Source organism: Gossypium hirsutum, chromosome A06 (genome assembly GCF_007990345.1).
Source record: "Gossypium hirsutum isolate 1008001.06 chromosome A06, Gossypium_hirsutum_v2.1, whole genome shotgun sequence".
In the NCBI taxonomy this organism is placed as follows: domain Eukaryota; kingdom Viridiplantae; phylum Streptophyta; class Magnoliopsida; order Malvales; family Malvaceae; genus Gossypium; species Gossypium hirsutum.
The window spans coordinates 107275480-107419658 of record NC_053429.1 but is presented as its reverse complement, the minus strand read 5'-3'; the positions used below and the strand labels follow the sequence as shown (position 1 = coordinate 107419658).

Genomic DNA, 144179 nt, shown 5'->3' with positions numbered 1-144179 from the left:
CTGAGCCGGTTAACTGTAATGAGGAGGCGACGTACGAGCCTTGGATGGTGGTGGAGCGGAGAAATGGGCGGGGGCAGAAAAAAATGCGGAATCAAAGGGAAGGGGTTTCAAACAAAGTAAGTTCAGGATCGAGATTTCTGGCCCTAAATGATTTAGAAAATCTGGAGAAAGATAATGGTGCTGTAAATGAGGCAATGTCGGGTAAATCTGGAGCTAAAATCAGGTGATTTAATAAATCTGTTTCAAAAACCTTGGGGAAAGGAGCCTCTATTTTAAATAATGGAGGTGTTGGGTCTGTGAAAGAGCCAAGAAGTGGGGTGGGTCAGAGCCTGTTAGTAAATGGACCAAGGCTTGGTGGGTCTTGTAGGGAATGAATAACAATGTTGGACCAGCATCAGGTTGGTGGTGGACTTGGCCCATAAAAAACAGTGCAGGTTAATATGGAAAATGGGCTTTTGGCAATGGAGAATATTGAATTTGGGGAAAGTAAGGGGGAGATTAAGACTTGGGCTTGAGGACCGTTGGGAGCACTACTTTAGACATAGCAATTCGGCAGGCTAAGATTGGTTTTTTGTTGATTGTTGGGTAGGGACCAGGTATTGGTGGGATTAGTTCAGTTAAAAAAAATTTCGGGGTGGGTCGTGATTATTTCTGACCCAAAAGAGCGACAAAATGAATCAGGCATGGACGTGGCAAATTTAGACGTTAATGGGCAGCTGGGTAATTTATTAAAGGCCCTCTTTAATTGTTCTAATTTTTCTAATGAATCCCTTAATACCATTACACACTTTAATCCAACCTTTGAAGAATAGGAGGGGAAGATGGTGGTCTTATATAATTCTAAACTTGACCTAGGAAAACACTCATTTGTTGTCTTCAAGGAAAATGCTAATCCAAATAATGGAGAAGCTTTGGGGGATGATATAACAGACGAGAGTGGGAAAAATTTTTCTTTTTTCAAAACTTAAGGTTCAGGTGATAAAGGCGGTTCGAGCCGAAATGGCAAAAAACTCAATCAAACCATCCGTAATCGGGAGGACAAGTTTAAATTGGTTGCTATTGCCCGAGTTCCTTTGACTGAATTTTTAAACTCTATGGTTGAGTTAATTAATGCTCAACTAGACATGGAAATGGACAAAGGGCTAGAGGCTTTCAAAGGAAATCATACATCAGGGTCGGGGAACTCCAAGCAGTAAGGTTGGTATCAATCCTATTTTTATTTTTTATGGATTTGATAGTTTTCTCCTGGAATTGTCAAGGATGTGCTAGTTTGAAATTTTCTCACATTTTCCTTGTGTACAGTAGAAAACATAAGCTTGATATTGTTAACTTATTGAAGACGAAGGTTAATGGCTTTAAAGTAAAAAAGATTATAGCTAGCTTTGGTTTTCATTATTTTCACCGAGTAAAAGCTATCAATTTTTCGAGAGGTATTTGGGTCAAATTGGACTTAATATATGTTAAGATTATCCGTAGTAATCTTCAATTCATTTGCATTCGGGTTCTGAAAGGAAATTCTACCTTGTAACAGCCCAATTTCATTGGTGTCAAAAACAGTGGTTTCGGGACCACAATTCCAACTAATGAGTTTTTTTTAATATTTATTTAATGCCTGTGGGATTATCTTAAGGTCGTATTAAAGTTTCGTTAAGAAATTTTAAAGTTTAAATGGTTAATTATGTAAAAAAGACTAAATCGTAAAGGTTGCAAAAGTTGGTATCTATTAGTTAAATGGGTTAAATGGCTATGGAAAGGTAAATTTGTAATACTCCACACTCATGCCCTATGCCAGGACGGAATACAAGGCATTACTAAACTTAAACACATGCATTCAAACATTTCCGAGTCATCAAGACTTGATCAAATTTAAAACTTTTTCGAACTTTGTTTAAACTCCTTAATATGGGCCTACGAGGTTTCAAACATTCATTAGAAGCCGTTCGCAATCAACTCGGGTCCTTAAACCGACTTAATACAGATGACCCTTGAAACAGGGTACACGCCCGTGTGGAAGGGCAACACGCCCGTGTGGCTATTATGACATGGCCGTGCTAATGGCCCATGTGGTTCACATGGCCTAAGCACAAGGGGACACGCCCGTGCCCTGAGCCCTTGTGAATTAAATTCTAAATTTGAACCTACAGGGTTTTCACACGGCCTGACACACGCCGTGTTTATAGCCCGTGTCCCTCACACGGCCATGACACGCCCATGTCCTAGCTCGTGTCTAAAAACCTTGACATTCTGTTGCAGTCATCAGCATCCAATAAGGGGTACACGGCTAAGGCACACGCCCGTGGCTAGAGGCCGTGTCCTCCACACTACTGAGACACACGGCCGTGTCTCTTCCCATGTGTTTACTACCACGCATACTGACTTGCAAATTTTACGTGCAGGGGACACACAGCCAAGCAACACACCCATAGGGCTGACCGTGTGTCATGCACGGCCTAGGCACACGCCCGTGGCCAGAGGCTGTGTCCTCCACATAGCTAAGACACACGGCCGTGTCTCTGCCCGTGTGTTTACTACCATGCATACTGACCTGCAAGTTTTATGTGCAGGGGACACACGACCAAGCAATACGCCTATGGGGCTGATCGTGTGTTACACACGACCTAGACACAAGCCCGTGTGTCTATCCGTGTGGACAAAATAAGGCTATCTACCAAGCCTTTGCCACCCTGAAACACAATTTAACATCAACCAACATATCAAAGGTTAATTTAATATGATTTCTCGACCAAACAACCATAGTTAAGACCTATATACATTACATATATTCAACCATGCCAACAATTTCACATTTATGAAAGACTAGCTTGCATTCACATAATAATTTTCATTATTAGCCATTTTCCATGGCCTTATACAAAATGAAACAAATATTAGATTAAGCCAATACATTTGGCCAATTAACAATAGCATAAAACTTAAAAGTCAAGGTCCTATACATGTCATAATCAAAATAAAAGATCTAACTATACCAAGTGCTATGGATGATAGTGTGATAGTTGCCTCCGACGTCCGATGATCCTCAAGCTAATTTGGCCACACTATAAGAAAATTGAAAGGAGAGGGAGTAAGCATAAGGCTTAGTAAGTTGCATGCAAATAAATATAACAACAACTTTACCATTGATCATCATGCTCATAAAACAAAAGTAGGCATAATCACAACTTACTCATCACTATCCAATACAATTCAAATAGCATATTTTGAGCTCACATCTCATACATTTCAAATAGATACCTATACCATGCACAACATGGTTATACTTTTCTCGTTTAACTTAAATTGTAACTCTAACCATTGAACAATTTGAAATGCTATCGGATATTTACTAAGTCTCAAACATAGGGTATAATGCCGATGCAATGTCCCAGACATGGTCTTACACTGGCTATCGAAATCGAGGCTGATGCCATGTCCTAGACATGGTCTTACACTAGCTCTCACATATCCGTGCCGATGCTATGTCCCAGACATGGGCTTACACTAACACCTCTATACGTGCCGATACTGGCTATCAAAATCGAGGCTGACGCTATGTCCTAAACATGGTCTTACACTAGCTCTCACATATCCGTGCCGATGCCATGTCCTAGATATGGTCTTACACTGACACCTCTATACGTGACAAAGCCATATCCCAGACATGGTCTTACACTAACACCTCTATACGTGCTGATGCCATATCCCAGACATGGTCTTACACTGACACATCTCGTAACCGATACATGTCCCAGACTTGTCTTAGACTGGCTTACATCTCGAGGCCGATGCATGTCCCAAACATGTCTTACACTAGCTCTTGTCTCAATGCCGATGCCATGTCATAGACATGGTCTTACACTGGCTCTCTTAATGTGGCCGATGCATGTCCCAGACATGTCTTACACTAGCACACAAATAACCCGAATGTCATGGCATAAATATCCGATTTATTTCCTAAGGTTCAAACGGGAGTTCTACTATCTCAATATTCATCATACAGAATCATTTTCATAAATAAGAAATTTATGCTATATCAATTCAAACACATATAATAACAATGTAGTTGTATTATTTACATACAACTTATCTCGGATTACAAAATGTAGACGACTAGTTCGACTTAGTCCACTTGTTTTGCTTTTCCCCGGTCTAGGCCAGAATTTTGTAATTCTTGATTTGCAAGAGATATTATTGGCTGATATTTTGAACTCTCTAAACTCCCTTTTTGATACTGAAAATCGGTGAAGAAGAAGAAATAAAAAGATGAACCTTTTTGTTTTTTTTTAATATTATTACTAGTCAAAATAAGTCACCAAAACCTCACCTAATTTTGACTTTCTTGTCTCATGGCCGGCCAAGCACTATTATAGGGTCTATTTTCCCTTTAAAGACCCCCAATTTATGATGCATGGCAATTTAACACCATTAGCTATTAAATTAAGACTTTTACACTTTATGCGATTTAGTCCTTTTTCGCAATTAGGCTCCCAAACGCTAAAATTTCTTCACCAAATTTTTCATGCACTAATATAAACATGCTATAACTCCAAAATAATAATAAAATACTTTCTTTGACTTCAGATTGGTGGTCTCAAAATCACTGTTCTGACTGGACCCAAAATTAGGCTATTACAATTTCCCCCCTTAGAGATTTTTGTCCCTGAAAATCTTATCGGTGAATAGATTTGGGTATTGGTCTCTCATGGTCCCCTCGGGTTCCCATGTGGCTTCCTCAACTCTATGTCTATGCCACAAAACTTTCACAAGTATTATACTTTTATTCCTCAATTGTTTGACCTTCCGAGCCAAAATCTTAATTGGCTCTTCGCCATAAGTCATGTCTGAGCTAATCTCAACCTCTGTTGGCGCGATCACATGCGAAGGATCCGATCTATATCGACTTAACATGGACACATGAAAACGTCTTGAATCTTTTCCAACTCTGAGGGCAAAGCCAATCGATAGGCAACAAGCCCTACTCTCTCGGTAATCTCATAAGGTCTTATAAAACGAGGACTCAGCTTGCTTTTTCTACCGAATCTGAGGACTTTCCTCTACGGGGATACCTTTAAAAACACTTTATCCCCGACTTGAAACTCGATCTCTTTCCATTTCAAATTCGCGTAGGATTTCTGTCTATTCGAAGCGACCTTCAAACAGTCGTGAATCACCTTAACTTTCTCTTCGGTCTTTTTAACTAAATCAACCCCATGTATCTGTCTATCCAAAATAATCGACAAGGGCACTTCATGAAGTCTCACAATTTCAGAAACATACAAATCGGCCAATTTTTCAAGGGAATAGTTAGTACGCACTGGTATAAAATGTGTCGACTTAGTAAGTCTATCAATAATTATCCAAACTGAATCCTTTTTCCTTGGTGTCAAAGGCAACCCTGACACAAAATCCATAGTTACTTGGTCACACTTCTACTCGGGAACCATCAAGGTTGAAGCAAAACCGAAGGTACTTGGTGTCCGGCTTTCACTTGTTGACAAATTAGACAATTAGAAATGAACTCTAAAATGTCTCTTTTCATCCCCAACCACCAGTACATTTTCTTCAAGTCATTGTACATTTTCACACTACCCGAGTGGATAGACAAACAACCACTATGTGCCTCTTGTAAAATCTTCTGAATGAGCTCATTATCCTTAGGTACACAAATTCTGTCTTGGTACATCATACAACCGTCGGTACCAATACTAAACTTTGATTCATTTCCCGTCTCACACTGAGCCATTTTAGCTCGCAAATCCTTATCGCCTTTTTAAGCCTCACAAATCTCTTGAAGGAACGTAGGTCTAACTCTCATCTTGACTAGAACTGAACCATCATCAATCACGGTCAACTGAGTATTCATAGCCCTCAAGGTGAACAATGATTTCCTACTCAATGCATCGACTACTACATTAGCCTTTCCGGGGTGGTAGTCAATCACCAACTCGTAATCCTTTATCAGCTCTAGCCACTTTTGTTGTCGTAGATTCAACTCTTTCTGAGTCATCAAATACTTGAGGCTTTTGTGGTCAGTGAACACTCGGCATCTCTCGCCATACAAATGGTGTCTCTAAATTTTTAATGCGAACACGATGGCTACTAGCTTCAAATCGTGGGTCAGGTAATTCTTCTCGTGTGGCTTTGTCTCAAGGCATAGCTATTACATTGCCTTCTTGCATAAGCACGCACCCTAATCCATTCAAGAAGGTGTCTCTATACACCACGAATCCTTTGCTTGATTCCGATTACACTAAAACTAGAGCTTCGGTCAACAAAGCCTTTAATTTCTCAAAACTCTATTGGCACTTCTCTGACCATTCAAACTTGACATCCTTTTGTAACACCCTTGTCATTGGAGTGGCTATCATAGAGAATCCATTCACAAATATTCTGTAGTATCCAGCAAAACCCAGAAAGCTTCGAACCTCTGTCACATTCCTTGACAGTTTTCACTCAATGATAGCCGAGATCTTACTCGGGTCAACTCTGATCCCTTCATTCGACACAATATGTCCTAAGAATTCGACCTCTCGTGGCCAAAATTCACTCTTAATGAACTTGACATATAACTACTTATCTCTCAAGGTTTGTAGAACCATTCTCAAATGCTCCGCGTGTTCGCTCTCATCACGTGAGTAAACCAATATGTCGTTGATAAAGACGACTACAAACTTATCTAAGTACAGTCAGAAAATACAGTTTATTAAGTCCATAAAAATCGTTGGGGCATTTGTTAAGCCAAATGGCATGACGAGGAACTCATACTGGTAGTAGCCTGACCTTAAGTCTATCTTAGAAAATACGGTGGCTCCCTTCAACTGATCGAACAAATCATTGATTCTTGGCAAAAGGTACTTGTTCTTCACAGTCACCTTGTTGAGTTGTCTGTAATCTATACATAACCTCATCTATCCATCTTTCTTCTTCACAAAAAGTACCGGAGCACCCTACGGGGAAAAACTCGGTCTCATAAAGCCCTTATCAGTTAACTCTTATAGTTGAACTTTCAACTCCTTCAACTCCGTAGGAACCATCCTATATGGAGTAATCGAGATGGGTACTGTACTGGGGACTAACTCAATTCCAAGCTCAACTTTCCTAACTGGTGGCAATTCGGGTATTTCTTCTAGAAATACGTCCGTAAACTCACACAACACTGGTACCGATTTAATCTTCGACACAGACATTTGAGTATTCAGCACAAAAGCGAGATAAACTTCACACCCTTTTCTCAAATATCTCTCCGCAGTCATAGACGATATCACTACAGGTGAGTCATCTGATTTATCTGGTTCAACCCGAAGAATGTTCCTGTCTTTACTTTTCAACTCAATAGATTTCCTTCCATAGTCCACTACAACACTATGAGAAGTTAACAAACCATTCCAAGAATTACATCGAATTCATCAAACGGCAACAACATGAGGTTAGCCAGAAAACTATGACCCTTAATTGTCAAGGGACAATTTCTACATACTTGGTCAACTAGCACATGCTTGCGTAACAGGTTAGACACTTTTACTACAAATTTTGTAGACTCGATTGGCATATTCATACTAGGTACTAATTTCATGAAAACATAAGAATGGGTAGACCCCGGATCAATTAAAGCAACAACAAAAATATAGTGAAGAGAAAAAGTACCCGTTATCACATCTGGTGAAGATTCCTCTTCGCGAGCGCGAATGACATAAGTTCTTGCAGGCGCTCAGCCCTCGGACCTCACAGCTGAATCTCTAGGAGCACCTTTACTGCTAGCCCCACTACCCGAGTTCTTCTGTGATCTACCCCTCGAAGGAGCACTATTCACCATCATATTTTGTTTTTTCTCTTTTTCATCTAATTCAGGGTAGTTACGAATGAAATGGTCTAGTGATCCACATTTGAAGCAACCCCTCTCGTTCCCTCGACACTCGCCGAAATGACGCCTACCACATTGTGAACACTCTGGCCTATTTGGCCGAGCACTATCAACACTAGCGATAGAAGTGGTTTGAGCTTTAAATGCCATGTGCTGCTTGTTTTTGCTCTTGTTCGAGAACCCCACTGATACGTTTGATCGGGTAGGAAACTCTCTCGATCTCTTAGATGAGGTCTACTGTAATTTCCCCATCTATCTTTTCCTTGAGTTTCAGGGCTCGATGTCAACTTTTCTCTTCTTTTTGGCCAATTCCTCGGCCTTACATGCTCTCTCCACGAGCACCACAAATTTCATCAATTCTAAGATACCAACTAATAGATGGATATCTTCGTTCAGACTATCTTCAAACCTCTTGTGCATGATGACTTCTGTAGATACGTACTCCTGTGCCTATTTGCTGAGTCTCACAAACTCACGCTTGTACTCCGTCACCGTCCTACAGCCTTACTTCAGCTCTAAAATTTCTTTCCTTTTCTGGTCTATAAACTTATGGCTAATGTATTTCTTTCAGAACTTTTCCAGGAAGAATTCCCAAGTTATCCTCTCTCTCGGTGCAACGGACACGAGAGTATTCCACCTTTAGTAGACCGAGTCTCGTAAGAGTGACACTGCTTACTTCACACACTCCTTAGGTGTGCACGATAACCCATCAAATACCCTAATGGTATTTTCCAACAAGAACTCTACTCTTTCTAGGTCATCATCAATATTAGCTCGAAATTTCTCGGCCCCTTACTTTCGTATTTTATCTACTAGGGGTTTCTCCCTCCTAGCCATATCCACTCCTTACGAAGCTACAGGGGCATACCGAGGAATAGGAGGAAGTGGGGAAGGTGGAGTGTTCGGATTTGCACAAACAAACTCCGTGTACCAAACGTCCATCATATGGAGGTAAGCCTCTCTAGCCCCTCCGCCCTGACTCAATGTCACAGGCCCACTATCTACCAGCGCGGTCCCTTTAGTGGTAGCTGATGCATTACTCTCCACATCATCCGCCGTAGCTACGTTAGGATTTATTTACTATATAAATAAAAACACAATTTATCTCGTTAGGAGTCGTCACACTATCAATATAAAGTTATGGCATGTATAGCTAAACTCGTAAACACGCTATATTAGTCCTAGAATCGACTAAGCATGGCTCTGATACCACTAAATGTAACACCCCAATCCGTACTCTACGCCGGGACTGAATACGAGGCGTTACTAAACTTAAATACATACATTCAAACGTTTTCGATTCACCAAGACTTGATCAAATTTAAAATTTTTTCGAACTTTGTTTAAACTCCTTAATATGGGCCTACGAGGCCTCAAACATTCACTGGAAGCTATTCGAAACCAACTCGAGTACTTAAACTAACTTAATATAGATGACCCTTGAAACAGGGTACACGCCCGTGTGGAAGGGTAACACGCCCGTGTGGCTATTATAACATGGCTGTGCTGATGGCCCGTATGGTTCACAAGGCCTAAGCATAAGGGGACACATCCGTGCCCCGAGCCTGTGTAAATTAAATTCTAAATTCAAACCTACAAGGGTTTTCACACGACCTGACACACGCCCGTGTCTATAGCCCATGTCCCTCACACGGCCATGACACGCTCGTGTCCTAACTCATCTCTAAAAACCTTGACATTCTGTTTCTGATGTCAGCATCCAATAAGGAGCACACGGCCAATGTGCATGCCCATGGCTAGAGGCTGTGTCCTCTACACGGCTAAGACACACGGCCGTGTCTCTGCCAGTATGTTTACTACCATGCATACTGACTTGCAAATTTTATGTGCAAAGGACACACAACCAAGCAACATGCCCATGGGGCTGACCGTGTGCCATACACGGCTTAGACACATGCCCATGTGTCTACCCCTGTGGACAAAATAAGGCTATCTACCAAGCCTTTGCCACCCTGAAACACAATCTAACAACAACCAACATATCAAAGGTTAATTTAATATGATTTCTCGACTAAACAACCATAGTTAAGACCTATATACATTACATATATTTAACCATGCCAACAATTTCACATTCATGAAAGACTAGCTTGCATTCACATAATAACTTTCAGTATTAGCCATTTTCCATGGCCTTATACAAAATGAAACAAATATTAGATTAAACCAATACATTTGGCCAATTAACAATGGCACAAAACTCCAAAGTCAAGGTCCTATACATGCCATAATCAAAATAAAAGATCTAACTATATCAAGTGCAATAGATGATAGTGTGATCGATGCCTCCGATGTCTGATGATCCTCGAGCTAATTAGGCGGCACTATAAGAAAATGGAAAGGAGAGAGAGTAAGCATAAAGCTTAGTGAGTTGCATGCAAATAAATATAATAACAACTTTACCATTCATCATCATGCTGATAATACAAAAGTAGGCATAAGCACAACTTACTCATCACTATCCAATACAATTCACATAGCATATTTTGAGCTCACATCTCATACATTTCAAATAGGTACCTATACCACTCACAACATGGTTAAACTTTTCTCGTTTAGCTTAAACTGTAACTCTTACCGTCGAACCATTTGGAATGCTATCGGATATTCACTAAGCCTCAACTATAGGGTATAATACCGATGCCATGTACCAAACATGGTCTTACACTAGCTATCGAAATCGAGGCCGACGCCATGTCCTAGACATGGTCTTACACTAACTCTCATATATCTATGCCGATGCCATGTCCAAGACATGGTCTTACATTGACACCTCTATACGTGCCGATGCCATATCCCAGACATGGTCTTACACTGACACATCTCGTAGCCGATGCATGTCTTAGACACGTCTTACACTGGCTTATAGCTCGAGGCCGATGCATGTCCCAAACATGTCTTACACTAGCTCTCGTCTTAATACTGATGCCATGTCCCAGACATGGTCTTACACTGGCTCTCATAATGTGGCCGATGCATGTCCCAGACATGTCTTAGACTAGCACACAAATAACCCTAATGTTATGGCATGAATATCCGATTTATTTCTTAAAGTTCAAATGGGAGTTCTACTATCTCAATATTCATCATACAGAATTATTTACACAAACAAGCAATTTATGCTATATCAATTCAAACACATATAATAACAATGTAGTTGTATTATTTACATACAACTTACTTCGAATTATAAAATGTAGACGACTAGTTTGGCTTAGTCCACTTGTTTTGCTTTTCCCCGGTCTAGGCCCTGATTTTGTAATTCTTGATTTGCAAGAGATATTGATGGCTGATATTTTGAACTCTCTAAACCCCTTTTTTGATGTTGAAAATTAGTGAAGAAGAAGAAATAAAAAGATGAAGCCTTTTTGTTTTATTTTAATATTATTACTAGTCAAAATAGGTCACCAAAACCTCACCTGATTTTGAATTTCTTGTCTTATGGCCGGCCAAGCACTATTATAGGGTCTATTTTCCTTTAAAGGCCCCCAATTTATGATGCATGACAACTTAACACCCTTAGCTTTCAAATTAAGACTTTTGCACTTTATGCGATTTAGTCCTTTTTTGCAATTAGGCTCCCAAACGCTAAAATTTCTTCACCAAATTTTTCATGCACTAATATAAACATGCTATAACTCCAAAATAATAAAATACTTTCTCTGACTTCGGATTAGTGGTTCCAAAACCACTGTTCTGATTGCGCCCAAAATCGGGTTGTTACAAAATTGAAGGATGTAATTGGTAAATATACCATATTGTATGCTAGTGGATGTGCATGGATAGGTTTTAAAGAAATTTTAACAGTTTTAAAAGGTTAATCTATTAATTTGATAATTATGTTAAAAGATTTAAGTAAAGAAAAGATAAAACAAGCTATCATCTTCTTTTTTTCTCATTTTGGAACTAAAAATTAGCCATTGAGGGGGAGAAAGCTTGGGTTTGAGTTTCTTCTTGCATGCAATGATTTTTATCCGTTTTTAATTATTTTCATGTTTTTGTGATCATATTAGCTTAGTTTAGCTAGCCTGAGGTTAATTTGCAAAACTGTTAAAGAATGAGGGACTTGCCATGGTTGTTTTTGAATAGGTTTTGAAGTTACTTGATAGATTATTATTCTTGGTTGTAAAAGAAACATGTTTTGTGAAGTGATTTTTGGTGAAAATGTATTTAGGAATTTATTTGTAAAAATAGTAAAATTTCATGGTAATATTATGAAATGATGATTTAAGTGGGTTGATATGAGTCCTTAAGAAATTCAACTAGCTTGTATGAAGGATAAAAATAGTTAAATTTCAAATTATGAGCTTAAGGACTAAATTGTGAAAAGTTAAAGTATTAGGGGTAATTTTGTAATTTTACATAAAAATGAGTTATAGATTGAATTGAATACTTGAAATACTTAATTGAATAAAATTATCTTTTTAGATCAAGATAAACAACAACCGGACTTAAAATTGAGGGAAGGCAAAAGCTTTGGATTAGTTTCAAGTTCTACTTCTATGACCATAGTTATCGAGGTAAGTTTGTATGAATTATAACCGTATTTATGTTAGTTAAATTGATTATCTATTATCATGTCTTAGGTATAAATGAATTTGAATACAGATATATCAATGCTATGAATAAATGACAAATAAAAAATCTCATTTGAACCTTAAGAATCCTTAAGATACGAATGACATGTCATTAGGGATTTCATGTTTCGGGTGTTGGTCTTGAATGTTCTACCGATGGCTGAGGTCCTGTATTTGTTATAGATTTTCCACAGCTCGTTTGAGTAGCATCGTGTAATTAACATTCCAACACACAGCTCGTGTGAGTAGACCCATTTCACAGCTCGTGTGAGCACTATTGTAAAGAAAAGGTTACGGTTATATGGAAAGACACACTATGTGTAAGCATTCCTGAGTATCTGATGTAATTCTAAATGGTTCAACGGGTAAGTAAAGAAATGACATGGTAAGTACACAATGGGATATTGAATCATGATTTATGAAAAGGCTAATGCAATAAATGATGTGCATATGAAAATCTACTTATATTGTGGTTGAATTCACATGTATCATGGATCAGCCTACTAACTTGTGAACTTGATGGTGATTGAATAGGATTTTACTTAGCTTATGGTCTCAGTAATGAAATTATGCTTATTTTATAGTTTGTACTAAAGAAATGGTAAGTTATGTTTAAATTTATACGAGCTTATTAAGCACTAGTTGCTTACGTAGCTACTTTTGTTTGTTTTATAGATTATCAGAAGCTCGATCGATTGGAAACTTTTCGAGGATAATCACACTATCCAACAACCATTTCGGTAATTTTTGTGTATTTTGGCCAAGTTTATAAATGGCATGAGTAGGATCTTTTGTAATGGTAGTCTGTGAATGTGTTAATGGTTGTTTTGGTACATATATGCCTATGAAGTTTATGTTTGGTTTGATGGATTTGAAATGCCTTGTTAAGTTAGGTCATTTTGGCCACTTTTAGAAATTTGAAATCCATGGTCTTTGTTGGTGTGTTGGTGATGATATGCAAATGTTTGTATATGATGTTATTTGGTAGTTAAGGAACTAGGTTTTGTATTTGGAATATGACAATATTGTCTTGTTTTGGTTAGTGATGTTTTGGTATAAATGTGGTACCTTTGAATGGCATATTGGTTAGATGAAATAGAATGTTTGAAATGGTACGTTTAAGTGTGTTTGAATGATGTTTAAGTCCCTTGAATGTGTGCACAAATGGAATGGTTGGTTAGGTATGGTTTGGCCTTGAAAATACTTGAATTTAGGGTCAATTTATGGATCATACAGCTGTGTGACATGCATGGCCTGGCTAGATAGCCGTGTCTAATTTGTAAATTCATACTGTTTTAAGTTAGTGAGTTACATGGCCTAGCACACAGCCTGCGACACAGCCATGTGTTGCAAGCCAGAGAGTTACACGGCCGTGTAACTCAACTCAGTAAGTTACACAGGTGAGGACACGGGCTGGGACACGACCGTGTGTCCCTTATTTGATTGTTACACAGCCTGGGCTATGTCATAAGGCTTGGCCACACGGCCGTGTGACCCCTGTTTTCAAATTTTTAAACACTTTCCTAAATTTTCTATTTTTGATTCAAATTAGTCCCAAATTGCTTCTAAACTATTTTTAGGGCCTCGATGGTTCAATTTAGGAAAAAATGCATATGCTTGATTGGTTTTTACTATGGTTAACTTATTTAATGTTATTTTGTTAAATGTTTTTTGATTGTTCGGTAATGCTCCGTAACCCTAATCTAGTGACGAAGACGGGTTAGGGGTGTTACATTACCTGTTCATATTGTTTTTGTCTATGGAAGCCCGAATAGGCAGAAGAGGAGGAAGCTATGAGAAAGCCTTAAGTCTATTGTTCTGAAAATCAGTATTCCTTGGGTAGTTATTGGTGATTTTAATTCAATGCTATCTTCTAATGACAAGAAAGGAAGGCATAAGGTTAGGAAATATTATTCGCTTTTCAATAATTTTAATGAGATGGCTAATTTGTAGGATTTGGGGTTCAAGGGACCGGATTTCATGTGGCATAGAGGGGACCTGTATGAAGGATTGGATAGGGCCATTGGTAATGATACTTGGTTAAGAACTTTTTCGTACAGTTTTGTCACCCACCTATATGAAGGATTGGATAGGGCCATTGGTAATGATACTTGGTTAAGAACTTTTCCATATAGTTTTGTCACCCACATTTTGAGGATCAAGTCAGATCATAGACCGTTGCTTCTCTCTCTGAAGCTAGATGCTAATTTGCCTAAAAGACTTCCTTTCAGATTTCTAGCTGGTTGGGTAGAGCATCCTATTTTTTCAAATTTTGTCAAGGAGATGTGGTGCTTGAAAGGTAACATGGTCGAAGCTCTAAATATATTCACCCGTAATATTAAAGAATAGAATAATTCAGTTTACGACTTTATTGGGATCCATAAAATGAAGCTGATGTAGGAACTATCCGATTTTCAAAGGGCCTTAGAAAGATCTGATTCAAAGTATTTAGGTCTTATGTAATTACAGACTTGTGAGAAATTGGAGTGTGTTTTTCATCACGAAGAATTGCTATGGAAGTAGAAAGTTAGGTGTGATTGGCTCCACTTTGGGGATCAGAACACTAACTTCTTGCACTCTCGTATGATTTAGAGAAGGAAGCACAACAAAATTTTAGCTTTGAAAAATGAAGATGGTGAATGTGTCTTCAAGGATGAGGTTCTACAGTCTGAGGCAATTAAGTTCTTTTAGAAATTGTATGGTGAGATTTCGGATAACTCCTTCCCTAAACTTGATCTTAATGATGTCCTCTTCCTAATCGGAAGAACTTCAGGAAGCAGCTCTTGCTTGCCTAGTCTACACTTCGACAACACAATGTCCTATGATGGCTAAGAATAACTACTTTCGACTTCCTGTCCTTAGTGCAATTGAACCCTTATTCACGCCTAAGGATTGTTCTCACTTTTTCTTTGTCATTTGTAAGGTCCCCTTCATTGGTTTTTATAGATAGATTAGGCTAGGGATGACTAACAGCTCTTGATTATCTTCTTCTCTTTTAGGAGGTTTGTCTAGTACAAGTTTGAATTTGAATTTGAACTGCTACATGAAAAATCCTGACTTGGTCTTCCCGGTACTGCCACGATATCCGTGCTGGCAAACTATCTACACTTTACCCTGACAAAACTTCACTCATTTATTTCCTCGTTCCAAAACCTGTTCTTACCACATCAAAAAAAAAACTCCAGTACAAGTGATTAAAATCACCTAATTCCACCTCTTAGTCTTAAAGCAAAAAAAAAGTACTTAAGTACAAGCAATTAGCTAGGTCTAAAGGTATGAAATATAGCTCTTTTCAAGAGTTATCATTTCCCAACTAAAAGAGTGTAAAACCTGCAAAAGAATAAATAAACAAGAAAATTAAAGCAGCAAGAAGAAGGATTTCAAAGAAATTTCAAAAGATTTCAAAAAGAGGTTGAGAGAAAATAGAGAGAGGGAAAAGTTTTTAAGGATTTAGAATGAAAGATTTGGGGGGAAATGAAAAGCATGGGGGGTTTTGTGGTGTTTAGAAGATTAAAAAGCCTGCAAAACACGTGGATCGCGACACCTGAAACAGGATATCACGTGACTCGACTTGCGTATCGCGATATCTAGGGGTGGGTATCACAATATCCCTTGTTTTTGGACCCCTCTTCTTCGAATTTGTCGGAGGAATTACGATACCAGTGGGTGGGTATCGTGATACCACTGTGTAAAAATAATTTTTTTTTACTTTTGAAATTCCAAGGTTATCGCAATACCAGGCGGCGGATATTGCGATACCTTGAAGATTTTTGGCCCCTCTATGAAACTGTTAGAGGAATCGGGATTCCTCCTTAGATATCGCGATTTCATTGAGCTACCTCCAAAAACTCTACAAAATCATCAATTTTCATCTCAAACCTCAAAAATCAGACCTAGCAAGTCTAAATTAAGAAAATACAAATTAAAATCCTAAGCTAAATGCATAAAAAAATAGAGTCCATGCTCAAAATATCTAATTATTTAAAAAAATTCAATTCCTTTGCCATAGACGGCAAATTAAAAATCTAACTTCGAACTATTAGTCACACCACTAATATGAAATTTTCATGAAGTCCAAGAAACCTTAACCCTTCATTTGTTGATCAGAATGTTAATTAGAGCATTCTTCAACAAATTCAGAAGTTGATTCCACCTAGACTCGGGATGTTTCCCTATATTCCTTTCGAACCATTTTTCATCTGACTCCATTTCACCCATTTGCATTCCTTGAAGGATACTCAATGATGGAATCACAAAGTAAACTTTTGTTGAGTTCTCTTCCTTCCGCTGAACGTCTACTTGTAGAAAATTGTCTTTTATTGGTTCATGATGAGGAACCTTTTCTATGATTTCCCAGAAATGTGACGACTCCTCCATAATTATCTCATCCAGCTTCTAATTTAGGGACTAAATTGCAAGAAATGTAAATTAGATGGAATATGTATCAAATGACTAATTGGGATTGGTTGACTTCGATATGGTTCACCAAATCTCAGACTAGGGACATAAATCACGTAAATTACCAAGTGACTCTATTTTATCTTTCGATATCAAATTTATCGACTTAGACAGGTTAGGTCCGGTTTATCTTCCAATCTCGTCTGTTAATCCGAGACTAACAAACAGGTGAGCAACAAGATTACCTTCTAGTCTCACTTTATCCTAATATTCCTTTAGGGGCGTCACTATCTAAATTCTTAGTTCTATTTAAATTAGCCCAGTTTGTTATGATTTAGTCTTTTTTCCAAAGATTTTAGTTTATCCACATCTCCATCAACCAATCTTCTTAAAGGTTTAGCTACACATGCTAAAAGCCAAGAAAATAAACATAACAAGGGAAAGCAAAGCAAGCTTGAGAAAATTTTGAAAGTTAAGATTTTTATGCAAAAAAACTTAAATAGCACGAAACCAGAAGCATTTAACAAAGAAATCTAAATCAAGAAACATAAAATGAATAAGCTTTAACAGATTTGAAGTAAAATAAACGGTACATTAAATTAAAACTTAAAGAGTCTTGAAAGCAAAGTACACGAACTGGAAATGTAAATAAACCTTAGTTATAGTGTTAAATAACATAAAAAAATCAAGAACAATAAGTAAATGAAGAAAAATAAACTCTAATCTAAGGTAGAAGAAGAGAAAAGTAAAAACCCTAGAAAAGTGCAGAGAAAAACTAAAGAAAACCAAATGAAAACTAAACTTAAAACTAAGCTAAATGTGTTTCTCTCCTCCTCAATAATTTTTGGCTATTTTGAAGGGTGTTCTGATGACTTTTTTATGCCAAAATTGCCCTTACATGGGCCTTGTGTTATTGGTGAGTCAGGAGACAAAGGTTTCCCTTTTTGTTTAAGTTTGGTGAGTCAGGTAGACAAAGGTTGCCCATTTTTGTCCAAGTTTGCCTCTCTGATGAAGGCTATATCACAATACCTAGAAGAGGATATAGCAATATCTCAGGAAGTATTTAACTTGAGGTTCTTCCTTGAGAAGTGGGTACCGCAATACCTAGGGAGGATGTCACGATACCACTGAAGGGTCTCATTGGTCTTCTATACTGCTAAAGGTATCACGATTCTAGGGATTGGATATCGCGATATCCTTGCCCTAGATGTTGTTCTCGCTCATTTTTGACTTTTAACACATCTCTCCATCACTCAAACACACGTTAGACCTCCCAATGGCACTATCAGCCAATTTTTTGTAAAAAAAAAAAGAGATAGACAAAAACAAGAGATTTTCACTTATTACCTGAAAAATCTAAAAATATGAAAATAATGAAAAAAATAAGCTAAAAAATTTATTTTTCTCGAGAAAAAAGCTCTTTAAGTGTGTCGGAAAAGCCTAATTTGCCATATCAATTTGTGGCAGATCAGTAGTGATAGACTTCATCTCGTCTGTCGATGTAAAGTTAGCTAGACTATTGGATTTGGGGGAGTTCAATTAAAAATAGAGAGTCTCCCCCTTAGTTGTAAATAATCTATTGTATCCATTGTATTCCATTCTTTTGTAGTGAATACTAAATTGAAAGCATTTACTCAAACACATCTCATGCATTATTTTTTTACGACTATTCTATTTTTATGAGCATTCTTTTGGCTTGAGTTGTTTCTAATATATAAATTGGTGTGTTGGAGGAATTCTGTGAGAAACCTCACTTTGTGGGAGGTAGGCTGACTTAGGCACATTTAAAAACAAAGAAATCGCCTAAGGCCGCACGGATTGCAAAACTGAAGGTCTAGCCTCGTGATAATAACGGGTGGTATCAATATGGTTTTCACTAAGCTACATTGCATTATTGGAATTTAGAAGGTTATTTCATTAATGTCAGGTATAAAGTAAGGTAAAATAATAAATTTAATCATCATTTTTATTGGTATTTATTTTTAAAAAAAGTTAAATTTGGCTTTATGCTTTTAAAAAAGAGTAGAATTTAATCATCAACAAATGAATTATTGTTTATTTAATAAAGATATTCTCTAAAACATTAAATTTTTAAACTTAGTATCTCACATGAGAATTCTCATGTACTTCATGTTAATTTTCTTTTGAATTTTGAATTTTGAATTTTTTATATTTTTTTATATTTTATAAATATTAAATTATTTTTTGACGTGACATATAAGCACTACAGGAAAATAGGGTTTTAGCGGCGTTTTTAACGACATTTGAACAAAAAACGCCACAAAAATTATACATTGACGGCGTTTTGAATAAAGCGCCACTAAAAACTGAGCAATAGTGGTGTTTTTGGTCAAAATGCCGCGAAAAACTGAGAAACAGCAATATTTCTAGTCCAAACACCACTAAGAACCGAGCATTAGCAGCGCTTCTGATCCTAACACCACTAAAAATCGAGTAATAGCAGCGTTTCTGGCCCAAACGCCACTAAGAACCAAGCAATTGCGGCGTTTCTGGTCTAAACGCCACCAAGACCCAAGCAATAGCGGCGTTTCTGATCATAACACCACCAAGAACTGAGCAATAGCGGCGTTTCTGATCATAACGCCACTAAAAATCGAGCAATAGTGGCATTTCTAGTCCAAACGCCATTAAAAACTGAGAAATAGTGGCGTTTCTGGTCTAAATGCCACTAAAAACCGAGCAATAGCTGTGTTTCTGATAAAAAAACGCCACTAAAAACCGAGCAATAGCGGTGTTTCTGGTCAAAACGCCACTAAAAACCAAGCAATAGCGGCGTTTCTGGTCAAAACGCCGCAAAAAGTTTATCTATAGCGACTTTTTTGGTCCAAATGCCGCAAAAAGTTGAGCAGCCATTTTCGACTAGGGTAACCGACACTCGTTTCGATTTGATCCGATTTAATTTTCATATTATTTTCTTATTTTTGTTTTGAATTTGATTTTATTTTGATATTTGAAACTGCCTTTATAAAAAATATAAACTACACTATTCACTTAGCTATGAGAAAGTTTCATTTTAGTTACTTAATTATGAAAAGTTACGAATTGATAACTGAACTATTTAAAAGTTTTCATTTAAGTTATCAAGCTGTTAAAATCGACGCCATATAGCTTTCTCTAAACCCTTAAACCCTAAACATAGACCATAAACACTAATCTATAAACCCCAAAATCCTAAACCCCAAAAAAATTCATATGGTTGTTAATGTGTATATACATAGATATTAATATAAAAGCTTATGTTCATTATAAATTATGAAAGCAATACTTAATATTGATTAAATTTATTTTTGGGTTTAGGGTTTAATATTTAAGGTTTAAGGTCTATGGTTTAGGGTTTTATAATTTAAAGTTTAATGGCCATGGGCCAGTAGTATGTTAATCTCAAGTGAATCATATTCAATTAAATCCTAAACCCTATAATTAATATATATTTAGGGGTATAACTAGGGAGTTGAAAGGGTCTCAACCCCTCTAAAATAGAAAATTTTCCATTTAGGCTTTTTGAAATTTTTAAAAATTTTAAAGGTAAAATTGCACTTTATCCCTCTGAAAATGGAAATTTTTTGATTTAATCGTTTCAAAATTATAAAAATATATGCTATCAAAATGATGAGATTGCATTTTTACTTACAATTTAGGGTTTAATGTTTAGTATTTTAAGTTTATGGTTTAAGGTTTGTTATTTTGGGCTTAGGGTTTGTTATTTTGGGTTTAAGGTTTAAGGTATATAATTTTAGGCTTTACGCTTTAGATTTTAGGGTTTAATGTTTAGTATTCAAGGTTTAGGGGTTATGATTTGTTATTTTGGGTTTAGGGTTTAAGGTTAATAGTTTATGGTTTAGTGTTTTATAGTTTAAGGTCTTAGTGTTAATGGTTCTAAGGGGCTAGGGTATTAGGGCTTAAGGGTTAGGGATTTTGATAAAAATGACAAAATAAAATTATTTTAGGGTTTAATTAAACAATAAGATCAATTTTTAATAACTTTTGTACCTTGTAATATATATATTTAAGGTTTAGGGATTATGATTTTAGAGTTTAAGGTTTGGTTTCATTTTTTAAAATTAATTTCGTCCACAATTATAAAATTATACAAATTAATTTTATTTTATTTAAAATTTTAATAAAATTAATTTAATTTTAAATAAAATAAAAATATTTAAAAGTTTATAAAATTATACAAATTAATTTTATTTTATTTAAAAGTTTAATAAAATTAATTTACTTTAGGCTAAACATTTTACTTCTGTACCTTGCAAAACGACGACGTTTCTTTAGCGGCGCTACCTAATAAACGCCTCAATAGGTCAATTTTTAGCGGCGGTTGTGGAAAATGCCGCAAAAGTTCATTATGTTTACCAAAACGGCGTCGTTTTGGTTTCATCCGTTTTATCCCAACCACTATACCGAAACTCATTATTTTTCCCCTAACAAAATTTCCCCTAATCCTTAAATTTTCCCCAACTTAATACCTCAACTCAGAACCCTCAAATCCTCAAAAATTCCCTCGATTCAAAATCCCCAAATCTGTTTCCCAAAATCCCCAAATCAAAATCCCTTTTACTTTCGCGAAGTCCCTTTGAGGTGTTTATGAAATTGGATAGATGGAGTTATGAAGTTAAAACCTCTTTCGATTCTTGCATGTCTGTTCAACGCCGACTATCACTAGGTATTAGCTCTTCTCCATCTTTTACAACAAATATTATAGGGGGTTTGCCATCATTGGGTGTTTCAGAAACAGACTTAAAAACTCTAGCAGTATAGCCAACTTTACACATTGTCTTTGGGCAAACCTCTTTTGTCCCCTCCCAACCCCCCATGGCTGTTGGTTGACTGCATCATATGGTTTGAATAGTAGATTTGGCTTTGTGCTTGTACCACCACATCTTGCATTTCTACCTATGTTCAATGGTAATAGCTCATTAAAGCTATACTAGTGTCTAATTAATCCAAATTTGATTTGTTTTGTTTAAATTCAGCTTATATCTATAACTCCATTAATAGAAAATTAATTTTATTTTATTTAAAAGTTTAATAATTTGAAATTCTTTAAACATCGTCAATTCAATTATAAAAAGATAAGATACCTAAATCCAACCCTAATCCATCCAAAAATAGTATGACTTTGCCAACATTTCTTTCAGTTCAAGAATATTAATTAAAGTCTTGTTTGATTCAATTGAAAATTAATGTTTTTAATGATTTAATGTTTTTAATGTTTTAATGATTTAAACTTAGCTTAATTTTATTATTTTTAGTCAAATGTAAAAATTAGTTTTGTCTCCTTCTGTTTAAAATTTCATCCATTTCTATTGTTAAACAAACCATGAAATTGTCATATCTATATCATTATATATAACTTGTAAATGGATATAATCTCATGATTTCCACGTATTTTATCTTTATTTTTATATATACCAGTATGATTTCAACCATGTTTTGCCTTGAGTTAATTATTTATTGAAACAGGGACGGCTGTCATGGAACAGGGCATTATATTGAGTTAAATATATTTGTTAAAGCTGCATTATATTTGTTGAGGGAATAAGAAAACACTAATACTTAGTTTTTAAATATTGTCAGAGAATTTGACATTAAATAGTTTGACAATGTTTTAATAAGTTCATATAGTTAGGTTAATGTGCTTTTTTTTGCTTGCAAAAAAAGCTGGATTTCACTCTAAAAGTCATTGGTGGTGACATATCAACTATTCCAGGACTTTCTAATGCTATTGAGGTTTGTGTGACTTTTGACATTGGATTATCCTTACTACTTCCGTTTGTTCTTTTGCATTGTATCAATCAACTTTGCCAATTCTTCTTATTGTCTTTATTTTTTGCATCATTGTTCCACAAACAGAACTTGTTATCATCTTGGATTTGCACTTGCAACTCAAATTCATATTCCATTTTCATGCTTTGACATCTAATTGTTTATTTAGAGTTTGTGAATTTTTATAGCTCTTTGAAGTAATACAGCATTAGTAAATAATAATTTGTTTCATGTCTGAATTGGTGTTATTTTCCCATTTATGTTGTAATATTTTGTATATTAATGTTGTTCATTTTTTAACATCTTAATGCTATCCAAATACGTGAGTCTTTGAGATTTTTTTCCTTTCTTTCTTTTTTTGTGTTTCATAGCTTTATGAACTAATATAAATTCCTGTTGCATTTATGTTGTCCAAGTTTGAATGGATTGAATATGTTTCGGCATGCATAATGGCTGCATTTCTGCTGTCCAATTTTTGGACAGTTTAAACATGTTTTTGCATGGGGAATTTCTATGTTAAATGCTGTCCAAATTTAGACACATTGAAGGTGAAATTAGCTTAATAAGTTTTGTGTTGTACCATGTTAAAGGCTGTGCAAAGTCTTGACAAATTGATGATAGAATGTGCATGTTGAAATCTCATGAATTGTCTTCTTAATGCTGTCCAAAACAGCTTGTGCATGGGAAGTTACCATCATAATATCAAGTGTTTAAGGTCTCTTATTTATGGCTATCCGAAACAGCCTATATATGCTAGATTTTCATCATTTTTACAAGTGATTAATAAATCTTTATAATCCTGAATTTTGTCCTTAGTATAATCAGAGTGGTGAATGAGATAACGTATATTCAGTTTTTATAATCCTGAATTTTGACCTTAGTATATAACTTAAGTGGCTCATAAATGATGGAACATTTGTCATAATTTTCTATAATCTGAAACTATACTAGACTGCATCAAATAATATAAGGTTGAGGGCCTCTTTTTTTTTTTTTTGCCCTTTTGTTAATGCCCCATCACGTTAACCATTTTTTGCTTCAATCTTCCTATTTCTTGCGCTTAACACTAATATATATAGAACAACTACTTTATTTATTTTGTTACAAGGTAAACAATATTTTTACCCTTTAAATTAAATTTTTCAGGCTAATTTTTCAAAAATCTCCAATTTTTTGCCATCCTATTTGCTTAGCTAAAATCCACATTCTCTAAGGTAAGTCAGTTCTACTTCCTTTCTTTCTCCAATTTTTGTTGCTTGTTTTCCTGTGCCGTTGGCAACTCAGCATCATTGGCTTTAAATAGTTTTAAATTTTAGTACCATGCTCTTCTCTAAAATTTATGTATACCTTTTGTCTTTGACATGCACGCCTCGTGGTGTGAAATTGTCGCTAGCCCTCTGTTGCTTCTCCAGTTTGCTGCCATCCAGTTTTCTGTTATCTCCAATTTTGGTATGTATGACAGAATATCAATTTTTTTGTCTAGTCACTTCTTCAGTCACTACCTTATTGTTCATGAGCCTAATTTTGATTTTAACTTTGTCAGGTGAAAGGGGAACCAAACATATCTTACATCTGTTCTAGGTACTATCGAGCACCTGAATTAATATTTGGTGCAATTGAATACACCACAGCCATTGACATCTGGTCTGCTGGCTGTGTTTTGGCTAAGCTATTGCTTGGGCAGGTACATGTTTCATTGCATACTTTTTTTGCTTATTTATATGCATTTAAATTACTTAACAAATACTATTTTTTTGACTCCAGCCTCTGTTTCCTAGTGAGAGTGGAGTAGACCAGCTTGTTGAAATTATTAAGGTACGTTTTAGTTCAAAATTCTCATCAATAATAGTTTTATCATGATGATTTTGGAAAAATTAATCTTCTAGGGCTCCGATTTTGTATAGATTTAATTGTTGATTTTCCTTTCAAATATTGGATCATTTTACTTACTTTACATTTGCCATCTAGTTTTCTGCCTTATGTTTTCTGTTATCTGCCATTCAGTTTGCCATGTTCCTTTTTTGGTAAAATTTTATTACAATGTTCTTTTGTAAAAATTCATTGTGAACAAGATAATATACAGTTTTGAAATGAAATACGGAAGCAAAATTGAATTTGATGCCATAGAAATCATTTCATTCACTAAACAATACGGTTTCCACCTATAAATTTGTTTCAATTACTTAGTAAAGATTTTATTATGTTATTTTTTTAATATCAATTACTATTATTCTTATTTTTCATACAAACATAAATTGGATAATAACACATGAAAGTAAATATTAGCCATGTGAAATCTGGATCAAATTTATATATATATATATATATGATTCATTCACTGACCAAAATACCCCTTGAAATACCTTGACTCACATGGGTATATCTAGTTAATTTTTCATCAATGAAACGGTATTTTCGTTATTGAGAATAATTCACCATTGGTATATATGATCATGTCCAGCTGCTGGAAAAGCTTGTTCCAAGATTTGCACATCTCTTAATTAAATCCAGATAGCTAATAATTACCATCATAATGCTTAATCTTTTAATTGATTATTAATCACATTCTGTGCTCATTTTTCTATGATAGAATGAGAGGGAGACAATAATGTTTAAAGCTTTACCACACCTTGAAACAAACAACCTATACTTAACATGTGATTTACAATCTAAGTTAAGATTTAATTATTTGATTCTTGTTCTACCTTTTCTTTGTCCTTCATCTTTTGTGCTTGATTAATTCAATCCCTTTTTTATGTTTTCATTTTTACCCTCCTCCATAAAATTAAACTCAATAAGTTTATATTAATGTTGAATTATGGGGTATCTTCGATAGTTTGATCCTTTTTCAACGGCATAGTTTTATTTTGAATATGTTATTTTATTTTATTTTATTTTAATCACGAAAAATATTTTGTCTACTTTTATTTTAATTTTAAATTACCTAATTAAATCAAATTGTATTTAAAGTTCTTTTTAAATATTTCATTTTATTTTAATCACAAAAAATAATTTGTCTACTTTTATTTTATTTTTAAATTTCCTAATTAAATTAAATTGTATTTAAAGTTTTATTTTAAATATTTTATTTTATTTTATTTTAATCACGAAAATATTTTGTTTACTTTTATTTTATTGTTAAATAACCTAATTAAATTAAATTTTATTTTTAAATATTTTTCAACAAATTAGACTTGACTTACTTGGAAAATAATTTTTTTTAATTTATTTTAAGGAATTAGCCCATTCATTCCTGAGTTGATTTAGCATTCATGTGACCCAATAAAAAATAACCATAATTGAGCGCACATGATGGACTTAATTCAAAATAAATAATTAACCCTAAACTTGTAAATTTAATCTAATAACCAATTCTTCACTTCCCTTGTGTTTTCCCATCAACACAATCACAATCCCATCAACATAAATATATATCATATCTTAAATAATTTACATAATTTACATAACTTACATAATACATAAATATATATCATATCGTACATAATTTGCATAAGATAAATAACTTACATAATTTACATAACTTACATAATACATAAATATATATCATATCTTACATAATTTACATAATTCAGATAATTACATAGTTTACATAACTTACATAACTTAATTATACTTATAAATAAACAACTTACCCGTGTAATTTATTGTCAACTTTAGATTTCAAGAACTATGAAATGGATAGGTGTTGGTTGAGTTTGTCAAGGGTAAGCAACGTATATCGAAATGGAGTACAAACTTTTCTAAATTTCGCATTTCAAAATGCAAGCCAAGAGAATATGATTCTTTGCCCATATAAGAGGTGTGGCAACATCAATTGGCATTTTCATGAAGTTGTCTATGAAAATCAAATTGTTGATGGCTTTATTCGGGAGTATAAAAAATGGATTTTCCATGGAGAGTGTACATCTAGTGGAACTTCTTCAACGATTAATCCAACTTATCCTGATATTGCTTACCATCAGTATGTTAGACAAGATAACATAGAAGGTATGTTGCGGGATGCATTTAATATGCACAGTCATGGTGAGCAATCGTTTCCACCTGACTTTATTGCATCCGATGATTGTAATATTGGTGGAAATGTTTTTTACGAAACGGGAACAAGTGCACCTGATGAGGAGCCAAATGAAGAAGCGGCGAAGTTCTACAATTTACTTAATGAAATGAACGAAGAACTTTACAAGGGATCAAAATATTCGAAATTGTCCTTCTGCATTCATCTATTTCACTTAAAATGTTTGGGAGGGTGGACCAGAAACTCTTTTACAATGCTGCTAGAGTTTCTGAGAGAGATGTTTCCGTTTGCAAAAATCCCCCAATCTTGTTAAGATATGAAAAGACTAATAAAAGATTTGGGCATTAGGTACGATAAAATTCATAGTTACCCAAATGACTGCATGTTGTACTGGGGTGATCAGAAAAACCAACAGTCTTGTCCTGTTTGCGGTAAGTCTCGTTGGATGAATAGGAATACAGAAGATGTGAATGCAGATGGAGGTGGGGCACAGTTAAGAAAGAAGCCATCAAGGTCTTGCGATATTTTCCTCTAATACCAAGACTTCAAAGGCTTTTCATGTCATCAAAGACAACCGATTCTATGAGGTGGCATAATGATGAACGGACCGATGATGGATTATTAAGGCATCCTGCTGATTCTTTAGCTTGGAAATCATTTGAAAGTAAATTTCCAAGCTTTGCAAGCAATCCTCGGAATGTGAGGCTTGGGCTAGTAGCTGACGGCTTTAATCCTTTTAAAATCATGAGTACTTCCTACAGTACTAGGCCTGTAGTGCTTGTTCTTTACAATTTGCCTCCATGGATTTGCATGAAGCAATCTTCTTTTATATTATCTATGATTATCCCTGGAGAGAAAGGTCCTGGAAATGATATCGACATTTATTTGCAGCCACTTATTGAAGATTTAAAATAATTATTGTCAGGGGTTGAGACATATGATGTGTTAAGAAATGAGAACTTCAATTTATGTGCAGCTTTGTTGTGGACAATTAATGATTTCTCGGCTTATGCCAATTTATCTGGTTGGAGTACCAAAGGACGTTATACTTGTCCTTGTTGTGCTGCGCAAACATGTTTGAAATGGTTATATAATGGGAAGAAGTTCTGTTATATGGGGCATCGTCAGTGGTTGGATGGATATCATAGATTTAGATTTCAGAGAACTTTATTTGACGGTACTGAAGAGTTTAGAGAAGCTCCTGAGCAGACCATTGGATCTGAAATCTTGTTCATGTTAAAAGATATGGATTTTAGTTATGGGAAGATGAATCAACCATCCAATATACAAATAAAGAGAAGATCGAGGGATGAATCTAATGATGAATCTGATGAAGAGGATAATCCTAATGAGGGGGACTTGTGGAAAAAAAGAAGTATTTTTTTTAGTTACCTTATTGGGAGTATCACATTTTACAACACAATCTTGATGTTATCCATATTGAGAAGAATGTTTACGAGAACATCATCGGGACAATTTTGAATGTCGATGGAAAATCAAAAGACAATCGTTAGAGTCGACTTGATTTAGTTGACATGGGAATTCAGCGTGATCTTCATCCCCAAGTACTTTCGAATGGGAAATATCGGTTGTCGCCTTTAATTTTTGCAATGTCGAAGGAAAAGAAAGAAATGTTCTGCACTGTGTTGAAGGATATAAAGGTCCCAGATGCGTATACATTAAATATATCTCGATGTGTGAGTCTTAAAGATCGAAGACTATATTTTTTAAGATCACATGATTATCACATCTTGATGCAAGATTTACTGCCACTTGTTTTACAGTGCTGTATGTCAAAAAAGGTTACGTCTTGTATAATTGAACTTTCCAATATAATGAAAGCTATTTGTGGCAAAGTTTTGGATGTTGAAGAACTTGAGAAAGTACAAGATCGAGCCGCTTTGACTTTATGCAATTTGGAGAAGATCTTTCCACCTTCCTTCTTCACTATTATGGTGCACTTGGTAATCCATCTCCCTCATGAAGCAATAATTGGAGGACCGATTTTCTATCGATGGATGTATCCTATAGAAAGATGCTAATTTATTTGTAAAGTATTCATTCATTCACCTCTATACATTTAGTTACAAATTTTTGATAATGTTGTATATCGTGTTTAGGTTCCTAAGCAAATTGAAGTCTTATTATCGAAATAAGCGTTATCCAGAAGGATCAATTGCTGAAGGCTACTTGGCAAAGGAGTGTATGACCTTCTATTCTAGATATTTAGAAGATGTTGAAACAAGATTGAATAGACCAAGTAGAAATGCTGGGCTCAATGATCCCAACTTTACCGAAACTTATTTATTTCAAAGTTATGGAGAACCAATCGGTAAAGTTGAAATTGCAGAATTAGATGAAAGATCTTGGGTACAAGCGCATAGATATGTTCTTTTTCACCACGATTCAATTGAACCATTACGCAAGTAAGTTCTAGAATATGATAAATATTCATCACTTTTATTTGTTTATTTTCTAACCAATTAAACCTCTTTTTAACATAGTGAGTACAAACAAATCTGAAGATCTCGTTCACGCTCTCGAAGATTACAAAAACGAGAGATTAATAAGTAATTCATAGAATCTTTCCATGAATGGTTAAGCCAAACGATAAGCAACTCAACCTTTTATTGACAAATAATAATGTTTTCTCATAACATTTATAATTACTCAATTTACTTTTGATTCAATAGGTTTGGAGTGGGAAGGATGTTAATGACGAAGTTAAATGGCTTTCCCAAGGCCCGAATAGAGTAGTAAAAAGATATAGTGCCTTCATCATCAATGGATTCAGATTTCATACTAAATATGGCGAGAGATTGAGGAGAACTCAAAATTGTGGAATAATTGTTAATTCTTCAATTACAAGTTATGCTAGTGCTAGGGTAGTAATCCCATTGAGGAAAATATAGAGTATTACGGACTTCTTATTGATATTATTGAGTTGGATTACTATGGAAAATGGAAAGTTGTCTTATTTCGATGTGATTGGGCTGATGTTAATACTGCTCGCAGAATTAAAAACGATTAATTTGGTTTTACAATGGTGAATTTCTCTCCATTGATTCACACTGGAGAACAATTGATAGACGAGCCGTATGTATTTTTTTCACAAGTGAAACAAGTTTTTTACTCGAAAGATCCAACTGATGAGGGTTGGTACGTTGTACTCCGAAACACCCCTAGAGACTTGTTTGACATGGGCAATATAAGTAGAGATGACATCGTAGAAAGATCAGAAACTTTGCCTTTTCCAGAACAAAACTTAAATTAAAATATCCCTAGTACTAGTACACAATTTCAATGGGTTCGTCAAGATGTGGATGAAGATATTGACGAATTATGATGTAGTAAGATTTTACGATTTTTTAATTATATGTAATATTATAATTTTAATCTTGCTCATGTTATATAATTTAACTATTTTATATGTACTATTATTGTTGTAATTTGTTACTAAAATTTCAACTATTTTATGTGTATTGCAGGAAAAATGCATAGAAGAAGATTACGAGATTTAAGTATTGTCCAGAATACTCAAAATTTGGAAGAAGCAAATAGTGAACAGCAGACAGTTGTTGGATCTTTGAATGTGCCGGAGACACTTGACGAGCCTGGAGAATTTCAAAGTAATGTTAAGTTCATTTTACATGTGTTGACTTTTATTATTGATTTATTTCTCAATTTTAATATAATAATAGTATATCGTTTCTCAGCTGAAAGTGGTGCAACGCGCAGAGGTCGAGGACGTACGATGCTTAAAGATTTATACGACTGAGATCCTGTTGAGCGTGTCAAAGTAAGTAGAAACAGTCATGGTTAGCCTGTTGCATCTGAAGCTCGACTTTTAGCAGGCTATTTAGGCATTATAGCACGAAATGCCAATATGTTGCCCATCAACTACGAATCATGGCATCACATACCTGATAGCAACAAAAATCAAGCTCTCGATAATATTAAGGTAACAAAACATCTAATTGTTATTTATAATACTTTAGTTTAAGTTTCATTTGTATTTACATTCTAAACTTGTGTTTTTTTAGGAGAGATTTGCTTTAGAGGTCTCAGATGACTATATCAAGAAGGCATTGGGTAAAAAATGGAAAGGTCATAAAAGCACTTTGAAAAAACAATATTTTAAGAAAGACATAAGCATCGAAGAAAAATTGCACAATGTCCCCCCGAGAATACTGATGTACCAATGGGAAGATGCGGTTAGATTCTGGAATTCAAAGAAATGAGAGGTATTACGTACTTGCAAATTCTTATAAATTTTCTGGTATATAGTGTTTACTATATACGTAATAATAATTACATTATGTAGGACCGTGAGCGAGTTGGAACAAGCAACAGGCAAAAACAAAACTTCACACACACGACAAGGTCAAGAAGTTTCGCTTCTGTAGCTGATGCCGAGGTATTATGAATTTATTAATTCTATCAAATATTAATGACTTTCTACTATTAAATAATATTTTTACTATTATATTGTAGGAAGTCTTGTCTGGTTAAAAAGTTAGACGCCTTCAGCTTTTTGAGATTACACATAGGAAGAAAGATGGATCTCCTGTAACATCCGAAGTCGGAGAAATTATGGTATATTTACTTCACAAATTTTGATTTATTATAAATATTTATAATGTTTAATTATAATAGTTTAATTCGTCGTTAGTAGTTTTAAATAATGTTAAGTTATGTTGCATTCCTTTTTATTGTATATTTCGTTTCTAACTCTTTGATTGATTTATTAGGAGAAACTAAAGGAGAAGAAGGCGGAGTATGAAGCGATTGCTTCGACTGATAGTTCTGTTAATCTTGAGAACATTGATAATAGAATTATTACTGAAGTTTTGGGTCCTGAAAGGTATGGTCGGGTTCGATTTCAAGGATCTGGTGTTACCCTGACCCAATATTTTGGATCCGGCTCCCAGCAATACATGCCTTCCGGGAGTCAAGCTCAAGCTGAAGTTCAGAGGTTAAGAGAGCAGATAGCTCAGATGCAAGCGAGCACAGTTGAGCAAATTGCTGAGGTTGAAAGAAAAAATGAAGAACTCTAGCAACAACTTAAAGTAGATGCAACAGCGAGGGAGGCAGCGGCAGCAGCGAGGGAGGTAGAGGCAGCAGCGATGGCAGCAGAGCAGAGCAGAAAGTACGATGAGCTCCAGCTACAGTTTCAGCATATGATGCAAATGTTTCAGTAGTCGTAAAAGCCGCCATCTTAGATATTTGTTTCCTCATTGTAAGAATGTTTTTAACATTGTCACATTTAACATTATTGTAAGAATATTTTTAGTTATACTTCATTTATTAATTTACATCATATATCTTTCGTTGAGTTTGAAGTATCATTTAGATTTAACGTTTTTTGTTATATTTTTTATGCTACATTTGTTGTTTTTGGTTGGATTCAATGCTATATTTGCTGTTTTTGGTTGGATTTAATACAGGAAGGGTTGGATATTGGTGAAAATGTACATTGCAAATCTGCCAAAATTAGCAGCGTTTGTAACAAAAGCGAATCATGACTTTTAGCGGCGTTTCACCCAAAAACGCCACTAAAAGCCATGACTTTTAGAGGCACTTTTCCCACAAACGCCACTAAAAGCCATGATCTTTTGTGGCGTTTTTTCAAATAAAGGCCGCAAATTTTTGCAGTATTTTCTATAGTGACTTTTTTTGCGGCGCTTGTGAAAACGCCGCAAATAGTTCTAGAGCCGCGACGCTTAAAGGATAAAAAAACGCCGCTAAAAGTCTGTTTTCCTGTAGTGAAGGCAAATAGTGATATGTCAGCATGAAGTACATACGAGCTGTTACACAAGTTGCCACACTAACATTGTTAAAAAATTAATGCTTTTGTCAACATTTTTGTTAAAAAAACAATTTAACTCTTTTCAAAAAGTTAATAATCAAATTTAACTTAAAAAAATAAGAACCAAATTAAAAGAATGTAAACACTAAAGGTTAAATTTAATATTATATCATAAAATAAATTTAATCCCTATCATTTTTATTTTATTTTTTTGTCTAGGATGCAAAAATGCTAACAAATTAGGCCATCCAAGCCCCTTTCACTATTTAAATAAAAGCAAAACATATGAACTTGAAGGAGTGACAAATGCTATATGAAGACAAGAATGGCGGCAGATACTGTTGGTATTATTAGTCATGAGGATCAGGTTTGAAATTACACTTGGCTTTTACCTTGATTTATTTTTCCATGGATTAATTTATGCTATTGTCCTTTTTATTACTATTTTATAATACTTGGGAAGCTATACTTCGCACCTTGGCAGTTAGTTTGCATTTGGCAAACATCGAATTTCCCTCGGTTGTAGGATTTCTCGTTTTGAGTATAAAATAATTTTAAATTTTGAGATTAATGTCTTCAATATATAAAATGCAAAAAATTAGTCATTTGGTTCGTTTTAGCGATATGCAAATAGTTGTTGGTATTTTTAGATGGTTCATCTTAAAAGACAAACTTCCAATGTTATCTTGTTTTAGTCATTCTTGAGTAAAGTGTTAATTATACAACTTGAATATGAATGAAGTAACAACTAACATTTTTAGAAGTGTTCAATATCACATGTGTGGAGAAAACCAACTGATTGAAATTCATATAAGGATTATTGGATGTTTTCGCAATTTAAAGTCAATAATTCCATTGGAACTTGATTGTGGAACACCTAATAATTGGCATGGAGGTTTTGTGTTTACTATGTACCATGTAACTTGCACATTGGGAATGAAAATGTAGTTCAAAGTTGATCTATTCAATACTTTGCAACTTGCATATTGATTTAATAGTCAAAAGGGATTGGTTTTTAAGAGAGTTCACTCTTTACGGTATTATGTTAGATCATGGAAATTGTACAACAATTTTGATACAGATTCATTAAATTTCTCAAAATCTGGTATTAAATATGTTCATGGGATTTCCTTTGTATCGAGCAGAGTATGGAAAGAAAGATTGAAGAGGCCCTTAAGCTTTTAATAGGATTTTTTTTAACAGTAAAACAATTACTAAGAGATATTGCTTAAAACTTGTACACCAAACTCAGAAGATAACCAAATGTAGAGTGTCACATCCATCATTGAGGTGACTAAAACTATCAAATAAGTTTAATTACTAGGAAGAAACCAACAATTATTAATTTTTACAAGCATGGTCTAATATGCATGATCAATGCAGCCATATAAGCCTAATATAATGATTTAGAACAAGGTCTAAATGGGAAAACTTCAACAAAGGCAATGGTAGACTTCTTCTCTTAGTACATGCTATAGTGTAGGAAAAGTAAAAAGCTTTATAAAATCAAAGAATGTATCTAAGATTTCTTCTTGAATGCTAATCGAACTTCAAAAACCTCAACGAGTCGAAATACCTATACACGAAATAAGAACATCCACATTCTAAACTTTTCATTAAGCTCAGCGATGCTTAACCAAAACCAATAACTTCATATAAGATCATAAGTCAAAAAGCATATTAAATAGCTTAAATTAAGGTAAAAACACGATTGAATATGCATGTAATCAATAACATCCACAAGATAAACACACTATAAGTCATCAACATTCTCGTCTCAAGATCTGTAAGTATATACAAATTCAAATATATTTGAACTTTTAATATATCAAATTTATAACTCCAAGGTTAACACTATAAAATCCATTGTTATGTAATTTGAACTCTATCACGTTCAATCCCAACAAGAGAATGGAAAAAAGAAAAGATGGTGATGTAGGGTAGGCATCAGCAGCAGCCAGGGCTGCCAACTCTTTTCCCACTTTCCTGGTGGGGTAGTCGGCAATGGTCATATATTGTGCCACGTGTAACCTAATATTCCAAATAAAAAAATTATAAACAATTTCTAAAGTTCGAATATTTGACTTTTTTTTTTTAATATTTCGTCTTCATTTGGGCTCCTTAATTTCTTTCATCTTCCGTTTCTCGTATTTTTCGCTGACTTCACCTCCATCCTCCCTTTTAGCGCGTCCCTCCACGCTCCATTATTTTAACCCTTTTGATTTTTTTATTCCCGTATGCACGATGTAAATATACTCACACCACACACGCATACATTACGTTGTGAGAGAGCTGCTTAAATAAAAAACATATCATTTACTCCCTTGAAAGTTTAAATATGGATAAATTCTACGAGTGAACAATTTTAAACCACTGGACCAATCACAAAAATCCTTTTATGGTTTAATTGGATATTGTCATGAGTATATAAGTGTTTTTTATCTTTTAAGATTAAGTTGTTTTCCTTTTTTAATATTAAAATTTATTAAAATTAAACTATAATTATTAAAGTACAATCTAATATTACATTAGCAAAATTATATAATAAAAAAAAGTTAATCATGTAATTTTCTAACTTTAAACTGATGAACAAGTTGATTTGGATTATAATCCCACTATTTTCAATTTTTTATGAAGCTAAATTGACCAAAAAAGAAATCCTTATTTAAAGTCTTCACTTTTGATCAAAATTACCTAGAAACAATAATTATTATGGTGCGAGAGTGGATCTTTTCTCATAATGTAGTTTTAAATGTGGCCCATGTCTCATTTCTTTTATTTTAAATAACAATAAAATTAGTAAAGAAGAAAAAGAAATAAAACATAAGAGGGGAAGTCAGAATTGAATAGGAGGTGCTAAAAATGTGTGGCAGAGGCAAAGGTTGATGAGATTGAGAGTGAGTTAGTAGTAGGGAATAGGGATGGCAAATAGTTCCTTCCCAATCCATACAAAGTAGCTATAACCCACTTTTTGCTCCTTTCATTGGGGAGGAATGTGTTTTTGTCAACCTTCTTTATAAAGCGGCGATCAAATCCAAGCTTCAAACCTTCTTTTTTGAAGGGGCGACCGCCTAACCCTCCCCTCCTTGGTGTGAATTTTTTATATTATATACATATATGTGTAACTCAAAACAACGTGAAAGAGACGTCATGAAATGAAACACTGAAATTTCAAAAACCAAATATTTTAAGATCTGTTTGGTTCTCGATGTGGGATCATGAATTTAGAAACTTTCACTGCCCTACAGACCACACCTGTAGTAGGGTTTCATTATCAGCAGCAGATCCGTGTTCATACATGAGGTTCAACTTCACTGACTCTTTACAAAGTCCCATCGGCTATGGTCGCTCACTTGAAAAAGCCCTTGCTTTTTCACATTCATCGTCCTCTCAACCACCGTTTTCTTCAGTTGGTACCACTCCTAATTCTTGCATTTCTTATTCCTCCACTCAAGATGATTCAGACAAGAGCAACAAAGAATCTCAGCTCAAGGAGCTAGAAGATGGGAGTGAAAGCTGTAAGAAAGGGTAACCAAGTTTTTCTCCTTTTCCTCCTATCTCTAAGGTTTGGAGGTGCAGTGATATATATGTCAATTCCAATTATATAAATTTATGACGATTTTATTCATTGTTAAGAAAATTTTGATATTTAAACTCAAAATATATATATATAAAGTATACATTCTCGTTATTTTGATTGAAAAATATGTTATGCATGCATTTATATGTGATATAATCATCCCCTATTAATTTTAAAGTGTTTGGTTACTCTCTTTTTATATGTTTTATGATAATAATAAATACTAATATTTTTTACGCAATACCTTTCTAAATTTTAAATACAAGTATAAAAGGCTTTTGAGCTATTGAAACCTAAATAACATACCTGTATGGGTCTGACTAAATCAAATAACATCATGATCAGTTTGTCTTTCTATAAATTATTAATTAATATAATAACATATTTGTAATTCTCTTTCAGTGTATAAAGAAAATATGTTTAGATCCATTAATTTGGTTTGGTTGTATTTTGTTGTATCTCACACTAACAGGAACAAATTACCAAACAAGAAACGAGAGAAAAAGCACAAAGAAACTCGATTTGCTTTCATGACTAAGAGTGAAGTTGATCTCCTTGAAGATGGGTACAGATGGCGTAAATATGGACAAAAAGCTGTCAAGAATAGCCCTTACCCAAGGTTTTACTTATTTTCCCCTTAATTTATAACCGAACATATGTGTATATATTGTAAACATTTTCAGATTTTTTGTTGCAGAAGTTATTACAGGTGCACAACTCAGAAGTGTAGGGTAAAGAAAAGAGTTGAGAGGTCATTCCAGGATCCATCAATGGTGATCACAACATATGAAGGCCAACATAAGCACCCGCTTCCCACAACAGTAAAGCGGTCAATGCTATTCCCATCTTTCATGTTGAGGCCGTCGCCACCACCGCCGAGGAGGCGGCATGAATTGTTTACGCAGATGCCTGGTGACATGAATAATTACCAAGCTGCGGCTGGTGCAGATTCATTAATGTTTGCGGAAAACTTTAGCCCTTTTCGGCAGGTTCCTGACAACGGACTTCTCCAAGACATGGTTCCTTCTGCGTTCCTTAAGCACGAACCATATGAACAATGAATCTCTGCTCTCCACTATACTACCCCTCTCTCTCTATATATAATTTGATACTTTTGATAATATCAGCTTATCTTAACTTCTCTAGAGCCTAAGTGTAAGAGGATTTCAATTCAGACTGGTAATACTGGAGTAAAGTCGCATTTATAATTATGGTTGTTTCTCATGATCCTGGATGGACATATTAATCAAAAGTCGCATTTATAATTATGGTTGTTTCTCATGATCCTGGATGGACATATTAATCAAAAGTTTATGGACCAGCAAAGGATGATAAAACATTTGTAAGCGACCATAGGGCCTTGAAGGGATTGTTCGCCTAGCACATAATGTTGGTCCTATTATCACATTCTGTGACAAGTCCCCATTTCAAAGCGCCGAAAGATAGAATGGCTTCTTTGGCTTCGAAAAGCTTAGCCAACATTAGATCAACAACCCTAACAACTTTGAAAGACAATCACAAGTGTCTTACCATTTCCATTCCAGAGGATGCCACTAGTAACCTAAAGGCCCATAACAAATTCATCAACGTTAAAACTTGAGGAATATAAGCTTCACAGAGAGACACATCTTCAGCTTCTTTGGAGAACAAAAACCCTCCAAAGCCCCAAACAAACCAGTTGTTGAAAATGAAGCTTTTTATCATCTAGCCCTCGCTGACAACTCAGTAAAAACACAAAAACTTAAAAAGGGATGAAGAATAAAATGAGATGAATGAATCTCATATCAGAATTACTTATCATTGAGTAATCTCAAATAGTGTATTTATACAAGTCTTAAGAGCTTAACTCCTAACAACGGAAATTTAACAATATGTAAAACCGAAAAACTAATCTTGAACTGACTCCGTAAGTAACAATTGAATCTTGAAGTGACTCCTAATCAATTCCTTATCATTCCCCATCTTCCCAAACTTTGAGGTGTTAGAACTAATGGCCTAATTAGTATATTCTTTGTATACTTGATTTTTCAAACAAATTGTTTAATAAAATATCCATGGGTACGCAAAGTAAAATAGAAAAAAATATTGACTCACTGATTATCTAACATTTAATAAATACTAAACTGTATTACGTGGTTGGATCGTAATACAGGAAGACTACTTGTATTAGCAAATAATCTAAATACGTCATTAGTCTAATAAAAAACAAGTAAGCCAATTAAAATATTAATATGTCGTCTATCAAGTCTAATTGAGGAGATAATTTGTCTTAAGCATTAGTGCAGATGATTCCTACAAAATAGAGACATAAATGTGACTAACTCGACTGACAGTACATCGAACAGGTAACTTAAGTCACTACAGAAAAATAGGGCTTTAGCGGCATTTTTAGCGGCGTTTTATCAAAAAACGCCACACAAATTGTAAAATGCAGAGCAATAGCGGTGTTTTTGGTAAAACGCCGCTAAAAAAGAGCAATAGCAGCGCTTTTGGTAAAACGCCGCTAAAAGTTATATAACCCTTAAATCCCAAAAAAATCATAAACACTAATCTATAACCCCTAAAACACTAAACCCCTAGACCTTAAAAAACCCTAAACACTAAACTATAACCTCTAAAACCCTAAACTCCAAAAAACATCACATGGATGTTGATGTGTATATACATAGATATTAATGTAAAAGCTTATGTTCATAATAAAATATGGAAGCAATACTTAATATTGATTACATTTATTTTTGGGTTTAGGGTTTAATATTTAAGGTTTAAGGTCTATAGTTTAGGGTTTTATGGTTTAAGGTTTAATGGCCATGGGTATATAGTATGTTAATCTCAAGTGAATCATATTCAATAATTAAATATTAACCCCTATAATTAATTATTGTTATCGATAATATATATCTTGATTTTGATAAAAAATATTTTTTATATATTAATAAGGTGTTATATTGTTTAATGGATTGAAGGGATATTTCGTGTAAAACGTTTTAAATGATAAGTTTAACTTTAAATTTTATTAATAGTTTTTTGTTTTTACTATGTTAATATTTATCTATACTGATTAATTAAAATATATATTTATTTATACGAACGAAAATCCTCTGCACTCATTTGTGTCTCCACGTTTTTTAATTGTAACTCATTCTCTTTTTAAAATATATATTTGTGTCTCCACGTTTTTTCATTTTCTTTTACACAATTATTGATATAACATCATTTTATATTTATATATTGCATGCATACATAAATATTTATATTTATTCAATATAAAAATATATTGATGTATTTATTTTTTTAAATGTGTATGATTAAATCAAAATTAAAGTTTCAACTACACATTTAAACCACAATTAAAATTTCACGTCTACAATTACACATTAAATCAAAATAAAAATAAAAAATTAAAATTAAAAAATTAAAAAATTAAAAAATTAAAAATTAAAAATTTAATATTTTAGTCCATATTTCAATTAAAAAGTTTAATATTCAAAATTCTAAAAAATGATAAACTCAGTACAAAAAATTTGAAAGAAAAAAATAAAAAAAATATATGTTAAAAATGAAAAAGAACATAAAATTAAACAATAAAAGAAAAAAATAAAAAATATATGTTAAAAATTAAAAAAAATAAAATTAAACAAATGCCACAAAAGATTGAGCTATAGTGGCGTTTTTAATGGAAACGCCGCAAAAGACCACTAATTTTTTGGTACCCGCTCATTACTCCCTCTTCTTCTCCTGGAAAATTTAGTCGCGCGCCCTAATTCCCCAAATAAAAATTTGCCCCCAAATTTCCCATTTCCAACAACACCAAGTCAATACACCTACACCAATCACACTTCATTTTCCTTTTCATTTTATTGCACTGAATTCATCCACCATAGCTGAGACAACAGGACGGAGCAAATGTCTGAGGACGATGAGTGGCAGCAATCTCCGCCGTCGGATCTTGAGTTTGTTTCCAACAAGGCGCGGAACTGTAACGCCACGGGATCTGGCTCGGGTCACCCGGAGTTCCAGTCGACGTACCCGGACCAGGTTCTGGAGAACATGTTGGAGAACGTTTTTAGGGTTTAAAGAACTTGTTCTCGTTTGCTGCGATGAGTTTGGAATTAGTGGCCTTGCTATTTTCGTTAACAAGTGCAGGTATTTTTCTTCCTTATTTTTGCTGTCAACAGTGTTCATTATTTACTAATAACCTGCTGATTGAATCTATTTATGGTGTTAAGAGTAATGTTTGTTAGCTTATATAATATGGGATTGAGAAAAAAACTTGTTGTTGTATTGAGATTTTTGTTTGATCTGATTGGTTGTGTTTATAGATTGAATGTTTTTACATCTGTTTATGGTTTTCTGAAAATATACTCTTTTTCTGAAAATTATTTGTCTTTTTCTTCATGTTCTTCTAATATCTTTTCATTTTCCTCTCTTCCTTCTTCTAATGAAAAGAGACTATAATTTCATGTACTGATGTTGGAATTTATACTGCTTGTTAACAGTTTCCTGTTCTGTTTCTTGATATATTGAATTAAGTGTTTATTTTCAATATTTCTGAAATATTTTCTCAGTTTTAAGACTTTATACTTTCTAAAACCCTTTGGCATGAAGGATTCTTTTCAAATCATAGTTTAAAGATGGAAATTGATGTCTAAGCATTGAATTGTTTTTATCTTTTTGCATTTTTATGGGGACATCTAAACCAAGATGAAGATTATACTTTTGATACCTAGTCCTATATTTCCCTACTATATTTTTGGAGCAATTTATAATTTAAAAAGGCAGCAGTGGCTAAAACTGCAAGAGGCTATTGGTTTTATATCTCTGTTCTGGTAAAGTGGGCTTTGTGCTTCAGTTAGAGCTGCCTTGGTTCTTAGTGGTAGTATGGGTTCTTTCTAATTCAAAAATGAGAAAGAAAAGGAAAGAATGGGCAGATAATGCATCTCTATTATAGTACTAGATTTTGGTTGATTCAACATTAAGAAGATAGTTGAAGTGCTGGAGAACAATGATTTATCATATAGCATTTTTAGCAAATACAAGATAACAATTTTCTGGCATTCGCTTTTATGAAGAAGCTCTAACTAAAACATTTAGTTCCTGGATGCTTCTCCAATAACATCTTTCATTTGATCCATCTTTTTGAACAAGTTTTTGATTTTTCATGTTCAATACTTTTTGGAGCTGATGAAAGTGCCACGAGTAGAGTCAAAACTAAGAGTGTTTTGTTTCAAGATTCAGTTCCGAACTCAGGTTTGGCGGTATCTCCATAGTAAATCTGATTTGATAAATTTACAATATTATTCAATAATTAATCTCCTTCTTGTTTCTCCTTTTTCTTTTATTGAATCACTTGTTTATCCTCTGTTCATACATTTTTTTACCACCTGCAGGTTTCTGAATTTAAAAGGAGCTTAAATACTGTAAATTCTGCATGTAATGAGGTATATCATTAATGTTGTTGATGACGGCAGTGTTTATTCGTTCTTATCTAGGAAATACATTGAACCAAGGAACTGCAAGGGGTAAGTGACATTCAATTTCTCCTTTTGGCTTCAGTCTTTGATGCTACAATTGCAGCTTGTAAAAAGATTATGCAGAGAAAATATTACTAGCTAAACCACATATAATGTATTACTAAAACCAATTAAGGTTGGCCTGTCCAGTCCTTGCATTATCTAAGAATTGGGTAATATTCAAACCGATCAAAAACTAATAAAAAATAATTTTACTATTTGCATAGCTATGATGATAACACTTAAGAGAATCAGAGATAAAAAGCAATCACTTTTTTCACATTCTGCATCGTTGACATTACACAACTCTGTAGAACTTTGCTCATATGTTTCCATTTACTTCCATTAAGAAAGAAGATGATTGTAGTTTGTTAGCAATACTGAGATTGCTACTGAATTAATTCATCCATAAATATTTGAATGATGTTTAATTAAATTGATAAATATGAGAAAAAAGTTTAACCTTTTGATTCTGCAGTCATTGATGATTCATTATATTAACCTTTTGATTTGAGAGTTTATTATTAAACCCTTTTAAAAAAAGTTTCAAGCAGATATACTATAATATTAGAAATTTATGATGCATCATGTTACTAACATGGGGACATGTATGTAGGATTTTTTAGATACGTAATCTTATAAGTTTTAAAAAATTATGAAAATATTTAACTTAAACATTAATTATGGGAATAATTTGATTTTTATAGTAGAGTTAAATGTCTTTATTTTTTCAGGTGATATCAACTTAAAAATTTAAAACAAAAAAATTTTAATACTGCCTAACAAATTGGCGGCACCAGATTAAAATATGCAGGGACAAAATATTTTGGGCAATTTTGCCCAGCAGATTATGGTTCTATCTTTAATTAATGCAGGACTGAGCAATGCTTCCTTTACAGGTCAGTTTCCTGTTTCTTTGTCATGGATGGATGTATTTATTGGAATATGGAACAAAGTAACTTAATACAAAGAAATTTTACATTTGATTTTCTATGCCTTTTAGATCACCTCTAATTTTAAGATTGATTGCAAATGACTAATATTGTGAAATAACACATAAGATAAAGTAGTAAATCTGGCTTTGGTATGCAGGATGAACTGCTTTGGTTGGAATTGCTTGATAATTAATGTTGTGGAATTTTTTTATCCGAGAGTTATTTGGATGTGAATGTAACATTAAATGTAATAACCCTTTGCATTAACAAAAACCACTACCTTCATCTAGCAAATGATTTCATTTCAGGGTGATATTGGTGATTTTGGGTTTTATTTATGTTTTATTGTATATTCAAAGTCAGCAGTTAAGTTTACAGTGAGCCAGTTGACTGCATTTCTTTTTTCATTTTTTACAACTTTTTCTGACCAACAATTTATTTGTTGCATATATGTTTTATTTTATTTTAATCGTTAATTGTATGTCACTAATGCTTAATTGTTATAATTTTTTACATAAATGTTTTTTTTTTACTCGAGGCTAAGAAGTTAGCATCACAATATCAAAAGGAAGCGGACAAATGCAATTCGGATATGGAGACGTGCGAAGAAGTAAGGGAGAAAGCTGAAGAAGCACTGTCGACTCAAATGAAATTAACAGCAATGTGGGAAATAAGAGCTCGTCAGAAAGGGTGGAGAGAAAAGGTCGCCAAATCTAATGCACAGACACAAGGTAACCTCCAGTTTGTCTAAACCATCCACCATGGCCTGATAGGAAGAAAATTAGTAGAAAACGTATTTCTTTCCTTCTTTCTTTTCCACTGTTCAGTGCTCTGTAACATTGTAGTAAACATTACATTTGATAATTTTGGATATTCAAATCTTATATTTTACATGGTTATGATTTAAGTCCTTATTTCATTTAAGTAACTTCATTATAATATCTTATTTTACTGATATTTTTATATTTAATCTAGTTTTTATTATTTGTTTTAGTTTTGATTCTAAATTTTTATTTTTATTTTAATATTTAAGATAACTTGAGTTCTAACTTTTGGATTTTAATTGTGTTATTAATTTATTATTTTAAATTCTAAATTTAAATTCATTAATTTTTTTATTTAGTTTTAAAGTTAAAATTTTAATAGAAAATTTAATTTGATAATGAATTTTAATAGAAAATTTTTATATTTATATCATGGACATTATTTTTATATTTTTCATGACCTTTATAATATTTTATATATTTTTTTGAATTTATGACCTTTAGCGGCGTTTGTAGGAAAAGCGCCGCTAAAGGCCATGATCTTTAGCGGCGTTTTATAAAATAAACGCCGCAAACTTTTGTGGCGCCATCTATAGCGACGTTTTAGCGGCTCTTAAAAGCGCCGCAAAGAGTTTTAGCGGCTCTTAAAAGCGCCGCTAAAGGCCTAAAAAACGCCACTAAAAGTCAGTTTTGCTATAGTGAATAGAATAGATCATATATTCATTTATGGATTTATTCACTTGTGACGTTTATAGTGTGGCATACCTTAATCCTGAGTGGATGATGAATTATATATACCCCAGTTCTGTCAAACGCCACTAAAGGGGCGGATGAGCCGTATTTATCGACTGGGGTATCTCTACATGTCCCAAGGCAATGAGGAGCAAACCTCACGCGATGTGAGTTTAGGCAAACCCATATCATAAACATGACAAATCATGGGGTACTTGGGTGGCATTTTGTTAGCCTTTGTGGTGTATTATGATTTGACCCTTGTGGCAATCTATTAGCCTTTGTGGCGTATTTTACTTGACCCTTGTGGTGTATACTGATAACTTTATGATAATGATATGATCTGTTTGAAGTTATTTTGGTTTGAATAGTTCTATGATACAATCGAATGAATTTGTGTGTTCAAAGAGGATTCCACTATGAGCATCTGTCAATTTTGAATATAGACGTATTCTCAGTTATAAGGGATATTCAAATGTTCACCGGTCTAATAGTTTCAGTGATATGTACGGTTGGGAAATCTTAGTTGTTAGTATCCTCCATATCTGAATAGCATCATGTTTTGGCTCTAGAATTATCTAATATTTACACCATTTGTCTATTTGAGTATCGTTGTGCTTTGTGACAAGAGTTGTAAGGAATATTTCTGAGAGAGCTATTAGTTCATTATCTATATAAGTTGTGTTGGGTATTGAAATAGATAATGATTTGGTTGGTATACTAATGGTAATCAAATCCTTTTAGGTATTTACCAAAGTGTAAATATTCGTTAGTGAACATTGTCTGTGAATATCTATTTTAGGATAATTATTGTAAGTTGTTTGAATAGAAAATAAGAGGTAATATCATTTGGTATGATCTAAAGTCAGCCAATAAGTCAAGTTAATAATGATTCGTTAAGAAAAGTAAGTAGCGTCTAAGTATGTAATTACATAACTGACGACAGGAAGGAATCTGCCAAAGACAAATATGGAAAAATCCAAATATTCAAGATGAAGAAATCAATAAGAAAGGTTAAAAGGTATGTTGTGTCTAAACTCACTAATTTCCTCTGAACTTACACATATTATGTTTATGTTTTAGGTGTTGCTTTGTAAGTGAGTTCGCCAGGAGGGACAACGCCATGAATGAGCCAGAGAAGCGGCGAATTAGGATACTATGCATAAAGTGAACATTTTTGGAAAACTGGCGTCTAGTAGACTTACGCTTTAAAGAGCCTATTTTTATAAACCTTGTGTTGTATTAAGTTGTGACCATTTGATGTAATATTCTATTTTAATTTTAAACACTTCTTTATACTTCTTTAATAGTGATCTTTTTTTATAAAATGTAAGGAAATATGTGTAACAGCCCACCCGATAAAGTCTCCGTAATTGGTTATTTTTTGGCATATAGATGGCAAATTAAGGATAGATTTGAGTAAGTAAAGTATTTGTACTAGCTAAATATAGAATTCTATGTAATTTTTCATTCGGTGAACTTCTAGTTTTGGCAAGCTCTGGGTTTGGTGGACCCTTCTGTTAAGTATCTGCCCACCCAGATGCTTTGGGCAAACTCGTTAAGTTTGCAGCTGTTTAGATTTGTTTATTATTTTAATGTATAATGATTTGGTTAGTTAATTTGAGATTTAATTAGAACAGAGCTAGACTACTGTAGATGGTAATACCTAAATTTTGTTAAGTGCACTTAATCATGGGAATAAAAAGTTTTAGTGGAATTATCTGGTTTTTTCCACTAATCATTGTCTCTATTGCTTAAGTATATAAGGATAGCGATGGTCTTTCTGAAAACCTTTATGTCTTCTTATTCCTTTTTTATTTCATCTTAAAGTTTTTGAAAACCTAAGTTTAGAAAACTTTATCAGAGTGAAGTTTCACAGTATCTAGTTAACTTCCATGTTAGTACTAGCTCACTGATAATTATTGATGAACCCTTAAGTTATCATTGAAGTCATTTACATATTTTTAGTACTACATGCATAGATAACAGAATGGTGTGAGAAGAAGGAAACTTTTTGTTTCTGGATTTTGTGCCATTGGTTCTTGCATGCATGTTAGGATTTGATATATTGATGATATGATATGTTTAATTATCTTTCTGTAGCTCAAGAAGCTAACCGGGGTCCAAGTGATGAAGGCAAATGACCTACTTTGTAGACTTGTTCTAAAATTTCTGGTGAATTCCTTCTTACTTTCATGTGTTGTAAAATTCTTTGTTATATAATTCATGTAAGGTAAGTAATCCTCATTTATAATGTATGAATGGTGTATGTGTGGTTAATGGTCATTCAGTGTCATCAGTCTGAGTTTAGTTTGTCTGTGAAATGAAGTGAGTGCCATCCTTCATGTCTAAGCCACAACCATCTGCTTTGGATATGCGAAAATATGATCTGGTATGTGGTGATGGAGAAGAGGGGATATGTTTGTGTAGCCTCCGTTAAGGCAATTATTTTGCAAATCGGACTGACAGATCACAATAAAACATTCTAATCAGAATGAAAATGATATGATGAGTTAAGGGGGAGTATGTTTGTGAATAAGGATGTATGATATTCTTTTGATTCTGAACTCTGGGTATGTGGTCGGCATGAAGGTGGGTTGTCTGAGTTGTGTTAAATTGGCGTATAGTATATGCCCATGCGTATAGTATATGAACTTACTCGGTTATCTTTTCCTTCTCAGACTTGCTGACTGAAGGAAGATTGTTTGTTAAAAGGACTACGCCAGAGTGATGCTGCCATTGTAACCTGACAATTTTATTCTATATCATGCATAACTCTTTGGGGTGGCGTATGTTTGTATTTTGGAAATGATATGTATTAAGAACTTCTATTTTGACAATACTTTGTTTTTACGGGATTTTATTTAAATATTAATACTTGGATTTGAATTATTATATTTTGTTCAATGAAATTTACTTAATAAAAACTTATATGCCAAGTTGTTTGTACATTATCTTAAACTACTAATGATGGCAATAAACTATAGTAAGCAACAACCATTGTATTTTTATATCTATAACTTTGTAAAATTTTATAAAGCTTCCGTCAAATGCTTTGAAGTTGGTCTGATTTTAGTTGTGACACATCATACTCGGATCCAATTATTGGGTCGGGTTGGCGTGTTACAATATGTTTAATGTCATAAGCTCAAGTTGACTGTTTTGAAATCTTGCTAAGTTATGCGAAGTAACACCCAAGATTCAAATCTTGTGAAATGGGGTTAGGTTAAGGGTGTTATAAGTTGGTATCGGAGCTTTCGATTGAGCCAATCTTTTGGCTGATAAGTGAGTCAACTCTGTATGCATAGTACACCAAGCCTAGCTTAGTCCTTCAAGTATGTTGAAATTTATACTTGTATGAAAGATGTTTGTTATGTTAGTAAGCATTAAGGTGATAAGAAAGATAGTGGAGGAATAAAAAGATTTATTCGTTAAAAGGATCTGAAGGATATTACAAAGAGAGAAAAATACAAGACATAATGAAAAAAAAGTTTTAGTCTCCTCTCTTGATGTGTTAGTTTGTGGCCTCTGTAAGGATATTTTCTATGGAAGGATGATCTTCAGGATCTTGTTCTGTATCTATTGAGTCATCTTCATTGTCTTAAACTTTGGGCGTTGTAGGAATGAAAAAATCAACTGATTGTTTCCATTCTCTCTGAAAGGTTTCCCAAACTTCGTCCTCAGGATAGTAAACATTAAAGTTCAGTGACTCGGTAGAGATGTCCTTGAAACAATTGAATTCTACCCAACTGAGATCAAGAAGACCTGCAACCACTTGGGTCTACAGAATCAGGTTGGACCTCCATTTTAACAAAGCCTCATTAAGGCTCTTTTTAATGTCCTCTTGATATTTTCTAAAAGCTTCCTTGTTGGATTGGCATAGACTTTCCAACTCTGCTTTATGGAATTCTTCCTGAGCTTTGAGTTTTTCCTTCCAAGTGTATTCTTTTTCCTTCAGTTGAGTGGCTTCCTCCTTTGATTGCTCGCACTCAGTCTGTGCCTATTTATATTTACCCTTCAAATCCGTGACATAGACATCAAGCCTTCTAATCAAGTTATTGGATTCTTGATGATATTGGCGTAGTTTAGCCATAGAGTCCTCGTCAGTTTTCACAACTTTCCCCAAATTTAAAATCTTATCATTGTATTAATCACTGCGTCTTGGAGGGCCCAACTCTAAAGTCCATGGTCTATAGATAAGGCTTATGAAGCCTTTTCCAAAAGGGAAAATGGAGACTCATCAGGATTGGAAGAAAGGTAAGAGGTAAGAGCCTTTTTTAACTGCCGGGGCACGGAGTTTTGTTGCTGCTGAAAAATTACACTTAAAGAGACAGAAGGTGGTCCTAACTTTCATAGGTCACGTCATGGGAAAAATCATTCTGCTTCACTAAAAGAAACATGGTATTGTGGATTGCTAAGAGAAACTACTAATTGAATTAGGGGTGTTGCTTTTGTTAGATTCTCTATCAATAGAGGATCATAAATATGAATTAGGGAGTCTACTTTGTGGACAGGCTCCATTGGTGGTATTGGAGCTTCAGGTAAGGCAAAAACTAGAGAAGTGCAAGTGACTATAAGGGCAGGCTCTTTTTCGGATCTATGTCGTGTCAAGGGAGGACATTCACTACTTCCGGTCTCTTGGGTACTTTCCTCCAATCTGGGCCTCTTATTAGTTTTCTTTGTTGTTGTTTTTCTTGATAGAGCAACATTAGTCTTACTTTGTTTGAGCTTCATTAAAAATGGTTGTAATGTCCATGCTTTAAGCTGAGGCAAGCACAATGCATGAATGTGAGGAAGACCCTACACCAGTAATATGAGAATTAGTATTGTCTGAAGAGGAAGTAGAAGCTGTAATAGGATTACTTAAAATATTCCAGTTGCATTGCCAAAGACCACAAATGTTGTAAAAGTAGAAAGGATGTTATCATATACCCTTTACTAGTACATGTGTCAATTCATCATCCGCGTTGTAAGGCCAAGCAACAGAAGCAGAAGACATGATGAAATCATCTAGCCAAATTATAGAATCATTTGGCTGGCAACCATTTAGGCTTAAATCTTGTAAAAAAATGGAATATGTTTCTAACTAAAACAACCTCTACCAAATTATTTATATTACTTCAAAGCAATTTGAGAATCTATTAGCTGATACTATGCACAGATACTCTCCAGAGGAAGGGACTATTGTGTTACCTTTAGTTGGTAAATTTTTTGGAAAACACCCAACAATGGTGGCTCATTATGCATACAGAAATTAATATAGAACGCCACCAGCGTCTACCAGGATAGGGCTGATAACTGCCCTGGTGCAATATCGTATTCATTTAGCACCACACAAAAGAAGGGGGTTGAGTGGTGGATGAAAACCAGGCTCCAAAAAAATCAAGGGTAAGATAAAACCTATGAGGTTATTGCTTAGACGACATCCTCGAGGTCGCTGGAAGTGATAAGAAAAAATTGGGTGGTGGATACTCTAGACTCCTATATATCAGTGCATTTCCTCCTGGTAGTGCTATAGTCATACCCCACAGCTGATATACTTAGTGGAGTATCATCAGGATCAGACCTTAGGGTTTGAATGGGATTAGATTTCTGAGGATAACATTTTGATTAACTTGGCCTCAACCCTTCTATCTGGTGGTTGTAACGAGCAAGATTCACTCACTAAATCGAGGAACTAAAGCTTGGTTGAAGCCTCCCAACCCTTAACAATGGAGTTTCAGCTTCCTCTAAAAGAAACTAGGAAAAAGATAACTCAATTCATATCTTTTTATGAATTATAATACATTATAATTTACTATTTACAAATTTACCCTTTTAAAACAAATAAAATCTCCTAATTTCAAGCCCATTACTGTCCACTTAATACACACATGGTATATTTACTTACTAGATCCCTTACTTTACCTTCAATTTTTCCATTTAGTACCTTTAATTAATAGAAATCAACTTTTGCATCTTTTACACTTAGTCCTTTTTATTTAATTAACTATCTAAATGATAAAATTTCATAACCAAATTTTAACATGAAACTAATGACCACATAAATATTAAATAATTACGGATCGACACGGTAGAGTTGTGGCCCCGAGACCACTATTTTCAATAATACTGAAAAATAGACTAATTAGTAATTCATTAATCAATTAGGATTTAAGTGCAATTTACCCCAATCTAGAGAATTCCACATCATTCCTACCATTTGACCATTTAATGAGGGTCCGATTACCCAATTGATCTTTCAATCATTTTAAATTCCTACTAAACAAACTTTATTTCAATTTAACCTTAAACTAATTAGGACTTAATGAATAAATAACCCAAAAGTTAGTGGATTTAATCATGTCACCACCGCTTGGACTTTCTGGCCATGGTTTAATCACCATTTTGGTCCCTATAGTATTTTAAATATATAGTAATTCAATTTTGCCTCTTTTACAATTTAATCATTTTACCTTTATTTACTATAAATCATTAAAAATTTTCGGATCAGACTTCAATACACCTATGATACGATTCTATAAATATTTAATAAAAATATTTACGGCCTTAAATTACAGAAACAAGGTCCCAATACTTCATTTTCATAAACCACTCGATTTTTGAATCGAACCACTTATACTAACTTTTAATTCGATTAGTTAAAATTCCTCAAATCCAAATTCAATATAAAAATTATTATTTTCTCATATAATTTAATTATTAATTATATGAATTTACTCATCGGATTTGTGGTCTCAAAACTACTGTTTCTGACAGCACTGAAAAGTGGGTTGTTACATAAGACGTATACTGAGATACATGATCGTGTTGATGCGTATGAAACGTGTTTTGAAGTATGATTTGGTTAAGAAAATGAGTTTAGCATACCTAAATGTGTATGTATGTTAGATATAAGATATGTGTTTGAAAATGTTATGTGATGTGAGTTTTGACACCACGGTGGTATTCGATGAAGTCCATCGAGATAGTAAACAAGAATTTCATACGACTGATCTGAAGAAAGTATTTTGAAAAAGAGTGGATGAGCCACATTTATCGACTAGTATTTCTGCATGTCCCAAGACAATGAGGGGCCAACCTCACGCAAGCAAATTAATATCGTAAACACAACAATTCATGGGGTGCCTGGGTGGCATTCTGTTAGCCTTTGTGGCGTATTCTGATTTGGCCCTTGTGGCAATCTATTAGCTTTTATGGCGTATTCTGCTTGAAACTTGTGGTGTATACAATTGAATATGATCTGTTTGAAATTATTTTGGTTTGAATAGTTCTATGATACAATAGAATGAATCTGTGTGTTCAAAGAGGTTATCCATCGTGAGCATCTGTTAGTTTTGAATATGAATGTATTCTCAATGATAAGAGAATTCAAATGTTCATCGGTCTGATATCGTTGGTGATATGTATGGTTGGGAAATTTGAGTTGTTAGTATCCACAATATATGTATAGCATCATGTTTCAACTCCGGAATTATCTAATATTTGTGCCATCTGTCTATTTGAGTATCATTGTACTTTGTGACAAGAGTTGTAAGGAATATTTTTGAGCTAGCTATTAGTTCATTATTTGTATAAGTTGTGTTGGAGATTGAAATAGATAATGATTTAGTTGGTATACTGATGGTAATCAACTTCGTGTGGGTATCTACCAAAAGTGTAAATATTCGCTAGTGAACAGTGTCTATGAATATCTATTTTGGGATAATCGTTGTAAGTTGTTTGAATAGAGAAGAAGAGGTAGTATCATCTAGTATGATCTAAAGTCAGCCAGTGAGTCAAGTTAAGGATGATTCGTTAAGCAAATTAAGGGGCGTCTAAGTATGTAATTACATAAATGGCAATGGGAAGGTATCTATCAAAGACAGATATGGGTAAATCCAAATATTCAAGATAAAGAATTTAGCAAGAAAGGTTAAAAGGTATGTTGTGTCTATTCTCTAAGTTCCTCTGAACTTATGAATGTTATGTTTATGTTTCAGGTGTTGCTTTGTAAGTGAATTCACCAGGAGGGACAACGCCATGAATGAGCCAGAGAAGCGGCGAACGGGGATACTATGCATACAATGAACATTTTTGAAAAACCGGTGTCTAGTGAACTTACGCTTTAAAGAGCCTGTTTTTATAATCCTTGTGTTGTATTAAATTGTGATCAATTTGATGTAATATTTTATTTTAATTTTAAATACTTCTCTATGTTTCTTTAATAGTGACTTTTTTTATAAAATATTAGGAAATATGTTTAATGTCATGAGTTCCAATTGATTTTTTGAAATTTTGCTAACTTATGCAAAGTAACACCTAAGATTTAGATCCTGTGAAATTGGGTAGTGTTGAGTGTGTCAAAATAAAACATTATTCACAATATTAGAATTCACAGCCCAACTAATGGGTAAATGATATTCTCTTATTAGCATTATATAATAGATGAAAAGTAAATGTAGTCACAGGTCATTTGTCTTTATGATGAATAACTTGATTACTATTTGTAGTAATTGACTTTTCATGAAGGAAGATGTAATAGTATGAGATAAAATAGGACCATATTGAGAGAACGAATTTATCACAAAAAATTAAATATTCTTATAAGGGTAACACACTTATGATAAGGTCATTAGACGAACACCTATTAAATAGCTTTCATAATAGTATGTAATTAGAGAGAGCTCAATCACGATACTATAGTGGAATGACTTTACGACTAAATGAGTTTATAATTAATAGCCGAAAAGCTGGAATTTATTTATAAATTATTTGAGCCCTAATTATATATATTCAATCAGTCCCTTCACTAGCTCGTTAAAACTAGAAATGAAGTATATGTAGAATCAAATGAATAACAATAAATAGAAATGATAAAGTTAGAGAAATGTGTTCCATTTATAAATGAATTGTTTTCTCACTAAGTATAGAAATTACTTGAGAATTAATTTAAGGTTTTCAAATTATTATTTAATTAATTATAATGAAATAATTGAATTTTTTAAATTAATTAAATTAATTAGATTTAGGAAATTAAATATATTTCCTCAAAAATTCTTTTATGATAAAGTTGTCATGATTTTAACAGAATTAGAATCGAGTTGAGAAAATTATTTAATTGAGAAATTAATTGGGTTAATTTAATTAATTAATTAATATTTATTTTGAGAAGTAGAAAATAAATTTGAGTTAGATTAATTAAATTCCTCTCATGAGTATGTAAGGGGTGGCAACCCTAGTAACATTATCTAGGGTGTGTCGCTCATCTCCTCTATTAGTTAGAGTAGGAGTGTGTTTCTATTAAATAAATATTATTTGTAAATGACTTGTTCAACAAGGTCTCTCCTTTTAAATAGATGGTACCGATTGACCTAAAAGAAAAATTTTTTATATACTATTTTTTGTCAAAAAGTAGTGAGAATCTATTAATTAAAAATAAATTTTATTTTTTGGGAATTACCATATTTACCAGTTTCTATTAAGAAAATTACTTTCCTACTAAAAGTAATAATATCGTTTCTTGTTCTGTGTTTGGTTCTTGTTACTCGAGCCTACACTCGGTTCAATTCAAGGTATGGGAATAGCAGAGAAGATCATTTGTTGAAAGTTAAGACCAACTCAAATCTATCTCGCACAAAACATAGGTATTATTCGGTAAAAAATTTATTGTTGTAAATATCACATACCAGGTCTGTTTTGAAAATTTTTAATCTTTTGCTATAATTTTAAATTGTTTTCTTAACCAAATCTAACATAAGGTAGTCTAAACATGATCATCATCGTGACACAACACATACCCTTAACTTGTCACAAAACTTGAGAAAGAAATGGGCTGACAATGACTTTATAAGAGTGTCAACAACTTGATACCAATGACAAGTTTGCCTTGAGCAACTCGTTATTAACGTGTTTGAACTTAGAATGCATCACTGGATTTGTAGAGACTGCCAGTGCAATTGATCTATCAAACCAAGAATAAAAAATCATAAGACCAAGGCAACACCATTAGATATTGCCCGAAAACAACTTAAGGTCCTTCAAAAAATACTAAAGTATATAATCCTCCACTAACTTACATTTTTCTAGATAATAATCATTCTTCAAATCCATAAATCAATTTTCATAGAGCCATCATTCCAATGAAATCCAACCCTTCTGCCAAGTAACTTGATGATGAACATCTTAGCATCTTCTTTTTTACCAAAGACTGAACCCTATCAATAGGAACTTCATCCACAACATCAATAGTCACATCTCCTTCAAGTAAATTGATATCATCATCTTCCTCAATTCTTTCTTTATGAAAATTCTCTCTCTAAGAGTTCAATAATTTGTCATTAAAAGAAAATTTTCACCTTTCAGTGGATCCAAGGCCATACCACTAGACTTGCTCAAGTGGGAGGGTTTGGACAAAAATATAGGCTCGAAAAATGGGTTTGGGCAAAAAACGAGGCCTATTTTCTAAACAGGTGAACCTTGGGTAAGGTTTTTTAGGCCCAGGCTCGGCCCAGCCCAAATTATATACTAATTATAAACCATGTGTCTTGCCTTTCTATTTGGCAATGAGCAAAACACGAATTTATAAACAATATGTTCTCTCTAGACCGTGAGAAACCTTTGATAGCATTAAGCATATCAATCCGGAAGCCTGATTCACAGAAAAATAGATTTGTTTAAGCTGAAAATTCAATTTTCTATCAAGCTCAAGCAATTTCACACAGGAAATCACCTTGTAAAAACTTGATTTGTGATGCAGAACATTTTTGCATAGTTCAATCTACACTCATACCAATAACCATGTGGATCAGCCAGTGGTGGAGCTATGCTAAATTGAATCTGATATCAATAAGCAAATTTATTCATCTATTTTATTAATCACGCCTTGCAGATTTCAAATAAAGCACATAACCGTATGCCTTATGATCATTTCCTAGTTTGCAGACAAGGATATTACCTGCCATGAATCATATGCTGCATTGAGAATAAATAGTGGAGTTCGAATGTTGCTGGTTAGGTTTTGAGAAAAGAACTGAAAGAAGCAAGTTTCGGTCAAGTGACTGATCAAGCAAAAGAATATATTTGTCTTAATTACTCAAATTATATTGGTCAGAAAGAAATCAAGAGAAGAGATATACTAAAGTTGGAGCACGATGGATGGTGCATATGCATGGCAGGTTATGTTGCACACCCTGTTTGATGAACAAGAAAATTCGAGCATTTAATAATCAAAATTATATGAAGTCATAAAAATTGATAACTTTTTCCTTTCTTATATTTTTTTATTTATTATGTGTCCATATGTGGTTTTCATCAAATCTTTTGGTATCAATAGGGAAATGATGAAAGGGAATATATATAAAAATTTGATATCACAAACTAGGCATTATCTATCCGCATATGTGTAAAACACAAATATCAATATCAAACCTGCAAGCCCACCACACCGTTGTATTCTTTCTCGGGTAAGGTTTGTTGTTTTAAGATTTATTTTTATGCATTTAAGTGTATTTGATATATTATATTTTAAAATTAATTATTTAATAAGATAATCTAAAAAAATTAATACAAATCAGGTCGAGCCGAACTTGAGCTTAACCATCATATTTTAGGCCGAACTTAAATAAATTTTTAAATCTATATTTGGAACCGAACCCAAACCTAAAAAATAAATTTAAAATTTTATTAAGACCTATCATCACCTCTACATAACACCTTCGTCGGGCAAATCATCCTTTCATAATGGCACCTTTTCAGATGCCCAACCACCCATCAATCTCGAGGTTTGGACTGCCCCCCAGTGCCTCACCAATGCTTGCCTGAGAGAGATTCATGCCAAAGAAAATTCCTTCATTAAATTCTTCATATTTTAATTTGTAAAAGAATAGTTTACATGTTAAATTCAAATTAATCTATCTACAAATTAGATGTGCATGGCAATTTGCAATTATATACCGACAAACACTACAACGATGTTTTTCCACTTTTACAATTTATCTAGTTCCCACCTGTTCAAAAATTTCAAGAAATTTCATTCCAGTTTCATACAAAGAATAATAAAGAGAGAAAAACCTTCCCTGTTGTTATTTTTGTTTGGCCTTTCACCAATGTTTATTAAACAAGATTGGTGGTCAAATCAATCAAGTCATCAATTCACTGGTTCAATTGATCCGATTAAAAAATTATCAAAAATTTCATTTCAACTAATTTGTAGTCAACTCATACTGATTCCTTATCTAATCAGTTCAAAACCACTCTCTAGATCGATACTCCAACAAATTCTGAATCCAACCGATCAACCGATTCGATTCAAACAACACTAGATTTCACCAAAACAGAAGATAAAAACGCGGAGGTGACTAAGATACGGGTAAGAATAAACACAATTATATTCGGACATAGGCAACTCATCCAATCCAACCAACCACCTAAATAGAACATATATTCGGACATACTCATAAGGTGCTTATCCAACCACCTAAACTAAACATACCCATATTATACACATGTATTCCGCTAAGGAAACATAGGCCCCCCACTCAACAAGCGCCGGACTTAGTCCGACCAACAAAAGGGTTTTATCCACTAGTCAAGTTGGTGAATGATACATCCCAGGATTGTCGTGCCGAGTTTCTAACCCTAAAACCAAAAGAAAGAACTACACCGGGAAGGTAGACGGCTCATCTATGGAATAAGACATTATGGGATGAGCAAGAGGACCAAGTCAACATGCATGAAGATTCGAATAAACCGTCATTGTTGCTTGCCTTGATTTCTAACCACTGCCATTTCTGCAGTTGATGATTCAATGTCATCCATGACCGTCCTTGCCACCTTCGCCATATCATAACGATGATTATAAGCAAGGTTTCTTGCAGATTAATGATGATGCTCCATAAGATCAGCAAGAGTTATCTTCCCACAGTTGCCAGCATCTAGCCTATCGAACTTCTCGCTGATCTGCATGATGTCTTTTTCTGATACCTTCCCCATCTCCTTGAGCTTGTATATCACAAACTCGGATTTGCTGGACATATAAACCGACATTAAATTCAATGGGAAATGAACAGAAAGCAACAACATTGAGAATAAAAATGGAATTTGAGAAAGATTAGGAAATTTAGGCCAAGACAGATATCAGCATACAAAATACCAAGGCCATTTTAAGTAATAGAATGTTTTGAGGATAATGCAACAAGACAGAACAAAACAATATAGAGTATCCAGTTCAAAAAAAATCTAGTCAAATGATGTAACTCCTTAAGGACTTCAATCATCGTGACATTATCAAAGCCTTCTAGGATGTTGCACTCAAGTCGGTAAAGCAGAAAAGAACCAGATAGAGAATCAGAAGAATTATGAGCTTACAACTGGAAACACCTTAATGAAACACTGAATCAATTACAAGTAATGGGTAAAAGAGGGAAAGTACCCCTATTAGAAGCATCCAGAAGCAACTATGTACTGCACTTGATAATAATAACCTACACCCATGTACACCATACATCTGAGGTAATTCATAAAATGTAGTCCATAAGACACAGATAAACCACACTGAACCCAAAAATTAGCAGTATGACTGAGAAGCAGTATAATTTAATTGTTTTAGTTTGTCCTCAATAAAGTATATCAAAGTCCCTCATATATAAAGATACAGTTCTGTAGTCTAATCAAAGCTTCAAACATTATAGCTATGCTACTAGGACTTGGGTGAGTGTCAGACACAGGTGTGTTCACTTTTGTTATTTCAAAATCTTCCCATGTATTTGGGCATATCCCCACACTCATGTTCGAAGATATCTCAGGTATAGGCATTGAACAAAGGTACTCAAAAGAAAAATGGAAAGTCAGAGAAACATAGGGATGCATATTAAATATAACTCAAATACGGTACTTAATCCCAATTTTCTGGGATTGGTTTTTTTTTCTGGTTTTTATGCCTTAGTTTCAAAAAGGAAAGTTACCATTCAGGCACATTTTTGTGGTGTTTTCAACATGTTTGCAAAGGGGTAATAGAAAGTGAAGATTATTATCATATTTCAATTGAGAAGATCATATGCATAACCTAGCAGACAGAGCAAATTACACGCATAGCAGATGTTGCATTGAAATTGTATTCACAAGATAGACACATCGTTTGAATAGCACAATATAAAGCAATCCCAACAAAGAGGGCCTTGGAAGAAAAATCTATTCCATTTTGAAAAGTGATGCATTAAAAGTTCTTGGCAGTGAGAATCTTTTATTTAAGAATTTAAGCAATTGCATGTTAATAAATCAACCGTGAATCCCAATATGAGTTCTTAAAACTTCATTAAAATGTCAACTGGTGAACTAAAGACTACAACAGCTATAAAGGAAAAGGAGGAAACTACAGTAAGTTCCGAAATTAGCATATTAACCTGTCAGGTATTATTGCATGAAAGCATACAACTACTAGAAACTTGAGGAGATGAAGATGCATAGTTCAAGTACTAACCAAATTTCATAAAACAGCATACCTCACAAAACCATTGTTGTCAATATCAGCGGCAAGAAACTCCGAGACAGTCATGTCCTGTCCAAGCACCCACTTCGCCATTGTCCTATGCCTCTTATCCACTCTAGCCTCAGCCAAATACAGAAACGCTCGAGCAACAGCCAGAGTGGAAACAAGCAACCAAATAGCAGCAAAAATCCTACCAGGCAATGTCTTAAATGCTCTATCCCCATAGCCAACTGTAGTGACCGACATAACAGAAAGATAAAAAGCATCCAACCACCCAAGCCTCTCAACAAAATGCATAACACCAACACCAATTCCAATACAAAGAACCACAACTCCTAATGCCAATCCCACCTTCATTCTTATCCTCATCCTCCCCTTTTTGACATCAATTATATAAGATCTCGCAGAGTCCTTCTTTTGACCCTCATGTTCAACAGTTCTCAACAAATAACTCTCCTGCAAATCAAGTACATAGCTAACCATCCCACTAAGCAAAATATCAATAAAACCGAATCCGACCAACACAAATAATATTGAAAACAACTTGGTTGCCACACTATTAGGGATAATATCACCGTATCCAATTGTGCACATTGTCACGATACAAAAATACAATGCATCGACAACCGGGTGAGTTTCATTACCCAAGAAATTATGCCTATTAAACCAAAAGATAACAACACCCAAAGTTAAATACAAGACTAAAAGCACAAAAGCTTGTCTTACAATGGATTGAGACCCCAGTTGAGGTTTGGGAATTGAAGAGCGGATGACATCATTTAAAACAGCCATGGCAGGTGCCGTTTTGGACCTGTGAAGATTGGATTTTTCCCATATGAAATCTGGGTCAATTAACCATGAAGCTGGTGCTGGAGTGGGTGAATTAAGTTGGGTTGGCTGCGAAAGAGGGTCTTGGAGATTTACAACAGTGTCTTGAGGAGAAGAAGAAGAAGAAGAAGGTCGGGGGGATTGAAGAGATGAAGCTAAGGCATCAAAGATGGGAGAAGAATCAATGGGAGAAAGGGAAGAAGGAGGAGGAGAAGGACCAAAGATGAGTCTATCTTTAAGCTCAGATGGAGTTAAAGAGACAGGGAGAGAGACTTCATCGTGTTCAGGGAGGGGAAAGAGAGGTGTGGGCGGCGTTGGTTTCTTCCGGGGACTTGCATACAGAAGCAAAGGATCATTTTCCATTGTCTGAAGAAACAAAAAGATTCGGGGGGGGGGATTTATTTCTGGGATTGCGATGTATGAAGGAGATAAAGACAAAGGAAAGAAACTAGTGGTAGAAAAAAAATCTCAAGTGAACAAAGGAACAAGATGAGTGGTTTTTCAAGTACATCCGTTCCGTATGAGCAAATAGAGGAGAGATTGCGCGTATAATTGTGATGGTGTTTTGTGTCTACAACATACAACATGGACGAGGGAGAACTTGAGAAAGTCTTCTACTCTCTTGCCTTTTGGGAATATTTTTTCATTTTAAAAAAAATACAAATTATTCCTTTTCAACCACTTACGCTATTCACTGAACCACCTCCAATCATTTATTTAAATGTATTATTATTAATATAATTTTCTTCTTTTTGTTGTTCAAAAAAAGAAGCTGCCAATGATTCAAATGAAGAAAGTGTGGAGGGGAAAACGGCTGTGGTGGCAATCCAGGGGATGTTTGATTGGGCCGCCATGCCAAGTGCCAACCCAACACACTGAATACAAATTTTGATCAAGTTCCAAGTATTCTGTGATATTTGAAATATTTATGTATTGTGGGCTCAAATATTCTTATTTATAAAAATTTTTATTAAAAAATTTGAAGAATTTTACGTTACCAATGTCAAAAGTATTGGGGTTCACCAAATATATTAAGGCCAGTTCAGTTTCACTCGGGCTTTCGAATGACCAACCCAGGATTGGGCTCGGCTTTTTCTAAAAGCCCCATATAAGTCTTCGATTATGAGATTTAAAGCAGGGTCCACCTTCGGCAGATTTATGTAAATATGTTGAAAAAAAATCAACAAACTATCTTGATTTTTTAAAAATTTATCGATTTATATTATTTTTGAAGAGAGAAAAAAAGTGTCTTGCAAGGTGCGTTTTCTTTACCACATCAATGAAAAAACGTCTTGTAAGATGCGTTTTCCTTTCAACGATAATTTTTCCAACAACTATAAAATTTCCTATATAAGTCCCTCCAAACTTCATTCTTTTCGACCAAATATTCAATACTCATTCTTCCATTCTCAATTTTCAATCATCAATTTTCAATTTTTTCTAATTTTCCCAAATTGTATACTTTATTTTACATCCCAAATGTATATTTATTTACAATATACAAAACTTGTTTATTAAATTGGTTTGTTTTGTATCATATCATATTGTGAGTTTAAAATTTACAATTATTTATGTTAGTTTTTCATTTAAGTTTTTCTCTATCCATTTGTACACCCTAATATTTTAAGAAAGGAAAGAATAGAATGTCAATACGGAAAAAGATTAAAACTTTCACTTGCGTATTGTAATATATCTTACTTCAATAATTAATATTAACATACACTTTACAAAAAAAAATGGCATGAATAAATGAATAAGTTTGTGTTTTCACTATATGAGTTAGTGTTTTAATTAGCTTTTCTCCTCGATGCTCCCGAGTTGTGTGGACATGTTGGCTTCGTATGCCTTGGGTTCCTACAATAATCACATAACCTCTGTGTGTCTCCCCGCTCCTGAATATCGATATTGCCTCATACCCGAGTTGAGTTTGCTCAACCTTTCGACTTGTACTGAGAGTTCTTATCTAGTACCAACTCGAAAGGAGCGTGCGAGTTAGGCAGCCACATGCTTTCATCTGAGATAGGTGGGAATTCAAATTTCCAAACATTACACACGCTTTCAAGTTTGTAAAATTCATCAACGTAGGTCATTTATATGTTCCAAGGCACATGCCACAATTACATGTTTGCATGAATAACGAAGTGCTTAAAATCTCCCACAGTCACAAGTCATTTGTCTCAGGTCTGTATAGTACGCTCCATCGATAATTCCACGGTCGGGTTTATGGGGCTACTTAACTTGGAAGATTAGATTTGGCCATGAGTGACACACTAAAGTTATTGAGTTCGTAATTTCTACATTTTCCCCAATATCGTTCAGCACCGACTTACACCAAACGTGACCGCCCTTTATCTGTCCCAGGTATGTTTAACCTACTTTGGCAATAATGCTACTAATCAAAAATTCATTTCCTTGACCATCGAGGTTACTGGCATATTACGCATCCCTTTCAGTACGAAATTAATGCATTTCGCTAGGTTCGTGTTCATGTGTCTATATCATAGTCCTCCATCATATGATTGCGTCCACTGCTCCTTCGGTATCCCATCAAGGTACTTCGCACCCGGTTAGCTTAGAGCCCGTAGTCTCTCCAACATTTCATAGAATCAATGTCAAACAAGCTCATACCCTATCGATGACAATCAATAATGCATTCAATAAAAGTGACCCAAATGTATATCTTAAATTATTTTACAAGAAACCAATTTTATGCACAACGTACCTATGTTAATGACAAGTCGCTGCTCCACATCCTTAAGGTATCGACCTATGTAGTTAGACCCTATGTGATGCAAAAAATACCTATGGTGTGCACGATCTCATATGTTTGAACGTCAATCTAGCACAACCTGTATTTCGGTGCACCTGTCGAAAATGATGCATACATCGAGTTGTGGCACAACATGCCTTCTCAAGTTGGTTAAAAAGAAATCTCAGTCATCACCGGATTCTTCCGGAGTTATTGCAAAAGATGTTGGAAGGATTCTTTGGTTACCATCCTATACAACAACTAATAAGAACTTATGCTCGTATCTTTCGTATAGCAATATGTCGTCAATTTGGAAAATTGGCTTATAGTACCAGAATGCAGTTACACTGTAACACCTCTAACTCGTATCTGTCGTCGGATTAGGATTACAAAGTATTATCGATCAACCGAAAGCCATGCATCATAATATTGTTCAAAAACTTAAACATATCATAAACTATTTATATACATGCATATTGTCCCTAAATTGAGCTCTCGAGGCCCTAAAAATATCTTAGAAGCAAATCAGGACAAATTGGAAACAATTTTAAAAGTTTACGAAAAAGATGCAAAATTTTGCAAAGAATAGGTCACACAGTTGAGACACACGTCCTTGTCTCAAGCCGTGTAACTTTCGAACTAGGGACACACAGTCATGTCCCAGCCTGTGTGACAGGCCGTGTAACTCTCTGAGTTGCCCCACACGGCCATGTGTCAGGCCGTGTGTCTTATACGACTGAGTCACATGCCCATGTCTCAGGCTGTGTGGACTCAAAAATTCACCTAAAATCAAGCTGTTTCCTAACCAATTCATACATAAACTTTGAATCCATTGTGCACACTTTCGAGGTACTAAAGCATAATTCAAATACACAATATCATGCCAACTCAATCAACTTAATTATCTAACCAATATGCAATTCAAAGGCACCAGAATTACATCCAAACACTATTTACAAAAACAAGTTAACATTACTTAATTCCATGCATAAAGACCTAATTCCTTTATGTACTTAACCACAACATAAATAACCATTACCAAGCCAACATCTCATACCAAGAGACCATGCACATCATTTACCTAAAAGTGATCAAAGAAACTTAACTTAACAAGAATTATAAGTCCATCAACCATACATAAACACCAAGGCTCAAACTTACCAAATTGCCATTTACACTTTCACTAAATACCATTTCAAACATCCAAAACATGTTAATATTGTCATTTCCATACATACTAACCTAGTTCAAATATGAACTAAATCATGTCACAAGCAACCATTTTCAAGCCATTATCAACATGCCAAGAGAACCTTATACACAAGCACTTTAAAGTAACCAAAATCACATAACTTGGTAAGGCATCAAGGTATACCAAACCAATATAGCTTACCAAAGCTTATACATACCAAAACACCATTAACACATGCACCATAATACCATTTACAGATCACCCCATACATGTCATTATAAACATTAGTCGAATTACTCAAAAACTACCGAATTGTCTACTAGATAGTGTGATAGATCTCCGACAAACTTTCAACCGATCGAGCTTCCGATAATTTGTAAAACAAAGGATAATAACTACGTAAGCAATGAATGCTTAATAAGCCCATACAAACTTTAAACATAACATACCATTTCAATAATGAACTTTATAGAATAAATATAAATCTTTACCAATGTCATAAGCTTAATAAAATCTTATATAACACCATCAAACTCACAAGTTAGCATACTTGTTCATGATACATATGAAATCAACCACGTATATAAACATAACCTTTAATTCAACATCGTTACCATAGGATCATGTTTCATTCTATTTGCTTACTTATTGTTTCCAATACTGTAACACTCCTAACCTGTATCCGTTGCCGGAATAAGGTTATGAGGAATTACTTGACTGAATAAAACTTCTATAAGGTCAAAGATACTCACTATCAAAACATAACCGAATATCTAATAACAAATTAACTACTGTCAAGTTATAACTAAAACATTTCACCACATTAGTTCAATTATAAGGCTTCTCTAAAAAAAATGAGCAAGCCATCTTCGCATGGCTATAATGTATACAAGGTCGAAATATCATTCTACCTATAGTCTATCCTATACATGCCTTAAACCATGATGATATACAATCTTCTCAACTCACATAATGACTCGATAGTGTGATGATATCTCCGGCCCTTCCAACTCGAGCTAAAGTATAAACCTATAAGAAATGGAAAAGAGAACACGGAGTAAGCTTCAATGCTTAGTAAGTTTTAAGCAATGCAAACAATTAATTTACTTATAGATCGATTATTTCAAATTTTCAAGAAATCATTCCTAGATAATTGCCATTTTGGCCAAGTATCCATGAACATAATGCATATTTAGCAAATTCACCTCACTTGAATCTGAACTCAATTAAAACCAAATATTGAAATCACAAATAAGATCATAAGAACTCGAAAAGCATCTCATTAACAAGTTTTAACCATGTTTGCAACAAAATCACAAATTCACTACAAGCTGTCTTCCTGAGCAACAGTCACTAAATTATTTATAACTGGAGATAAGAAACTCTAAATCAAGTGCCGTTAATTTTCCCTGAAATTAGACTCATATATATTCCATCCATCAAATTTTCAGAATTTTTTGTTTGACCAATCAATACCAGATTTTTATTGAATTTTCTCCTGTTTCACTATTTGACTATTCTGACCACTCTTCACTACAAATCAATTTTCTCATTATACATAATTCGAAATATGTTATCGTTTATTTCATTTGAAACTATACTCATTAAGGAGTCTAAAGATATAAATTTTATCTTATAACCATTTTTGTACCATTTATAATAATTTTCTAAAAACAGAACAGGGGACCTCAAAGTCATTTTGACTCTATTCCACGCCACTTCAAATATCTCATTATTGGCAATTCTTTTGCTCACACGGTTTCTTTTATAAGAAACTAGACTCATTAAGATTTCATGACATGATTTATTCAGCTTCTAACTTAACTTCCACGATTTATGGTGATTTTCTGAATTCACGTTACTGCTGCTGTCCTAAGCAGATTTATTACCCATTCTTGCATTCATATTATTTAACATGTATATCACCAAATCAATCTCATATAACCTTTCACCATAACCGAATACACATATGAGATTTTCACATATACTTCTCATTTCTCAATCATGATTCAATTCCGATCAATCTAACATATAAAAGTATATAATACATACCTGATCAACTTAATGTATTTGACATATTCAATGGTAGTTTACTACGAACATTCGAAATCATAATCTTACTCCAATCATCGGCGTTAAGTCTGCTAGGTTTAAAACCCAAATCCAATCACCACCACAAAGCATGCGGGACTTTAAGCCCAAATATAATACCAGCACGAATGCCTTCGGGGCTTAGCCCGGATATAACACCAGCACGAATGCCTTCGAGGCTTAGCCCGGATACAACACCAGCACGAATGCCTTTGGGGCTTAGCCCGGATATAACACCAGCACGAATGCCTTCGAGGCTTAGCCCGGATATAACACCAAATCATATAATAAAATCAAATACCAACATCTAAGACTTTCTTTCTTTTTCACGATATACTATGTTATTAAATAAATACAACACTTAATAAATCACTTAAAACTTATAAAAGAATCAACCCCAAGTACCTAAAAAGAACTTACCTCAAAAGTGGTTGAACGATTATATACGGCTATTCGAGTACTTTCATTTTCCCCCTATCCGAATTTGGTGTCCTTGGTTCTCGAGCTAATAGAAGAAAACAAAGTTTACCATTCGATGATCTACTCCCAAAACTACAAATTCATCATTTAACTAAATTTATTCACAACCGAATCTATATATAATTTATACATTAATATCATATGCATTTAGCCAAATATGCTTTCTTTTCATGTTCACATACAAATTTCGTTTTCAAAATCATGAACTTGTAAGTTATATTCGAACACACAACTACACATTAACTTAGCTATTAAATGAAACCTTGTAATCATTTAATTTCATTAGCCGATTATTTGGTATATTTAAAATTACACATATAAAACCATTTTGCCAACTCAACCTTATCTTTCTAATACTTCCAATTGCAACATCAAAAACACCAACTAATGCATTTCTCTCATGATTGAACATAAATATAAACTCATAACCAAATCTTTATATAAATCATTTATATACCAATTTACCGTATGCTCATAGCTTATATACTAATTCAACTAAATCATTTCTTGACTAAAATACCACATTGCCATAGTACATATAACCTAAATGGTTGAATCCACTTGGTTACTACTATCACATATCACATTCGTCACTACCATAATAATCTACTTGGAACTTTCAACTAAATTTTACTATACCAAGATTACATAGAAACAAAATAAATTCATTTCAACCATTTAGTACATTCGGTATTTGCTCACATGAATACAAAGATTTAGCATTAATTTTACTTAACTAAATTCTCCAATCTATATTCGGCAATTATGTTAAAATACTTAAGCACACCAGCCGATTCTAGCCTATCATCTACTTCACAACAATTCGTCTTCTTTTACAACACATACACAATCTATTAACTAAAGAGGGTCATTCGGCATCTATCCAGTATATATCAATAATTTAAAACACAACATCACCAAGCTATTACTCACATTCACATTCGGCAAGGACCAATTAATAAACCTTAAATTCAAAATCTAGTTTCGTATGAATATATCACTTGAAGCATCAAACCCAATTCATTAATACCTAATTTAACAAGTTCAAAACTCATTTCGACAATGAGGTTCTTGATTTAGAACAAGGATAATCCCTCTATTCACTATCCATAATCAAATTCGGCAACCATATACACTGAAATTTAACATTCGTTCTTTCCCTCAAAATTCAAATTCATAATTCATTTCTTGCCAATTGTCGAACATCAATAGCCATTTAGGACAAATATACCTCATACAAGAATTATTTTAACCCACTATGTACTATTCATGCATTTTAACCCTTATAGCCAATTACTATCTATCTAACTAGCCACAACTAACCTTATTCATCAAGATATAAAATCAAACATACCTCAAATTGCCTTCACAAGGGCCGAACACCATAGAGCCTAATTGTTTCTTTGTTCTTTAAGCTACGGCAATTGAAGGAAAGTAAAGCGTGAAAACTTTGTTTTCACCACCCAATTTCTTATTAATTCCCAATTTCCAACATTATTTCACATTTTAAAGCATCAAACACAAGAATTCTTATCAAAGCATCCATGGCCGAAACATGCTTAACAATTATAAACAAGAATTGGACCATGAGTTAGCTAGACAACTTAACAATAACCTCAATAATCAAGTTTCCATCAAAATTTTCAAGAGAGCTTACCTAATAGAAGAAAACAAAGTGCCAAATGCCTTAGGAATTTTTCTCCTCCCCTCCTCACAAGTTCGGCTAGGTGAGAAGATGAACCCCCCATGAAAACATTGTTTTTATCACTATTGTTATAATATTAATATTCCTTTAATATTATAATATTCATTTCATATTATAAAACAATTTAACTTATAAAATAAAAATAATAAAATCATATTTTATTCATGATTCATCATCATTATGCCCACTACACTTAAAGATGGGCTATTTGACATGCAAGGACTCCTTTTTTTGTAACTACAACTATTCACCCACTTTTTAATTTTGTCTAGCAAGATTTCAATGTTTAACAACTAAGCCCTTTTTGATTAATTCACATCAAATGACAAAAATCAAAGCATTCAAAGATTCACACATGCATTTTCACATATATATTTAATTATTTTCGTGTCTCGATTTTATGGTCCCGAAACCACTTTCCGACTAGGGTCAAATTAGGGCTGTCACAAATACCATGAGTGTAATGTAATTCTAATCAAGTATCATCAAGCTTACATGTTAGTAGATTCATTAACAAATCATATAAATTTATTTATAACATAAAAAAAATTCATAAGATACATTACATATGCGTCCAACCTTTCATAAAGTCATAAACTTTTACATTGAGTCACTTAGCGTTCCATTCATTTTCTTACTTGTTGAACTATCTAGAATTAAATCGAATAATCAGAAAAGCTCACATGAAGTGTGCCTTTGCATATAACCGTAACGTTTCCTTTACATCAATGCTCATATGAGCTGTGAAATGGGCCTGCTCACACGAGCTGTGGGTCGGAATGTTAAGTTACACGATGCTACTCACACAAGCTATGAATAATCCGCAACAAATGCAGGACCTTAGCCATTGGTAGGACATTCAAGACCAGCATCCAAAACATGAAAGTCCTAATGACATGTCATTTGTATCCTAAGAATTCCTAATGTTCAATCGGGATACAATATTCGTCAATTCGTCATAGCGTTGATATGTTTGTTTTTTGATTCATTTACATCAAACAACATAATAATTATTTAATTTAAAAAACATTTAAATGATTACAGTTCATATAAACTTTCCAGACTAAATTGTAGCAATGACTAAATATATGGGCTATTTAGTAATTTCTCTTCTCCTCAATTTATCACCCGTTCTTGATCTAAAATAATATTTCCATTCAATTCATTAATTATAATAGAAAAATAAATTCATTTTATGCAATTAAGTCCTTTTTTTGATATTTTTACAAAATTGCCCCCAACATTTAACTTTTATACAATTTAGTCCCTAAGCCCAAAACATGCAAATTAACCATTTTTATTCAATTTCATGTTTAGCCGAATTATTTGGAACCTTATTACAACCCATATTTATCCAAAATTTACATTATTTTCCTTGAATTTTACCTTTTTCATAAATCAATCCCTAAACTTAAAAATCATCAAAAATTCCTTAACAAAATACTTATATTTAACAACAAAGCTTAATAATTTATCATAAAATTTCAAGAACACTTCAATTTCATCCATGGTAAAATTCTAGACATTTAACAATTTAACAACTTGACCCTCGGGTTAGCTAGATTAACTAATACGAGTCTAAAAACATAAAAATCATTAAAAATGGGATCAAAACGCATACCATGCACCCAAAATCAATTTGGCCGAATGGTTTTCCTCCCCTCACCATAGCTATTTGGTTGAAACCAAAAATAAAGAATGAAGAAGATGATCATTTAGGTTAGATTATTTTAGTATTAATTATTTAATTACTAATATAACCTTTAAATTTCATAAAATGTACCATGCAACCTATCCATGATTATCCACTCACATTAAATATGGTATAATTACCATTAAAGTCTATTAATTCACCTTTTCAAAGATAATTGATCCATTTAACTAATAGAATTCAACATTTACAACTTTTACAATTTAGTCTTTTTTAATTAATTAACTATCTAAACATTAAAATTTCTTAACAAAACTTTAATACAACCTTAATAACACTCCATGAATATTTAATAAAATATTTCAGGCCTGGTTTATAGAAATGAGGTCCTGATGCCTCATTTTCTAAAACTAATTGACTTTAGGGTTATACCACTTGAACCTAATTATTCGTTCAAATAGCATAAATTACCAATTCAAAATTTATTTTAATATTGTATTTGACTCATAAATAAAAATAATAACATTTATGAACTTACTCGTTGGATTTGTGGCCCCGAAACCACTGTTTTTGACACCATTAAAAAACGGGCTATTACAACTCTCCCCTTTACAAAAATTTCTTACCTAATAACAGTTATTCAAACCAAAATTTTCTTCCACATTCTCAAGGTTAGTCCACAAAAAAAATCCATCGTGACATGTTCCCAATCATAACTCATAACAAAACGAAATATTACAAACAATATTTGATACACTATCTTGACTTATTGACAAAACAAATATCCCGAGATTAACTCTGAAATTTCACGTTCTAATCCTGAGTACCAATAACTTTGTCTCAAACCATTTTACATTTCGTTGCTGTTTAGTTAAAATCGAATAGACAATGCCGTGAACCTCTTATAAGATGTCCCATAAAATCCAAGAATTATTCAATGTACATATTCGAATATTTTTCTCTGCATGTCAAAAGAATTAGCGATTCAACCCTCGACTTCATGGCATGTAACCCATCTTAGTTTAAGATCATCTGAATAAAACGTAACTATAAAAAATATATATTCTTCTCTGGTTGAGACTATATAGATACCTGACTTGACTGAACAAATTTGATGCTTCCTGTACTAGCTTCACCATTAGTAGTACAACTACCGAGAAATTTTTAATAAATCACCTGTCGAAACATAACCGAAAAACTCAAATCATCAGGTTCTAAATACATTAGATAATTGATACATCTACATCTGTAGTTTTCAATTAATAAAAATTCCAGTTATTCTGACCCTACTAACTTGGTATTGCTCTATCTAGCTAGCATGCCATGGTTCTACATCCCATTTCATGAAAAGCTTCAAATAGTATCATTTAAATACAAGTGTGATAGTGCTACTATCAAGACGATTTTAACCATAATAACATTTCCCAATTATCACTGATCTGGTTGTTATATCCCTGTATCATGTCTTCTAAAATATGAATTTCCCATTCTGACTGTCCATTTGTTTGCCCGTGAATTCGCAAAATTTATTCCCGAATCTATAAATGAACTCAAATACGTACAACTCAACTAAATCTTCAAGTGTATAATCCGTTATGACCAAAACAATGAGTTGGTCTTATCAACCTTATAGCAACAATTCAAAATAATTTTTTCTTCTTGTCGTCAAGATAATCCAGATTTATAGTCTATCATAATTCCCTCAATATATCAGTCAAAGATCATAACAAACTGTATTAACTCATATGAAATATGACATCCAATTCTGACTTGCTGAAATAATTCGAGATCATCTAAGTAAAAAATTAAAATGCGATGCTATGCTTGATCTTCCACCGTCTCCCCTTTTACTACTATTTATCCCTTCTTGAAAGCTAAAAGTTGAACATAATAAGATTATTCACATACTTAACATCAAAGCATTGAATTATACTAGAGCTACAACCGTCAGATGAATTAGAAGTACTATTTGACCCTTTCTACGAAAACCTTCCCTTAGAAGGACCACAGTGCTCTTGTAACAGCCCAATTTCAGTGAAATTGGAATAGTGGTTTCGGGACCACAAATTCGAGTCCGAAAAATGAAATTATTTAAATTTCATAAAATGATAGGTATTATGATAGGAATATTGCATGAAAATTTTTATCGAAAAATTTTATCAATTATGTGTCTAATTCCAAAAAGGACTAAATTGAATAAAGTGTCAAAGTTGAATTCTAGTAGTTATAAGGATTAAATAGCTATAGAATTAAAAATGAGAAGTCCTTATATGGCAATTAGACCATTGATGAAAAACATGTAGATATTTTTAATGAGTCATCCATGGAAAAATTGAAAAAAGTTAAGAACTAATTGGAAATTGAATTAAATAAAGTATGATAAATGATTAAATAGAATTAAATCCATTTTATATCTTCTTCTTCTTCATAAAATACATGAAAACCCTATGAGAGAGAAAAGAAATTTCTCAAGCCTGATTTGGTAAGTTCTATGTCCCGTTTTTAGTGATTTTTATATTTTTGAAACCAAGAAAGCTTAATTCATTTATTTGGGTGATTAAATTGAAAGAAAATAAAAGTTTAGAAAATTACCCATGGATGAATATGCTGTAAATTGAAAGTTTTTGATAGAAAATGAAATATTATTGATAGATAAATCACTTTTACAAGGTGATTTTTAGTGAAAACAAAGTGTAGGGACTAAATTGCAAAGTAGTGAAATTCTTAGAAAAAAATTCTAAAAATTATGAAATACATGTGCTGTAAAAGTTATATTGAAATTTTGAATAAGCTTGGAATAAAGAGTAAATTGCATGAATTTCAATTTCCGAGCCTAGGGATGAAATTGGAATTAATCAAAAGTTTAGAGGCAAAAATGGTACTTTTGCCTAAAATGTGAAGTGGGCTTGATTGAATGTAAAATCATAGAATTGATGATTAAATATATTTATATAGATCTGGAAGTGTCGAACAAAGAAAAAGATCGAGGGAAAGAAAAAGTTTCAGATTAATAGATACGATCAATTGTCGAGGTAAGTTCATATAACTAAATTAAGCATGTAAATGTGTTGAATTGATTGTTGAATATTGTGCATTATGATTTGTAATTGGTATGTACATGTAATAAATCAATCTTGATTTGTGATTTACATGTAAATGATGAAATATTACATGAATCCGTTTGAATATTGATTTCCGATTGGACAGGTGATTACCGTGTATATGAGATCATGCATATGTTGCAGTAAAGGTTGTTTCGAAAGGGATAATCTTTTGATCTCATTATGAAAAGGAATGTAACCCGAAAGGGTGATACTTGAAAAGGATTTATGTACCCAAATGGTACAACTTGAAAAGGTTATGTACACTTTGTGTGTACACTTGAAAAGGAAAGGTATACTTTATGTATACCATATGAAAAGGAAAGGTATACTTTGTGTATACCACTTGAAAAGGAAAGGTACACTATATGTGTACATTTGAGAAGGTTATGTGCACTTTGAGTGTACAAATTGAAAAGGGTATGTACACTTCGTGTATACTACTTGAAAAGGAAATGTGCACCTCAAGTGTACAACTAGAAAAGGAAAAGTCCATCGAAAATTCAAAAATTCAACGGAAATGTATTAACAAGTGAAATAAGAAGAAATGACATGATGAGCTCATCTATGCATAATAATGTTTTAGTACTAACCAATTTTTGTTAAATGATTGTATATAGGTCATATTTGCTAGGTTGATAAATTGATGGATAAATTGCTTTATGTGTGATTTACTTGTTATATATGAGTGGTAAGTGTAGTTTGGTTATATGAACTTACTAAGCATATAATGCTTACTAGGATTATTTTTCCCTATTTTATAGTGCTCGAAGCTCGTGAAGGTTGGATCGGGTCGGAGTATCATCACACTATCAACTCCTTAATATTGGTATAAACGATAAACTCATTTTGATATAATGGCATGTATAGGCTAATGAAACCAAATGATGATATAATATGTTTGTTTACAACTTAGCCATTGCAATGGCTAGTAATATGTATTTTGTGGTAATGTGGTATGTTCATATTCAACAAGATACAAATCACTTGTCATAAAACATGATTTACAAACCAATGAAAAGGTAAGCTTCAAGGTATGGTTAAAAGTTAGAAATGTTAGATTGAATGATGGAAATTGGTTGAAATGAATGGTATATACTTGTAAGTTTTCGTGTAGGAAATTGGTTAAGTTTTGGTGAGAAATAGGGCTAGGAAATGGCCTTATTTCGTCCACATGGGTAAGACACACGGGCATGTGTCTAGGCCGTGTGTGACACACGGACAGCCCACGAGCATGTGAAATGACCGTGTGGCCCCTGCATCCTTAAATATGAAGTCAGTATAGTACACGGGCAACTGGCACGTCCGTTTGATTGGTCGTGTGAAGAACACGGGTTTTAAGCATGGTCGTGTGTCAAAACAGTGTAAAAATGGCTTAAAAATGGTGAAAAATTAGTGTACCACACGGCCTAGCCACATGAGCGTGTACCCAAGCCGTGTGCCCCTCTGATACTTAAGAAATTGCAAGTTAGAATTCCACACGGGCAGGCCACACGGCCATGGGAGCCGCACGAGCTGGCCACACGGCCATGTCCCAAGCCACACGGACGTGTGCCCCTATCTTCAAGGCAAATTTTTCTAATTTGTCGGTTTAGTCCCAAACCATTTCCAAAGCATATATTGGGCCTCGTAGGCCCATATTAGGGACTTTAAGTTGCATATTTGAAAAGAATTGATTTGAAATGCATATTTATAACTCGGTTTTGTATAAATGTTAGTGTAAAAATCCGATAATACCTCGTAACCCTATTCCGGTGACGAATATGGGTTAGGGGTGTTACAGCTCTAATAAGACAAACGCTATAACTATATAGCTAAAACAATACCTCAAGTATCAATAATGTATTCCGAAGCAAATGAGAAAAAAGAAACCCAACACACTTCAAGTAACGACAAGTGCAGCAACTCGACCTCTAAAAAGCTGAGATTTGTACCAACATACTCCCATGATCTAAACAAGAATTATAACCGTATCAATCTTAATAATCCTAAGCCAATGTGTATCTTTTGCAGATGGACTATATATGATAAAGTAGATAATAAGAACAATAAGAAAACCAAGATAAGAAGTCCAAGATATAAACCCTTACTATACTCCCAAGAATATAAACCATTTCTATTCTGTCAAAATATGAAAATTATGAGCCTTCCAGACACACTCATCCACATCCAAGTTATTTCTATTGAAAACCATACAGCATAATAAGAATATATTGATTGCTAAAGAAATTGATGATACCCTAAAGAATAATCCAAATAGAGAATATCGTTCAGATGCAGTGGAACCAGCTGTCACATAAATAACACAAATTCCAAATGCATAAAGCAAAATAACAACCAGTAGAAGCAGAAAAATAACAACACATGAATTTTACCATCGAGTCTTCTACCAAAACATAATTGAATAGAATGCCAAAAATAGAGCAATGTCGATCATTAATCAACCAGACTAAACAATAGCTCTGCTACCATCATGACTATCCAGCATCCTCACACAATAAGAACCACATCTGAAGATAAAACAACTGCATATACCACTGAAGATAAAAGAATACATAGAATATCCAGATAAGATGATTGTAAGATACTCAGCCATAATGGTTGCATTCAGTTCTATTTACATTTCGAAAACTACCTCAAAGACTATTAAAGTCATCAGTGATCTCACATTATTCTGTTCCACTATAATCAATTTAGAAGAAATCTCGGTTAACCTGTTCTTTAGATAGCATACCAGATAAAGTTGATTACTAGTAAAGAACTTCTCCTTTTAACAGTGACGTTGCACATCCCAAATGGTCTTCAGAAAGATCTAATATCTCATCTAGAACTCTTTGTATTCCCAACTCTTAGCTCTATTTACATTATTACTCCCTCAACCGCTAAACTCTTCACCTTCTCTTTTGCAGACTTAATCAACATAAATCTTGTGAGTATTCCATTGTATAAGACTCTAAGGATGAGGGGCTGGAGGTCGTCAAGCCATAAAATTTGATTCTCATATATACACATAAAACATAACATTCATTATTAACATAGATACTATGAATCTCTATTCTAACCTTTACAAATTTTTCATATCATTTGAAACCTTTTAATCATAGACTTGAATATTTCTTTTAGCATCATCAAAATTAGCTCAATTGGAAGACATCTTTATCTATATGAAAACATAATTCATTTTGAGTCAGGAGATATCCTACTATCACAGGTTATATAATGGCATGTATTTCGAGACTCTATGAGAATCAAATAAATCGTAACTTTAATATCACTAAATGTAACACCCTTAACCCGTATCCGTCTCTAAATTAAGGTTACGGAGTATTATCGATCAACTAAAAACCATGCATCATCATATTGTTCAATAACTTAAACATATCATAAACCATTCATGTACATGCATATTGTCCCAAAATTGAGCCATCGAGGCCTTAAAAATATCTTAGAAGCAAATCAAGACCAATTAGAATCAATTTGAACAATTTAGAAAAAAGATGCAAAATTTTGCAAAGAATGGGTCACACGGCCATGTGCCTCACACGAATAAGACACACGCCCGTGTCTCAGGCTGTGTAACCATCGAACTAGGGACATATGGCCATGTCCCAGCCTGTGTCCTCACCTGTGTAACTCTCTAAGTAAGGTCACACGCCCGTGTGCCAGGCCATGTAACTCTCTGAGTTGCCTCACATGCCCGTGTGCCAGGCTGTGTGTTAGGACTTGTAACTCACTAACTTGCAACCTAATAAATCATCAGATGACACACGACTGTGTCACCAAGCCGTGTGTCTCACACGGCTGAGTCACACGCTCGTGTCTCAGGCCGTGTGGACTTAAAAATTCACCTAACATCAAACCATTTCCTAACCAATTCATGCATAAACTCTAAACCCATTATGCACACTTTCAAGGTACTAAAGCATCATTGAAATACACAATATCATGCCAATTCAATCAACTTAATTATCTAACCAATATGCAATTCAAAGGCACCACAATTACATCCAAACACAATTTACCAAAACATGTTAACATTACTTAATTCCATGCATAAAGACCTAATTCATTTATGTACTTAACCACAACATAAATGACCATTACCAAGCCAACATCTCATACCAAGAGACCATGCACATCATTTACCTAAAAGTGATCAAAGAAACTTAACTTAACAAGAATTATAATTCTATCAACCATACATAAACAGCAAGGCTTAAACTTACCAAATTGCCTTTTACACTTTCACTAAATACCATTTCAAACATCCCAACCATGTTAATATTGCAATTTCCATACATACTAACCTAATTCAAATATGAACTAAATCATGTCATAAGTAACCATTTTCAAACCATCATCAACATGCTAAGAGAACCTTATACACAAGTACTTTAAAGTAACCAAAATCACATAACTTAGTAAGGCATGAAGGTGTACCAAACCAATATAGGTTTCTAAAGCTTGTATAAACTTGTATAAACTTGTATAAACTTTAAAGTAACCTTATACACATAACTTTCAAAGTAATGAATGCTTAGTAAGCTTGTATAAACTTTAAACATAACATACCATTTCAATAATGAACTTTATAGAATAAATATAAACCTTTACCAATGTCATAAGCTTAATAAAAGCCTATATAACACCATCAAACTCACAAGTTAGCATACTTGTTCATGATACATATGAAATCAACCATATATATAAACATAACCTTTAATTCATCATCGTTACCATACGATCATGTTTCATTCCATTTGCTTATTTATTGTTTCTAATACCATGAGTTTAATATAAGCCTATTCAAGTATCATCAAGCTCACATGTTAGTAGATTTATTAACAAATCATATACATTCATTTATAACATAAATAGATTTCATAAGATACATTATATATACGTCCAACCTTTCATAAAGTCATAAACCTTTCCATTGAGTCACTTATTGTTCTATTCTTTTTCTTACTCATTGAACCATCTAGAATTCCATCGGATACTTAAGAAAGCTCACACGAAGTGTGCCTTTACATATAACCCTAACATTTCCTTTACATCAATGTTCACACGAGCTGTGAAATGGGCCTGCTCGCATAAGCTATGGGTCAGAATGTAAGGTACACAATGCTGCTCACACGAGCTATGGAGAACCCGCAACAAATGTAGGACCTTAGCCATTGGTAGGACATTTAAGACCATTACCCGAAACATGAAATCCTTAATGACTTGTCATTTGTATCCTAAGAATTCCTAAGGTTTAACCGGGATTCGGTTTGTCATAGCGTTGATACATTTGTACTTTAATTCATTTACATCAAACAACATAATAATTATTCAATTTAAACAATATTTAAATGATTACAGTTCATATGAACATACCAGACTAAATTGTAGCAATGACTAAATACAGGGGTTATTTGGTAATTTCTCTTCTCCTCGATTTATCACCCGTTCTTGATCTAAAATAATATTTCCATTCAATTTACTAATTCTAATAGAAAAATAATTTCATTTTATGCAAATAAGTCCTTTTTAAAATTTTTACAAAATTACCCTCAACATTTAACTTTTATACAATTTAGTCCTTAAGCCCAATACATGCAAATTAACCATTTTTATTCAATTTCATGTTTAGCCAAATTATTTGGAACCTTTCAACCCATATTTATCCACAATTTACATTATTTTCCTTGAATTTTACCTTTTTCATAAATCAATCCCTAAACTTGAAAATCATCAAAAATTCATTAACAAAATACTTATATTTAACAACAAAGCTTAATAATTTATCATAAAATTTCAAGAACACTTCAATTTCATCCATGGTAAAATTCTAGACATTTAACAATTTAACAAATTGACCCCCGGGTTAGCTAGATTAACTAATACGAGTCTAAAAACATAAAAATAATTAAAAACAGGATCAAATCGCATACCATGCACCCAAAATCAATTTGGCCGAATGGTTTTCCTCCCCTCACCATAGCTATCCGGTTGAAACCAAAAAATAAAGAATGAAGAAGATGATCATTTAGGTTAGATTATTTTAGTTTTAATTATTTAATTACTAATATAACCTTTAAATTTCATAAAATGTACCACGCAACCTATCCATGATTATCCTCTCCCATTAAATATGGTATAATTACCATTAAAGTCCATTAATTCACCTTTTCAAAGATAATTGATCCATTTAACTAATAGAATTTAACTTTTACAGCTTTTACAATTTAGTGCTTTTCAATTTATTAATTATCTAAACATTAAAATTTCTTAACGAAAATTTAATACAACTTTAATAACACTCCATGAATATCTAATAAAATATTTCAGGCTTGGTTTATAAAAGTGAGGTCCCGATACCTCATTTTTTAAAATCACTTAACTTTAGGGTTATACCACTTGAACCTAATTATTTATTCGAATAGCATAAACTGCCAATTCAAAATTTATTTTAATACTATATTTAACTCGTAAATATTAAATAATAACATTTACGAACTTAATCGTCAGATTTTTGGCCCCAAAACCACTGTTTCCAACACCACTGAAAAATAAGCTATTACATACGCATTGCTTAAAAGTCCAAAAAAACAACGAAAAACTCTTTTTCCAAGGATCAAGCGATCATCGTAATATGCAAGTTCCATTTGCAACTCGAATATGAAACTTAGTACATTGCGCTCCAGTACCAGACACCATAGCCACAATTCATTGTAAGATTTCTCCCACCCACTGTGCATCTTTTCCAACGCCTTCTGCTTTACCAACCATACCTTACGGTAGGACACGGTGTAATTGAACTCACTATGGATGTGTGCGATCAACGTAGGGACCGAAAACCTATGACTCACTTTGACCATGGGTAATATAAAGTCAGATATCATGTTCAAATCCAATTTCGGACGATCATTCAAAATGCTTGAAAAAGTAGTAAATTTGGTCACCATACATAAACGTCGATAGGAAAAAAAAAGGTCAGAATTCGAGTCAATGTTGTTAACCATGATACATACCAGCTACAACATATTTATGTAGTGTTGTAAACTTCCTGATCATCTAGAACGCCGACTTCTTCCTAACAGATGTCATGATTTTCCATGGATATCTTGTTCCACGTATTACGCACTTCACCTCATATTTCTCAGATCAAGAGCATTTAACAATGAAGTTGACACCAAGTTGTATGTTATATCACTTGACTACATCTACAAAAACATCTTTGGAGTCAAACTTTATCCCAACCTTTAAATGGTCAAAATTTGTTGATGAAGTCGCATGCCTTGGTCTTTTGTGAGGGAGGTTTGGGAATTTTAAACCTCCTTCAGTAGCAAGATTAAGCATTCGTATGTGGGGTGAGGGTTTGTACGCCATGAAACCTGGGTCATCTTATCGAGAAATGTTCGAAGCTTCACTATCAAATCTATTATCTTCTACTTCAGTAGGAATGGGATCCGATTCTGAAATTACTGTAATTTTTGCACCATCGGGCCTACCTCCTCTATTAGGTCATTATCTATTTATTTTTCCTCTTCGACCTCTTTGTTTTCTTCTCCCTCTTCATTATCAACCTCAGTTGAAGGTCTAGGGTTGGATGTACCCTTATCAGTCAAGGTTATCGAGAGTAGATCATCCGTTCTTGTAAATTCGATGTCAACCCCAAAATCACTTTTGTTTGGCCTACCCTAGTAACTTGATGTCATACTGTGTGAGCATTATTGGTGTTGAACATCGGCGTGTTGAAGTTAAAATCAAAGGAACTGACAGAATGTCATGCGGATGTGTCTTAGGCTAGTTGACCAAATACATCCAATTGTCCCTACCCCAATAATCGAGGGATGAAACTAATGAATGTCTCGCCATTTATGATGATTCCAGCGGGTCTTGGTATGAGCTTTGCAGTAATTATGTGAATCCACCACACAACCGTGTGGTGAGACTTTCAGCTTCTTGATATGACATGAAATTTGGCGGACTCGATGTAATTGAGCTCAAGCCACCTTCATCCTCTTCAACGAAGTCAGCATATAACTCTAGCACAAAATTCTCACTAGAGTAATGGGATTCAATCACCTGCTCCAGATCGTTCTCTCTAGTGATCTCAAAATGACATATCTAGAGGGGTCCAATCTCGAAATTCTTCTTTGGATCCCCACTTTACGCCTAATCTTTATCTAAAGTTCTTTTAATGTTATCGTCCAGTTGAATGCCAGATCTTCGAATTGTGCTAGTACAAAAACGAGCCCAATTTCAGTCAAACAAATTTGACCGCGGTAATAGATAACAACTCTGACTCATTTGTTCATCTTCGACCAAATAGCCTATTCCATATGTTTAAAATCGAGAAAATAATAAAAAATATAATTCTCATCGCCCAAAATCATAAACCTACACATAATTTAATGAATTACCTTTGCGTTGACAACAATATAGGAACAAATTTCAAGTTTTCATGACAATGTTGATTACTCTAAATACCAAGTATCTTTTAGCAGATTGTCGAGCCAATGTAACTTGACCTCCGAGCAAATCCTCCAAATTTGTCATGATCATTTTGGTAGTAGGAAAATTCTCGTGTTGCTTTTGCAACACATTACTCATGCTCAGTAACATATAACATCAAGCAATCGAGTCAAAATCTCTACAGCAATTTCTCACTTTAGGCTGAGCTTCAAAAAGACATGTTTTGTCAAAAATGAATTTGTTTTTCTCACAGTTGAAAACTATCAGCAAGTTTTGTTTCTGTTCTCGAAAGTTATCCCCATTTAATTTATTCTCAATACGATTGCTAATAAGAGGAGTGGAAGACATATTTGAACTAAAAAAAATAAAGATTCACTAATTACTATCTTTGTATTGAGCAAATATTTTTCATTTTAGCAACATATCAAGAATGTCGTATGATGCATTTGTCTTGTATTAAAACCTTGAAAAAAAATTTATTGCTACGATCATTCTCACACCCATCAACCATGTCACCTTGGGGTCCCATGTTAATTAGCAAGAACATGGATTACATCCAATCAATTCGTAAATCTTAATTCTCAAGACTCCATACAAACTAGCAACCGTTTAACATTTCATCATCATCTCTAGTTTAAATATCATTTCTTAGGAAACTATTTAATAAAAGATGATCTTGAGTGTGTAACCATTGACTCAACACCCATCATGAAAATGCTTTCATTTGTGAGTCATCTTGGGACAATCTCTCTGAAAGTCATGCATGACTAGTTGCCCTTAAAAGGAAATCTTATCTAATGAACCCATTTGACAAAGTTTACCTTGGGGTAAGGCCAGGGTAGGACCTGGCTCGAGAAATCTATCATGATATCACTTAGGGACCATCAATGAAGGTCGTAGGTCTTGTTCAAGGACCTTCTCCCACTCAATATCTTAAAAACATGCAATGTTTTTTATCCTAAATTTCAAGAATGATAATACAATAATCCTAGTAACATTCTTACCTAATCTAAATGACATGCTTCCAATATATGCATGGCATGCTATGGCAATTTTATAATATCCATTCATAAGAATCAATCAATCTTAAAACAAATAATTTTGATTATCCACAGTTTTTCTTTTAAGGGAAAAATCGAAGAAGTGAATGAGAACCGTACACCAGGTAGGGTCCCCGGAAAGGGAGATGAATCAAATTTGATCGCTTAAAAACCAAGCCTTTCCTAGTTAGAACCAATCCTAGACACACACCTTCTCATTACCATACTTCTCATAGTTATCGAATAATCTAAAGAAGTGAATAAAAAAATACAACATATGTATTTTCTTATTACCACACTTTTTATTTTTAATCAATCAACTGTGGATCATCTCATATATATATATATCACAATTATAACATTACATAATATTATAAACAATTTTAAAGCAAATATATAATGAGATAGGTAATTAAAAAAAATAGCTAGCCAAGGTTTCCATAATTCTATTTCTAGAAAATAAATGAAAAAAATAAAATTACATAATTTTTCACCACGATGATAGTCCATAGTATATTTCGTAAGAACCATAGCCTCGATAAAAAACAATTATATAACAAATATATAATATCGTATCTATTCCCATATATAACTCAAAGCATGCATTAAATCTAAAGAATGTCACTTTCTATGTAATCAATTCATTCAAGAAGAAGAGAAATTTATTTTGATTATTTGTTTATACTTATAGATAGAACACAACTTGGCTATGATATCAATTATTGGTAAAAAAAGGGGGTTTGGAAAACGTAGTAGAAAATAGATTTAGGGAAAAACCAGAGTTTTAATTTTTTTTTCCAAAATAAGATCTTAGTTGTGATATTTAAAATAATAAACACTTAATCAAAATTGTACCTTTTTGATTCATCTAGGATGAGTGTTTCGACCAAGTAGTCTTCAACGCTATCCTCAAGCTCACGTTGTCGAGTATGAACTCACTTTGAAGCAGAAAATTTTCACAAAATTACCAATAGGGTAATTTCGTAATTTCTCTAAAATTTTTGGTCAAATTGTAAATCAAAAAAATCTCTCTAGAAATTTTCTAGAATAATCCCTTCAAAGAATCTTGTCTCTACAACTTTCTCTTGAATTCAAGTGTGTGTAAATAATTACCCAAGGCTCACTTTATATAGGAAGAATTTAGAGAGTTTAACTATGATTAAACTTAATCACTTTAGTATTAAATTAATATAATATTTATCAAGATAAATATTAGATTAAATTTAATATTAAATCTTATTAAAATAATAGAATATTTATCTACAAGATAAGCATTAAATTAAATTTAATATTAAGATAATCATTTTAATATTAAATTAATAAAATACTATTAAGATAAGTATTAAAATAATATTATTTTTGGAATAATTAATTTGAAATCAAATTCTTTACTAGAGTCTCAGTAGGAGTGTAACTCTTCCACTGCTCATCCACAAATGATCAACCGCCACCAGCCATCGGCCACTGAGATGCCATCGTTGTAGCCACCGGCACCATCGTGTCCAGTGATGCAGGTACAACCCCCTTACGGCATCCCGAGCTGGTTCGGCTGTTGCCAGTTTGGTCCCAGTTAATGACGACCCGACCGGTTCAGTCTAGCCACCAGTTGGACCATCGACTCGGTTTTACATACTCGGCCCGGTTCGACCAGTTTTTGGGTCTTGGTCTCGATTTTAGGCTTTCAGGCCCAATTTCCGATCTCAGGTCCAATTGTCTGACTTGAGAATTAACTTCTAAAAATACCATATTAATTTTAATTGATTTGATTAATTTAATTTTACTTGATCAAAATTAATTTATCTAAAAATCACTTAGATTTTCCAAATTAAATTTTCAAGAAAATTTTTTAATCAAATTCTCTAATTGAACAATTCTCACGACCACCTAATTTAATTCTACATCGAATAAATCGACTCAATTAAATTATTCCCAAAGTCATAGAAATTTCTTTTGATTCAAATGTAGTCTGATCGAACTTTTGTTGAGCTAGAGGAGGGACCAATCAGACATATACATTTAGGCTCTAGTGATTGCAATTATGTCAAGAAGCATCGTTCTGATAATTCACAATTACTTAATCATGGAGTTAGTCCCCAAGAAGTACCATGATTGAAAACTCCTTATTTATATTCTTTACGAAAATAATTCATCCAACTGCTTTGTCCAATGACCTCGTCATGTGTGTGTTATCCTCATATGATATCCTTGGTTTCTTTGAGTTAAATCCATTCATTCAATACAGTCCTATTTTATCTCATTGTCACCATTGTGTCTTCTTATGATTAATATGATCACTGTCAACAAATGACTGTGATAAATTGCTCGTTCGAGAAAAAGCAATCGGTGGTCACGTTCCATATTTATCAATCCACACAATGCCAATGAGAGGATATCATTACCTCTTTAATTGAATTATGAATTCCACTATTGCTAGTAAAGTCATGTCATACACAAGTCATGTCCCCAACATACCGGTTATGGGCTCAATCATCTTTAGAGCATAAGCCTCTACTTATATCAAAACACATGAGTTGCATACACATGGTTAGTGACTAACTCAAGATTTAGGTAAATCACACCATGAACGTCACAAGTGAATTAATTCAAAAATGGATTCAGAATTAATTCATCTTGGGTCCAATCCAATGTATAATTCTACCAATGAATACATCTATATCTCTACTTGTGGAGTCAACTGCTCTGATAGCCAAGACTAGTCATCTCCCTAATTAGAATTATAGACGACATAATAATCATTCTCAGTATTTGAAGCAAATGCTCACTTTGATTCTTTTACAAGATTACAGACTCATTTAGATTATCTATTGAAGTAAGTTGTCTTTCTCGCAATGTAAATGTTCTGTACTATGCCACTTATCTTTAGTTTGAACTTTAGACAATCAATGAGCTAATATTTGATTGTCACTATTTCGCTATGCATGCAAAATATAAAAGACATAATAGTGAAATGTGAAATTAATTTTATTTATTTATTTATCGTTCAAATAAATAGAAAATAGTTACATGTTTACTACAATATGGGCATATTTCCCAACAAGATGAACAATCTGCTTCGAAGGTCTGTATGGAAAATCAAGGGCCTGTATTGAGTTCTTTCTATAGAGCTCTTTTGTGGGGGAAAGAACACTCCCCCATAGCGGCGTTTTTTCGAAATCATGAAATTTGTATCCAAGGAATCTTGGGTTGCAGGGGCTCAAAGGCAAAAAAAATCAAGTTGGCCCGGGGGTTGAAATGGCCTGAGAGAAAACACTTCCCACAAGACGCGTTTTCCAGCCACATGTCTGACATGTCACTAGAAAACGCTCCTTGCAAGATGCGTTTTCACTACTATATTAGATGAAAAAGTAACCTACATGGAGCGTTTTCTCTCTACCCATTTCAACCTCTAGGCCGACTTGATTGCTTCTACCTCTAAGCCCCTACAACCTAGGATTCCAAGGATAAATTTCATACATTGCAACCTGAGATTCTCGGAATAAAGAAAAAACCATTTTACCTTGCCCCTTCCTATATATAAATGCATATTCCCACACCTTTAATTCAATATCCTAAATTGTTTTTTATTATTATTTTTCTTATGTGTTTAAATTTCTAAGTTTAAAGATTTATTTCTCTTTCGCTTTAAGTGAGACATAGTCATAGTTTTAAGTTATTTTTGGGTTCACAATGATGTCGTGGAGCTTGGTAACCTACAAATTTCACCTACTTTGTGAATATAGAGCCATCACTTGAGAAGTCAGGATCACTTTGCAACTCGAGGTCCAAGTTGATGGTGATTATACTGTCTCGGGTTGAAGTGTAACTAAGGCTATAAGTTTACAAAAGTTATGTTGCTAAAGGATGGAACATAACCGGGGTCGTAGTTGACGATGCTAATACAGGCACCAAAATAAGTTTCTCCTCATTAGAAGAGCATGCTTCATAAAACCTATACACAAATGTGAAAAAGGAAAACATAAGAGGCCTTCTAATATAATCAAGTAAGTCATATTGTCTATCCCTACCGAAGGCAGTGACCTTGTTAGTATAACTTGTTAAACCCCAATTTTGTCATAGGTTATAATAACAAGATCACTACCTTCGGTGATGATAGATAAGATGCATTACTTGATTATACTGAAACGCCACTACACTTTTCTTCTTCGTACTTGTGTTTGAGTTTTATAAAGCATCCTTTTCTGATGAGAAGAACTCGTTGTAGTGCCTACATAACCATCGTCATTTATGCTCCATCCCTTGATAGCCTAGTTATAATTCAACCCAATACCGTATAATCATTGTCAACTGGGACCTTGAGTTGCAACGCGATCCGACTTCCCAAGTGATGGCTCCATAACGCGATCTGACTTCCCAAGTGATGGCCCCATATAGGTCACCCAACTCCATGGCACCATTGTAAATTTAAACATTTCTTAAAACTATAACCATGTCAATCTCAAACATGGGCAAAAGTAAATCTATAAACTTTTAATTTCCAACTGCAGGAAAAAAATAATTTTTAGCTAAGTGAAAACGTGCCTTGTAAGACGTATTTTCCTTTCTCTTTCCAAAAACAACGTAAATCAGTAAATTTTGAGAAAATCAACATAATTTCTCAAATATTTTTTTTCAACATATTTACATAAATCAACCGTCCAACTCCATTACTGTAAAAAAAATCTATAAGGAAGGTCCTTGAACCTTCCTACTTGACACGCCTTTTTTTTATATATATATAAATTGGTCGAATATCACTTTTAGTCTCTCTATTTGACACATGTTTAGACCTTCTCTTTTCTTTTTCCTTTTTGCATTTTATAGAAAATTGGTCAAATATCACTTTTGGTTCCTCTCTAGGCCTAAAATTAAGATTTAATCTTTATATTTGAATTTCTACAATAATTTGGTCTTATTTTTTTACAATGTTTAGTTCAAATAATTAATGTTGTTGATTACTCTCATAATTTTTTTTATGTATAAAAAATTTATTTTAGCATGATGATTTGGAATAAGTTCTTTTTAAAATATTCATATCGGCTATCAAATTTATTAACCGTGCTAATTATTTGGATTAACTAATGACATGATTTTCCCTCATTTTTAGTCATTATAAGATAATAGTAAAATTTTAGTTTCGATCTCTCTACTATGCTCACATTTGATATTTAGTATTGATATTTTAATTTTACATAATTCGGTCATTGCTTATTTAATGACATTAGTTAGTCCATATGATTTACATACTTATATGTGATAGTTATCTTATTATTTCACTATCATATCCTTTGTATGCTAACAAGTGTCCAAGATTAAAAAAATTTATTTGTAGTTGAAATGCTAAAGGTGATTATTTTCAATTTTGATTTTTATACTATGCTAAAATTTAAAATTTAATCCTTATACTTCAATTTCTTAACATAATTCGGTACCTCAACTTTTACAAGGTTATTGATTAGCCTGATTGCTTTTATTTTGATTAAAACAATGATGTAATTTTTAAAAGATGTTAACACCGTTAAAATTATCTTTGGCGAGTACTTTTTTAAAAAAAATTAAAATGCTACTTTAGTGAATTTAATAGAAAATTTTAATGGAGTCGACATCTAGAGTTGAATTTTTTAATTTAAAAAATAGATAAACTAAATTTTTAAAAATAAAAGTCAAAAAAATCAAATCTAGATGGAAATTAAAAAGTAAGGTTGAATTGAGAAAATAATGAGTTGAGAAACAAAAACTAAGGGTCCATTTATTCGGGAGTAAAATATTTTTCGGAAAAGCTTTTCAGCCTTTTCCAGTGTTTGGATGGCTGAAAACAATGTCCTAAGTAAAATGAATTACAAAACACGGAAAACAAAGCCATTACTTTAGTAAAATGTCTTACCATTTTTATTTCTGTAAGACATTTTCAAGAAAAGAAGCAACACGATCTTCCCTTCCCCTTCCCCTTCCCCCACCTTTTCGGTAAGAGTTTGCTTTGATCCGTGATAAATTCCCCCAAATTTCTCATCAAAATTGAAAATTTTCAATCCTCTTCTCTTTTAATCTTCTCAATTCCGAATATCTCCCAGAAGGTAATCTTCTCTTTACAGCTTCTTTTTATATTTCGGTTTTTATTTCTTTGTTCATGATTTCTTTGCCTGTTTCTTTATTTTTATGTCTTTCTCTGTTTCTTTATTTTTAATTTTTTTTCTGGTTTTGGGATTAAATTTTATTCTTGTGCTTGTTGTTTTTGTAAATGATGCATCTTTTAGTTTTCCCCAGAATATGAGCTGCATGTCTCACACTCTATTCCCTCTCTTCTATGGCGCTGTTCGAACACTTGATTGAAATGAAACATTGTAAGTTGGTGAGACAAGCGACCAGTATATCAGAAACCATGATCCTTATCGCTTCGAATAGTCTTTCACTTGTCTCGTAATTTTTGTCTTTGTAGTCTAGCAAAAGGGATTGGCTTATCCTGTACATGGAATTAGCAGCTAATACCTTGATAGGCACTTTGAAGGGTTATCCATTAGACACAGATTCACATTGTTCTTCTTAAATTCCATGAATATGTTCGTTGCTGAATCAGAAAGTACTTCTAGTATTTCCTTTGTGCTTTTTCCTTGGAGGGACAGTTTAAGAAGGTCCACATTTAGCCACCTATGATACAGCTTACGATAGCCAGACAATATCTACATCCTTCCCGTTGTTTACCACCATTGCTATGAGAAGTAGTCACCTCTATAGTACATTCCTTCCTGTTGTCTTTCGTGTCACAGTCATCCCAAGATTTAAATGAAACAACAGCATGATTTTGAACATTTAAATGAAGGACTTGTGATATTCTCGACATATATACATTAGTTAGATAGATTTTAGTTTTAACATTATCTCAAGCTCAGTATGAGAACTATTTTGGGGGATTTTGAGCTTGTATTCATTTATCTTTCCTTGATATAATTTGAATGATAACTAGCTTTATATATATGCACTTTATAATATAATTACCTTCATGCTTGTTAATTGTTAAACCATAAAAAATCACTACCATCGTTCTCTTATCTTGATCTTTTCAAGTTCTTTCTACCCTCTTTCTAAAAAAAAAAAATCTTTCTATCTGGTTTAACTTTTACTTCTTAAGATGTTAGGTGCTCATATGATTTCAACAGTTGAAGATGGTGTTCATAAAAGAAAAAACTCTGAAAATAAACCTTTTAGTCGAATTTTTGACGCTTCAATGTTTTTGCATGCTAGTGTCATGGCTGCATACACTCTGTCTTACGTCTTGTTCCAAATGCTGAGTCGAATGACAGATCTTTGGTGATCCAGATGCTGCAAATATTGTGTTCACATGTGGAGCATATGTTTTGGCTGTGGGGATAAATGTAACTCATCAAGTTGTTTTGACAAGTACTTATTTTGGCTATTTCTCTATCTTTTTCAATATGTTGTTAGCGAGGATTATTCTATTATCTATAGGTCTATATGAACACCTTATAATTTTAATTTCTGGAACTGCTTTCCTCTTTTTTTTTTTTTCTTTCTTTTGAATTTCCACCTTTTTTTTTAATCAAACTTGTCATATTTTAGATTCTGACGGAGAAACATTGGCTAGTTCAAATGAAAAATTTGCTCAGTACTTGTTGAAGATGCTAGAGGTGTACTTCAATTATCATCATGATGCATACAGCACAAAAGGTTCGTCTGCCGGAAATGGTTAAGGGATTTCTGCTGAACCGTGAACTTCTAATTTATTCACTACCATTCTGCAGTTGTGTACCTTCATGATCCAACAGCCATGCTTGCAGCCATTAATCCTTCACTTATCACCTACGTGGAGGGTGCTATCAGAGTTCAAACAAATGGCATCACACGGGGACTAACACTATTATACAACAAGCAGAAGAGGTTAGATATTTTTTGTGTGTGTATTGGAACTAAAAGAGACTAAATGAGCTTTATTAGAATATTTAATTGCAGTAGCTGGTAGTAAAAAAAAACTGTTAACCATAATTTGTAAATAAAGAAAACCGACTCCTTTGAGTAACTTAACAAAGGCCTTATTTGAGCCACACTTGACTGCAAAGAAAGAGTAATAAGCTTTCCAATATCATGACATGTCAGTTTCAGGATTCTCTTATTAAGCCATGACTTATAATGTTTGAAAATGGAATAAGCTGCTAGATGAAGTGATACAAAGTAAAGGAAATCAAATTGTATATGAAAGCTTTTTCTATGCAGTGATGTTGTGCTTGTCTTGGATTGGAGATAAAGTAGATATAATGTGTAGACATGCAGTTGTACCCTTCAAATTCTGTAATGATGTATGATTGTTCGTTATTAAGTGGGATGCATTTGAGCAGGTTTGCTGAAATTACGGAGTGGTCCGATCAACCATCGGTGAATGTGGCTGTCACAGTTGATACACCTACTGCTCTCAAATTGGTTATGGAAAGGTTGATGGAATGATGATGAGGATGGTTGTATTGTGTAATCATAGTAAATGTTTAAGACTGCATAAGCTTTGTCAGTGGACTAATTTGTTCTGTTACGGTAGCTGTTATTGTTTCAATAATAGGTAATAATTTTATGCTATTTTTAGTTACTATTGTAATAATTTTATGTTATTTAACACATGTTTTACAATTTTTAGATATAAAATAAAGAATAATTAGTACAAATTTAAGCATTCAATAATAAAGATAAGTAAAAAATTTTGTAAAAAATAAGACTTCTTCAAAATAAGTGAAAAATTTTTCTTTTTTTTGCCTCAAGCAAGTCGTATGAATAGCTAAAAGTTACCAGTTGTGATTAATTTATAATTAATCAATAATTAAAATATGTGAAAAAAATAATATTCCATGTGAAAAAAGAACTTGAATAGCTAAAGGTTGAGAAGATTTAATAATAAATTCTTAAATATATATTTATTTAATTTAAAACAGTTTTTATGAAATATTTTCAGGAAATCTACTAAACAGCAAAAAATATTTTACACAGATTTATCCAAACACTAAAAAAATAAATTATTTTCAGAAAAGTAAATTATTTTCTAAAAATTATTTTTTAAAAAATATTTTACTGGCAAATATGGTTTAGTGGCTTGAAATGATCCGCAAGGGATAATATATAAAGAAACTTTGGTTAATTGAATGAACATCTCCACATTCAGTGATAATAATCTTGTCTTAATTAAGATCAAATGTTAGTGTATTAACTGAAGATGAGATGGTGACCCACCCGAAGTGTAATTTTTGTGTACGAGTAGAGATGTTGACCAAATTGCATTGACAAATACAGTCAGAATTGCAACCAAACACCCTTTTCCTTTTTGTTTGGATTCCAGATTCAATCTCCCATGTGAGAGCTGATGAAATTCAAAACAAGAGTAATCCAAACATTGTTGTAAGGAGGAAGAGCACAAATCAATGGCTTTCGCCATGGGCTTCAACTTCCTCCTCCTCTTAGCCATGGCGGCTACCAACATACTCTCCCTTTACCACCTCTCTTTAACCTTCCGATCTCCCAAACCTTCTCCCCCTATCCCTATCCATATACCTCAACACCTCCTTCGCCACCTCAACGACATACGCGCCACCATCAATCACCTCACTGCCTCCACCTCTGATCCCAAACGCACTTCCCCCGTTCCCCATGATCTCATCCTCCATTCCCAAGTCGCACCCATCGCTTCTTCCTGCCACCGCCACCCTTACCTTCTCCGTAGATACATGAATTACACTCCTTTTTCAACTTGCCCTTATGATCTCGACCTCCAAGAAACGCTTATTCTCAACGGCTGCCACCCACTTCCACGGCGGCGTTGCTTCTCTAAAACCCCGCCAAAACCCACTTCCTCCCTTCCTCTTAATCCTTTCCCAACTGCCCTGCCCGACTCCTCTGTCATCTGGACCAAATACTCCTGTAAATCTTTTGCCTGTCTTTTACAAAACAACCCCATAGACTTCGATCTCAACGCCCGACGCTCATCCCTTCTAAAATACGCTTCCGAGCTCGACCTTCCCGTTAACCGGTTCATGCAATTGGCTAAGTCAGCTAACTTTGTGATCCGTCTTGGCATTGACATAGGCGGTGGAACTGGAACCTTCGCTGCTTTGATGAAAATTTTCTACAATGTCACGATGCTGACCACCACCTTGAACGTCAATGCGCCTTACAGTGAAGCCGCGGCAGCAAGAGGGTTGATGCCTTTACACGTGCCGTTGCAGCAGAGGCTACCGGTTTTCGACGGGACGATGGATCTGGTCCGGTGTGGGCGGGCGGTGAACCGATGGATACCCTTGCCGGTTATGGAGTTTATGTTTTATGATGTGGACAGAGTGTTGAGAGGAGGTGGGTACTTGTGGTTGGATCGGTTCTTTAGTAAAGCAATGGATCTAGAGGAAGTTTATGAGCCAATGATTGGGAAACTTGGGTATAAGAAAGTGAAGTGGGCAGTGGCTAATAAGACTGATCCAAGTGGTTTGAAGAATGCGGAAGTTTACTTGACTGCTGTGCTGCAGAAGCCTGTTTCAAGGTGATGATTGGGGGTTTAAGGTTTGAGTATTCATTGAATTTTTTTTAGGTAATTAATTGATTAGCTTCCACTTCTCTAATTTTGCTTGAATTTGTGAAGCACATTTGGGTTAGGCTGCCATATTCATCATTTCATTGCGTGTTTATAGTGAAATGACATGATCCTATCTAGTATTCCAATACTGTGAATTGTTGTTGTTTAAGGTCATAATGAATGAATGTGTTGCTGTGAATTGTTGTTGTTTAAGGTCATAATGAATGAATGTGTTGCTTTTCTTTCTATACCGAAATTTGAGCTAATGCTACAAGTTTTCATATCTCAATCTTAGCCTTTGCATTTGAACTTGTAATTGATTCAACAATCCCTTCTGTTTTTGCGTGTGTTTTGAGGATTTGTTGCCGTAGTGGTCTGAGTTAGGTGAAAGTATCTTTGTACTAGAAGTCGGATTATATTTTGCCTTCTTTACTCAAAAAATAAATAAATTAGTCTTTGTATGTTAGATTAAATAGCAAACCGGTTCTTCTGTTAGAAACTTAATCCACTATTAAAAACTAGCCCCTATATGTCAGAATAAAGTACATATGGCACGTCAAGTGTAACTCTGGTTATTTCATTAGTCATGCCAGTTTTAAATAGTAAAAATGGATGAAATTTTTAACAGAATGATTAGTTTGTTTTTTGATTTAATGTACAAGAACTAATTTGTCTATTTTTTGAGTAAAGGGAATAAAATGTAATCTGATTTTTAATACAAAGGCCTCTATGGTACTTTTCCCATATGAGTTGAGGTCATAATATTTGAGAAGGCCTTTTTGATATAAAGCTACGCCATAATCCACTCTCGTTTCCATAATGTCCTACTTTCCAACCTATCTGATGTTGATTTGCGAAACCTGAATGGTGCTTGGCATTTCATACTGTTGAAGCTTTGCCTTTTGTCTCTTCTTGACTCTGACCTTCATCTAAAATTGTATAAATTTGCTCTATTCTCGCCTACGTTACCTAGACATGGGAATTATACCTCGATCTTTTTAATATATATTCAGTGAAATTATACCTCATACTCATATTTAAATACCCATAATATGTTGAGCAATACCCTTGAAGGAAATTGGATAGTTTCCCATTCCTAGTGTAGAAAACGCGAGAATATGATTGTGATGATATGATATTGTTAGCAGCGTTGAGTTGTGTTATCGAAAAGTGAATTGTAAGGCATATGAACTGAATAAACCAACCATTTGGCATCGAAACTTAGGTCAGTGATTTCCATAGTAGGACTGTATAAATCTCAACAAGTTTTATGGGTGGAAGCTTCAGAACACATATCTCTGCACCAGAAAAGTATGTAAATGGTAAGGCTTCTTCCTTTGGGGTTATCAGGCTAAATTGATTCTAGTTTACATTATTGATTGTAACCAGTGAATTTCCAGATATTGATGTCGGACCACTGTTGCACTTGGTGTTTATTTGCTTCCACTGATGTGGAATTTTGTTTTATTTTTTAAGGTTTTTCTTAATGGTGCAACACATTTGGTTAAAATTGGAGACGACATTATTAGGAGTATTTTGGAGACGATATTGTTAGGGAATGGAGTAGCCACGAAGATCAAATATGAAGTGTAAAACGAATAAGAAAATAATTATAGAGAAGGGGGTTTGTAAAATCACAAGGTTGTCGTGGTCTCATTCATTTATTTAAACATTCTTCTGCTAGTGAAACTAGTCTGGAATAATGGTGTAATGGTTATTTTGTAGATGAGCAAATAAAAAGAGATTTGGAGGTGAAGTTGGAGATATAAAAAGTTGGTGGCCTTATAATTTATTTTAACTTCTCTCAATCAAACCAATATTAGAAATGGAATAATATTTTAATTAATTTCATTTCAGACGTAAATATTAATTTTTGGAGTAATATTTCAATCTGTTTTACTTTATGCAACTTCTAATTAATAAATTGAGACAATTCAATTATTTTAGATAGAAATATTCTAATTTAATACGAATAATAAAAAAATATTTTAATTTTAAAAAAATTGCAAATTTTCAATTCAAGTTCTGTGAACCCAAGCAACAAAGGTCGAACCTACTATTTGCCCTGAGTGTTGAACGCATAGCTAATATTATGAGATCGACTTGTAACAACTTTTTGCCTCTGAATTGTAAAAAAAAAAAAATTGAAATTTAAGGTAACTTGAAGGATTTATGATATCAGGAGAGGTATGGATTTTTTAGTGTGTAATTAGTTGTAAATTTGATCGTGGGTTTAGTCACTTGTTTAACTCTAAAGTTCTATCTAAAAAATCAAGAGGTTTGGACAAAAAAAAATGAACCTTGAAAAATGGGTTTAAATAAAGTTTAAGGCATGGCATGTTCTTTATATAGGCTGGGTCTTGGACAATATTTTTTATTCGAGCCAACCGGTCTGATCCGAATATATTATGTTATAAAAATAATTATATTAATTATATATATTAAATAATAATTATATTTATATTAAATCACTAACCTAATAACAATTATACAAAAAAAAAAATTTACCCAACTAAATATCCCAACCCATAATATAAAATTTTAAAAATTATATTTAATACAATAAAAAATTTATTATATTTATTGTGTTTTTTAATATAATAAAATATTTATTATATTTATGGTAGTGTTTTTTAATATAAATACTTTTTAATACATGTCTAATGTGTTAGAAAACTTTTATTTTAGCGCACAGTTTACTATATTTTAAAAAAAATACTTTTAAATAAAAACTAATTTAAAAAAGTCAAATATGGGCGAGCCAAATTTAACCCGAGTTTACCTTTCCTAGATCGGGTTAAGCTTGAATAAAAAAATAAACTCATTTTTCAAGCCAAACTAAACTTAGTGATTGAAAAATAAATCTAAATACCTTACGTAAGATTCGCCCAAACCCAACCATGATCTCCCCTAGGATGTTTTGAGAAAGTTAAAATTAAAGAAACGGGTCCTGGAATGTTGTCATCCTAAAGGAAACCTCGGACCATTTCAAATAAAGTAACCTTACTTTGTTGGAGCACCGAGCATCCATCAATTTCTTCTAAATAAAGTATCAAGCTTAGCTACGGACCTGTCCCATACTCATCATGCATTTCACATATCCACCATCTCATTTGGAGGCAACACTCTAATAATGCATGCGATAACCATACATATTTACTCCTCAACCCTTTGAATTCACAATATTCAACTCATTACTTCTCTATATGTATTAGAATTAGCAAATTGCATGTGCTTTATTATGTTATATCTAGTTATCCATATTTGTAGAATCCTCAAAACACAGAAGTCAAAATTTTAATACAACAAAGTACTGACCAACAATGTCGCAGAGCTTGAGCCAGAACTTTTGAAAAAGAAAAATAACTTAGATGGAGAAGAACATAGTTGTTTCCGACTTGTAAGTTTAACGGTCCATGGATACCCGTCAAGCACTAACTTTCTTCCTAAGGAGATGGTGCAGGTCGAGTGTGTTGATCTTGGCAGCAAGTATGAAGTCATTTTCCGTAAGTCCACCTATCCAGAAGGAACATTCACATTTGAACATTACAAGTTAGAAGAATTAACTTAGGCATACTTGCAAATAAAGTATAACAAACAAACAAACAAACAAATAAATACAAAGCATCCTCACCAGAATATCGTGTAAAAGTACAAAATGCAGAACTATTACAGAAAAAAACCAAAAAGAGGCAAAATTGAAGAACAGAAATTTAGTCTTTTCAAGGACAAGAAATTATTACCAACAGCATGCGTCCATATTTCAACTGTTACATTGTTCCATCCGACCAGATGCAGATCTGGATGATGGCCTGCATTACGGAGAACACTTTCACTCATCCAAGCAATGACCAAAATCACCAAGCAAGTCCATTACACAGTCATTTCCTCTCATTAGAAACCTGTATTGAGTAAAAAACATAACACAATGTACCTTCTGCTTCAGCAATATCAGATATAAGCTGAAACATCTCCAGTCCTTTGGTGAAACTCTTAACTTTCCAAGACCTTTTTAGCTTCAATGTACCCCCTTCATTTGCCATATTCCAACCATCCACCTGGTCAAAACTAAAACAGTAAAGGATTTTGGTTTATATAATAAGACATTAATAGACATTTAGAAAAATACCTTTGGAATTAGTTTACTTGCAGTTTCTTCAGTCATGGCCCGTAGATCCTTCGTGTTGCATGGCACGCACTTCTTAGCCGACAAATCTAACAAAACCAATCAACCAGTGAGGCAATAAGAAGTATCCATCATGATCAAATCTAATTTTCTCATAAAACATTAGCCAACAATGAAAGCCAATACGTAGCACAGCTGCTACTGCAGTCCGCAGAAAAAAAAAAGACCAGAAAGTGAGGAAAAGAGTAATTATATATCACAGCATATGTACAGGTTTAATCTCCTAATACCTCATAAAAACAAGGACAGTTCCAAGAAAAATGAACTTTTTTAAGGAAATCGACCAACCAGGGGCATAGACAAGGGGGGCAGGCAGTGGCCTTGGCCCCCCTAAAAATGGTAAATCTGCTATTTAACCTTTTCAAATTTATAAAAAATTACAAATTAGTATAATAGTAAAATTGCACTTTGGCCTCCTAAAGCAAGTTTCAGGCTTCACCCCTGCGACCAACCCCAGGCAATTTATTCACTTCAACATCAGCTAATGAAGTTCAATCGTATATTAAACTCAACATATTCAGAAAAAAAAAAGTGCAAGATCATATGACGAGGCAAGGCAGTGGATTCTTTTGGTCCTAAGAAATAAATAGTATCCAGCATGGAATAAGAAAGAGAGAAGTCAAGAGAGCCTTAGGCCACAAAAGAGATTGGTTTTAATTTCTACAATAAGAAAGAACATGAAAGAATAGAATACACATATTATCAAAGAAGATGACATAAGAAATACATTTAACCATTGAACTAAGATTGCATCACTTCCCATGTAAGACTAATTAAAAAGCAGTCTAATCTAAAACCCTATTAACTGACGTTTCAACAAAATGCTAACAATCCATTCTCGGGGATATAAAAAACTAAAAATGCATTCAATTTTCCTTTTCCATAAAGGGTGAGAAGGGAAAGTGTTAAATCTTGGCCAAAAAGGTATACTGCCATGATAACAAATCAAAAACACCAGAAACAGGTCAAGAGTAACGCGGCTTTGCTTCATACTATCAACATCATATGATGATGGTCTAGCGTCATCAGTCTCTACGCACCTTTAGCAGTGGCGGTGAAAAACATTCTGAATCCATAAACCGAGATCTTATTTGATGAAATTCCAGTAGGATCACAATTATTCTCAATCACTTGTGTACCGCAACTGCATATAAATAAAAAATGCATCTTCATAAAATAAAATTCTCTAACAAATTAAACTGAAATGACTTTAATTACGATTTCCATTACTATTATTCCAACATTACAATAGAAACTAATATCAAATCCAGCTAGACACTATTTAAAATAAAAAATTAGCCGATACTCTGGATTAAGATTTAACTTCATGGAACTAAGTTTTTATGAACCAGAAAAGAAAAAGAAAAAAAAAGGAGGGGGGGGGACATACATGTAAGCTTAAAAGCAGCAATAAATATTCAATCTCGAACTAAAAGGAATAAAAATTACCGTCCATGAGATCCAAGAAGGACTGGAAGTGAAGCAAGAGGTACCTGAAATAAAAATTAAATGAAAAAGAGAGAGAGATTGGAATGTATGAAAGAGTAAGTGTACCTGAAATTTAGAAAGTGAGAGAAACGGAGCTCGTAGCATTCGTGCGATCATTTGTCAATCTTGACGATGCTTCCGTTTTAATTTTGAACCCCCCATTAAGAATCCAATAAAACCCCCAAAATTTAAAAAGAAGGGTCCTGGAATTTTTTATTTGGTCCCTCCTTTTGATTATCTACAACATACATTCGCCCCCCCTTCCCAAGTTTTACTGCTAAATATATCTTTTTCAAAATAATAGGTACCAACTCGCATAATTTGAAATTATATTTTAACTCAAGTGAAGCGAGCAGCATGCCTAAATTCACTTTGTAAATCTTTAAAATTCTTTGAAAATATTTAATTAATAAAATTAATTTTAAATGTGGTTATATCAAAGCGAACAAATTAAAATATTTTAACAAAAAGGGGAGAAATCAGTTTATGCCTGTGTAAGTAAAACTAAAGTAATTTTATATTATTTTGTACCTATTTGAATGACTAATATTTTAATGATTTAACTATTATATTTTATATTCCATTCATATAAATCGTATATGTCAAATTTAATGTAAATTAAAATTTTATAACTATCTGTTTTACACAAAAAAACTTTCAATCATTCAATAAATATTAATATATAGAATATTTTAGATTAATGTAATAGATATATCGGATCAATTTGAGATATGTACAATTATATCAATAAATTCAACCGTTGGATCGTTAAAATATCAGTTGTAAAAAAAACAAAATAATATAAAATTATTTTAATTTTATATTAGTATAAATGGATCTCTCCCCTTTAAGAAAACATAATCATTTTAAAAACTAATGATGATAAATTAATAAGAAAAAGTAATCAAATTGCATTTTATTATTATTTTAAAATAAAAAATACATCAAATAAAATAGATTAAATTTAATAAATAAAATTTAATTATCTATATATTTGTATTTATATTTAGCCCTTTATTGAATTAATATCACGAATCAATTAAGCATTAATTTAGTGAGCTTTTGCTAAGTTTGTTACTTTATTTTTTGAAAATAAATATAACATTATCTATTTATCCTTACATTAAACATTTTACTAAGTTGAAGCAATAAGTACACTGATGGAATCAAAAAATTTAGAACATGGTTCAAAATTTTAAAAAATATTAAAACATTTAACAAAATCATATAAATTAATTTATAATATTAATACTTGATAAATCAATATATAATATAGTTAAATGTAAAAGCATTATAAAATTATTAAAATAATAATTAAAAAAAATACATCAAATAAATTTCAATAACTAGCAACTTTTCACAATTGTCAATGATACTTTCTAATGAACTGAAATCGTTGAATTATTTTTCCCTTATCAATGTTTTAAAAAATATGAAATAAATAATTTTCAAAAATCAATATTTACTATTATCAAATAATACAATTATTTGTAGTTTTAATTTTTATTAGTATACCAAACAATTTTATAATATAAATTTCTATACTCAAAGTTCAGTATTTAATTTTTCATTATTCAATTTTTTTTCGTTTATCAAATACTAACTTAGTAAATATAATTATTATGACAAATTATAAGAAAAATTGAGAACGCAAAAATGAATTCGTTATTTATAATTTTTTTTATGAAGCTAACATAGAACTAGTATTTAAGGGTTGAGAGAGATTATGAGTAATTTTAGGTATTGTATTAGAAAAGTAGTAGGTTTTCTTAAAAATAAAAACTACATGAGTGCTTTTTGAGGTCACGAGAATGCAATATGTCAAACACAAAATTAACACAAACCCGAATTTCACACTAGCAATAACAATTTCTAAACAAAAATATTAAATATTCCTAACCATTATTTGAGAAATTCAATATTATAAACACAATCAAATCTTAATTTCTTCAAGGATTTATATTAATACAAATCTAAAATTTATTACCGAATTAAGAGGCTAGGAATCTCATACAAAATCAACATATTAAAATCACTTAATTAATAAAAAAAGTGAACTTTGCAAAAAAAAAATCCATCACAAGTAAAGTCACAAATTTTTTTTTTAGAGATTAACTAATAAATTTGATAAAAAAAAGGAATTGTTGCCAAATTAGAGAGATCTATTAAAATATCTTATAAAAATTTTGAAAAGTATAAGAGGAACATAAAAGAAATTTGAAAAGAAAAAAATTAAGAGTGGAGGAAGATTTATATATTTTCCTTTAAAATAATTTGTTTTATAAAATATTTATTATAACATTTTTGTGCAGTCAATTCACTAACTTTATAAATTAAAATACATTTTTAAGCAAACTTCTTTTAAAAATATAATTAGTTGTTAGTGTGACTCCGAGCTTAAGTATTAACTCAATTGAGATATTACTCAACTCAATTGAGATATTACTAAAATACATTTTAATATTGGTTACTTTAATTTTTGAAAGATAAATGTAATATTATTTTAAAAACAATATCATTTAGTGATATTTTAAAAGAATATCTTCTAATTATTAACTAATGTTCAAATTAGTTTTAAAAATAATACTGAATCTTGAAAGGTAAAAGGAAGTAAAAATATCATAAAAATCTTTGTATTAGGAGTCAAATTGTATTTTACTCATGGTACTTAAATTTGGACAAACAAGCCTATGTATGTTACATCAAAGAACAAATTGATTCTTTTTATTAAAATTTTCATCAAACTCTTCTATTAAAACTAACATAGCTAACAAAACAACCAAACAATTATACATGATGTACTACATGTTCCTCATTCTGACATCCATAAACTAATTTTTAACAATAAAAATAGATAACATTTTTTACAAGACTATTTTATTTTTTTATTTAATATATAAGGACTAATTTGTCCATTTAAAAAAAAGAATGTAAAGTAAAATCAAATTCCTAATACAAAAACTTCCATAATATTTTTACAATAAAAAAATCTAATTATTTCCATTATATTTAAGCGTTTAATTGAATTATTATGACAATTGGATACCAATTTAATTGAAAAATAAGCAAAATGTCCATTCCTTTTATAAAGTAATAAAAATAATTATAAAATATTTTCTTTTTATATTAAATAAACCTAAAATAATAAAGTAAACATGATGGGAAATCACTAATAATAAGTGCATTTTCCTTATTGAATTTTTAAAAAAGGTATAACCTTTTAGGTAATGAATTTTTTTATATTTAATATTAAATAAACATAACAAAAACAAAGTTGAAACTAAATTATTATTAGCTATGATTACTAATTTAAATGCCAGTAATTATGAATAAAATCTTGAAGAATATACATATTTATTGACATAATCTGATTTTTTAACTAGTTTTTTTGAGGGATTCAACTACTACTATCTTACTCATATTCATCATTTCTGTGTTAACTGGTGGATCTCTTCTTCAGTGCTTCTATGTACTAAACACATGCCAGGAATCAGACATTTTCGAATATAGAAACATAGATCTCATCAACTGGTTTTCACACATGACAGAAAAACAACCAAAAAAGGTAGGAGTAACTTCAGTGCACTGCATTGCACTATTAATACAATAAAATTTAATCAAAGGAGGACTATCTGAATCAATGCAGTGATAACAAATAAGTAGTAACCATAAAATTATAACAATTACAATAATTCGGTCTGAAATAATTTTAAAATGTACAATTTTTCAAGAAAATTAGCAGTAATGTGAAAGCTTTCTACAAGGGTTCAAAGTGTATGCTATGAAGTAATTCTGTTAACCTCCAAACACCTACCATATACATACAAGTAAGAAATGGAGGGGAAAAATAACATTAAACTATAAATGACAACAATTATCTTTATCATCTAAAATTTACATCCATCACTCCATTTGTTCTTATAATCACTTTGGAAATTCAAAGTGGGAAAACTTGTCAGCATTATACAAGGTCAGTAGCTATATTAAGTACATTCGGAAGAAAGGTTGCACAGAAATGGAATTCCGCGTACCTATTATTTTGCCATTAGCGGATAATCTAGTAATGTTCATCATAAGACCTGCACGTAAGGCATGCAAAACTTTAAAACTGTTAAGATGATCAAACTCAAAGCATTCAACAGATGTTATGACAAGCAGTGTAGCTATAACTCTTATAAGCCTCCTCTCTTTAACTCTCCAATTTTGCTGATGGCAATATAACCTCAACTCCATAATCTTCTTATAATTTAACCAAACCTTGACCAGGAGGCAGCTCCTTCTTGCACTGTAGAACCCCAGATCATGTCATTGTTTTCCATCTTCGAATCCATTCCTATCTTAAAGTCTTTGTGTCAAGATCCTAGTAAACACCCCAACTGGACCTCTTTTTTATGGCAAATGTCCAGGTGTTGCAACTGAGTAAATTAAACTAATTGTTTAACATAATCACTATCTTCTCGAATCATAAGTATCATTAAATCTAAATCTTTCCCAGAAACAATATAGTTTACCCCCAAGGCCCTAGGGCTATATCACCATCTTACCTGAAATACCTCAATCACTTCTTAAATATGTCATCAATTCCAAAAGGATGCACTTTAGAAAGATAATACAAGGAGATAGTTTGGCATTAAAGCACAACAACGAAATCAATGAATTAAAATCATGAATTAAACATAAGCATCCGCAAGTACATATACAATCAGTTAGAGAATATCTGCCTAATCAGAAAAGACTTCTATGTTTGTCTCTTCTCCTATAAAACTTTTAGTGAATCAAAAACTTAAGTGACTTTATGACTAACTAAACTCTTAAGTAACCTTCAGGCAGCTGTTGTTAACAATGTTCTATTTCCACTTCCCTAGCGTTAGCACTATGAACCTAACTAAAATATAAGTGTGTTAGTGCATCCGGGGAAAAAGAGAGAGAGAAGCTATTTGGACGATGACTAATCTGAGCAAACTGTTTCAAATCACTTCTGAGGCTTTGAAGGAAGATAAAAATAACTGAGTTCGGTGTACTTGATTTAGACCTAAGCCTAGGTATGAAGGTGAAAATATACAAGAAAAAATCCTACTGAAATTCACCAACTTTCTTGAAGGAAACATTATTATCAGCTAATATATATGCTTTAACACTCATGTTGCCTCTCCAATGGCAAAGGGTACCATTTTTCTATTTACTGTATTCAAAGAAAGCAGTCTAGCAGTTTTGAGTTCGTAATGTCATCTTCTGGTCCTTAATGCATGCAGCGGAGGCCAAGCAGCCGACAGGTTAGATAAATGGACCTTCGGAAAAGGTGATATGCGCCATCCTCATTAACCATCATGCCATGTATCCACCTAACGGAACAAGAAATGCTTCTGCTCAAGCAGTAATGTGCACACAAAGACTAATAAAAGCAGATCAAGATGTCAGATTTGATTATTCTTTCCATCCTCAACTACTTCATTTTCTCAGGGTCCTATGTTAGGAACTGCTAAAGCCGCAATTTTTAACTTTATTTGAGACAAGCTTTATTTAGCACAATCAGAGCCATCATCAAGTGTTGTAAAATTATTGTACCACTTAAAAAAAAATCATATCTACATCCCAACTTTAGCAACAACTAAAAGTACCAACTAATTACAACTTCCAATATCCCATACAGTTTCCTTACTACAAAGCATCTATGCCTTATGTTCCTTCATATTGACAGTTACAATGGCGGGGTCTTATCTTAGACAGTAGAACTTTTTGTTTCAAATAAATAATAAATTAAATTCCGATTGCCTCCAATATGTTTCACATATAGAACTTACAGAAATAATTATCCAAAGTTCAAGTTATGGAATTTAGAGACATAATTATCAAAAGTTTAAGCTAAGATCTTATAGGGGTTCAAGCTATTATGTTTTTCTAACAAAAACTATGTACTGATGCCAGTATGAACTATCAGAAAAACAGAAGGGCCTAGTCAGACAGATAAAATTTCCTACAAGCTTCCATTCTAAACTTTTAATTTCTTAATACGAGCATAGATGGGGGTCTAAATAATTTTCATAGAAAACGACAAAAAAGAAGAAAAATGAATAAAAAACAAGATAAAAGCAACAGAATAAGATAGCAAACAGGAATCTGCAAAATTATATTTCAACAATAATTCATATACAGAGCTTATATCATTGGAACTTGAACTATACAGTAAACAGACACTTTCTATGACTACCTTTGATTAAAAGACAACAAGCACTCCACAGGGTTGTCAACTAAGGGTAGAAAGAAGAGGAAACAAGCAATGCTGACAGAAGAAGACGACAGATGATACCTTATTTCATGGTTAATTTTGAAGAGAATTGAGTTTTTAATTAGAGGCCAAATTTCACTTAAAATCAAATATGAGGACAAGGAAATATATTAAAAGCTATTCAGAATCTTATTCCTTGTTACCAAATTTCTTGGCAATGATAGGACGGACATCATCAACATCAACCAAAGTCTCTAAGAAGGGAAGTAATGAAATTAGTGCACAATCGGATGGATCATCAAACCAACTCTTAATAGGAATCCCGTTATTCACTTGCAACCTGAAAACCTGAAATCAGTGAAGAAGAATTCTTAAGCAATAGAAGTATAAGCATACGAAAATCATCACTCTTTCCCAATTTTTATTTCACCCTGTACTATTTAAGTTGATAGTAGAGAATGCATTTGATGCTGCTACTAGACAAAAGACCTCTATCAGTTCTAGGCGATATTAAGAAGCAAGGCACGAGTCCTTTCAACTAGTCTTACCATAAAGCTCAGTTAGTTGGATGGTTCTTAAATGATCTTTATGCATACTCAACCACAAGAAGTACCTCCAAATCTGAATCTTTCTAATGACAAAGACACAAACAATATATCACCGGTTCACATACATATACTCTTTGCCTCAGCAATAGTAAATCTCACAAGCACATTAAGTTTAAGCTAAAAGCAATATATATACATATATATATAGGGAAAGATGACAGCTAGGGTGGCAACTATATGTCTTGACTGAAATTGAAGGCAAGAAAGATTAAGTTCATGAACCTTTAGTGAGTAGAAAAGTACCTGTGGAGAATTATCAATAATAGCAACCTTTGCAAGATCAACACCTAAAACTGTCAAGTCTTTAGTGTAATTTCCATCTGAAAAAATGCATGATTCACGATAAACCCGTCGAGATATGAACTTTCGATCTGGATCCAATATGTCCAGTAATTGTTCTGCGTAAATGCTTTGGCTGGCAGTAAAGATGATGACTTCAAACATCTCTGCAACTTTCTCCAAAAAGGTATGTAGGTGAGGCCTCTGCTTTACATACACAGTGTGCTCTTTCATATTGAAAAATACTGTAAAGGTGAAGTCAGCATCATCACAATGTTCTAGTGTAGAGTGGACGAGAGTCTCTGCATGTGTCAAAGAAATGGCGATCAAACACTATAGTACTATTTATCATTAATTTGTTTAAAGCACCAAGTAGAACAGAGAAAAGAAAAGTAAAAGCTCAAATAATTTTATACTGATTGTACAACGAGGATGTAGCTTCCAGATAAAAAATGCCATCCAAAATAATTCACCTATGTGAATAATACCATCTAATAATCAACATTTTAGCAAACAAAACTGGACATGCAATCTACTTATACTCCAGAAAGGCAGAAAGCATTTGTAAATTTTCTTGCAAATTTTCAATATTGACCTCATTAACAGAATAAACTCTGCATGTATGGTGATTATGACATACAAAGACAACATTTTCCTCAGAGTAGTGGTTTTTTCCCTGTGAACTGTTTATGGGAATTGAGACAATAAGTTCCCGAAAGGTTCCACCAGTATTTTTTTTTATCAGTTCTAGCCAAAATCTTTGGTCTTCCTCACAGTACATCAAACTCCAGGTTATAGGCCTTATGGCTTCATTTATGACGTGGAATAGTTTGTTTGATACTCCATTTAGAAGGATGACAAGAAATAATTAGTTCATCTGAAGAAATGTTCAAGAAGCGGTAAGGTGCATGAATGATGGATTACTTTGAAAGGCATAAGTCTACAATACAAAACATGCAAAATGCACATGCCTTACCATCCAAATCAAGCACAAGAGTTATCAGCTTCCTTTTCCAAGCCTCTGTCAGAACACTAGCAGGCCGGAAGCTTGATACAACATCAGATAGCTCTGGTAAATTTTTTATAAATGCTTGTGGATCAAAGTCATCTGCTTGATCAGTGTCAGAGTTAACATCAGATTCTTGTAGGCAGGATCTCATCTGATCAATTGCTAGACATAAACCAGTATTATCTTGGGCCATCATGGATTCCTCATGCAAATCAAAATCGTTAGTATCATTGGCTTTGACAGTGTCCTCAAGGAAAGGCAGTATCATGCATTGCTCGGCCACATCAAACAACATACTTGGCTCAGAACATTTAAAATCAGGAAAAGAATAGGTCCCTGTGAAGTTATTGTCAACAGCATTTCCATCAAAGGGTATGCTCGCAATTATCATGTCAGATATAAAGAAATCTGACACATTACATGTTTGACTGACAAATAAGCTTTTGTTATCATCACTGTCATCAGCCCCAAATGCTGGCAGTTCAAGGCCATTATTACTCCCTACAAATATTGAGAAAGAGAAACCCCATGTCAAATAATTATCCTAACAGAACCTTGCAACCCTCATGACGTGAATCTAGAATATTTGAATTCCATAAAAGTTCTTCATTCTACTCTGCATTGAATACAGGTAAAACAATACTACTATTTAACGAGATATCAACTGCACAAAACCCGCTAAATGCTAAAAGTTCATACAAGTACAAATTGCCCCAAAAGCATGTAACAAGATCAAAAAGAATCTTTCTTCTACTAAGTTCTTTGTTTCTAGAGCTACTAAGTGGTAATCATATTTTAGGCCAACTAACTTTCCAAGAGATAAGGAATTATAACTTAATCATTATGCTTAGACAGGGATTTCAATTAGAAATGCCCCTGAAAAAAAAAGTTATTCTCTTAGCCACAACTGGAGAATGGAAAAGAAATTCATGCAAACCAACTGAAACAAAGAATCACCTGCATCATTGTCAATATTTAGCTCACTGTGTATTTGGATTGGCTCCAGATAAGGAGAGAATATTGTCTCTAAGTTTGAGCCACATGTATGGGCAGATTCCTGCAAATTAATAAGGCATCATTGATAAGCAACCAGGTCATAAGCCAGTCTACAACATGACATCTTCAAAAAGCAGAGTAAAAACAAAACTAACAAAGTAAGGTCCTAAAAGGTAATAAAAACTTGCCATTCCTCCCAAAGTTGCAGAATCAACAAAAGCTGGAAGCTGTTTCCGAAGCTCAGAACCGTCTTCATCCAGAATTAGTTGCTGAGCACTGGCTCCATCAGTTTTAAAAATTGGGGAGGCTACTTCTACATTTGATGGATCTATCAAGAACAGTCAGTATGCACATGAAACAAGCTAAGATACATGCATGGATAGAAGTAAAGAAATGAATACCAATATATTCTTATCCCTACAAACAGAATGCCTATCATGCATGCATAAAAGTAAACAAATGACTGAGCGAATAGCAGTACATTTTTATTCATTGAAGCACCACATAGATGATGCACTGATAAGTTTAAGGGAAGGGATGTATAAACGAGATCCTAATTTTCCATTATCTGCAACGATTTTAGTAGATAAATTAATATTTCAATCCTCAAAGTGGCTCATATTTTGAAATTGCTAATTTTAATGCACTCAAATCTAAAGAGAGCACATAATGTTAAGACACAAGCAAACAGCAAAGAATTTGTGAATCTTGGTAATAGGACAGTCCAAGAAGCTCCTGTAACTCTAAAATTAGCATTAGAGAAATGTTGGTGTTGTTCAATAAAGTTGCTTACCATCATGAGAATTCTGAATACATGTGCTGAATTCAGCTCCCTGCTGGGAAACCCTGACATGACAGCATGGCCTTTTGCAAATCGTGCTAGACCTCTGACACACACGGAGACTATTTTTGTCTCTTAAAGAAACCGTGCTTGATTTGGTCTTCATTCTTAAAGATGGCATTTGATCTACAACAGTTATATATATCGAAATCTCGATTCCGGAAAATCAGTGGGGGAAAAAACCCCTCCAAATAATCAAATCACCAGCAGAAACTGTGCCAGATGAATAGTGAAGGTAAGAAGCGAAGCTATTAAAACAGACAGCATAGAGGACTAAAAAAACAAAAGAGACTGACATATAAAAGAAAGAATATTCAAGCAACATAATTAGTGAGCAGTGAGACATGTATAGCAACTATAAAACCAAAGAAAAAGATGAGGATTAAAAGTCAAAGTCGATTACCCTTTTACTAGAACAACTAAAGAAATGTTAAAACAATCAATTCAGAACACTGAATACCACGATTCTGAAAATTAGATCTTGATTTCTGTTCAAGAGACAACTTTTCATACAAAAGGAAATTTAGAAGATAAAAGAGAACGGTAAGAAAAACTCTTCATAAAGAGACCATGCTAAAACAAAACAAATCCTTCAAGTAATCCACCCAAATTGAAGTCAACCCAAGTCTTTTAACCACATAAAACACAATAAAACCTCTTCAGCATAGCTTAATTACAAAGAAAAAATACCAAAAAAGACTAAAAAAATACCCCAAAAAAATAACCGTTCTGCTTATTAAACCCTAAACGAAGAAAGACGAGCTGAAAAGAAAATTTACCAAAAAAATAATAGTGAAATAGTGAAATTTCTATAGCATGAAAATAGAAGTACCTGTTTTGGGGAAAAAAGAAGACTTTGTTTTTTCTTCTTTTCCTTCTCCCTTTTGCTGAAGAAAGACTTGTGTGTGTCTGTGTTTTTCTTTCTTTCTTTCTTTCTTTCTTCTTTTTGATATCGAAGTGTGTTATTTTTTTAACTTCCACGAACGGTCAAGACAAAGGTTGGAGGGGACAAATGTCGGCTTCTTTTGGATGATCAGACGGCTGTGATCAAATCATTAAGGAGAGTTTGGACTAATAGAACTTTGCCACGTATAAAAATGGGACCGACTCTTTCACACGTGCAGCTTCGTGGAGAGAAAGGAACTTTTGGGAGGAAATGGAGTTTGATAACTTTTTGCGTTAATATACTATTTGACACCTAAGCTTGGTTTTAATGTTTAATTTAGTATCTAAGTGTTCTTCCCAATTTGGTACTTAAGTTTGGGTTTTGGTGCTCACTCTAGTATCTGAATTTTTTTCAATTTGATACTTAAAGTTTTTTGGTTGTCTCAATTTGGTACTTGAGTCTAACTTTATCGTTCAATTTAGTACTTAATTTTTTTCTATGTCCCAATTAAGTACTTATGTTTTTTCCCTAGAAAACACGTGCAAAAAGTTCATTGAGCTACATGATATCATTTGATCTGGGTATCAGATTGAATCTTGAAGTCAAACTCATGTACTAAATTAAGACAAAAACTTAGGTGCCAAATTGAATTTTAAAGTTAAACTCAAGTACTAAATGGTATATTAACTCTAATATTTTGCTAGTCACGTTTTTTAACGCGTGATTTGCACTCACCTTTTACAGCTGTTACTACTTGTTTGTTTAAAATTGGTTTTTTACTTGTTTTAATTAATTTGATTTAGGTTCCTGTTCTATTTTTTTCTTAAAAAAGAATTAGAACAACCATGAATTTAACAAATTAAAATGTGTTTATAAATAATATATAATAAAATGTAAGATTCAAAATCAACAATAATAACATAAATACAATATGTATGAAATCAAAATAAAAAAAATTGAATTATGAGTAAAAAGAAATTTAAATAGATAAATACACCGTATTAAGAATATTAAATGAATTTTAATTGTTTATCGTACTATTCTCGTTTTCCTTGAGTTGGTGTCAAGTTAACTTGTGACACTAACTCAATCGACGACATTATCAATAAGACTATGGCATAGCCACGATAAGGGTGAAAATAATTATATAATATATTTATTAAAAAACTTACATAAAAACCAAATGTTTCTTTAGTTGAGACGATAAAGTTAGGAGAGTGTATATTTGGTGTTTTGAGTTCAAGTTCTATCGTAAGTGTTAAGCTCGAAAATACCAACAAGAGGTGAATTGATATTTTAAAAAATTTTGCGAACTTTTTAAATAATGAGGGAAGGAAAGAAAAACTTGGACAATTCGATTTATAATGGGTTAGCCCCAATTGCCTACCTCCACTACCTTGCTATACCTCAACCAAGAATTTATCAATTCCCTATACTTGAAATTATTACCTTTCAAGGAGAAGGTATAACCTTTACAATCCCTATAACCTTTACAATTCTTATCCTTTCCACAATGATGAGATTAAAGGTGAGTATTCGATCGAGTCGAGTCAAATTAAGTAAAACAATTTCGAGTATAACCTTTACAATTCCTATCTTTTCCACAATGATGAGATTAAGAGTGAGTATTCGATCGAGTTGAGTCAAATCGAGTAAAAAAATTTCGAGTTAGTCGAGTTGACGAATCCTATTTTAGCAACCGAACTCAATTTGATTTTTTTCGAATCGAATTGAATCGAGTCAAAAAATTTCGATTCAAGCTGAGTCGAGTTAACAAATCCTATTATTTATACTTATGTTGCGTTTATATAGACCGATTATTTAATTAGTAGACGAAGTATAAAATTATTTAACCACATCAACAATATAATGGTTTTGCCTTTTAACTTAATGAGTAAACATTTATCAAAACGACATAATTTTGCCTTTTCTTATTTGGATTTCTGGATAGCTCGAATTGTGTAATTCATATTCGAGTTAAATCGAAAAACTTAATTTTTTATTCGAGTTGATCTGAATAACTTGATTAACCCAAATAACTCAAACTATTTAATTTAAAATTTGAATTGTTTATCGAATTTTTCGAATTGAATTGGATTTTGCTCACCCCTTGATGAGATAGAACCTTACTTCTAGTTTTTTGTTGTTAAACTAGAACCCTCTAGTTTTTACAAGACTCAACTATAACACTTTACAAATTACTTAAGGTTTTATACCCCAAAACCTTAAGAAACTCTTGCAATACAAAAAAAAAATGTTAACAATGAAGACATCTCAAATGTGTGTGCTTACAAGTGTTAAGCTCTATCTTCTAAAGAGTTTAAATGAGAATGATGAAAAGATCTAACAATAAACACCTAAAAGATATGTATAAGAGAAAATGAAGAATTTGAGGCATTTCTTTTTATTTCTATACTTGGATGTTCATATATTGTATCTTGAAGTGTTCTTGATGTGTGTATATAACAAGAAAAAAATTTGTGACCATTTATAATCGTTGGATATAATTTCTAGTCGTTGGAAGCATTGTAAACAGATTTGTACTGATACAACTCACAAGATATATGGGTATAAGTGGACTTGTATATAGAAGTCCCCTTAAGTATCGGTAGAAGTTTGGAAGTATGCTTGAAGTGCTCTCTGACTTACTTTTATTAGTAGAACTTTCCCCAAGTAACGATTTAACTTCCGAGACTTGAATAAAATGAGTTTAAAACACTTAACAATATTTTGGATTGACTTAAAACAATTTAGATAAATTAAAACACATTTAAAACATGTTTTTGATTATTTTACAAGTCTTTGAAACTGTTTGAAAAAGTTTGATAAAATTTTCAATCATATTTTCACCAAATGATTTATGAGATATAATACATATAAAATTTATCTTAAATGTTGGTATATCAAAAGCTTGGGACATCAAAGCTAACAGTAAGCATGAGTTTTTTTTTCTAAATTTTATTTAAAAAGATAAAATACCCTTAAATTAATATTAATTGCTTTGTTAAAATAAGGGCATGTTTTTTATTTGTTCTTTTAAAATAAAAAAAGATTAAAATACTCTTGAATAATAACCTATTTTAATTAGGGAAGAGCATTTCTATAATTTTCCTAACTGAGTTGGTATCCAGTTAACTTGTGCCACCAACTCAATCAAAAGCTTAAATAATAGTATAGATATATATAATTGATGGAGGTGATAAAGTAAGCATAATAAAATTAAAATATATAAAAAATATAAAAATAAAGCATTAGTTGAGTGGTAAATTAAAAGTTTAATTGATGCAATTATATGGGTTCAAATTCTATCATACGTAGATTTTTATTGAATTTTTAAATAAAAAGGCTAAAGTACAATTAAATAATATAACATATTTTAATTATAGAATGATATTTTCGTAATTCTTTTAGCAGTGTTGGCACTAACTTTCTATCAAAAGCTTAAATAATAGTATAAAAAATACATAAATTAAATACTAAATTAAATATTTTTAAGATTTTGGAAGTTAAAAGGAGTTCCTAGTTTTGTAAATCACAAAAGTGAAAAGAAACAAAAGTTTTATGTTTAGTTGAATTTTGACTTAATTTATTGTAATTATACTTATATTTGGATAATTATTATATTAGTGAATTTCATGTAAATGAACGATAATTGAGAATTGAGGAATTTGGATAATTATACTTATATTGTTAAGGGATTTGAGTGTATACTTGAGGTTTTGGCTTTAAATCTCATATTTGGAAATTTTGTTATTTTTGTGTTTAGCATTGTCCTTAATTGCTTCACTTAAGTTTTATTTACAATAAACTCATATTAGAATGAGCTTGCTTGTGTTTGGTGGAATTAAAATTCTGTGGTATTGGATGAGAGTGAGTGGGTCAGTTTTGGAGGGATAGTAGGGAGTTGGGATTTTTAATTTTTAATTTTTATTCTTTTTCCAAAATTCCTTTCTTTTTGACTTTTTTTCCCTTCTTCTGCAAAAAATTATGTTGCTTCTTCCTTCAACTCTGTTCACCAATTGTTCGTTCTAATCGTTGTGCATCTAGATTTTACATCTCTTTCTAAATAGGTAAGTTATTGGGAAGTTTCTTATTCGTGTGTGTTTGGGGGGGGGGAAGGTGCTAGTTATGTTTTTAACGGAAATTCATTCATGGTTTTTTGTTTATTTCTCGCTTAGGGGAAAGTCAAGAAGTGATTGGTGCTCCACCAGCGATTTAAGTGTTGGGTGATTACTGTTCATCGACGGTAAGTTATTGTGCGTTGTGTAAATTTGAAAGGTGAATTCATGATCAATTTTTGTTGGTTTGAATTTGTAAATCGAGTGTTAAATTAATCGTTGGAATGTTGTTTTTAGGTTTCATAGATCTCGGAGTTGTTTTTGCATCAAATTTGAGCTAGGTGTGTAACGAGAAACTCGGAAAACAGCAATAGGAAAGCCAAAAATTGGTCCTGTCGACGCCACACAGTCGTGTGCCTGGCCGTGTGCAACACACAGTCGTGTAATGGGTGTGTGACACACGGCTTAGGCCATTTTGGGCCGTGTAGGCCACACGGGCAAAGCCATTTTGGCCATGTGGGCGCACACGGGCATGTGGCCCCAAATTTTAGAATTTTTCCTTAGGGTCATACACGTTGTTTCGATCGACTGTGGGCCTTCCGTAGGGTCGGTATGTGTTATTATAAGCCCTAAAGCATGAAAGCTACTAATCTATTAATGTGATTTTGACGTAAACAATACATGAACACATGTAATGAGATGCGATATGTTTGGATTGTTAGGCGGGTCAGTGCGACGGGAGCTCGGTTATGTCTACTATGCCGTAAAACTATTTTTACTTTATTTTGGCTACTTAAATTTCAAATTTGAGAGTTTTGTGTAAATTGGACTCTCCGGACTTTTGGGTCTGTTTTGGTTTCAGATTTTTAATTTGGTTTTCTAGCATAATGACTGATTACACGATATTTATGAAAACGACAGCTTTTTCGAAAAATAACAATTTTCAAAGAAACAATTTAATTTTCCAAAATATAACATTTTAAGAAACCCCGCTGCAAAATACTCGCTTTAAATTGAAAGACGTAAACAAACAACAATTTTAAATTAAATAAGTATAACAACATGTTTTCCAAACAAATCGGGTTTACTAGGTAACAACGGTTTACGATGATTTGCAAAAAACAAGAAAATCGATTTATAAATTTTCTTCGTACACTTCCAGATTTGGCCATAACGTCTAGGCCGGGTTTGGGGTGTTACATTGGTCAATAAAAAATAACTTATCAACGAAAAAAACTTACATGTCAACGGAACATAAGTCTTTTTTCTTATAAATTGACTTTTTCTTTTACAAAACATTAGCTACTTTTTGGAAAAGAGCTATTTATGAGGAATTTTATTTTTATATAAAAAATAACTTAAGTTAATAATAAATTTTTAATTTTAATTTTTGAAATATTTAAAATTATTTAAAAATATTAAAATCAAATATTATAATATTTAATATTATTAAACATATATATTTTATTTATATTTAATAAAATAATAAAATAATTTAGTATTTTAATAAATTATTCAATATTACAATTTGATTTTAATAATAAATTTTAACAATAATAATTTTAAATCTTAAATAATATCCATACTATATTATTGAAAAAATATTTATATTATTATTTTAATAATAAATATATATTACAATTTAATAATAAATGTCATATAGTATAAAATATGTATATTTTATTTATATAAATACAAGTATTTATTTAAATAAGGCTTAGCTTTATTTATCCCTTCCAACTCTAAATTGTCATTATCCACACTCATGTATGTAATATATGTAATTTAAATTAAGTTTTAATTAGACCTATTCATGGGTCAGATTGCTCATCAAAGCCTAAAGGTCCGCTTAAAATTTGGAGGGTTTGGGCAAAAATATTAAGCTCGAAAAATGGATTTGGACAAAAAATAGGCTTGTTTTTTAGTTTGTAATGTTTTATATTATGTAATTTTTATTTATTATGTAATTTTATAACACATAAAATTTAAATCTATAATACTACTATTATATAAACATTAAAAACATTAAGATCACTATATATAAATTTTTAATAAATAACATATAACATTATTAAATATTAAATTAAAAATAATACAAATATATTTATTAAATTAAAAAATAAATATGAGCGGACCTAAAATGGGGTTGGGTTAGCAATTTACAGGTGGGCTTGGGCAAAATTTTAAACCCGTATTTTTAGTTAAGCTGGACTTGAACAAATATAAAGCATGTTATTATCATGTTTAGGCTCAATCCCACCCATAATTATCTTTAGTTTTAATTAGGTATTGTTTATTATTAATTTTATATATGATATTAATTATTATAAAATATTATCTTATTATAAAAACAAATTTCGATTGTCAAAAGAAAATTTTACTTTAATATTTTGTAATAAGTATATGTATGTTGTGTTTGTTTTACTAAGAACAACTTTTGAAAATAAAAATATATAAATATTAGAGAATAAAAAAACATGTATTCACTATTATCAATAAAAATGTTTTGGAAAAATGGAAATTGTTAAAAATAATTTCATTTTATGCATTAAATTTATCAGCAATTTTTTTATTGTTTTAACCTTTAAACTTTGGTTATTTAATTGCATTTTATTTTACTATCATAATACATTTTTAATTAATTATATTTTAATTTAATTATTTTTTTCAGTTCTATTTTGAAAAATACATACTAAATGCGTTTTCGTTGTTTTCGTTATTGTAAACAAATTCCTATTTTCATTTACCAAACGTATTTTCCAATTTACAATAAATAGAAAATGAAAATTGTTTTTTGAAAATGAAAATAGAGAATATTCTCTAAAACTAAATGCACCTTAAGCTTTTTCAAAAAACATTTTTCAAAAACCGTTTTCAGTTAAACAAATGCAACCTAAGGGTCTGTTTGTTTCATTGATATATTTTCTTCATTTTCATTGTTTGTTTGGGGAAAATAAACTCAATCATCGTAAATGGTTTTACGAGTCAATAGGAAAATATGGCTCTCTCTCTCTCTCTCTCTCTCTCTCTCTCTCTCTCTCTCCATAAAACGTCTTACAAATTAAAAATAATCTAATTGGGTAAAATGGTGACCAAAAGGTAAAATTGAACCAATTAGGAGTTTGAACAATTTAAATCCCTAATCTAAGAATTGACTAGCAATATGGAAGTCAATCGACCACTTTAGTCCATTGAATTGATATTTGTGCACTTTTGTCTATTTTGCACTTTAGTCCTCCTAGGTGCACGTTAGTGTAATTAATCTATGATGATGATTTGTTGTACTATAGTAGTTAGTGAGTAGCTAGTTAGACTTTGTAATTGCATGCATTTTCATTTTTAGTCACTTTATCACTCGATCTCTCTTAGGTTCGATCCTCAGAATACTTTGTGTTCCGTTATAACACAAAAATATTACAACTGATTTGTCACACTTGCAGTTAAGCTGCTTTAATTTCTAGTAATTTTATGTTGATTCTCTGCCTAGCGTTTGTACGTCGTGCCGCGGTTAAGTCGTTGGCGCCATTACCGGGGAGATTTGTATGATTGTTGCATGTTGTTCTATGAAGATAATTGGTAAAAACTAGGTGTATAGATACGACACTTTATTTGTTTGCTTGTTTGATTTATTCTTTTATTTATTGGTGTATCTTATGGTTGCAGCTCTCAGTGTATGACTCGGATTAACAACGAGTTAATCCTATTTGAGCATGAGCTGAAGAGGTTAATAACAAAAACGACAAGAGGTCAACCTTCAAGGGAGGATCAACCATCAATAGAATCGCCTATTGCCGGTCATCTGATTGAAAACCTTCGATTTGAAGATCCACCTTTAGGCCTTCAAAACGCCAAGGAACATAAACATCCTATTCGACCAAGATGAATGGCATACCGTACATTGGGAGACTACGCCATGCCAAATTTGGATGTGGTGCTAGGAAGCATCAACCGACCCGCCATTAATGCCAACAATTTTGAAATTAAGCCGACCATGATCCGAATGATCTAAAGCAACCTCCAATTTCGGGGCTTCGTGAATGAGGATCCGAACCAACATTATAAGCGTTTTCTCACCCTTTGTGATACGCTTAAATATAATGGGGTATTCAATGACGCTATATGTCTTTGGTTATTCCCTTTCTCTTTATGTGATGAAACGTTTATGTGGTTGGATTTGCAGCCGTTGGACTCCATCATGACGTAAGACGAGTTAGCCAACCGCTTCCTTGCCAAATATTTCCCACCAAGCAAAACAATGAAGTTGTGAATGGACATCACCAACTTCCAGCAACTAGAGGGAGAGACATTGTATGAGGTGTGGGATCGCTTCAAATTAATGCTTCATAAGTGCTGCTACCATGGTCTCAAACACTGGCTTCAATTACAAACATTTTATAATGGGTTGGATGAGAATTTGAGGTTGAGTTAAGATGGAGCATCCGCAGGGGCGTTCATGTTTAAAACCTATGCTGAAGGTTGCCAGCTTATTGAGGATAGGACAATAAACTCTTACATGTGGTCGACTGAACACTTCACATATAGAGTTAAATCACTGACTGTGAATGCAGTCAGTGGTAAACACAAAAAAAATATGAAAAATGCCAATAATTTGTTTTTTAAATTTTTGTATCTTTTTATAATTTTATTATAAGTTTTCTTAATTTTTTTATACAATTCCCATTATTTTGTTATATTATTTTTATAATTTAAATTTAAGTTGTCTACTAATTTTTATAAATTTTTACATATTTATATATTTTAAATATTTTTTAAAATTTAAAATTTTAAAGGTTTAAAAATGTTACAAAAAAGTTTAAAAAAACATCGCAAAAACTATTCTATTTCAATGAGGTTTACAAACGTCACGAAAAGATGAGAAAAAAATTACCAAAAATGTTTTCATTTGGTGAGGTTTTCAATACATCGCGAAAGATCCCAAATTGTCACAAAAAGTTCGTATTTCATGACATTTTAGAAGGTCACTAACATTACTTTTCGTGACGTCTTCTTTTAATTCTACTTTTTTTCATATATAATGCCACCAAAAATAGTATATTTTGTTCACAAAAAAACGTCATAAGACAAATTTCTTATAATGAAGGGAGTCTAGCTTATCTACTTAAACACACCCTTCATATAATCTACTTATATACATCTAGCTTGATTGAACATTCAAGACTACAGCCAAAGACAAAAGACTCCACCTTCACCAAAGGAATGCAACCCCAACATTGCTTTTAAAAAATTCTTTTGGAATAATAAACAAAATTTAAAGTTAAAAACTACTTTTGAACCTAAATGCAAAAGCATTTTTTTCAACTTTTGTGTTTAGAAAAAATATTTTTGAAGTCAAATGACATGTTTAACCCTTATTCATAATCCAATATACTTTATGTAATATTTATATTGGGTATACATTTATTTCTCTATTAAAATTTATTTCAAATATATATGGTTATATTTAATATTTAAAAGTATAATTTGTATATTTAAATTAAATTTTACAAATAATTAATATTAGTTGCTTAAAAATATTTAAAATTTCTATTTTATATATATCAAAATATTAAAAATGAATTGCAATACATTAATTTTATATTCTTATTAAAATATCATAACATTAACGAATTTGAATATTATTTAAATGCATATATTTACTTCACAATATCATATTTTAAATTTAAATATTAAAAAAAATACTTTTTCACGATATTTTTCAAAATCAGTAAAAATCAAACCATCTAAGAAGTTTACTTTACGAATTCCTCTATGGGCCAAAATAGCAGTTGAAGATTATTTGGATGAATGGGACCTCAAAAGCGTATCGTATATATTTCCAGATTAATGTCTAATTTAGAAATACTTTTGAGAAGAAGTTAAAATTTTTTGAATCACTTTTTAATTTTGTAGAAGTAAATTTTCTGTTTATTTAAGAATGTTTTTGTCCTAAAGATTGTTATTAGAAGCTATACAAAACTTGACTTATAAAAACAAACCATTTTCCTTACTACTTCACCTGCAAAAGTTAGGGAGACTGGTGCATAATGTTTTGTGTTTGTTTAAAGACGCCAAACTCAAACTCTTGATAGTTCTTTGGTGGCTAATTATAGAGTGGTTTTATGCTTAAGCTTGATCTAATTACAGATGAGTTTGAGACAGCTTTTGTAGGAAATGGATTTGGCACATTAATCTTTATAGAAAATTAATTTTAAGCTTATTCTGTTTGAACAATATAACTCATTAATCTTAAAGAATTGAAAAAAAAAATCCCAAATATATTAAATTATTTTTTAAACATTATGGGTTAGATTTTTCTGTTTTTCCTCAAGCGTACAGGCAGAGAAGATACTGAGTTTCCATGTGGCAGAAATGGGTCCATCTACTGGCAAAGAATGTAAAGAATATGACTTTTCCTCCTAGGATCAACTTACTGTCCAAACCTTATTTCAACAATGTACCCTTTTCAAAAGAATAGCTGAAATTTAGAAGAAACCAGACTGACAAGAATCTGGTTTTGTTTTGTTCAAGGCATGCCTTGAACATGAAGCATGCTCTTTACAACTCTACGGACACCTTTGGAAACCAGCAGACTTAGCAAGAAAGGAACCAAAACCCTTCATTTGATGTCATATATATAGCAGCCTCCAAAATGCAGAATCACATGTATCAGTGATTGATCTTTCGTCTTTCTTCAACTTTTCATCTCAAGATCATCAGCTTGTAGGAGGCATTGCAATGGCCGACACTCAAATGAAACCTGTTGCTGCATTGCTTTTGTTCCTTAATTTCTGCATGTATGTCATTGTGTTAGGCATTGGTGCATGGGCCATGAATAGAGCAATTGATTATGGTTTCATCATTGGTATGCCACCTTCCTTCCGTCTTTGCTTCATATCAACTACCAAATTAGAATACAACTGTTTTCAATTACTTAAGCTGGGTTGAAACTTGCAGGACCCGGATTCAAGCTTCCAGCGCATTTCGCACCCATCTACTTTCCCATGGGAAATGCTGCCACCGGATTCTTTGTGACATTCGCTATGCTAGCCGGAGTTGTAGGTGTAGCATCAGCGATAGCCGGTCTCAACCATATCCGTTCATGGAATGCGAGTAGCTTGCCATCAGCAGCTTCGATGGCAGGCGTTGCTTGGACCTTTACTCTACTAGCCATGGGGTCAGCTTCTAACTCTAGCATCTTTACATTTGAAATGCTTAGTTTCTAAACTAACAAGAACATATTCTTTTCACAGATTTGCGTGCAAAGAAATTGAGCTTGAAATCAGGAATGCTCATTTGGTAAGAATGAAAATTCAGCTTTCATTCCATAGAACTAGAATTGAAATTGTTGTTGGTTTAACGTAAGAAATTTGTTGATTTGCAGAGGACGATGGAGGCATTTTTAATCATACTTACAGTAACACAACTTGTCTACATAGCAGCAATCCATGGCGGTGCTTGATGCGTCTTTTATCACTGAGGAGTTTTTAGCTTTGTGTTTTCCTTTTGATTCTAGAAATGTACAAAGAGGCCGGAGATGGGCTGCTGCTGGTTGTGGTGTAATTGGATTTTTATGTCAATATACAATAAAGTCACTTTCTTGTTTGATCGAAACACCAAACGATTTCGCATAAAGATTTGTTAATATCCGATGGCTAGTTTTATATTTATTATTTTCATTATAAATGCTTATTTGACATCTAAATTGTATTTGGACTCGAATGGTATATTTATTGTTGTCAATGCAGCAGGATATGTATTTGAGTGTGTTAAAGCACATTATCCTCTTATTTTTGAGTTTGGAAGGGCTATAGAGGAGTTTTACACCTTACGTGAAATATATATATATATTTAACTTTAGTTGATTTTACTAAATGTAATTAAAGCTATTTAATTTCAGTCTCCAATTATTAGAGGAATAGGAGCATCGAAGTAATTAAGTAAATTACAAACAATTACACTAAGTCCAATTACTCGATCGGCTTTTCAAATGTACTTCTATATCAAGTTTAAAAGTTATTTTTATACAATAACAATAGTATTTTAAATTTTTTAGGGCTTATTTTTTATATTTTAAAATATAATTATATGTTATTTTATTAATCTTGTTAAATAATCTAAATATTTTATTACGGAGAAATAATTTTCCATACATATTGACCTACCATATAGTTAACTAAATTATACAATATTTATTATAAACTAGTATGATTCTTGAACCATGCTTCACATTCGGTTAATTATTTGCTTTGGACCTAGTTATAAGTTTGAAATTTGAAGGTCAAAATATACTTCAAGTCCCTATACTCTTCATAAATTTAAAATTTAATCTCCAAACTTTTTATTTTCAAGAATTTAGTCTCTTAAATTTTCTAGAATTAAAAATTCAGGTATAGTTCTAAACACCATAATTCTTTTTTTGTTAAATTCTCTAGTATGGCATATTAAAATTTTTAAAAAATACTTAATAGCCATGTAACAGAGGATTTTAACCGTGTTAACATTTTTAATAATTCACTAGTATTTTAATCAAAATAAACTATTTAAGGTAACTAACAACATCACAGGTAAACTAAACTAGTAATCACCAATCTATTAGTAAGTTTCTTTTTTGGTCACCCAACTATAAAAAGTTACAAAATGGTCACCGAACTATTCAATTTAGTCTTTTTTTTATCCCCACCCTTAAATGGCTAACGAAGAGATGACATAATAGCTTTTAAAATTGACATAATAATAACTTTAACCCTCAAATACATGGTGAAGATTTAGTCATAATTCTAAAAGGAACCCTTAACGTTTACTCATTGTGTAATTTAATCTTTTTGTAATTCTATTTTTCTTTGTGACCCTTCCACCTAAAAAGCTAAAGAAAAACAAAATTATTAGCTAAGCTTAATCAAAACTATACCAAAATGGGAAACATCCTAAAATCCAAAATCATAATTTTCACTTTTTTTTAAAATTCTTTTCTTTTGATACTTCGATTTTATACTGTTGGATTGAACATTAACGACTAAGATGACTTGATCTTTGTTGATTCACTCTTCACCGATTTTATATAATTTGTGCTTGAACCACATTAGTTCAATCGAGTTGTTCTTGTTATTGTCATCGTTGTTACCATCTTTGGCAAACTCAAAGAGCCTCGTTACTCATTCAATTTTTTTAGAAATAGATATGTATTTTTTTATTTCCAATTTACATAGTATATTGAATTATATTTTCGTGTAAAATAAAATAAAATTAGATAATGTGTAAACATTGATAATTAAATTTTTAAAAATTAAGATTAAATTAATAAATGTATAAATAGTGGGGGTTAAATTTGTTATTATGCATAATCTAAAAGCTACCACGTCATAGGGGCGTTCAAACTTCGGTTAAAATCGAATTAACTGACCGAACCAATCTAATTCAGTTAATCGGTCGAGTTCAGTCGGAGGTTGATTAATAGTTTTTTAGAATATCAAGTAACAGTTAATTGGGTTTGAAATAGAGTAACTAATCGAACTTAGTAAATAATATTATATATTATATGTATTAGGCTATTATATATTACATGTTAATTCGGTCAAATGAACATTATCAATTTTTGTATGTTTTATACTTATTTTAAAAAAACAAAAACACATAAATTTCGGTTAACTGGCCGAATTAACCGAAATATTTCGGTTTGGTTAATTTTTTTGAAAAACTTCGGTTCAATTAACGGTTAAAGGATTAAAAAGTTTGATTAATTTGGTTAATACTAATTCGGTTCGATTAACCGTTTGAATATCCTTACCACATCATCTTTGTGTTAGACATTTAAAGGCTACTAACCAAAAGAAAAAGTCAAATAGTTGAGTGACCATTTCGTAATTTTTTATAGTTGAACGATCAAAAAATAAATTTATTAATAATTGAGTGATTAACAATATAATTTCTTACCCTAACATTATAAAATTAAGGTGCCAAATTATATAAAAAAGTAAATATCAAAAAAATTTAAAGTTAAAGCATAATATAAGAACCAAAGCTAAAATTTAACCAAAAGAGGGAGAAAAGGAAGTGTTTTATAATGTCTAGTGTTAGAGAATAAATATAAAAGGATAGAGTAATTAGATAAAATTAAATATTTTGTTAATCTTATTAATAATCGTAACATGTTATATTGATTTTAATTCAAAGAATTTTTTAAGGTATTCTTGATATTTCTTATAACAATTAATATTTTTGAATTAAAATTTATAGTCAATTTATACCTAAGAAAATTCATTATAATCACAAAAAAATAAAAATAATTATACTTTCATCCAACCACACCCAAAATACTTTTATTTCTATTTTACTTTATTTACGAGGGTAATGGAGCTACCATGAAAATTAAGACTCTGAAAACTCCATCGGCAACAAATTTCTCTGGTATGGAATCAATTAAGCAAAAATGTGGATATCAATATCTCACAGGCTTTTTATTTACTTTTTTCCATTTCAAATTTAGTTAACTATAATTATTAACATTGTTAAAATTCTTTTGTTATTTCGATTCATTACCGTGTTATTTTTCTATTTACATTGTTGTCAAATAAGCCTTTTTCTTTTATTTCTTAAATTATTACACCGATAAATTTAACAGAAAAATTTTATCGCTATTAACATTTTAACCAGATTTTTTAAATCTAAATAATTAAGAGACTAAATTTCTAAAAATAAAAGTAAAAGAACTAACTCCCAAATATACATAATCTTATAATGTTAAATACGATATATTGATGTAGTAATTTTACTATAAATTACTATATAATGTTTCGAATTGTTTGAATTAATAAAATTTCCAAACGTTTAATCAATATTTATTAGTATGGACGTCTTCAATGGTTTTGTATGAAAAATAAATGGTTTTAATCAAATATTAACTCACTTATTATCTAAAAGTTATCTTTAAGAAAGAATGTTTTGGAATGCAATATAACTTATATTAGGACGTAATTTATATAGTTCATGCATTTCTAATCAGCAAGTGACTTGTATTAAAACTATTACGTTTAAATCCAATTAGAGAGATTGTTTGTCTTGCCTATCGAAGCCGGATTGATTGCAAAGATAAAAACATAAATGCAGTTATCTAGATTAACAATACATTGAACAGGAAATAAATGTGAAATAATCCTAGATTTATGTATGAGGGTTTAGTTCAAGTTTGTTTTCTATGAATTTTGTTGAAATTACTCTCACAGACCTTGTAGCATAATCAACTAAGCCACTACAGTGACAACAGACTTGCCATGATTTTAACCCTAGACTCCCTTCCCTCTAAACAAATGGCCAAAAAGAAAAACCTTGTAGCATCTTTTAAGGAAATTACCACACTCAAGCCAACCCACTTACGTACGACCAGCTAGCAGCTACTATCAGCATCAGCATTATCACTACTACAAAGCCTTGGAGCTGTTTTCCTACCTAGGTCTGTTCATTATTTTTGAGTGACATATGTTGATGTTCAGAATGGCATAAGAGATCAGTATTGGGCACCACAAAATAATATCCATCAGGGTATTTTTCACAGAAAACAGCTAGCTACGTAGTTGCACACTAATTAAAGTAGTGACAGAAAAACCAACAAATAATTAGACACAAGAAATTAGAAAGACTGTCCCCAAAAGCTATGTCCTTAGATTAGGGAGTGAGCGTTGGATGGTATTATATCTTTCATGTATTTGAAGAGTTACTGGAGGGTCATAGTCCAAATTGCCCATATATGAATTGGACATGAATACTTCATGAAAAATTGGTCAGAACTTGGGACTTTCAATTAACATATGCTTAAACAGGGGGAGCTGAAAATACAAAACAAAATCAAGTACCCAGAAAATTAAAGACAACTAAACTAATATTATAAAATCCGGTGCCATCCCAGTTGAAATTTTCAAGCCCCTAATATTCTGGTTAACTGATCACCAATTTAACCAAACCAACTATTCCAAAGACAAAATAAATATAAGGGGCTCATTCAGTAAATGGATGCCACAATTGCCATTGTAACATGACTCTTAGTCCAACAAGGAAGAAAATGGACTTACATATAGCCTCCAACATTACATGAAAGCAAACTTTTAAAAAGTTCTCCAGATGATATGAGATGAAAATGAAAATATTAATGGGCAAACAGTGTACTACACAACACGATTAACCAGAGAGACAATTAAACAGACCACCATAAGGCCTTTCATCCTTCTCATCATTCATCAAGCTATCTGGATCAACCAGAAATTATTCATGAATAGTTGTAGGCTTTAAGAAATGAATCCGTAAAGAAAGAAAATGATAACGAGGTTAAAAGCAAGGTCATTGCAGATTGGAAAAAGAATACCAGATAACTGATAAAACAATCAAATGACAAACAATAAGTTCCAGATCTCAAGTTCAAGTTTCATAGTCCAAGCATTCTCGTACACCCACACATGCACAAACTATATGAGCTACTTAGTATATCTCAATTAGCAGTACTGCAAACTATAAAGGAAAGTATAAAATTGATCTTTTAACTTTATGGATAACCCAAGCCTTCAATTTATCTCCCAGAACCAGTAAAAACTTCAAACAATCCGCAGCAACTTAACCATGAGGTTCTTTGCACTGGTGGTGGAGTAGGAGCAACAAGAGGCTGCGAACCAATGCAGCAAATATCCAGTCAAATTAAATAAAGAATATTCAAACTCACAGTTGTAGAAAAGAATAGGAAGAAGATATACCTGCTTTTCAGGATAACCATGGGGCCCGGATGCATGGTTTTTTTCAGCAACATTGCTAGTTTCAGCAGTAGGAATACCGGAGGATGGGAAATTTTTTCCTTCAACTCCTTCCAATTCAACCCCTGAAACCCCATTTGATGAAGGCAATAATTTCTCTTCATTCTCCTTCAACCCTGATTCAACTACATCAGGTACTGAATTCTTTGCAGAAAATTCCACCTCCTCTGGCACAGATGACATGTTCTTTACCAAATTGTCAACAGCAACAGTCTCCACTGCAGAATTACTATCAGCATTCTCAAGTGTGTTATTTTCAGCAACCTTCAGAACTTCTTCAGACAAAACAGTAGCTGACTTATCCTCGGTACTATACGAGGCCGCATCAGAACCAAGATTACAGGTTTCTTCATTTGACTTCTTCTCAAAGGCTTGAGATTCGTCATCTGAACTACTGTTGCTGCTGGTACTAGAGCTCTTATCACGATCAACATGCTGAATTGAAACATGTGTGCTCTCAAGATCCTTGTTTGGTTCCCACTCTTTTACAATTTTAACATCAACATCATCCAATCTCGATCTCTCGGTGCTCTTTGCATCTTTAGCGGCTTCTTCCACAGACTTCTCCTCAGTTAGATGTGATTGTGATCTCTCTTCATCTCCGCCCTGACCAAATGAATGCTGGTGATTGTGGCCATCATGAGATGCAGGGGAACCAGCATCACCGCCATCACTGTCCCTTTCATCTTGGCTTCTCGGATCATCATTTCCTAGAACCATTAGATAAACATCATAACAATTCCAAACCAATATGCAAACAACAAATTCACCAATCCCCTCTAAACAGGACCAAAATAGACAAATACTAGAAAGGAAATGCACTATAACTCGAAATGTATAGACAAGTTCTTCCAATAACAAGGATTCTGGTAAAAAATTAAGTAAAATACAGGACACGCTAAAAATCACCACAAGACCCTAAAACAAAATAAACAGTAAGTGATTAAAGGAGGGCAAACCACTTTGAAAAGCAACCACATCAATTAATTAAGGGCAGGAACTAGAAATTAACATTACATACCAACCTGATTTGTTTAACTATAGAACTCCAACAAATCAAATAAAGAACTGAATGATGCATGCATATACAGAACCAAGTACGATTCAATTAAAAAGAAGTTATAAAATAAATAAAACCCATCAAAAAACAAAACCCAAAACCAGGAACAGAAATTAAAAGAAAAAAAGCAAAAAGTACCAAGTGGATTGTTGATAGTCGAAGGATTGATGTTGTTGAACGCTTGCTCTTTCTTTTTCTTGGCAGCTTTTCTCTTCTTAGCACCTGATGGCATGACTGACTCCCTTCCTCCCTTTGTACCAAATCTTGTGTGGGGTGTGTGTCCCCTTCAGCCTTCTCTCTACTTGCTTATTTGGCTACTGCCCACTACTAGACGGTCACTGGTAAAGGAAAACCTAGCTGTATTGGCAAAACAGAAGAAAAGACCGTAGTAGAAGTGGGTAATATTTAGTGACAGTACATTGAGAAATGAGTAGAAAAAACCAAAGGGTGAATCAATCCCCTTCAAAGAACCGCTCCTTTTGCCTTAATCCGTTTGAATTCACTTTGAGAGTGGATGGCCTTTTTATATTTATGGCGTTGGGGGGGGGGGGTGTTCTTGTTTTAATTTTGTCATCATTTATGTTTTTCATTTATAGCCACATACTTATTTTGTCTAAGGAATGTTTAACATTTCAAGAAATAAAACAAATATATATGTTAAATGCAAAATATTCTTATTTTATTCTACATTTACAGACATTCCGAATTGGAATTGGAATTGGAATTGGACAAGAATAAAATTCAATATTTTGTGTAATAGGATCCTCATAAATTTATTAAGTTTTAGGAGATGTAATAATGGATTCGATTGTTATAATCATTATTATTAATGTATGAGGATGTGGGTTCGAGTACGCTGAAATATATTATTCTATTAGTTATGACTTGAGGAGAGGCTATAAGTAGTTTGAGACATTACCAAAGATTATTTATTTTATGAAAGGTTCAAATATAAAATTCACTCATTTTAGCAAGAGATCAATTAGTATGTCATATTTTATTTACTTTCTCTAAAATTTAATTTTCTCTTGAAAGTTAAAAAAATATTATGACAAAATTAAACCTATTTTAAATTGGTTTAAAGTATTAACCTATTAATTAAACATTAAAAAAAAACTATTGCCTCAGGTTTTTTATAAAAATAATATTAAAATTTTAATTAATTACAAAAAGAGGATAAGAATAAAATTAATTACGAAACTAGAGTGTTCGCTAACTTTGGGTCCTGCTTGACACATTGGTAGCACCAATAAACTTTTTTTAAAAAGTTTTCAGGAGAAAGAAAAGTTAAATAAATGAAAAAGAAATTTTAATTGGTGTTGTTAATTTGTCAAATAAAAAATATTTCTTTTAATTGCATCCATTTGATTAAATAAAAAAAAAGTATGATTTTAGGGGTTAAATGAAAGGAAAAAGGCATTAAGGAAGGTTGTTGTCTGGTGTTTAAATCACAAACCAACATTTTATTTTCATTTTTTCAATTTTTTTATCAGACTCTTTTTTAAAATTTACTAGTGTCATCAATGTATCAGGCGACACCCAAAATTACTATGACAAACACCACATTTTTGCAATAATTTGTTCTCGACCCTATTTTTATAATTAATTAATTTTTTAATATTATTTTTATAAAAAAAGTCTATTGCCTCTTTCTTACTACTTGATTTTCTCTATTGTTCCAATGAATTCTTCACAAATATGTTTTTTCACTGATTTTATTTTTTACCTACATATTTAATCATTTATATAGTAAATTGTTGACATATTATATTTATTTTCTATTATTTTTTTGTCTTTTCTTTTTAATGTATATAATTGTAAAAATATGATAATTAATAATTTCTTTCTTTTTTCCATTGTTTAATAAAAACATTTGTTAAAATTACTTCCTTTTCATTTTTAATTAACGTTAAGGATCCAAATAAAATAATAAGTAATGTTTTCATTAAACTTTCTTTCACTTTAACATAATAAAAAAAAAATTATTGAGAGAAACAATTCAAAACTATATGAGCAAATTTCTCCAAAATACAGTTTTTTTTTTAAAATTATCAGATTTGGCTGTAATTTTTAAAATTATAGTATTAGGTTGAAATAATGAAAACGCTTCCACTTAAAAACGTTTTCAACGAATTTACAACTGAAAATATTTTCAACGTATTGAAAAAATAACACTTCCAATTAAAAACATTTTCATTATTTCAACTTAATCCCGTAATTATTCAAAATTTCACCCAAACTAAAAATTTTAATATAATTTTTATTTACTTAACATGTCCATAGAGTTGTTTTAGAAGTGTGCAAATTTGATTTTAGTGAAATAAATAAAAAGAGATGGGAAGAGTGGTGCGGGATTTGCCAAGCGGATGATGAAAATTTTATGTGTTGATTAAGATGGGATTTGAATGAGGGAAGCCACGTGGCTTTTCAGATTATTCTGGCAGTATTTAGTCGGCAGCAGATATGTCTAGATCCCAATACCAAACTCATTAAAATTTATATAATATAAATTAGGGACAAATCTTTTTCGGTATTTAAATTTTTTAAAATTTAGTATTTGAGTTTAATTTTAATTTTTTAATTTGATATTTAATTTTTTTTATCTCATTTAAATGCTTAAATTTGGTTTAAATATTTAATTTAATATTTACGTACCTATATTTTTGTACCAAAATTTAAGTATCGAATATTTATTAAATTACATGATGTTTTTAATTTAAATATCAAATTAAATATTAAAATTAAACTTAAATACCAAATAAAATGTTAAAGCTAGATTTAAGTATGAAATGATATATTAATATATTTCCGGAAAGCAGTTGAGGAGGGATTTGAATTTGTAGAATAAAATAAAATAAACTAGAGAAAGGGAAATAGCTTTGCTTTTCTCTTTTACTACATTCATTGAATTTAAGATTTAATTAACTTTATTTCGAGAATTAACTCCAAACTAATTTAATTAAATATAATTATGAAATACCGAATATTATGAGGAGAATTTTTTTAAATAATAGGGTAAATTGTTAAAATAGTCACTTTTGTTTCCTTAAGTTATATTTTAGTCACTTATGTTTAAAATATTATGTTTTAATCACTTATGTTAATGGTTTGTTTTAATCACTTATGTTAATGGGTTTTAACATTTTAGTCACTGGGCTGTTAATTGTCATTAACGGTATAATGGTACACTAACGTGATACGCTAAATCATCATTTCAAATAAAAAAAATTATGTTAAATTATACAATTGGTCCCCATATTTTTTTCGTTTTGAGCAAATTTTTTCTTTTATATTCTTTTAACTTCCTTTTTTTTCTTTTTTCTTTTTATTCTCTTCTGCTTCTCCCTCTATTTTCCCCCTTCTCCATCTCTTTTAATGTAAAAGGAAAAAAAAAAACAATTGCTCAAACATTTAATGACTAAAATGTTACAACATGATAATATAAGTAACTAAAATGTAACATTTCAAACATAAGTGACTAAAATATAATTTGAGGAAACCAAAAGTGACTATTTTAATAGTTTACCCAAAATAATATTATAATAAATTTAAAGTTAAAACATATGATTTTTAAAGTACTTAACCCACTCTGGTATTGAATAAAAATAACCCATCCCTATTTTCACTCTTAAAAAGTTCTAAAAGGAAATTAGAGGTTGTTGTAAATACACTAATAATGGATATTTATAATCCCATTAAACTCTCATTAAAGTGATAAAAAAAATTCCCTAGTTTATTTATAAACATGAGAATAACTTTAGATGTTTCAATGAAACAATTAAGAAGAGTCATTTACTTATACTTCATTGAATGTAAAATAACTTAGATGTTTCAATAAAACAATTAAGAAGAATCATTTACTTATATTTACTTCATTGAATGTGAAGGAGCTTATAAATAAAACTCCTATAAGTGAAGTTTGAATACGAGAAAAATTCTTCTATACTTTTCATTCACCTTTACTTGTTATTATTATTTTCTTAATTTTTCTATAACACATTATCAAAACGATTATCGTAAGATTACTTTCTCTAATATCTTATATTTTCCTTCTTGTTTTATCCTTGAATTATTATATTATATTTCATCATCTCCTGTTAGGTTTATGTTTTTAAATACCAAAGCTTTATAAGAGTAATATATCCACCTCTTTTAATTTCTCTTGTCTACGATTATTCATGATTTTTTTATATACATGTTTTATTGTGAATTATAAAAGTTAACTAACTAACTCTAATATTCTTAATGACATATAGTTATTTAAATGTGTATGCAATTAATTTTATCCAACCAATTTATATAAGGTTCTATTGATTATGTGATGTTTTATATACTAATTATCATTGTTTTATACTAGTTTGCATACTGTCAAATCTTACAAAATTCGAATTTGTGGCTCTTGACATATCCGATAAGAATTATTTGTCATGGATATTAGATGTTGAAATTTACTTAGACACTAAATGACTTGGGAATACATTTACCCAAGGTAATGAGGCATCTAAACAGGATAAAGCCCAAGCTGTTATTTTCCTCCGTCATTATTTTCATGAAGGATTGAAAATAGAATATTTAAGTATAAAATATCCACTTGAATTGCAAGATAGTTTAAAAGAAAGATACAACCATGAAAAACGATAATTTTACCCAAACCTCATTATGATTGGATGTGCTTGAGATTGCAAGGTTGTAAAATAGTAAGTGAGTATAATTCCAAAATATTTAATATAAGTTCTTAATTAAAATTATGTGGAGAAAAATAACCAATGAGGAGTTATTGGAAAAAACTTTTTCAATTTATCACGATCTAATGTGTTGCGACAACAATATTGTGAAAAGGATTTTAAGAAATACTCTAAATTAATCTCACGCCTCTTGGTGGCTGAGCAAAATAATGAGTCTTGAATGAAAAATCATGGAAGTTGTCTTATTGAAAGAAATCATGGTTCTACTTCATTCCTAGAAGTGAATGCAACAATCCACAATAATTATAGAAATGAAAGAAATCACGGTTGTGGCCATGGCCATGGACGTGGTCGAGGATACTATAATTATCGTTATCAAGGTGCTAACAATTATTATGATCACTGAATGAAAAATAAAAGAAAGAGAAAACTGATGGTCCAATAAATCCTTCAAGAGGCATTAAAAATTTGTACCACCGATGTGGTATGAGTGGGCATTGGTCTCGTACCTGTCGTAGCCGAAACATCTTGTAAGGTTTATCAAGCCTCTATCCAAAGGAAATGAAAGAATATTGAAACAAATTTGGCTTATTGAAATGATAATGTAGAGGCTAATTTTGCTTACAAAGATGATTTTAAAAACTTTACAAATATGACCGATCTTGATGTAAAGGATTTCTTTGAGGCTAGAAATCAAGAATTTTAAAATTTGTAACAATATTTTATATTTCTTTAATGATTTTACAATTCTTGTTATTCATGATTATGTGACTTTAGTATGCTTTTAGTATGTTTTGTTATAATTTTTTTAGTGTTTACAATATCTCTTATGATGTGTTTTATTTTAATGAAGAATATGGATCTTTTGGTTGAAACCAATTTCAAGAATGAAGATACATGTCTTGCAGACAGTGTTATGATACATACTATACTTAAAGATACAAAATATTTTTTTCATTTAATTGCAAGAAACGAAAATGTCAACATTATATCTGGTAGTGCAAAATTAATCGAAGGTTCTAAAATAGCTACAATATTATTACCTTAAAGGGCAATGTTTATTATAAATGATGCGCTATTTTCATCAAAGTTCCAAAGGAATTTGTTATGTTTCAAAGATATCCATTGAAATGGATATCATATTGAGATTAAAAATGAGAAAATATTGAGTATTTGCAAATTATAATAATTATATCTGGAAAGAACTGTGTTTTAGAGAAATTACCTACCTTATCTTTAGGCTTGTACTATACAACTATTAGTATAATGGAAACACATGTTATAGTAAACCCAAAGTTTACTTATGCAAATACATGTACTATTTGGCATGATGTTAGGTCATCCTAGATCATCAATGATGCGAAAAATAATTGAGTATAGTCATCCATTGAAGAACCAAAAGATTCTTCAATTCAAGGAATTCTTATGTGTTGTTTGTTCTCATGGTAAATTAATTACTAGAGCATCACTAGTTAAGATTGGGATAGAATCCCTTGCATTTCTGGAACGTATTCAAGGTGATATATGTGGGCTCATTCATCCAACATGTGAACTATTTAGATGTTTTATGGTCTTGATATATGCATCTACTAGATGGTCACATGTGTGTTTTATTATCTTGTAATCTGGCTTTTGCGAGATTACTTGCACAAGTAATTAAATTAAATGCACAATTTCTAGATTACATAATCAAGACAATTCATCTTGATAATGCTGGTGAGTTCATGTCTTAGGCTTACAATAACTATTATATGTCTATTGGAATAAAAATTGAAAGTTTTGTTGCTCATGTTCATTTAATTGATAGACCATTAGTTATGAGAATAAAGCTTTCTGTTTCAACATGAGAATATGTTGTTTTACATGCTGCAACACTTGCACCCATTAGACCAACAAGTTATCTTAAATTATTCTCATTGCAATTGGTTTTTGATTAAGAGTCAAATATTTTCTATCTTAGAATTTTTGCATGTGTAGTATATGTTCAAATTGCTCTAACAGTGCATAAAGATAGGTCATCAAACAAAGTTGGAAGATATGTTGGGTATGAATCATTTTCTATAATTAAGTATCTTGAACAACTTACAAAAAATCTATTTACGGCACGATTTGCCAATTGTTATTTTGATGAAATAGTGTTCCCAACTTTATAGGGAGAAAGAAAACAACTCGTAAAGGAAATTGCATAAGACACATCATTATCATCTCATTTAGATCTTCGAACAAAACAATGTGAACTAGAAGTTTAGAAAATAACACGATTGCAAAATATTGCAAATCAACTACTAGATGCATTTATTAACCTAAAAAGAGTTACCAAATCTCATATATTAGTTGAAAATGCTCTAATAAGAATTGATGTCCATGTAGGTGAATCTGCTTGGGCAAATGAAAGTAAGCCTTGCCTGAAGCATGCTAGACCAATTAGTTTCAAAGATAAGAATTCTCGTAAAAAGAAAGGAATAAATACTTTAGATGATCTTATTATACAGGCGAGTGCCTAAGAAGAGACCAAAGACATAACTGATGAAAACCCCCAAAAGAGGTTCAAGTATTTAAAAATAATGATAATGAAGATATCTCGATAAGTCACGTCACTACAAAGAAAAGATGAATTGAAAAGATATAGTTTTCGACAAGATTTTGCTTATAATATTGCTACTGAAATAGCAATAGAAAATGAAGATCTTAAAGCTACATCTATTGTGGAATGTAGAAATAGAAAAGATTGGCCAAATTAGAAAGATACAATGCAAGCATAATTAAATTCATTTGCTAAATGTGAGGTTTTTGGACCTATCATCCAAACACCTAAATATATAAAGCCAGTAGGGTACAAGTGGGTATTTGTGTGAAAACAAAATGAGAAAAATGAATTCATTAGATATAAAGCATGACTTGTAGCACAAGGATTTTCACAAAGGTCTGACATTGACTATGAAGAGACATATTCTCTTATGGCGGATGCAATTATATTTGATATCTTATAAGTCCGAGAACACATGAAAAACTTGTTATGCATTTAATGGATGTTGTTACAACCTATCCATATGGCTTATTGGATAGTGAAATTTATATGAAAATCCTTGAAGGATTTAGTATCCCAAAAGGATACAAAGTTTCCTAAGAATATTATTCAATCAAATTAAGGAAATCCTTATACGAATTAAAACAATTTGGATGAATGTGGTACAATCATCTTAGTGAATATTTGTTGAAAGAAGATTATACAAATAACCCAATTTGCGTATGTGATTTTATAAAAAGATATGGTACATATTTTGTGATAATTGCAACTTATATTGATGATTTAAATATTACTGGACCTCTTGAAGAGCTTCAAAATGAAGTTAGTTGTTTAAAGAAAGAATTTGAAATGAATGATCTTGTAAAAATAAATTTTTGTATTGGCCTACAGATCAAACATTGAAAGGATGGAATCCATGTCCATCAACCATTTTATATAGAAAAAGGTTTTAAAGAAAATTTACATGGATAAAGTTTATCCATTGAGTACTTAAATAGTTGTAAGATCATTGGACATAAATAAAGACCCTTTTCGTCCTTATGAGGATAATGAAAACCTACTTGGTCCTGAAGTACAATATCTTAGTGTCGTGGGGGTATTAATATATTTAGCAAACACATGAATTGATATAACATTTGTTGTAAGTTTGTTAGCAAGATTTAGCTCTTTTTCAACATGTAGACATTAGAATAGAATTAAACATATATTTAGATATCTCAAAGGAACAATTGATTCGAGGTTATTTTATTCAAATCATTTAAATTATCAATTAGTTGGCTATGCAAATTCTGGATATTTATCGAATCTTCATTGAGGTCAATCCCAAATAGGATATTTATTTACATGTGGAGGTACAACCATGTCATGGCATTCAACAAAACAAACATTAGTTGGTACCTCTTCAGATCGTGTAGAAATAATTGCAACGCATGAGACTAATCGAGAGTGTGTTTGGCTAAGGCTAATGACTCAACATATATAGAAGATGTGTAATTTACCTTTATAGGAAAAGATGCCAACCATCTTATACAAAGATAATGCAGCGCATATAGCTCAATTAAAGGGAGGATATATTAAGGAGATAAACAAACATATTTTACCAAAATTATTCTTCACTCATGATCTTGAGGAGAAAGCTAATATTAAAGTTTAATAAATTCGTTCTAGCGATAATTTTTCAAATTTGTTTACTAAGACATTAGCAACCACAACTTTTGAAAGGCTGGTATACAAAATTGGAATCTACCACTTCAATAAGGTTAAATGACATCATCATTAGAGGGAGTCCAAAATATGTTGCACTTTTTTTTTAACTAAGGTTTTGTCCTATTAGATTTTCCTAGTAAAAGTTTTTGTTGTAACACCCCTTACCTGAGTCTGAAGCCGGGACTGGGCACGAGGCATTACCATACTTAACCACATGCATACAATAATTTTTGTGTCACCAAGACTTGTTCAAATTTAAAAATTTTTCTGATCTTGTTTAAACTCCTTAATGTGGGCCTACGAGGCCCTAAACTCTCATTGGAAACTATTCGGAACCAACTCGGTTCTTTAAACCGACTAAAAAAAATGACCCTTGAAACAAGGCACATGCTTGTTGGAAGGGTAACACGCCAGTGTATTCAATATAACACGGCCGTGCTGATGGCACGTGTGACGCACACGGCCTAAGCCTCTAGGGACGCACACATGTAAATTAAATTTTAAATTTGAACTTACAGAGGTTTTCACACGGCCTGACACATGCCTGTGTCCATGGCTCGTGTTCCTCACACGGCATGACATGCCTGTGTCCTAGCCCGTGTCTAAAAATCTTGACATTCTGTTTCTGACGTTAGCAATCCATAAGGGTTACACGGCCAAGGCACACGCCCGTGTGCTAGGCCGTGTCCTTCACACGGCTGAGACACACGACCGTGTCTCTACCCGTGTGTTTACTACCATGCATACTGACTTAAAATTTTTATGTGTAGAGGACACACGGCTGGGCAACACGCCCATAGAGCTGGCCGTATGTCACACACAGCCTAGACACACGCTCGTGTGTCTACCTTTGTGGACAACATAGGGCTATTTACCAAGCCCTTTGCCACCCTGAAACACAAAATAACAACATCCATCATGCTAAAGATCATCATAATATGATTCCCCAATTCAACAACCACATCTAAGGCCTTTACACATTTCATATTTACTAAAACAATCAACAAATTACCCATTCATGAAATAACTTCTTGTATTCATATAATAACTTTCAACTTTAGCCATTTCCATGGCCTTATACAAAATGAATCAAAATGCTAAAATAAGCCAACACATTTGGCCAATTAACAATGTCACAAAATTCTAAAGTTAGGGTCCTATACATGCCATAATCAAAATAAAAAGATCTAATTATACCAAGTGTTTCGATTGATAGTGTGATTGATGCCTCTGACGTCCTTTGATCCATGAGCTAACTAAGCGACACTATAAGAAAATGGAAAGAGATAGGGTAAGCATAAAGCTTAGTAAGTTCCATGAAAATAAATATAATAACAACTTTACCAATCTTCATCATGCTCATGATACAAAAATAGGTATAAGCACAACTTATTCATCACTATCCAAAACCATTGACATAGCATATGCTAAGCTCACATCTCATACATTTCAAACAAGTACCTGTACCACTTACAACATGGTTATACTTTTCTCGTTTAACTTAAACTGTGACTTTCGCTGTTGAACAGTTGAAAGACTATCAGATATTCACTAAGCCTCAAACCCAGGTTATAATGCCTATGCCATATCCCACACATGGTCTTACACTGGCTCATCCATCAAGTCGATGCCATGTCCCAGACATGGTCTTACACTGACACATTTTATAGCCGATGCATGTCCCAGACATGTCTTACATTAGATTACATCTCGAGGCTAATGCATGTCTCAGACATGTCTTACACTAGCTCTCATTTCAATACCGATACCATGTCCCAGACATGGTCTTACATTGGCTCTCATAATATGGCCGATGCATGTCCCAGACATGTCTTACACTAGCACACAAATGACCCAAGTATCATGGCAGGAATAACCGATTTATTTCTTAAGTTTTGACGGGAGTTCTACTATCTCAATATTCATCATACATAATTATTTCCACAAATAAGCGATTTATGCCATATCAAATTAAACACATATAAAAACAATGTAGTTGTATTATTTACATACAACTTGCCTCGGTATACAAAATGTAAGCGACTAGTCGGTTTTAGTCTGTTAGCTTTGCTTATCCTGGTTCTAGGCCTGGATTTTGCAATTCTTGATCTATAATGATAAAAATTCATAAATTTAATCATTTTAATGATCTAGGTACTCAACAATTTATAATTGTCTATACTTTTGCAAAATGACCATTTTACCCTAGCTTCGAAAATCGATTTTTATCATATTTTCTCATTAACCAAGCCTAGCCGAATACTTTTAATGCTAGGAGCAGCCTACAAATCTCATTATTTCACACATTTATCACTTCTTTTACAACTTATGCAAAATGGTCATTAGTTAGGGTTTCCATGAAAACTCCTTCACAAAAGTTGTTTATTTCACAACTATAACTCATATTCTTCCATAAAATTTTAGAAATCAACATGTCTACTATCATGGAAAAACCCTATACTTTCAACCATCTTGCAAAATAGTCCGTTTGTTAGAAAGCTCATGCTACAAGGACCTCAAAAGTACAAAAATATTCAAGAAAAACCCTCAAATCACTTACTTGCAAAGGCTTTAAGTTGCTAAAAATTTTTCAAGCTTCCATTTTCATTTTCTTAGAGAAAAATCGGTGAAGAAGAAAGAGAAAGATGAAAAAAATGACAACTTTTACTATTTGTTTTATTTTATTCAATTTCAACACCTAATTTCACCAAACTTTTGACTTTTGACCACCTTTGTCTCCTATGACCGGCCATGCTATTCTAAAGGGTCTAATTGCCCTTTAAAAACCTCCAATTTAGGTTCTCTAGCTAATTGACACCCTTAGCTATCAAAATAGGACTTTTGTACTTTATGCAATTTAGTCCTTTTTTATAATTAAGCATGCAATCACTAAAATTACTTCACCAAATTTTTCATGTACTAATATAAACATGTTATAACTTAAAATTAATAATAAAATACTTTCTCTAACTTCAGATTAGTGGTCCCAACACCACTGTTCCGACTAGGCCCAAAATCGGCTGTTACATTTGTCATGCCCCAAAGTTAGTATTAGAAGTTAGAAAAGAAAAGGAAAAGAGAAAGAAGAAAAAAATTTACTCGATTATGGAAGAAAAGAAAATACAAGATTAGAAAATTCGAGAAAGGGAAATTTGGGTTAAATAATAATAACTAGAACTTCAGATTAGCTAAGGTGAGATTAGAATTAAAATAAGGGATCAAATTGAAGCAAATTACAAATATTTTGGCCAATTTTAGTGATGGTCACTAAACTAACTATAATTACGACAAAGGCAAGCGCACCTATCAAACAATAGTATAGCTATGGTGAGTAGGGAATATCGTATCCACGAGGACTAAAAGTACTAGTAATTACTGTTTTTCTATTACTTAGCTGATAAATTAATGAGATTGATTTTAATCTAAAATTAACTAAACTAAGAATGCAACAGAGAATGAATTGGGAAAATAAACGAATATAACCAATGAGATGGACAATACCCAAGAAAGAATTCACCTAGACTTCACCTATTATTTTGAATTTGAATTAAACGATTTATTCACTTGTTCCTTGATCCATAGAAATCCCTAAATTATGTTAATATCTTTTTCGAGAGTAAGAACAACTGACTCTAGTTTGATTAATTGAAATATCTTTCTAATTAAAACCCTTATTGTTGCATTAACTCGATCTATGGAATCCTCTATTAGATTTGACTCTAATCCGGTAGATTTATGTCGTCCTATTTCTAGGATTGCATGCAACTCCACTCAATTATGCTAGATTTACTCTTAAATAGGGACTTTTGCTCCAGTAAAATAAGCACATTAAACATGAATTAATCCTGAAAATAATAAAACACGAAATAAGCATACATAATTGAGAACAAGAATCAAGTATTTATCATGTAATTCAGAAACTAAATAATAAGATTTATCTTAGGTTTCATCTTCCTTAGGTGTCTAGGGAATTTAGTTCATAGTTTGGAATGAAAACATCTCAAAGTTAAGATAACAACAAGATATAAAGAAATCCGATAAAATTTCTAAAGAAATTAAATGGAGATCTTCAATCTTGAAGGAGATCCGCTTCTGAGTTGCTTTCGATGGTGTTTTTCGAGTAATTTCTTCATTCTCCTCTGTGTGCTCCTTTAGGTCTTTTTCTAATATGTATTTATAAACTTTAGAATGCTCTGAAACCCTAAAAATTAAGTTTTTCCATGTAAAAGGGAGGCAAGGTTCGAAATTGACATGGGCTGGCACAAGGCCGTGCGGCTAGCCCATGTGGAAATGCCCAGGCTGTGTGGATCTTGAAAACAGCTCTTCTTGTCCAATTTTATCCCGTTTTCACTCCTTTCACTCCCCCATGGTCACCTAAGTATAGAAACATGAATTTAAAAGATTAAGAGTATTAAATTCACTAATTTACATAATAAATCATCCAAAAATGCGTCAAAAATGGGATTAAAAACATGTTATTTTTATAGTTTATCAAGTATCCCCACTCTTAAGTGTTTGCTCGTCCTCAAGCAAAATCCTCAACTCACAATTGAAAATTAATATTTCTTAACTTATAATTCTCATCAATAATATTTTGTCATAATTCACAAATAACCATACATTGATAATTTAACTAAAAGAGCACTAAAGATTCAAACAATCCAATTCGAACATATTAAAGTATGAAAACATAGGTATTTCTCCTTATCTAAGTAATTACCTTTAATTCAAAATCGACAAGAATCGAAATCCTCACTAAAGATTCACTCAAATAACTCAAAATGTTTAAGGTTAAAAAATAAGCACTTAATAGTCAAACATGAAAAGTCACTACCATAGGTTTGCATGAAAATCAAATCTCCACCATTATAAAATGAGATGATACACAAATCAAAAGGTCTTTAAAAGGTTGTAATGGGGCTTAGGTTAAAGGCGTGGAGAAAGGTCAAAAAAGATAGTTAAAATTGAAATCGAATTGACAAATTACCAAACTAGAAAAATAAACAAATGCTTAATTAAAAACAATTACATCAATTGAAAATTATTCAAGAATAACATGAGCTTCTTCTCAAAATATGAATTTAACTATTCAAGCTCAATTAATATAGAACTAAATAATAATCAATATATATTTATTTTTTTTTCTCATCAATTTTTTTTGAGAACAATAAGAAACAACTCATCAAATGAAACAAAAGGGCATAGTTAGGCAACTAACTAAATCAAATCTCGATAAAAAGGGAGTCAATAAAACGGGAAAAATTCTCAACGAATCAAAAGAGTGAGTTATGGTTAACATGAATGGGTAATGTAACACCCCTTACTCGTATTCAACACCAGAATAGGGTTACGGAGTATTACCGAACTTACAACACATATAAAATTACATTTCACATATAAATAAATCATTTCATACATTCACAACCAATCATTTCGTCCCTAATACGAGCCTATGAAACCCAAAACATGCATTCAGGGTGGTTTGGGTGTAATATCCCTAAAATTTTTACAGTAAAATACTATCCTTGATATAGTAAAATAAGGAAATAAAGTTAAAAAAAAAGAAAAAAATAAAAATTTTGAGTTATGTAAACATTGGGAAGTATATTATGATATATTAATTCAAGAAAGGACTAAATTGTAAAAGTGAGAAAAGTTTTGTTGCACAAGAATAAATACTCAAAATTTGAAGGGCTAAAGTGTAAATATGAAAAAGTTAAAGGACTAATAGTGCAAATATTTTAAGGGTGTAATAATCTAGAAACTGAGGAAAATGGATGAATTAGGACTAAATTGAATAGGAAAAGAATTATGAGGGACTAAATCGTAATTTTACCAAATTATGTGATGATTCATTGATGGAATTTTAAAAGATCACAAAGGGTAAAATGGTCAATTGGAAGAGAGAGAAATCTAGAAAGTAATGATGATGTTGATGATATTTTAAATTATTAATTAGATAAACATTATTTTATTAATATTTTAATAAGATATTTTATTATTTTATTATTATTTATTAAGTATAAAAGAAGGAAAGATGAATAATTTTCATCATTTTTTCCATGCAAACCAACGTGAGAAGAAGAGAGAAAGAAAGAAAGTTTTGCTTTCTTTATAATTTGGTCCTTTCACAAAAAATTCACTATTTTCACCTAGAAATCAAAAGAATTTCCATAGCCATCAAGAGAGAAAGATCACAAGGAGACTATGGGGAGCTAGAATATTAAGTTAGATTCAAGAAATAGAAGCTGGAGGAGAGAGAAAATCAAGTTAAAGATTGAAGTCAATGAAACAAGGTAAGAATTTTAAGATTCCAACATATTTTTAGTAGAGTTTCTCATGTAAGGTAATATCAAAAGCATGAAAATGATGTTAAGGTAGAGTTTTATTATATAAGGATCCATGTTCTTGATATATTAGTGAAGGTAAATGAGAGAAAATAATGGGAAATATGGTAGAGAATGGAAATAAGAGTGTTATGAACTTGGTAATCAATATGTCGCACTAAAGTAGTTTTGGACAACAGCAATTGGATAACTTTGAAAAGTCACCAAAAATGGTAGAAATTGAATTAGAAGCTGAGTGAGATATGGAATTAAAGCTTATTGAGTCTAGTTTCATATAAAATAAATAGAGAAAGTAAAGGAATTCTGTATTCTAGGATATTTGTATTTTTGTGAGACTGGTTCAGAATGATTTTGAGATCCCCTGTTCTGACTTGGAAAAATCATTAAAAATTATATAAAAATAATTTTGGGACATAATTTATATGGTTATATTCCTAAATTAGTCTATTTGTATAAGAAGTAAATGATAACATCATTTGAATTCTGTTTAAAGAGATAATTAAACTTTAGTGAAGAGTGGTCAGAACTGTCAAATAACAAAACATGGGAGACTTTAATTAATAAACTGTACTAATTGGCTAAAGAAAAATTCTTAAAATTTTATGGTAAGAAGACATAAATAATTTGGAGTTTTAGATAAAATTTATGGATCTTAATTTGGAGTTTTCTAACTCAAGATATAAATAATTTAGTGACTATGACTTAAATGGACACCTTGGAACATATAAGTAAATAGTGAAATTATTGATAATGTTACTTATAAGCATATTATATAAATTAAGAATGTGGAATGGAGAGGAGGAGGAGGAAAATAAATATATGAATTTTCAGCTAAAAGGATTTTGTTGGGTTTTTCACACAGGAAGAAAAACAAAACTAAGTTATTCGGATGAAATATGAAGCTCTTGTTGAAGCTAGATCAACAAAGTAATAATTTCGAATGAAGTATGAAGTAAGTTTGAGATTCAAGGAATTAGGAGTTGTAACCAAATGAACAGAAGCAAATGGGATGAAAAATTTAGAGAAGCATTTCATCCAGTAACATACATACTGTTGTTTGTTGCCACCCTTAATAGGTTTACATTTAAAATGGATAATTTGTATGTTTTAGACTCAGGGACTAAATTGAATAAAAGAAAAACTGTAGGGGCAATTTTTTAAAAATGTTAAAAATGACCAAAATGAAGGAAATGAATTGTTTTATTATTTAAATTATAAAAATCGAATGAAATTATTAATTTAGATCAAGATCGGGTGAAAACATGTTTTAGGGATTAAATTAAAGAAGTGTTGAAATTGTGGAAATTTTTGTTATTTTATAGAATTTATGGGTTTTTATCAATATATATAAGAATAATTAGGTTCGAAACAAGGATTTAATTACAAGAACTTTATTTTTCTTTGTCTAAGGATGAAATCATCATTAATTAAAAGTTTAGGGGTAAAATAGTAATTTTTCCTAGAGATTAATTGAATGCATTAGAATATGAAATAAATAAAAATGATGATCAAATTTATTTATAAAGATTCGGGTGGTTCAAATATGAGACTTGAATGTGAAAAAGAAAAAGTTTTTGGATTAGTAAAACTATAAATCGAATAAGCAACGAAGTAAGTTTGTGCAACTTGAATTGAGTTATTGAATATTTAAATTATACATTTATGTGACATGAATGTGAATTGAATGTTTAAATGTATGTTTTGGGCTTTAAAGGCCTAATAGAGGGACATTATGATTATTTTCAGAATATGAATAATAAATGATTCAGAATTATTTAGAAATGCTCAGTAAACTCTGGTAATGCCTTTTACCCTATTCCGGCAACGGATACGGGTAGAAGGTGTTACATTGGGACTAAACCGATAACTTAGAAAACTTTTCAACACTTAGAAAATTTTTGCATAAAACAGGGGACACACGCCCGTGTGGCCCGACCGTGTGTTTCAAATGGCCAACAAACATGCCCGTGTCTGGGTAACTTTCTAACTTGGGTCACACGGCCAACACACACGCCCGTGTACCCTAAAAATGGCCATACACGCTCGGGTGCCAAATCGTGTGCTAGGCCGTGCCAATCCTGTAGGGTATACTGACTTATGCCACACGGCCAAGGCACACGCTCGTGTATGAGGCCGTGTGGAGCATATTGACT

The 144179-nt window shown here is 32.4% G+C and overlaps 9 protein-coding genes across 52 annotated transcripts; 5 read left to right on the top strand and 4 right to left on the bottom strand.

Annotated features, from left to right (window-relative positions):
- The first annotated feature begins 35481 nt into the window (after nt 1-35481).
- LOC107963391 (WRKY transcription factor 71) lies at nt 35482-37334 on the top strand. The gene is made up of 3 exons (XM_016899927.2): nt 35482-36017; nt 36542-36688; nt 36767-37334. Exons 1-3 carry the CDS (start codon nt 35698-35700, stop codon nt 37128-37130), a joined length of 831 nt encoding a protein of 276 aa, XP_016755416.1. The 5' UTR covers nt 35482-35697; the 3' UTR covers nt 37131-37334.
- A 2459-nt stretch (nt 37335-39793) lies between these two features.
- On the top strand, nt 39794-45367 carry LOC107961803 (uncharacterized). 27 transcript variants are annotated; one of them, XR_005928673.1, is made up of 5 exons: nt 39800-41319; nt 41460-41591; nt 42383-42481; nt 43056-43248; nt 45097-45367. XR_005928673.1 is itself a non-coding variant. In XM_016897944.2 (4 exons), exons 1-4 carry the CDS (start codon nt 39989-39991, stop codon nt 43066-43068), a joined length of 294 nt encoding a protein of 97 aa, XP_016753433.1. In that variant the 5' UTR covers nt 39798-39988; the 3' UTR covers nt 43069-45367. The 27 variants fall into 27 exon arrangements, 4 of the variants coding, with proteins under 4 accessions (XP_016753433.1, XP_016753428.1, XP_016753429.1 ...); XR_005928674.1 differs by having other exon boundaries at nt 39798-40215; nt 41562-41591; nt 43056-45367; XR_005928672.1 differs by having other exon boundaries at nt 39798-41319; nt 41562-41591; nt 43056-45367.
- Nucleotides 45368-55487: 10120 nt separating this feature from the next.
- Nucleotides 55488-59948, bottom strand: LOC107961804 (two-pore potassium channel 3). 4 transcript variants are annotated; one of them, XR_005928665.1, is made up of 4 exons: nt 59207-59912; nt 58494-58936; nt 56760-57019; nt 55493-55811 (listed from the first exon to the last, which is right to left on the bottom strand). XR_005928665.1 is itself a non-coding variant. In XM_016897948.2 (3 exons), exons 1-3 carry the CDS (start codon nt 59669-59671, stop codon nt 56872-56874), a joined length of 1056 nt encoding a protein of 351 aa, XP_016753437.1. In that variant the 5' UTR covers nt 59672-59912; the 3' UTR covers nt 56364-56871. The 4 variants fall into 4 exon arrangements, 2 of the variants coding, with proteins under 2 accessions (XP_016753437.1, XP_016753435.1); XR_001701430.2 differs by having other exon boundaries at nt 55488-55811; nt 58494-59925; XM_016897948.2 differs by lacking the exon at nt 55493-55811 and having other exon boundaries at nt 56364-57019.
- Nucleotides 59949-87540: 27592 nt separating this feature from the next.
- LOC107961805 (probable uridine nucleosidase 2) lies at nt 87541-90357 on the top strand. 10 transcript variants are annotated; one of them, XM_016897950.2, is made up of 6 exons: nt 87541-87851; nt 88042-88118; nt 89092-89172; nt 89353-89460; nt 89535-89670; nt 90004-90357. In XM_016897950.2, the coding sequence occupies exons 2-6, from the start codon at nt 88082-88084 to the stop codon at nt 90032-90034; spliced, it is 393 nt and encodes a 130-aa protein (XP_016753439.1). In that variant the 5' UTR covers nt 87541-87851; nt 88042-88081; the 3' UTR covers nt 90035-90357. The 10 variants fall into 10 exon arrangements, 9 of the variants coding, with proteins under 9 accessions (XP_016753439.1, XP_016753438.1, XP_040971660.1 ...); XR_005928664.1 differs by having other exon boundaries at nt 87548-87851; nt 89076-89172; nt 90126-90357; XM_016897949.2 differs by having other exon boundaries at nt 87554-87851; nt 90126-90357.
- A 614-nt stretch (nt 90358-90971) lies between these two features.
- LOC107961807 (probable methyltransferase At1g29790) lies at nt 90972-92531 on the top strand. Its single transcript, XM_016897958.2, has one exon. It carries the CDS (start codon nt 91191-91193, stop codon nt 92301-92303), a length of 1113 nt encoding a protein of 370 aa, XP_016753447.1. The 5' UTR covers nt 90972-91190; the 3' UTR covers nt 92304-92531.
- A 3018-nt stretch (nt 92532-95549) lies between these two features.
- On the bottom strand, nt 95550-98510 carry LOC107961808 (pterin-4-alpha-carbinolamine dehydratase 2, mitochondrial). Its single transcript, XM_016897959.2, has 7 exons — nt 98073-98510; nt 97968-98011; nt 97559-97662; nt 96462-96547; nt 96267-96390; nt 96076-96144; nt 95550-95848 (listed from the first exon to the last, which is right to left on the bottom strand). The coding sequence occupies exons 1-7, from the start codon at nt 98121-98123 to the stop codon at nt 95760-95762; spliced, it is 567 nt and encodes a 188-aa protein (XP_016753448.1). The 5' UTR covers nt 98124-98510; the 3' UTR covers nt 95550-95759.
- Nucleotides 98511-101652: 3142 nt separating this feature from the next.
- Nucleotides 101653-108955, bottom strand: LOC107961809 (uncharacterized). Of its 6 annotated transcripts, XM_016897962.2 has the most exons (9): nt 108798-108955; nt 107918-108178; nt 107313-107452; nt 107086-107185; nt 106549-106629; nt 106096-106464; nt 105084-105421; nt 104436-104580; nt 101653-102085 (listed from the first exon to the last, which is right to left on the bottom strand). In XM_016897962.2, the coding sequence occupies exons 2-9, from the start codon at nt 108084-108086 to the stop codon at nt 101985-101987; spliced, it is 1443 nt and encodes a 480-aa protein (XP_016753451.1). In that variant the 5' UTR covers nt 108087-108178; nt 108798-108955; the 3' UTR covers nt 101653-101984. The 6 variants fall into 6 exon arrangements, with proteins under 6 accessions (XP_016753451.1, XP_040971657.1, XP_016753449.1 ...); XM_041115723.1 differs by having other exon boundaries at nt 101653-103348; nt 106096-106629; XM_016897960.2 differs by having other exon boundaries at nt 106096-106629.
- Nucleotides 108956-119578: 10623 nt separating this feature from the next.
- LOC107963393 (membrane protein PM19L) lies at nt 119579-120564 on the top strand. Its single transcript, XM_016899928.2, has 4 exons — nt 119579-119771; nt 119864-120083; nt 120160-120205; nt 120291-120564. Exons 1-4 carry the CDS (start codon nt 119645-119647, stop codon nt 120366-120368), a joined length of 471 nt encoding a protein of 156 aa, XP_016755417.2. The 5' UTR covers nt 119579-119644; the 3' UTR covers nt 120369-120564.
- Nucleotides 120565-125246: 4682 nt separating this feature from the next.
- Nucleotides 125247-127375, bottom strand: LOC107961811 (uncharacterized). Its single transcript, XM_016897964.2, has 3 exons — nt 126899-127375; nt 125644-126410; nt 125247-125555 (listed from the first exon to the last, which is right to left on the bottom strand). Exons 1-3 carry the CDS (start codon nt 126990-126992, stop codon nt 125463-125465), a joined length of 954 nt encoding a protein of 317 aa, XP_016753453.1. The 5' UTR covers nt 126993-127375; the 3' UTR covers nt 125247-125462.
- Between the last annotated feature and the right edge of the window lie 16804 nt (nt 127376-144179).

Excerpts from the sequence above, each read along its gene's own strand:
- LOC107963393 (XM_016899928.2), top strand. The coding sequence starts at position 119,645 with ATGGCCGACACTCAAATGAAACCTGTTGCTGCATTGCTTTTGTTCCTT. Across the intron at positions 120,084-120,159 it reads TTTACTCTACTAGCCATGGG|ATTTGCGTGCAAAGAAATTG; the intron begins GTCAGCTTCTAA and ends TTCTTTTCACAG. Across the intron at positions 120,206-120,290 it reads AAATCAGGAATGCTCATTTG|AGGACGATGGAGGCATTTTT; the intron begins GTAAGAATGAAA and ends GTTGATTTGCAG.
- LOC107961803 (XM_016897939.2), top strand. The coding sequence starts at position 39,989 with ATGAGTGGCAGCAATCTCCGCCGTCGGATCTTGAGTTTGTTTCCAACA. Across the intron at positions 40,216-41,561 it reads ATTTTCGTTAACAAGTGCAG|GAAATACATTGAACCAAGGA; the intron begins GTATTTTTCTTC and ends GTTCTTATCTAG. Across the intron at positions 41,592-42,457 it reads GAACCAAGGAACTGCAAGGG|GACTGAGCAATGCTTCCTTT; the intron begins GTAAGTGACATT and ends TAATTAATGCAG.
- LOC107963391 (XM_016899927.2), top strand. The coding sequence starts at position 35,698 with ATGTGGGATCATGAATTTAGAAACTTTCACTGCCCTACAGACCACACC. Across the intron at positions 36,018-36,541 it reads AGTGAAAGCTGTAAGAAAGG|GAACAAATTACCAAACAAGA; the intron begins GTAACCAAGTTT and ends TCACACTAACAG. Across the intron at positions 36,689-36,766 it reads AAGAATAGCCCTTACCCAAG|AAGTTATTACAGGTGCACAA; the intron begins GTTTTACTTATT and ends TTTTTGTTGCAG.
- LOC107961808 (XM_016897959.2), bottom strand. The coding sequence starts at position 98,123 with ATGATCGCACGAATGCTACGAGCTCCGTTTCTCTCACTTTCTAAATTT. Across the intron at positions 96,391-96,461 it reads CAAGTAAACTAATTCCAAAG|GTGGATGGTTGGAATATGGC; the intron begins GTATTTTTCTAA and ends AGTTTTGACCAG. Across the intron at positions 96,145-96,266 it reads TGATATTGCTGAAGCAGAAG|GCCATCATCCAGATCTGCAT; the intron begins GTACATTGTGTT and ends TCCGTAATGCAG.
- LOC107961809 (XM_016897960.2), bottom strand. The coding sequence starts at position 108,086 with ATGCCATCTTTAAGAATGAAGACCAAATCAAGCACGGTTTCTTTAAGA. Across the intron at positions 107,453-107,917 it reads TATTCAGAATTCTCATGATG|ATCCATCAAATGTAGAAGTA; the intron begins GTAAGCAACTTT and ends TGTTCTTGATAG. Across the intron at positions 104,581-105,083 it reads TTATTGATAATTCTCCACAG|GTTTTCAGGTTGCAAGTGAA; the intron begins GTACTTTTCTAC and ends CACTGATTTCAG.
- LOC107961811 (XM_016897964.2), bottom strand. The coding sequence starts at position 126,992 with ATGCCATCAGGTGCTAAGAAGAGAAAAGCTGCCAAGAAAAAGAAAGAG. Across the intron at positions 126,411-126,898 it reads GACTATCAACAATCCACTTG|GAAATGATGATCCGAGAAGC; the intron begins GTACTTTTTGCT and ends TAATGGTTCTAG. Across the intron at positions 125,556-125,643 it reads ATGGTTATCCTGAAAAGCAG|CCTCTTGTTGCTCCTACTCC; the intron begins GTATATCTTCTT and ends ATTGGTTCGCAG.
- LOC107961805 (XM_016897949.2), top strand. The coding sequence starts at position 88,082 with ATGGCGCTGTTCGAACACTTGATTGAAATGAAACATT. Across the intron at positions 89,173-89,352 it reads TCATCAAGTTGTTTTGACAA|ATTCTGACGGAGAAACATTG; the intron begins GTACTTATTTTG and ends GTCATATTTTAG. Across the intron at positions 89,671-90,125 it reads TTATACAACAAGCAGAAGAG|GTTTGCTGAAATTACGGAGT; the intron begins GTTAGATATTTT and ends GCATTTGAGCAG.
- LOC107961804 (XM_016897946.2), bottom strand. The coding sequence starts at position 59,671 with ATGGAAAATGATCCTTTGCTTCTGTATGCAAGTCCCCGGAAGAAACCA. Across the intron at positions 57,020-58,493 it reads GACAACAATGGTTTTGTGAG|CAAATCCGAGTTTGTGATAT; the intron begins GTATGCTGTTTT and ends TTATATGTCCAG.
- LOC107961807 (XM_016897958.2), top strand. The coding sequence starts at position 91,191 with ATGGCTTTCGCCATGGGCTTCAACTTCCTCCTCCTCTTAGCCATGGCG.